Source organism: Medicago sativa, chromosome 3 (genome assembly GCF_051527215.1).
Source record: "Medicago sativa cultivar Bolivia chromosome 3, Bolivia_mono, whole genome shotgun sequence".
In the NCBI taxonomy this organism is placed as follows: domain Eukaryota; kingdom Viridiplantae; phylum Streptophyta; class Magnoliopsida; order Fabales; family Fabaceae; genus Medicago; species Medicago sativa.
In genome coordinates this window covers 77,232,814-77,353,426 of record NC_140751.1, presented here as the reverse complement: position 1 = coordinate 77,353,426, position 120,613 = coordinate 77,232,814, and the positions used below count along the sequence as shown (strand labels likewise).

Sequence of the window (120,613 nt, the reverse complement as noted above, 5' to 3'; positions counted from 1 at the left end):
GATAATTTTTTGCGGACGAACTTTTAGTAATGTTCTAAACATGTCTGCAAAAAATTGTTCAAAAATTTAAGAGTTTAAGCATAAATTAAACAAATTTGAATTGAGTAGGGACTAATACTCAGTGCAGAAAAACAAAATTAAGGACTAAAAATGCTATTAAAATTAAGTAGGGACTAAACTTACAAGGTCGCTATTTTATAGGGACTAGAAACATAATTAACCCTATAATATATGTAGAGATTTGGGTTCGAACTTGGACACCCCACTTATTCTTTTTAAGAGGAGAAATTTTTAGTTATTAAATTACTTGAGTCTAACTCAGTTGATATGACATTTCATAATATATGTAAGGGTTTGAGATCGAACTCCGAATATCCCATCTATTCATTTATAAAATGTGAAAACGACAAAAATAAACTAACAAAAAAATATATAAATGAAAGTGAGAGAAAAATGTTTTTAACAAAGTACACTCAACAAACATTTAATATGTAATTAATATTGAATTAAAATGAGTCACTCACTTTCAAACAAATGTTTTACTCTTAAGATGAATAAATGAAGAATTTACCCCAACCCCTACATAATTTAAGAAGAAATTTTATTTTAGAAACGATGTATTCAACACATTGAATCTTTAAAAAGTAATTACAAGCTTTTCCTAGTTCATTCTGTTCCTCTATTAGTACCACCGACTTACATCAAACTTATACCTGTCCTCCACAATCAATTGATTCAAGCTTGCCCAATTCCTTCTAGGAAAAGAAAAAGGACAACCAGTTAGGTCTCAAGACCAAAATATCTAAGCTAAAATTTCAAATAGGTAATTGGTGATTCAATTATATTCTTACACTTAAGAAAATAGAATAAAATTCATTAGTCCTTAAACCATCAAGAGCAAAAACATAAAAGAAAATAAAATAGAAACTTTGCAACGATAGCTTGAAGATAGTGAGCAAGAAGAGCCAGAAGCAGCAGACCAATCTCTACCGTTACAAGTTGTTACTAGTTTGTTAATAGATAGTTAGAAGGTTGTTATTTAACTATTAGTTTATATAGTTATCCCTTCTCTAGTCCGTTATAGTGTTTTTACTGCATAGTTTACTAGTGACATGCATGCGATATACCTACAACCTACTGCTACTGTTGATTGAATTCTCCTCTGGCTCTGAAGTATGCCACATTGTAAGCTATATTTTGTTATCTTCTGGGGTAATTAATGTATATATACTTCAATATCATAAAATTTATGAATGAAATTTCTTGCACCAGTACTAATGCTATGTTAGGAATTGAAAATATATAATACCAGCACCATTCCTAAGCTGCATGTGCAAATAGAGAAACGTAGAAAAAAAACATTGATGAAGCATAAAAATACGAGCAAACACAAAAAAAACTGTCGAAATAAATTGGTAACTGATAAACAACATCTTTAGTAAACAATAATACAACTAAAAGCTAAAACCTTTTCTAAGTTACTGGGGAGTGGGAAGTGATTCCGTCACACCTATAATTGCAGAGCGATAAAGAGGACAGCTGGAGCGACATAGAGGACAATTAGCTTTTCTTAGAACCCACTTTTGAATGCAACCGAGATGGAAACTATGGGAACAAGGAGGGAGGGTTCCAATGCTATCGTTGTCTTCAAATTCAGCCAAGCAAATCACACATTCACGTGGAAATTCTTCTTGTGCATATTTAGCGGTGTAGATCGAGGAGAGGATGACGATGGTGTTTATAACTGACTCATCGTGCGTGCGCCTGGCCTCCACCAATGTTTGAGGGCGAGTTAGATAATATTTGATACTTAAGAAGACAACCTTCATCAGAACCACTCCTACGAAGAGCATGGGAAAGAAAAAAAAAGGATTCATGATTAATGAAGAAGATGAGGCGTGATGGTGATACTGATCCATGTGCGGCTGAGTTGGAGCTATGGTCGTCATGGGAGGGGAAGAATAGGGAAAGGATCGCATTATGTGCGATGTAATTTTTGTTAGTGTGAGAGGGAGAGGGAGAGGAGACTAATATATATTTTTCGGTGAGTGTGGGGAGGAGATCCTCTCCGGTGTAGTTTTTGTCCTGTGAAATCTCAATCTCATGTTTTCTTTATAATCAATGCAGTTTTAATCATTAAAATGAAATTAATGGTGTGGATGTGCACTGGACCTGCTCCAGTGAAAACTTCACAGGAGAGAATCCATGCCCGTGAGTGTGTTAGTTTATATTTCTAAAAACCTACCCTTTTTCTTGTCAAATAAGAAAAGAGCCTACCCTTTTTTATATGAACGGGGACTATACGATTTTTAAATAGATTTTTGGATTCAATTTAATAAGTGAGTTAAACGGATTTGCATGAGATGTTCATAATTACTCAACGAGATCTGAACAATATACAAAATTTGATCTTTTTAATTATACACTTTCTTTTTAAATTTGATTTTGTAAGACTTTTAAAAAATAAGTAAAAAATAATAGACTTTTTCTAGTCTCACCCTGTATAATTCTAGGTACATCCAAATTTACTTTAAATTTTACAATAATATCAAAATTACCCTCTCTATATAAATTTCTAAAAATCCATTTTTCCATGATCATTCCGAACCTTCACCCCCCCCCCCCCCCCCCCCCCCCCCCCCCCCCTTACCCACAAACCACCATAGACGCGCAACCAATATCTACCAAGATTAAAGACTAAATCAATATCTTTTTCATTGATCCGTGCTCTATTCATAAATGTTAGCGAATTTCATGAATTTCCATATTGAAGAGTTTCTATTTATTTTTTGGTTCGTTGTCGTGTTTTGTTTTGAGATCTACGTGTGTGTTTGTGTGGGCGACATGTAGGGTAGATGTGGATTTAGATTAAATATAAAATAATGTTTTGAGATCTACGTGTGTGTTTGTGTGGACGACATGTAGGGTAGACGTGGATTTAGATTAATTATAAAATAAAAAATCTAAAAAAAATCATTTTTTTCTATATATTACTTCATTTAATATACTACATTTAATATAGAAAATTTGATTTTGTTAGATTTGTTATTTTATATTTTTTCAAATAAATAATTATATTTAAAATAAACAAATTAGCAAGTTTTTGTATAGAAAATATTGTCATGAAATCTCAAAATTGGATATGATCAAATTGCCTATCGCTTAAAAAATATATTGATCGATTTTGTTAGGTTTTTTTGTTTGCTTTCAACTAAATAAAAGTTTGAGGAAGGATTTAATTTTGCGTTTTTGAAGGAGTTTTGGTACTTGTTGAAAGATGAGGTTTGCATTTTGTTTGATCAATTCCATGGAAATGAATGCATCCCTAATTGCTTTTTGTCTTATTACTTTATTACTCTTATTCCAAAGATAAAGGTCCATGTTTGCCATTTCGGAATTTCGACCTATCTCTCTCTTGGGTTGCTTGTACAAATTATTGACGAAGGTGTTGATGGTTAGACTTGCAAAGTTGATACAAATATGTAAGTGTACAATTTTATTTAGTAGTAAAAAGAATGTCGATCCACAAGGAGTTTCTATGATTCCTAACATAATTCTTAGTTTTGATTATCTGAAAGAAATAAGTTTTTGAGAGTAATGTTTTTTGGTTCAAAGTTTACAATGAAAATGTTTCTAAGGACAAAGCATTCAATTGGTATATCATGCTTTCTCTCATAATACATGAACGTATCTCAACAATAATCATGCCTCTCATGGTTGATTATCTTTGAGTCCCTTTGAGCATAACCTTATTGTCCCAAGAAAAATTAAACCTATCTTTGCAGTTTTTTGAAAGTGACTCAATGAGGTTGTGTTTACTGCTTTCGCAGCGATGGCTCGAAAATTGCGAGCACGAAGAGCTAGAAGCATTAGCCCAATCTCTACCGTTAAAATTTGTTATTACTAATTACTAGTTTGTTAATAGGTAGTCACAAGGTTGTTATTTAACTATATAGTTGGTTTATAGTTAGCCCTTCTCTTGTCAGCTATAGTATTTACTGCAGAGATTACTGTTGACCTTTGCTTGCATCATAAGCTTACTAATTGTCACATATATAATCACATATACATGTTACTATAAAAAAAACACCACTCTGTTGAAATCGAATATTTTAAATGGGGATACATTTTCCTTATATTCTAGGCTTGTAGGCTGCAGCTAATGAAGATATTTGCTATAGAATTTTACCTAACTTTTCCATATTGTTTTCATATAGACTCCCAATTATGTGTTCTTTTTCTCCTGTTCATCTTATAGCTTCTTCATGCTACGTAGTTATTTGTAACAATATAATTAAGCCATATCATATATATCTAAAACAAATCTCAACAATAGAAAACAAAAGTATATGGACATTTGATTGCATTATTCTCATCTGGCTCTCAAGCATGCCGCTTCATTGTAAGCTATGTTTTGTTATCTTTTGGGGTAATTAATGTGTACTTCAATGTCATACAATTTATGAACGAAATTTCTTGTACTAGTACTAATGCTATGTTAGAAATTGCAAATATATAATACCAGTACCATTCCTAAGGTTGCTGACTTAATTTTAGTTTCGTCAAATTGATTATTAAAATAAGTTGTATACAGTTTGTACTGGCACTAACCCTAAGGTGCATGCAAATAGAGAAATATAGATAAAAACATTCATGAAGTTGATCCTATTTGATTTAAAACATACAAAATTCAGCAGAACAAAAAAACAGAAAATACATGAAAAAGCATAAATTGAACTACCACAAAACTAAAACCTAAACCTTTTCCCAAGTTACGGGGGAGCGGGGAGTGATCTCTCCGGCACATCTATAATTATAGAGTGATTGAGATGACAACTGGAGCGACATAGAGGACAATTAGGTTTTTCACGAAGCCAAGCTTCAATGCACTCGAGATGAAAACTGTGGGAACAAAGAGGGAGTGTACTAATATGCTCATTGTCTTCAAATTCACCCAAGCAAATAACACAATCACGAGGAGATTCTTCTTTTGCATACTTAGCGGTGTAGATGGAGAAGGGGACGGTGTTTTTGACCAACTCGTCTAAGTTGTGGACGACGTGTGTTTGCAATTGGTCGTTAGAATAGTGACGTGTGGTATTCGTATCTTCGTGCCTTATCAGCATTGTTTGAAGGCGAGTTAGAATCCAATGGATAAGTAGTTTGAAGGCGAGTTAGAATCAAATGGATAAGTAGTACGAGAAACAGCAGACACAATATTATGATGGGGAAGAAGTGTAAAGAAAATAGGGAGTGATGGTGATAGTGATGCATGTGTGGCTGAGTTGGAGCTGTGGTCGTCATGGGAGGGGAAGAAGAATAGGGAAAAGATCGCATTATGTAGGTTGTGTTACTTAGAGAGAGAGAGAGAGAGAGAGAGAGAGAGAGAGAGAGAGAGAGAGAGAGAGAGAGAGAGAGACTATAATTTGAGTCAAAAAAGAAAAGAACCAACCCTTTTTTTATAGGAACGGGGACTGTAAGATTTTTGGATTCAATCTTATAAAAGATTTGAGCTGTTAAAAAAATACTCAACGAGATCCCATCAAATACAAAATTCGATCTTGATCAATAATATGTCACACTTTCTTTAGAAATTTTGTGAAGAACAATTTATTTTATTTTATACAAACAATTTGATTCTGGTAGACTTATCACAAATAAATATGAATATAAATTTTATTACTACATTTAATTAGAAAATTAGATTTGGTGTTCTATATTTTTTTCAAATAAATAATTATATTTTTTTTGACAAATAAAATAAATAATTATATTTAAAATATCCAAAACTAATAATCATTAAGTTTTTGTATAGAAATATTGTCATCAAATCTCCAAATTGATATGATCAAATTATCTATCAGTTAAAAAAAAATTCATATAAAATTTAATAACTAACGGGAAGTTTAGTGGAGTTAAACTTCAATAATATAGTGAATCAATATTTAAATCTCGTTTTAGAGAGGTGATATATTTAATGTTCAATACACCTCAAATATGATTATCGAATGGAAGAAAACCTACAAAAATAAAAAATAAAATCTTCCCTAAAAAAAAATCTAGTGAAAGAAAACCTAAGAATAAAAAAAATTTCGACTTGAAAAAACCTACAAGGATAAAAAAAAATGTAGTAATCTTAATTGAGGTTTGAACGTTAAAATTTAGTAGAAGAATTAAGCATGCATGCTAAAAGGCATTTTTTTAACTTGGTTTGATTTTATTTCACTTCCCGGATGTAAGGCATTTTGAATTACAAAGTTATCCCTCGTTGGAATTCAATCAAGGAGAAGGGTCCAAAAAAACGCCACCACTTTGGAAGGCGTGATACTCTTCCAAAGGTACTCAAACACCCCTTTCTCCATCCTACCCAACTCACCATCAAGGAGAAACCCCTCCTCTAACACCTTGTAGGATGATCTAACAAAAAAAATACCACCCTCTTAACAACTCCTCTATTAACCCAACTTCCCAAGTGAAAGGGGTTCTCGGCCATGTTAGCGACCAAGTCATCACACCCCCCGTCATCACACCCCCGTCATCTCCCATAGATCCCTCACACAAGCCTCTTTTTGCTTGGAAATAGAGAAGAGGCAAGGGAATGAATCGCAAAGCGATCAATTTCCGACCCAAATATCCCTCCTAAAACTAGTATTCATACCATTACCAACTAACACCCATCCTACCACCGACCCTAATCTCCCACCACTACACACCTATGCTTATTAACTAGCACCTCTTTTCCACAAAAGTTGCTCATCTTGAATCAACTGCCATCTCCACTTTGCTAAGGGACACAAATTAAACACCCTCAAATCTTTTACACCTAAACCTCCTTTACTTTTAGGTTGGCACACCTTATTCCAATTCACCCAACATATTCTTCGGCTCCCTCTCGCACCTCCCCAAAGAAATTCCATTTGAATACGAACAATCATCTTTAGGATCTTCTTAGGAACTTTTAAAAAAGATAAGTAAAAAATTGGGATCGAATTCAACACCGAATTGTGCCAACATTGTTTCCCCAAGAATTTCCGACCTCCTAAACTCACATATTTGTTTCCCCAAGAAATTAATCTATTCCTCAATTGTGCCAACATTGGTACCCAAGTAGCAACCTTACTTGAGTTAGCTCCCATAAACTTAAACGATAAAAAACCTTGCATACAATTCTAGAATCCACATGCCATTGCCATAAACACCGTTGAAACATTAACACCAATCAAGGAACTCTTATTGAAACTTAATTTAAGTCCCGACACTATTTAAATTCCTCTCAACAAAGCCTTTAAAGTCCAAAGATTTTGAGTTGTCGTTTTCCCAATACAAAGAGCATAATACACATATTGAAGATGTGATATTAATGTGCCTCCACTTTTTATCTCAAAGCCTTTGAACAAGTTCATTTCAACCACATTATGCCATTAAAACCTTTGGCCTCAAAAATGGTGCCAACGGATCCCCTTGCGTTAGACGCCTTTGAACACTAATCTCCACACCGGGACTTCCATTTAAAAAAGTGACATATTACCTCCAAAAATACACGCCCTCATCCAAGTCACTCACTTCTCACACAACCCTACCTTTCTCATCATATACTCTAAAAATCCCCAATCAATGGAATTTTAGACTTTCTCAAAATCTACTTTGAAAATCAAACATTCTCACTTCGATCGCTTAGCAAAATCAACAACTTAATTCACAAACACTTCATCCATCAAGTGTCTTCCTTTCAAGATAGCCGATTGTGACATAGAGATAATTGAGTTCATAATATTGGATAATCATGATGCCAAACTTTAGAGAGCGATGTATATAAACTCCCCCATAAAGAAATGGGCCGATAATCCTTCAACAATAAATGAGCATTAACCTTGGGAATTAACATAACAAAGAATGATAAAAAAAAACCCTTTGGTATTATCTTATTGGCATGGAATTGATCAAACATAATACGAATCTTATGCTTCATATATAATGTACCAAAACTCCTTGAAAAAGGAAAATTAAAGCCATCCGAACCCAGAATTTTATGACCTTCACTATTCTTCACCATTGTTTCAATCTCCTCCAACAAGAAAGGAGCTAACAAAGATTTATTATCATCAATGGAAATAGACGTAAATTGAACTCCATCCAAGGTTGGCCGCGCCCATGGGATATCTTCCACTTGATTCTTGAAATATTTGACTATCGTTCGCCTGACCTCAATAGGCGAATCCACCCAAACTCTCCCCACTTTGAGCGCTTTAAGACAATCCGACTTGACCTTGCCTTCACACAATTATGAAAATATTTTGAATTCATGTCTCCCTCTTTCAACCATTTTGTCATTTTGATCTTGATCTTTGAAATATCATTGAATCTTTACACTTAAATAATCTATACAACTCCACAAACTTACACTTTCTAATTTCCCCTTCCTCATTAGTCAACATTCCAACTAGATGGTGTAAGAACAATTAGGGTTTTTACGAAGCCAAGCCTCAATGCAATCGAGATGAAAAGTGTAAGAACAAAGAGAGAGGGTACCAAGGCGATCATTGTCTTCAAATTCATCTAAACAAATGATACACTCACTCGTAGATTCTTGCATATTGAGCCGTGTAGATGGAAACGAGGATGGTGTTTATAACCGACTCGTCTAAGTTGCGGACGACGTGTGTCTGCCCGGCCACGACTTGCATCTGCCCGTCAAATTAAAAGACGAGGAAATACAACACAGCCGATGGGGGCGTGAGGGTGATGCATGTGCGGCTGAGTTGGAGCTATGGTGTCATGGGAGGAAAGAAGCTTAATCAGGGAAAGGATCGATATATATATGCTATTTAATTTGTGTTACTGGGAAAGAGAAAGGAAGGACTATATATTTTCCGTGAGTTTGTTGGTTTAGATTTTGAAGAACCTACCCTTTTTCTTATCAAAAAAGAAAAAACCTACCCTTTTTTAAATGAACGGGGGACTTTTTAGTTTTAAAGGGAAAATACACTCACCTCCCTTCAAATACTGGTAAATAACACAAATAAGGATAATAAAGTAACGAAACAATAATGATGTAATCGATGACAACACAACATAGACAATATAATAATGGATTACTCACGGTCCACACTACAGGAAGTCTCAAGCAGCGGTTGGCGGCAACAAAGAGGCAATAGGATTGGAAGAGTGGTTTTTACGGGAAATAACAAATAAGAGTGATGGATAACCTAATAACAAAAGTTTTTTTTTTTTCCAGGGGAATAACAAAAGTTGTTACAAGATAATATAACCTAATAATAATAAAAGTTGTTACAAGATAATGTTACAAGATAATATAACCTAATAATACTAGAAGTTGTTACAGAGATAATATAACCTAATAATAATCGAAGTAACTTTAAAGTTACCTTTTGATGTTTCAATGTGTTGAATATAGAAATTCAAAAAAAATTATACTTTAAACTTCTTATCAAATACTCTACATACATTTGTTAGCATTTCCCTTACTGCAATACATCGATGGATAGGATACAAAGTTAATTATTTATGCTGCGCTTACTTTACACTGTCGTGATGCGGTTGTGAACAACTTTCTTGGAACAAATAGCATTGTCCTTAAAAAATGATTATAAGCTAACACATCATATTAACATACAAAATCACGTGTTGTGCAATATTTTGTGTGCCGAGCGTGTTGTGCCATATAGAAAAATTAGAAATCTTCTATTTAATATTATGATTATAGCGTGGATCATTGTTGATCCAATCCTTGAATAAATAAAGAAACATATACACAAGCTAAGAGTGCGTGACAGAGAGGAGAAAATGGCGACAACAGTAGCAAGTAGACAATTATTCATAGATGGAGAGTGGAAAGCTCCTATACTCAACAAAAGGATTCCAATAATCAATCCCTCCACTGAAAATATCATAGGTACGTACCTTAATGTTTCTGGTTTTTTTATCAAGTATATGATATGATAATATTTATAACTACTTCTAAGTTGTGGTATTATGTGAATGGTTGACACAAATGCAGGGGATATACCAGCTGCTACTAAGGAAGATGTTGACCTTGCTGTTGATGCTGCTAAAAGAGCCATTTCCAGAAACAAAGGTAGAGATTGGTCTACTGCTTCTGGTTCTCTTCGTGCTGGATATCTTCGAGCAATTGCTGCAAAGGTTCTAACATCTCTTTACTATTTTTGTTCTTGATGGATTAAAGGGACTAATAAACTTTATTCTATTTTTAAGTGTAAAACCAATTTATGGTTCCTTTGAATTGAATTGAACTTATCTACTAGTACTAAAATCACTTGTGAGACTGTTAGGAACTTATGAAAACAAATAAGCTGTTTTCAACATATTTTCATAAATCTTCCAACATAGCTAATAAAAACAACTTATTGTCGGAAATATTAAGAGGAAATAGAATTGAGAAAGTTAGGAAAGATAGAAGAGAGTTGTTGTGCCGTGACAAAAATCACTGCCCTGAAAGCAAATTTCCGGTGGACCTCCGGTGCAACCCAATATCCGGTTTTGCTCCCCAAGGTTTACACAACTACGTGTTTGAACTCGTGCACTCGAGGCCAACACGTTGGAGCTTCACAAACAATGCTCAGAATTATAGAAGAACAAGGAAGAGTAGTAATTTCTTATCCCCTTTGCTGGACATGGCCACTCGTATATATAATTCAGTATGTTAATCCCGTTGCAGCCAAGTCTTTACAATCAATAGCATTATTGTAATAATAATGTCAATTAAAACAAAGGAATTAGTCATCTTTGGTTGTTACGTTTTATACCATTAACTTTATGGTAATTAAACGTACAAATTAACCAATCAGTTAAGTTTCAATTGAAGAAATAATTTCCCTTGATTGACATTATTTCCACAATCCCCCACTAATGGCAAGCAAGGAAAAGAAGCTACAAATCTAGCAAAGTATGGTTAAGAGAGAGAGACAAATTCTGGGCAAGGAAAGATTTTATCATGCTTAAGTGTTAATGTCACAAGGATTGAATTAACACGTAGTGAAGTGAGGCAACACCATAAATCTATAAAGTGAAATTACTCTTGAACTTAATAGATTTTAGATGAGACCCCCACAACACGCACTTTTACCTTTAAAATTGTGATAGCTCCGCGATAATTATTTCCATCAATATTTAAGACCTTTATCACCTTGGGTCGCTCATGAGTGCTCTAGAAAGATTGCCCAAGTCTTTCATAGAAGGTGGTCTAAGCCTTCACACTCAAGTAGGTAAATTCATCAAGTGCGTCTCAAAAGCACCACCATAAAAGGCTATGAATTTATTAAGAACATAAAATAAAAATGTTCAACCTCAAATTTAACAAGAGGCGAGTCCATCAAGTCCGTCTCATAAGGACCACCCAAAAATTAGGGCTATGAACTCATTTAAGAGCTAAAAACTCAACCTCACATTAAGCACTACCACACGCCATAGGGATGAAAAATGTAGTGCATATAGGAGTATTCATATGGCTTCGTTTGACCACGAAGTGGATATCCACCATATTTTCCTCCACTCGAGGCTTTAAATTCATCCCCCTCGACGTATCCAGAACAACTTTCCTGGGTAATTCTTTCACATAAGGATCTTATTTTTTTTTTCTCTCTTTTCTCACTTCTCATATAGTGAGATAACATTATTTTTAATTCATTTCACAAAAGGATTTGCGTCGTGTCTCATAGACACTATTATTAGTCACATAGCTTATAGCTTGCGATCACAAAATATTTAGAAGGTGTGGATCTCCTCAACAAAGGTATCTCATTCACACCGAGTCTTTCAACTATTATGCTTCTTGACCTGAAAATTCAAGAGCTGAGAAAATTGATTCCATTGGTAAATTTGACTATATATAGTTTGCTTATTTATTTCCAAAAGATATCATATCATCATGAAATAAATAAGTACTTCATAATGGAACCTACCTCATCTTTATTTGAGATCCAATTTACACTATTCAATCCTTCTAAGATTAACTATTAGAAGAACATGATATCCAAACAACAACATAATTTGAATAGATTAGGAAAAATAATTGATCATTTAAATGATCACCATTGAAATTATGAATTCACACACTTCATCTATTCATTTTACCACATGCAATATCATGTATAATATAAGTCATAAAATCCATAACACAATCAATTATCTCACACATGAGTTGAGAGACTATTTTTTAAAATTTCACTTGGTATTCATGAGATTGCTACTTTAAGGCATATTCACTAATTTTAAACCATATTTACTATGGAATTTAGTTCACTTCTAATGCCTTACTTTTATTTTAGATAATAATAAAAGGGTTAAATATGTTTTTGGTCCCTATAAAATGGCGACCTTCTAAGTTTAGTCCTTACTTAATTTTAATAGCTTTTTAATCCCTAAAAAAAAATTTACTTATAATTTTAGTCCCTGCTAAAATAAATTTTGTTTAATTATCCTTAAACTCTTAAATTTTTTAACGATTCTTTTTATACAAGTTTAGAACACTATGAAAGGTTCATTTACTAAAATCTATAATTTTTTAACATGAAATAAATTAAATATGAATTTTTTAAAACGACAAAAGTTTAAGATATAAGTAACAAAAATATGGACGTAGAAATCAAATTTTTGCGATATTTTTTTCGGAGGACCTTTTAATAACGTTCTTAACACGCCTGTAAAAAATTGTTGAAAAACTTAAGAGTTTAAGCATAAATTAAACAAATATGGATTGAGTAAGGACTAATATTGAGTGCAGAAATTTTTTGTAGGGATTAAAAATGCTATTAAAATTAAGTAAGGACTAAACTTAAAAGGTCGCAATTTTGTAGGGACCAAAAACATAATTAACCCATAATAAAATAGCATTGGTTAGCCCGTTCCTTATAAAAAAATTTGGTTAACCCAAACTTACTCATGGATAATGAAATTATCTTAAGCATAGCATTTTATTCATAATTTATCAACATCTTCAACTCCTACTAAATGAGGAAAATTATACATTCTATGTTCACAAGATTTAATTTTTCCTTCTTCTAATCCTTCTACAATTTCCCTTGTTTCAAAACTTTGCAAAAATAACAAGAGTAAAAGTAGAATAAACATCATTCACAAAATTGTTTTTGTTCTTCTTCTCATAACCCCCACATTTAAGTAATTTAGGTTAAGAGAATAACTTTTCTATTTTTTTTTTTTTTGATAGGTCTTTCCCCCAACATGCATGTAAAATAAAGTTAAACATAAATAACTATATAAATTCATCAACAATAAAACAACTCCAAAAGTTTCTAGCATGTTATTATACAATAAAGTTAAGTTGCTTCAGAATTTCATACTCAAGTCACGCCAAAATTCACAAGATATTGTGCATAGCCAACACCACATCTATAATTACCATGTAGTCTAGACAATAAAAGGTCTTTTACTCTACACTTATTTGTTGTCTTAAAAACATATTAACGTTGAAATAATGTATAAGTTATAACCTATACGTTAAGAAGAACAAGTATATAGTCATATGAGAATTATCATTACTTAGCCTTATTGTAATTCCATAAGTAACCATAAATTACGGTTGCAGTAAAGACTAGCAAGGGGAAGATATCACACTAGTTAACTTTACAATATTTAATCATATTTAGAGGCACATAAATATCAATGCAAAGTTCTAAAACTTGAAATGAAATTTTCCTATAAAAAAGAGAGTAAAATTTCCCCTCGTACTTTTTATATCAATCCAAAAAGTAGTTTTAGAGATTTTGAATCATAAACATAACTATGTGTAGCTTATCAATCTCAAATATAGGAATCATTATCACCATATAAGCTTTCATATGAAGATATTAACTTATAATCTATACCACCATCGTAGAATTTTTCATATGAAAGTTTTTTCAACAATTCTTTCAGTCATGGACATAAAAAATATCATAATTTTAGATTCAACATTTATATACATAAAGATCCTTGAGTTTAAGGCTTACTTGAACTCGAAACTCGTCTTTTTACCTCAAATCATACGACGATCATTTGAACTCTCACCCGCAATGTTCTTTACCATCCATTTGATGAAGGTTCGAGTGATCCTTTCCATGCAATTCGAACCAACATGATACATAGAAAAATCACAAAGTTAATATTTCCAAATATAATTAAATAAATAAATTTGCTTTCAGATTGTTGGAAATATTAAGAGGAAATAGAATTGAGAGAGTTAGGAAAGATAGAAGAGAGTTGTTGTGCCGTGACAAAAATCACTGCCCTGAAAGCAAATTTCCGGTGGACCTCCGGTGCAACCCAATATCCGGTTTTGCTCCCCAAGGTTTACACAACTACGTGTTTGAACTCGTGCACTCGAGGCCAACACGTTGGAGCTTCACAAATGCTCAGAATTATAGAAGAACAAGGAAGAGTAGTAATTTCTTATCCCCCTTTGCTGGACATGGCCACTCGTATATATAATTCAGTATGTTAATCCCGTTGCAGCCAAGTCTTTACAATCAATAGCATTATTGTAATAATAATGTCAATTAAAACAAAGGAATTAGTCATCTTTGGTTGTTACGTTTTATACCATTAACTTTATGGTAATTAAACGTACAAATTAACCAATCAGTTAAGTTTCAATTGAAGAAATAATTTCCCTTGATTGACATTATTTCCACACTTATAACTTATACAAAAATAATTTAACTATATTTTACCTTTTGATAGCGCCCGCCCAACATAATGTGAAGTCTTAAGAGAACATAGGAATAAGGCCCCGACAAATGTGACCTATTTCACTAAAAATTGTAAGGGAAAAAAAAGTTATATTTTACAAAAAATAAACTAATATTTTTTTTTGGTAAGAAAGTTGAAAGCATATTGATTATATATGTATGAAAGTAAAAAAAAAAAAAAATTTAGAAAATAAATATAATAATAAAAAACATTGCCATAATATGAACAAACGAAAAGACAAGCATGATTTATATTGCATAATATTTGTTTTATTCATTTTAATTCGTGTATTTTAGATTTATATATTGTATGTTATTAAATTTAAATAAAATTCAAGAAAAAATATTGTTAAGAATAAATTTGTAAAAAAAAAAAATCCAACCGAAGTTGATAATAATTTTTCTTTTTGGTTACATGAAAAATAAAAAAGAGAAGTAAAAGAGACGTCATGGACTACAAATATCATTCAAATAATGACAGGAAGAAAAAAAAGCACTACTTTTTAATGTTTGATCAAGTAAAAAAAAAAAAAAAAGCACTACTTAAATTCATAAGAAGTCTGTCAAAAAAAATTCATATAAAGTTTCCTTAAAAAACTTCATATATAAAAGAGGAGTGATATTTTGACAACCAAAATCAAACAACTTTAATGACAACCTTTTTTTCTCTCTTCTTATTGGACAATAACAATAGAGAGAGAATAAAAGTATAATGTGAGTATGAGAGAGAAAGTTGTCACAAAAGTTGTTTAAAAATGGTTGTTAAAATATCATTTCTCTATATAAAAATCGATCCTGTAAAACAACTAGGTTATAAGCTTGAATGTGATTAGAAAATTACTCTTCAGCTTATGTTTTTTCTTCTAACCACCCCACAGTTACCTTAATACTCTTAATAGTTAACTGTCGTTCGACCAGCTGCATTTAAGTGTTGTTGTGGTCTTATTTCAAGACAGAAACTTCCACTCCCACACTTCTTAAAAAAAAAAAAAAGCAACAACTTTTCTCCCTCTAAACATCCACACACCAGCCTACAAACAAATGAAACGAAATGATATAGATACAAATATAAATGATATAAGATGAGTAAAGATGAAAGTTAAGGTGTTCCAAGAGGTTGTTTTAAACACGATTAAGTTCAATACAAACGATTGGTGTTCAGATTCACCATATCATAGTTCTTTGTTGTGTTTTACAACAAATGAACCAAAAACGTCTATTTATACTAGTTGTTGTGCGTCATGGACCACAAAAACTGTCAATGCAACCTTAACCACGTAAAATCAACGGTAGTTAACTGCCGTTGCGCTCTGTTACAAATACCAAAATACACAGTTTGGCATAATCCATAACTTTTATGTTGCTTCCCCTACCTTATTCATTAATACTCATTCATTCATTCATAAAATCAAACACAAATTACCAGAAAAGATATTCATTCATACAAAAATTGTTTAAGTGACAGTTATATTAAATCAACTACAAATCCAACAAAATCCAAAACAAATTTATTATTTACAACCAAATATAAAAAAGAACTAAACATTACACTAATTCCCCAGGGCTTCCGCCTCCTTCTGCCTATCTGATGCGTAGTGGGTGGGATCATTGCATCCCTCATCCTCGTTAGGACACCACGAAAGTCATCGACTGTCTGACAATAACGCAACACCTCATTCTCCATGTTGAGACAGTCTCGTATGATACTCAGTGTGGAGGGATGGTCTCTAGCATGATGCTGCTCAATAATGACCTCCTCATTAAGGGCTGGTGCCAGAACCCCCTCGATAGGTGGGAGTAACTGCGGGTGAGAAACCGTATAGAACCAGACAATGTACCCCGATGCAAGATCAAGATAATGGGAGCTCTTGTAAGTAAAGAGCTTGATGGCCACCAAATACAACAAATGTAGTCAGGGAGCGTAATCTCGGTTTAGTTGCAACTCCTCTATATCACCAGCCTGCTCAGCTAGAGTGCTAGACCTGCAACCTGCACACGGCGTACGAACTCTCACCAAGTAGCTTAACCGTGCATGAGCACCGTTTGTGAGGTCCACCTTATAGTCAGCCTCCTTCGGATCAGTACCTATCAATTCAACCATCAGCTCTACCCTATCAAAACAACACTGCCATCTTCCTAATCGAAAGATGGAAACTCAATGTCTCCTCATGCCACCTCTCAAATTAAGCTACAAATTAAATTATTTATTTAAAGAAACATGACCTTAGTTTTTGAAATTGTAGCTTAGACAATTTGGTCTTGAAATTTATAAAATTCCAAAATAATCCATGAAATTGAAAATCCTGAACCACATTAGTTCTTTGGAGAAAATTTAAGCGATTATATTGACTAACCAAAAGACTCATGTGATCGATGATTTTAAATTTCTGAAATCATATTAGGATTTCGTTTATTTATGTGACCAAATTATGGGATGCCTACAATTTTAGGACTAAATTGGTGATTCACTCCTTAACATGACTACTTAAATTTTACTATTTGACTGATCTAGTTGTGCTTGTCTTGAAACCTGACCAGTTATCCTTTTTCTTTTCCTTTCTCACAGATAACTGAGAAAAAGAATGAACTAGGCAAACTTGAATCAATTGATTGTGGAAAACCACTGGATGAAGCACTGGGGGACATGGTAATTAGTAGCATCTGAATATCTGTCATTGAAAAAACATGTTCCTTTTTTTGCTTACTTGGGACCTGTTGTGGTTTGATGATTATCTAGGGCGGTGTTATTGGTTGTTTTGAGTACTATGCTGGACTTGCTGAAGGGTTGGATGCAAAGCAAAATGCTCCTATATCTCTTCCTATGGATACCTTCAAAAGCTATGTTCTCAAGGAGCCTATTGGTGTTGTTGCATTAATTACTCCATGGTATGATATCTGTTTTTTCTTCATCTTATTAGCTTTTGAATTCCTTCTCAGTAATTGTGTTAATATTTTAGGAACTATCCTCTCTCAATGGCGGCAAGGAAAATTGCTCCAGCTCTGGCTGCTGGCTGTGCTGCAATATTGAAGCCGTCTGAATTGGCATCTGTGTATGTTTTCATCAACTATTACAAACTTGATTATTTGTTAAGCTGATTTATCATGTTTTTCTTTTTGTTTACAAATTTAGGACTTGTTTGGAGTTAGGCGAAATATGCAGAGAAGTTGGCCTTCCTCCCGGTGTCTTAAATATTGTCACTGGATTAGGCCATGAAGCTGGCGCTTCTTTGGCATCTCATCCTGATGTAGATATGGTTCGAAATTTCAAATTATTTTTATCATTAGTGGAATCAAAACTATAAGGAGCTAGATAATGTTGCAAGTGTTGTTATATTTCCATCTTTTGAGTTTGCTAAAATTTTGTACTATTGTGCTCGCTATTTGATAGATTTCCTTTACTGGTAGCTCTGCAACTGGGAGCAAGATTATGACAGCTGCAGCACAACTAATCAAGGTATTTTTAAGCATAAATATCTACAAATTCTTTTTAAACAAGATTATTGCCATTGTTATTTGTTTCGCATGTTGTCTTGTTGATTTTGAACAAGTGACCGAATTCACAACACAAATTTGTGTTTTCTTGTTTGCAGCCTGTTTTTCTAGAGCTTGGTGGAAAGAGCCCAATAGTTGTTTTTGAGGATGTTGACCTTGATAAGGGTTGGTTTGCCTTCTCAAATATGTCTAGTTTGTGGAATCACTTATCGTTTGCATTTTGGCATCACATTTTATAGACAGACCATATTTTAATTTCATGCATTGTGGAATCACATTTCCCATCATACATTATAGTTGAGTAAATTTTTGGTATCCAAAACCTATTGCATGAACGAAAACATTTTCCCATATAGGGTTGATGTTTTATTGATCTGTTTTCCATCATTAAACAGTTGCTGAATGGACCATCTATGGCTGCTTCTATACTAATGGTCAGATATGCAGTGCAACATCTCGCCTTATTGTGCATGTAAGTTTAACAGACACGCTAAAATTCTCCATTCCATCAATAATACATGTTTATGCTCATGAATATGCATTTGTAGCTCACTTTTCTAATTTTTTCAGCATAAATGGGAGTGTTAGATTTCCTTACATTGTGGTAGAGTTTTGTCAGAAAACCTCCTAGCGATTCCGTTGGCTTTGGATAAAAAATTGATCAAGTAAAACACTTTTATGGTTTCAGGAAAGTATAGCCATAGAATTTGTGAATAGACTTGTGAAATGGGCCAAAAACATCAAAATTTCAGACCCCTTGGAAGAAGGTTGCAGGCTAGGCCCTATTGTCAGTGAAGCACAGGTATGTTTGCTCTTTGCTGCTTATCACTTTTGTGGCTTTAGACGTAATTTTAGGTTGAAGACATTATTTGCCGTTGATACATAATCCGGGAAATCAACTGCTTTAGTTTAAAACTTTATTCGCGATTCAAGACATTTCTACTTGCAAAAAGAGGGTTTTAGTCAGTGACTTTTAGTTTGCTTAAAACATGCAGTTGTTACGTAGTCCGGAAAATCAACTTTATGCAGTTGTTCGATTCTCTCTCATGTCAATTTAAGGGGTGTGGTTATGGTGCATAAGAAGATCCTTATGCACCGTGCATAATTGCTTTTTACACCCAACATAATTGCTTTCTACACCTCAAGTGAAAGCTTAATTCTAATAAGTAGAGGTGTCAATAGAGCCCCAAATTTCAAAGCCCACTTAAAAAACCTCCCATCAAGCCCACTAAATTAAAGCCCCATATTATAATTTTTTTCTTAACAATTTATTTATGCAAAATAGTTTATTCGAAATAGTTTATTTATGCAAAACAACTTATTAGAATGATTTTTTAAAAACCGCTTATTCAAAACAACTTATTTATGCAAAACAACTTATTCCGATCTCATTTTAAAAAGCAACTTATTCAAAACAGCTTATTTATGCAAAACAGCTTATTCGAAACAACTTATTAGGATCACTTTTTTTAAAACCGCTTATTCAGAACAACTTATTTATGCAAAACAACTTATTTGTGCAAAACAGCTTGTTTATACAAAACAGCTTATTCCGATTTCATTTTAAAAAACAACTTATACAAAACAACTTATTTATGCAAAACAACTTATTCAAAACAGCTTATTTATGCAAAACAGCTTATTCGAAACAACTTATTTATACAAAACAGCTTATTTGTGCAAAACAGCTTATTTATACAAAACAGCTTATTCCGATTTCATTTTAAAAAACAACTTATTCAAAACAACTTATATATGCAAAACAACATATTTATGCAAAACAACTTATTCAAAACAGCTTATTTATGCAAAACAGCTTATTCGAAAAAACTTATTTATACAAAATAGCTTATTTGTGCAAAACAGCTTATTCAAAACAACTTATTTATACAAAACAGCTTATTTGTGCAAAACAGCTTATTCAAAACAGCTTATTTATACAAAACAACTTATTCCGATTTCATTTTAAAAAATAACTTATTCAAAACAACTTATTTATGCAAAACAACATATTTATGCAAAACAACTTATTCAAAACAGCTTATTTATGCAAAACAGCTTATTCGAAACAACTTATTTACACAAAATAGCTTATTTGTGCAAAACAGCTTATTCAAAACAACTTATTTATACAAAACAACTTATTTGTGCGAAACAGCTTATTCAAAACAACTTATTTATAAAAAACAACTTATTCCGATTTCATTTTAAAAAACAACTTATTTATGCAAAACAACATATTTATGCAAAACAACTTATTCAAAACAGCTTATTTATGCAAAACAACTTATTCGAAACAACTTATTTATACAAAATAGCTTATTTGTGCAAAACAGCTTATTCAAAACAACTTATTTATACAAAACAGCTTATTTATACAAAACAACTTATTCTGATTTTATTTTAAAAAACAACTTATTCAAAACAACTTATATATGCAAAACAACATATTTATGCAAAACAACTTATTCAAAACAGCTTATTTATGCAAAACAGCTTATTCGAAACAACTTATTTATACAAAATAGCTTATTTGTGCAAAACAACTTATTCAAAACAACTTATTTATACAAAATAGCTTATTTGTGCAAAACAGCTTATTCAAAACAGCTTATTTATACAAAACAACTTATTCCGATTTCATTTTAAAAAACAACTTATTCAAAACAACTTATTTATGCAAAACAACATATTTATGCAAAACAACTTATTCAAAACAGCTTATTTAGGCAAAACAGCTTATTCGAAAAAACTTATTTATACAAAATAGCTTATTTGTGCAAAACAGCTTATTCAAAACAACTTATTTATAGAAAACAACTTATTTGTGCAAAACAGCTTATTCAAAACAGCTTATTTATACAAAACAACTTATTCCGATTTCATTTTAAAAAATAACATATTCAAAACAACTTATTTATGCAACACAACATATTTATGCAAAAACAACTTATTCAAAACAGCTTATTTATGCAAAACAGCTTATTCGAAACAACTTATTTATACAAAATTGCTTATTTGTGCAAAACAGCTTAATCAAAACAACTTATTTATACAAAACAGCTTATTTGTGCAAAACAGCTTATTTATACAAAACAGCTTATTCCGATTTCATTTTAAAAAACAACTTATTCAAACAACTTATATATGCAAAACAGCTTATTCGAAACAACTTATTTATACAAAATAGCTTATTTGTGCAAAACAGCTTATTCAAAACAACTTATTTATACAAAACAGCTTATTTGTGCAAAACAGCTTATTCAAAACAACTTATTTATACAAAACAGCTTATTTGTGCAAAACAGCTTATTTATACAAAACAACTTATTCCCATTTCATTTTAAAAAACAACTTATTCAAAACAACTTATATATGCAAAACAACATATTTATGCAAAACAACTTATTCAAAACAGCTTATTTATGCAAAACAGCTTATTCGAAGCAACTTATTTATACAAAATAGCTTATTTGTGCAAAACAGCTTATTCAAAACAACTTATTTATACAAAACAGCTTATTTGTGCAAAACAGCTTATTCAAAACAGCTTATTTATACAAAACAGCTTATTCGAAACAACTTATTTATATAAAATAGCTTATTTGTGCAAAACAGCTTATTCAAAACAACTTATTTATACAAAACAGCTTGTTTGTGTAAAACAGCTATTTTGAACAAAATAAGCTGTTTTGAATAAGCTTTTTATGAGTTAGAGAGAGAAATGAGTATGAATTATGAATTTCTTTACTGGAACGTTGTTTAACATGTTATACACTGAAATTATTACTGAAACCATAATTATGGTTTAATGGTTTTGATAATCATGTATGTGAAACCAAGATAAATGTGTAATGATTTTTAATGAAATTATTATTGTTAGATGGTTTTGAATAATGATTAAGATGTTATACACTGAAATTATTACTGAAACCATAATTATGGTTTAATGGTTTTGATAGTCTTCTATGAGAAACCAAAATAATTGTCTAATGGTTTTGCTATGGCTATGGTTTCTGTGAGTTGGTTTCAAAACCATTTTGCTGTGGAAATGGTTTCCGTGAGTTGTACTCCAAAACCATTTTGCACTGAAAATGGTTTCCGTGAGTTGTACTCCAAAACCATTTTGCAGTGAAAATGGTTTCCGTGAGTTAGACTCCAAAACCATTTTGCAGTGAAAATGGTTTCCGTGAGTAATGCTAACACCAGATCCGAACCGGATTGATCATAAACAACAAAATTCATCACAACATTCTCAATAATTCATCAAATCTGAATTCCAGCTTATACCAACAGATTTCACATCGGATCATTTCCCAATTCCAGTGAAAATGGTGTTGTAATAAAAAAATTGTGATAAACATTTAAATCATTATTAAGTAACCACTTAATAGTGCACACTTATAACCTAATGTGAATTAATCAATAAGTAACCACTTTTTTGTAAAGCCTCGTCATCTCTCTTTTATTTCTTACGTTGTAAAACGAATTTCTGACTTTGTCTAAATATAATCGCGCTTTAATGGTTTTAATAAACTTGTATGTGAAAGAAAAATAATTGTCAAATGCTAAATAAAATAAAAGAATAGTGAAAATTATTATTGACAAATGATTTTAAATAAAAACTATTACTGAAACCATAAGTGTGGTTTAATGGTTTTGATAGTGTTCTACACGAAACCAAACTAATTGTTTAATGGTTTTGCTATGGGTATGGTTTCTGTGAGTTGTACTCCAAAACCATTTTGCTGTGGAAATGGTTTATGTGAGTTGTACTCCAAAACCATTAGATGTACTTAATGGTTTTCTTTGATCCAACATGGTGCATATCACAATCAAAAATAAAAAACATATGGAATTTTCTAACCATAACAGAACATTTTCAAAACCATCAGATTCAGGCACCAACTTTGAATTCTTAGCAACAGAATCACAATTCTCAGAAAAATTCCCAATTTGATTTCGACAATTTCTCAAACCAAGTCCATCATCAATTTTCCCAAATTCAAATCAATCCCTAATCCCTCCAACTCATTACTCCCAATTCTCCTCCTCTTCAACGTCGTCCTTTCACAATCAACGTCGTCCTTTTTCTTCCAAAAATCAAGAATGCAAAGGAACTTGAAAATCTCCAGCAAACTTCATCACCAAACCAATCAAACCCATCATCTATATGTAACCAAAATCGAAAATCATAGCAAGATTCGAATTCAAACACAAAATCATCGGTAGTAACAGTTGACAAATTCCTGAAAGGATGGGACCTGAGAATTGAACCAAAACAAGTGAATGAAATAAAAGTGAAGAAAATATGAATTTCAATCAAAACAGAACACAGTAACATACCTTTGATTTTCTTAATGCGTCTCTTGATTTCTTGTGAACAAGCTTCACAATACATGTGAACTTTCAGAATCACTATCATAACCTTAGGCTGCACCATATAATAAAATAAAAATGATAAAAATGATCCATCACAGATTCAGATAAATTTAAAAAGAAAAAAAAAATTAATTAACCTCTTCAGCTTTCTTTTCTTCCTCTAGCTTAGGTTTCTCTTTCTCTTCAATTTTTTTCTCTTGTTCTGAAGGTGGTTTTGGGATCGGAGAAAGAAGCTCAACTTGTCTATGACTCTTCCTCTGAACTCTTTCAAGAACCTTCAATGGATCCGCTTTTTCTCCTTTAACAACAACCTTGTGAGATTTGCAACCAGTAACCACATCTTCATAATTATAAATCTACACGATTTCACGCATAGCGTTCCGCAATTCAAAATTGAAATCTCTACAAATTCACAATCACGCAAACTTGTCACGAATTACAATACACACATACCTCAGAAGAATAGGGATGATCTGCAATTCCGTTTGGGATCGGCGACCTAGGAATCGAATAAGCTGTTTGTGCAAAATAGCTTATTTTGTGCAAAATAGCTTATTTTGTGCAAAATAGCTGTTTTGCACAAATAAGCTGTTTTGTATAAATAAGTTGTTTTGAATAAGCTGTTTTGCACAAATAAGCTATTTTGTATAAATAAGTTGTTTCGAATAAGCAGTTTTGTATAAATAAGCTGTTTTGAATAAGCTGTTTTGCACAAATACGCTGTTTTGTATAAATAAGTTGTTTCGAATAAGCTGTTTTGCATAAATAAACTGTTTTGAATAAGTTGTTTTGCATAAATAAGTTGTTTTGAATAAGTTGTTTTTAAAATGAAATTGGAATAAGCTGTTTTGTATAAATAAGTTGTTTTGCACAAATAAGATGATTTGTATAAATAAGTTGTTTAGAATAAGCTGTTTTGCACAAATAAGCTCTTTTGTATAAATAAGTTGTTTCGAATAAGCTGTTTTGCATAAATAAGCTGTTTTGAATAAGTTGTTTTGCATAAATATGTTGTTTTGCATAAATAAGTTGTTTTGAATAAGTTGTTTTTAAAAATGAAATCGGAACAAGTTGTTTTGTATAAATAAGCTGTTTTGAATAAGCTGTTTTGCACAAATAAGCTATTTTGTATAAATAAGTTGTTTTGAATAAGTTGTTTTGCACAAATAAGCTATTTTGTATAAATAAGTTGTTTCGAATAAGCTGTTTTGCATAAATAAGCTGTTTTGAATAAGTTGTTTTGCATAAATATGTTGTTTTGCATAAATAAGTTGTTTTGAATAAGTTGTTTTTTAAAATGAAATCGGAATAAGTTGTTTTGTATAAATAAGCTGTTTTGAATAAGCTGTTTTGCACAAATAAGCTATTTTGTATAAATAAGTTGTTTTGAATAAGTTGTTTTGCACAAATAAGCTATTTTGTATAAATAAGTTGTTTCGAATAAGCTGTTTTGCATAAATAAGCTGTTTTGAATAAGTTGTTTTGCATAAATATGTTGTTTTGCATAAATAAGTTGTTTTGAATAAGTTGTTTTTTAAAATGAAATCGGAATAAGCTGTTTTGTATAAATAAGCTGTTTTGAATAAGCTGTTTTGAACAAATAAGCTGTTTTGCATAAATAAGCTGTTTTGAATAAGCGGTTTTTAAAAAAGTGATCCTAATAAGTTGTTTCGAATAAGCTGTTTTGCATAAATAAGCTATTTTGAATAAGTTGGTTTTTAAAATTAATCGGAATAAGCTGTTTTGTATAAATAAGTTGTTTTGAATAAGCTGTTTTGTATAAATAAGTTGTTTTGAATAAGATGTTTTGCACAAATAAGCTCTTTTGTATAAATAAGTTGTTTCAAATAAGTTGTTTTGCATAAATAAGTTGTTTTGAATAAGTTGTTTTGCATAAATAAGTTGTTTTGAATAAGTTGTTTTTTAAAATGAAATCGAAATAAGTTGTTTTGTATAAATAAGCTCTTTTGAATAAGCTGTTTTGCACAAATAAGCTATTTTGTATAAATAAGTTGTTTTGAATAAGTTGTTTTGCACAAATAAGCTATTTTGTATAAATAAGTTGTTTCGAATAAGCTGTTTTGCATAAATAAGCTGTTTTGAATAAGTTGTTTTGCATAAATATGTTGTTTTGCATAAATAAGTTGTTTTGAATAAGATGTTTTTTAAAATGAAATCGGAATAAGCTGTTTTGTATAAATAAGCTGTTTTGAATAAGCTGTTTTGAACAAATAAGCTGTTTTGCATAAATAAGCTGTTTTGAATAAGCGGTTTTAAAAAAAGTGATCCTAATAAGTTGTTTCGAATAAGCTGTTTTGCATAAATAAGTTGTTTTGCATAAATAAGTTGTTTTGAATAAGCGGTTTTTAAAAAATCATTCTAATAAGTTGTTTTGCATAAATAAACTATTTCGAATAAGCTATTTTGCATAAATAAATTGTTAAGAAAAAAATTATAATATGAGGCTTTATTAGGCCCACAAATAAATAGATTTTATAGTGGACCCAAATAATTCTTTTCACTTGGGGTGTAGAAAGCAATTATGTTGAGTGTAGAAAGCAATTATGCACGGTGCATAAGGATCTCCTTATGCATAATAACTTTTGCCCAATTTAAATGGGCTACTTTAGCTTCTTCAAAAAAAACATGATTTAGCTTTCTATCTGGGTTTGCAATTTAAAAACATTAAAATTGAATTCAGAATTATTTGACTTAAAAAAATACAATAGAATATCTAATATCTGTGTTATATGACTCAGTATAAGAAAGTATTGAATTTTATCTCAACGGCTAAGAGTGAAGGTGCAACAATTTTAACTGGTGGATGTCGACCAGAGGTATGAGTATATACCCTTGAGCATGTGTATCTGTTTTTCTGCATTTTGCACGAGAAATAATATGTCTTCAAATTCGATGGCAGAATTTAAAGAAGGGATACTTTGTTGAACCAACCATCATAACAGATGTGACTACCTCGATGCAAATTTGGAGAGAAGAGGTTTTTGGACCTGTACTCTCTGTGAAAACATTTAGCACTGAGGAAGAAGCTATTGATCTAGCCAACGACACCCAGTGAGTTGATGAACTGATCATAATTTCACTTCTAAACCAGTTTTTTCTTGACTTGTGGATTGATATCAAAGTCACAAACTTGATATTTCACAGCTATGGCTTGGGGTCTGCTGTGATGTCAAATGATTTAGAAAGATGCGAGCGCCTATCTAAGGTGAGACTAATCCGATATATTTTCATATAAAAACAACAAAATTATTCGATTATTACTAACTGAATGGTTTGAACTTTATATTTGTTTTCTGCAGGTTCTTCAATCTGGAATTGTATGGATCAATTGTGCTCAAACAGGCTTCGTTCGAGCTCCATGGGGAGGCATTAAACGTAGTGGTTTTGGTCGCGAATTAGGAGAATGGTATGACCCTTGTTTTCTAAAATCTACAAAATGAATTTAATAAGAAACCTGAGAATTAGAGTCTGAATTTTTATTGTTGTTTTTCCATTCAGGGGACTTGATAATTACTTGAGTGTGAAGCAAGTTACTAGGTACATATCTGATGAGCAGTGGGGCTGGTATCAATCCCCTTCAAAGATGTCATAGTTAACTATGTTAAGTGATGATAAATTTGACATCTAAACTCTGGCATGGAATAAGGTTTGGTGTGGGTGACACCAAGTTATTATAATCTTATGTTGGGAAACTTACTATGATCCATATCTCTGTTATAACAGAATTTTCTTTTCAACTCATTCTATCATTACAGTTTATTTTGTTTATCATATTTAAATACAACTGCTTTTCTTTTTTATCAAAAGATTTGAATTATTTTGTTTATCATTGATATGGCATCGTCAAGTTGTGTTTTTTCTCGAACTGCTTTTTGCGAAAATTGGATGAATTATGATCAGAATGGTCATTTTACAGTGTTGGTTAACCTATTTGAAGTTCATTGTTATTAGATTGGACGAGTGATTAGTCATAATTAGGAGATTACTTGGAGTGTAAGCAAGCGTGGAAACTATCACTTGTATGTGTAATATGGCTATATAAGGGTCATGTAGTATCAATAGTGAATGAGAATCACATTTCCACTTTACAATTGGTATAAGGAGCCCAAACTCGGGTCTTGTTTGCTTGGAAGAAAACAATATCGTAGTTTTTTGGTGGGAAAGTTGGTTACACATGTCCGTTAGTTTGGTAATATCATTGCATGCGTTCAACTTCTTCGTTATTCAACTTCAAGATTCTTCGTTCGTTTCAATTTCTTTTACGAAATTCAGTTTCATCTTGTGATCTTTCTCTTTGATTCTTGTTTTGGTGTCTTGATAATGGTTGAAAGGTCAAACTTCCTTCGCTCAATGGAATATTGGGCATTAATTGAAAATGGTGTCACAGTCCGCTTTTCTTGAATGAAGATTTTCTATTATGACAAAAATTAAAGTTAATTACAATATTTTTAATTCAAAATTAAATTAGGATTTGTTAAGATTGTTGTAGCGAGTATAATAGATTTGGTTAAAAAAATAAATTAAGATTAGATCAAATTTGATTCAAAATTAAAATTATGATTAATTTCATATAAAGTCAAGTTTAATATTTATTATCATGTATATTATATATTACTAGCGTGCAAACGGACATCATGTACCTAGCTGTCCGATTTTCTTGTACAAGACTATATAGTTCGTTGTCTCTAAATTATGATAAAATGAATCTGAATTACTATATTTTTTATTCAAATTTGAATTATCCTAAAAAAATCAAATTTAAATTAAGATTCATCAAATTTGAATCAAATCAAATATATTATTCTCCTTAAATCTAAACAATGATTCAAATTTGAAATTTTGATCAAATTCTATCATTTGATCATGTAAAAGAGAGATAAACCTGTAAAATAATAAGTTTAAATGAAAGTTTGATGGGAACAGAGGATACCATGTCATAACCATCTTTAACTCTTATTAATAGTTGTTAGATGAGTTGAAATACAATAAAACATATTTATAGTGTTTTTTTTGGCCATAAAAAAATAGTTCTTTTTTTACAAGATGATCTTTGTATTGGTAGCTAACTTGTATTGTAAACATGAAACAGGTTTGACTTGGTTCTTTTTTGCCATGTGCATAGATATGAAAGAATATGTTCTATCCATCAGAATCAATGCAAAGTTAGGCCTATAAAAGATCAAAATGGACTGGACCCATATGAATAACAGAAATTATAGTGCCTCTGTACATTCTGTTATTGGCATATATAGCTGGCTTCACATTTACAAATTATCAAGTTCATGCTATGTAGTTTGGACCAATTAAGCCATATCATATACATATATGGACATTTGATTGCATTAATCTCCTCTGAGGAATGGCACTGCATTGTAAGCTATCTTTTGGTGTACCAATAATGCTTCCTAACAATAGTTTAGCAACTTTGAAATGTGGTAAAGAAATCAACCATTCCTAACGATAGCACTTTTGAAAAGAGAGAAAAGAAAACGATAGTTGATAGGTGCAAGCATCATTTCAATGCATGTTATACTGATATTAAGGATATGCTTAAATTCAAATCACTGGAAAACCTACTTTTTTTACGAAAATTTTAACCAATTGTAGCAACATGTATGCAGAAATATAGGGAAACATTCATAAAGTTGATAATATATTTGAAGAGAAGATGAATAAATTTGGTTTTCATATTTGATTAAACATTAAATTCAACAGAGTTGATACATAAAAATAAATGAGTAAACATGAATTGAACCACCTATAAAGCATTAGAAAAGCCAAGCAAAATATAATTGATAACATATTTCTAAATATTTCAAGGAAAATGCTAGATATCAAGAATGGATTTTCTTGATGAATTCAAGAATGACATGGCAAAATAATCACCTTTAGATTTCAATCTTATTTATTAACGTTTCATAAAAAAAATACATAACACCCATCACCCCATGATTTCCGGCTAGGCTGAGATTTTATTGGCTAACATTAATTTCGGGACAATTTCTTGATAAAATCTTTCTTGATATATAGCATTGCTCATATTACAATTACCTAATGTCAACCTTAATATAATAACTCAACTAAACAATAAACCTGTGTATTTTACTACTGGGTCGAGTCTGACTCTAGAAAGAACCTCCTTGACTGGAAAAAAAAAATTGCGACGACTTCATGCTTGACATCCCTAGGGAAACTGCATTGTTGCTCCAAACACCGGTGCCCCGCCTCCTACACCGTGATTATCATCGTCATTGTTGGAGCAGAGTGTGATTTCCATCACTGATTGGATTACAGAGTGAGAATGAGAGATTTGGAAAGGCATGTGGTCGTGAATGGATGGGTGGATTCTATCCGCCATGATAGGTTTCAAAGGGGACTTATCAAACTGATCACAGCGAAGACATGAGCGACATAGAGGACAGTTAGGTTTTTTATGAAGCCAAGCATCAATGCAAACGAGATGGAAAGTGTGGGAACAAAGAGGGAGGGTGCGAATGTAATCATTGTTTTCAAATTCAACCAAGCAAATGGTACACTCACGATTAGATTCATCTTGTTTAGATTTAGTGGTATTGTAGATGAACGAGGGAATGGCGTTTATAACACTCTTTTCCAAGCCACATGCGTGTACGTGTGGAGTCTCCACCATTGTGGACTGGGACTCCACATCGTTCAACGAGATGGTAGTGAGGAAACTCTGGTGTTGGAACCTTTGGATAAGACGGTAACATGTTACTACTACCAAGGCGCCGACAAAGAGCATAAGTAAGAGTAGTAGTGATGCTATCCAGGGTAGAGTGGACTCTAGAACCGTTGAAAATAATGGATGAGCTTTGATGGCCATAGTTTTGGGATACTTGAGACAATGATGAGAATGGGAGTTGAGAAGGTGCAAAGAAATGTTTGTGGTTTTTTGTTTGGTTTCCTGGTTTTTGGGTTGTTTTGTGAATGAACAATACTATGTACGCAGTACGCGGGTTTCTTTTTTCTATTTTGGGTTTAATTTCATAATAAATGCATTCCAAAAATAAATTAATTATCCAAACAATATTTAGTGATTCCTAAAAATTCCATTTCCAGTGCTAACGTTAAAAGATAGACTCGGACTATACACAATATGTCTCATTTTCTTAAGGAATTTTCCTAAGAGCAATAAATCTGTTTTAAAAGAAATTCATTATTATGTTTGATTTAGAGTCGGTTTGGTTCAACAGACGGCGGGAAATATTTTGACAGAGAGGAGGAATGAGCAGTGAGGGGAGAGATTTTAATTTTAATTATATACATGTTTGATTCACAAGTGAAGAAGAAAGACATTTTTTTTAACTACACATATATTTGGTTTACAAGGGAGAGAAAGAGAGAAATTTTATATTAATTTGCATTTTATTTGTATATCTTATAATAGTCTCGTGATATTCAAAGCTGAAATTCGTAAACATTTTTTTTAACATTTTTCTGATCTTGGCAAACATTTTAAAAAAAAAACTTAAATGTGTTTTGGTTTCAAGTTTTTTATTTTATTTTAAAATACAGGAAAAGCACATTGTTTTCAATTTCATTAATGGGAATTTAGTAAATAAGTGAAGATTTTAAAATATTGTTTAAAAAACAAAATTAATTGTTTATTTTTTACAAATAAAGAAACAAAATAAAATGTTGAAAATTGGTTTTGTATATTCCTTTTTTTTGTTGAATGAAATGTGGTTTTGTATATTCCTGTTTCACAAAACTCTCCTTTTGTGGTCGTGACGTCCATTTAATGATTTTTTTTTATAAGGATTTGCTGATTATATTTAATGGATAGCTGTACGATTTTTTTTATACAGGATAGCTTTACTTTTTTTCTAAAAAAAAAAAACAAAATGAAAAATATATTAATGCCAACAAGGAATATATTACCCTTCCCTCAAAAAACAAGGAATTACCTCACAAGAAATGTAAGACAAAGTTCAAAAAGTAACAACACCAACAACCTAGAATACAAACCAAACAACATAAAAATAAATAAGGGTTAAATATGTTTTTGGTCCCTATAAATATATCAACTTTTTATTCTATTCTCTCTAAAATTTTCCATCAATTTTTAGTCCCTATAAAATTTTCAACCACTACTTTTGGTCCCTATTTTTAAGTTAATTTTTGTATTTTTTTAATAAAATTATGCAGAAATGTGTAGAATATTGTAAAAAAGAAATTCCAAAAAAAAAAATTAGAATTTTTTAACAAAACATAAATTAAATATGAATTTTTAAACATCAAAAATATAAAAATTCAAATTAAATTCATTTTTTGGTTGTTAAAAATTCATATTAAATTCATGTTTTGCTAAAAAATTCTAATTTTTTTGGGAGAGATTCTTGTAATATTAAGAATTTTTCTGCAAAATTTTATTCAAAAAAATAAATTCTATTTATGAGTTTACTTTAAAGGAGGGACCAAAAGTGAAGATCGAATTTTTTAAGGGACTAAATGTTGAAGATAATTTTTAGAGGAACTAAAACAAAAAATTAATAATTTTATAGGGATAAAAAATATATTTAACTCAAAAAATAATCAACAAAATACTAGCTTGGTGGGGAAATCCAAACATTGAAAAAGAGTAATCCATAAGTAATGAAGATCAAAACCGAAATTACAATTTTTCACTTTCAACCACCAACAAAATAGTAACTTCACTTTGTTTGTCAAGCGATGAATTGAAGAATCCTTATGTTAAAAAATATGAAAATTTCTTTTCTTTTAAATAAGCCAAACACAGGACAACCAAATTAGTTGAAGAGAAGACCATATTTTTTTTAGAGTCAAATTAGTTGAAGAGAAGACCATATTTTTTTTAGAGTCACCTCATAAATTTCCAAATTGCATGAGATGATCTGAAAGATGCAATGAACTTGCCAAGTGTATACCTAACCATCACAAACAATGTGACCAAACACTCCCATAAAAAGCACAAAAAAATGATTGACGCTTTTCTCCGACCCACAACCACTCAAACACGTATTAGAATTAGATGGTATGATTCCACGCCGAAACAAATTGTCCTTTGTACCCAGTTATGTGACAACCTCCAAGCAAATAAAGAAATCTTTAAAGGGACAACTTTGTTCCAAACAATACCAGGGATGTCGAATCGATCCAACTACTCTACTTTAGACAACATGTGATATACACCTCTTATTTGTAGCATTTACCTCGGTCAAGATTCCAATCTCATTTTTCTTCCACGTCATCCTATAAAAAAAATGTTATACAACAATTCACAACACTCCCTCACATGTTCCTCCTCTTAAGCTAATAACTCCCTTCACCACATCCAATAATCTTCCTTGACACCCCGCCCTAATAAACACATATCAGTCATTGACGCCATATGATTCTTAGATAAAAGACCTCCTTTCAATCACTGATCCAATAAAAAAAAAAAGTTTTGGCCCAATCACCCACCACCCGTACTAAACTACCCACCCCTATCCCCACACTTATATGAATCCCTATTAAATGTTTTCACAAACTTGACCCCAACCTCCTGCCCACCTTAACTCGACCTCCTTCCTACCCATACGGCCATACCTAACTACTAAAACCTTATACCATAGACTCCGCCACTCAACATGCATCCTCCAATACCATTTATCTAAAAGAGCCAAATTAAACTCTCAAATTCTCTGAACCTCCATCCCTCCATTCTTCTTATCCAAACAAATAGTGTCTCATTTAATCAATGGAGTATTCTTAACATCCTCAGAACCCCAAAAAAACTGTAGTCAATAGAGGAGATAATACATGTGGGAGCTTTAAAAAAGGAAAAAAATAGACCGGTAAAAAGCACATGAAAAATTTCAGAAGAACCAAGAAATCACCCAAAGACAGATTCCTACTTCTCCACCGAGATAATTGTTCTTTAACCAAGAAATCAACAATTACATGAAGTTTAACCAACGAGAGTCGCTTCTTATGGGATGACTGTAACACCCCGTTTTCCCAACGTAAAAAATTCTTAAATAAAATCAGCGTTTTTCATCATAAAACGGAATGTCACATTTCTTAAAAAAACGTAAATGGAATAATAATTTATCCTTCAAAAATATAACAACATAATCTTTAAAACTTCGCAGCGGAATAGTTTGACAACTTAAATAATCTTTGGCACAAGGGCCTCAATATAAAATTTCATAAAACTTAGTTCAACATCAATTCTTGAAAGATTCATAAAGTAATACGTAAGGAACAGAAAGTAAAGACATAATCTCATCCCGTTACGTATCAGAGCACCTAAGACACACTTGTGAGGAGTCCACTCACGACCGCAACTAATCCTGGTTACCTGCAAGTTACCCATACGAAGAGCAACATTTCCAAGCAGAGGGGTGAGATTTCTCAAACAATAATATAAAGCATATAAATCATATAAAGTACATTCAACAACTTAAACATCTTATAATTCATTAATCATATCTAACAACTTAAACTTTCTTAACTAGTGTCACTATTCTTCCTATATTAGTCATATACTTCATCTTATATTATCAATAATATCACATACATCATCACATATCATCATTAGTAAACATGTAGCATCATATCATAAATCACATAGCATCATACCATAAATCACATAGCATCTTATCATAAATCACATAGCATCTTATCATAAACAACTTCATAATCAATCATCATAAGCAACTTCGTAATCAATCATCATACACATCATAATCATTCATCATCTTAAGCATCATAATCATTTATAAAGCACTTCATTAATAGCTCATCAACTTGACATCTTAACATCTTAACATCTCGATAACTTGACATCTTAACAACTTGACCTGACAATGCATCTAGACTCGACTATGCAACTCTTAACGTCTTAAACCATCTTTGATCATCATGAAAATGCAAATGCATGTGGTACCATTTTAGGGCATAAGCCCTCATCATCGTGGTTGAGCATAAATATACTCCTAGGGCATAAGCCCTCATCGTCGTGGTTGAGCAAAAGCTCCATCGTCGTGGTTGAGCAAAAAGCTCCATCGTCGTGGTTGAGCAAAAGCTCCATCGTCGTGGTTGAGCAAAAGCTCCAGGGCATGAGCCCTCATCTTTAAATGAGTATGCATGGACTCAACATCTTACGTCTTAGAAACTTTATGAACATCTATGACATCCTAACATCTTGATATCTTGACAACATAACATCTTAACAACTTGATGACTTCATAACGACTCGACGACTTAACAACTCTTATCATCTTAACGTCTTAACATCTTAACATCTTGACAACATATGGATCACATAAATAATTCATGTCATATCATAATATAACAATATCAAATGATAATAAACAACATCTTAAAACATCATATTCATCAATCATAAACAACTTCATATAACATCGTATTTAAACATCGACAATAATTCACTATGTATCTTTGTAAAAACAAAATAAATTATCCACAACATATTTTCATGTCAAACCAAAGCTACTGGAAAGATATCACAAATATCAACAACTTTCATGTTTAGAACAAAGATCAATTCAAAACAGAAACATATGAACAAAACGCAAAAACATGAAACAGAGAATGCTGTCACCGTACAATTTCGCTAAGACCTCCCTGTAGTATTTTAATCATAACTCAAAGACCAAACATTATTTTCACGTAAAACTAAAGCCACTAGAAAGCTAACAAAATTATCTAAAACTTTCATGTTTACGCCTAAGACCAATTCTGTACCGATCAATACCAGTTTTTATTTTAAATTCGGAAAAGTTGTGTTGTAAGTCCATAAAAATTCACTGTGACCTACATGCAGTAATTTGACCATAACTCAAGTTCTATAAATCCTATTGACGTGAGACCAACGGCATTAGAAAGCTAACATCCATACCTACAACTTTCGTGTTTACAGCTAAACCCAGTTCGGAACTTAAACTTGTCAAACTGAGACAATAAAAACGCGTTTTGCACATTGACAGCAAAATCGCAGTTCAGCTGCGATTTCGCTTTGGGAAAATCTTTTCCACTTCTTATTCGATCCAATACTCTCCAAACTTGATCCTAATCATTACTCTATGATTGCCCTATCATTAGAACACTAATTATTCATCAACTTACTGTATGCAAATTCAAAGGGTTCTCAAATCTATTAACAACCTATTACAATTATTAAACCCTAATTCTTAAACTCACCAACATCTCATCCAATTTCATGGTTTTAACCTCAAAACTACATCCAATAATCATCCTATGGGTTATCTAAGGACTGTATACAATTTCTACATCAATTCAACAAGTTTTCATCATCTAATCATCAAATCTCTCTCAAAACCCTAATTCTCAAATTCTCACAAACTTTCCCCAACTTGTTAGATGCAATCTAATGATTTAACAACTTAATATTAATGCAAGATAGTCTCACCCTCACCTTAGATTAATTCTTGAATCAGCGGCAGCGTTCTTCTTTCCTAAGGTCTTCTCCTCTTCTCTTGACTTTTCTCTCCTCTTCTCTTCTTTCTTGTTCTCCTCTTTTCCAAAAAGCGGTTTCCGGTAAACTCTTTCTAACATAAGCTTCTCTATTTATAATACTAAACGCTCTTCCTAAATCTATTTTGGCCCAACAACTTATTCTTCTTTCTATTCTAACCCCCTTCTTATTTCTCTTACACCTCAAAACTACTCTATTCCTCATAATCTTATTTATTTCTAAATTAAATATATCTCTCCCCCACTTAATAATAATAATACACCAATAACAAATATATCTCTAACAAATAACAAATATATTTCTACACCAAATAACAAATATATCTATAACAAATAACAAATATATTTCTACACCAAATAACAATTATATTATGCTAGTAAATACCAACATATAACATAAGAAAATATCACATAAATCATGTAAATCATACCAATCATATAAATATATTCTAAAATTAATTAAAATAATTAAATAAAAAGGAGGGCGTTACAACTCTCCCCAACTTAAAAGAATTTCGTCATCGAAATTCAAGCACAAGAGAAAATAAATTTAATTATTGTTTCTTCAAACAAATCACAAAACCACATCAATGTTAGTCAGTTAAACATGATCGCATAATAAAACATAACTACTAACTAGAAAACATGACGACACGACACAACGACTCTTCTACTTGGCCGAACGGACCGACCTGCTCTGATACCAATTGTAACACCCCGTTTTCCCAACGTAAAAAATTCTTAAATAAAATCAGAGTTTTTCATCATAAAACGGAATGTCACATTTCTTAAAAAAACGTAAATGGAATAATAATTTATCCTTCAAAAATATAACAACATAATCTTTAAAACTTCGCAGCGGAATAGTTTGACAACTTAAATAATCTTTGGCACAAGGGCCTCAATATAAAATTTCATAAAACTTAGTTCAACATCAATTCTTGAAAGATTCATAAAGTAATACGTAAGGAACAGAAAGTAAAGACATAATCCCATCCCGTTACGTATCAGAGCACCTAAGACACACTTGTGAGGAGTCCACTCACGACCGCAACTAATCCTGGTTACCTGCAAGTTACCCATACGAAGAGCAACATTTCCAAGCAGAGGGGTGAGATTTCTCAAACAATAATATAAAGCATATAAATCATATAAAGTACATTCAACAACTTAAACATCTTATAATTCATTAATCATATCTAACAACTTAAACTTTCTTAACTAGTGTCACTATTCTTCCTATATTAGTCATATACTTCATCTTATATTATCAATAATATCACATACATCATCACATATCATCATTAGTAAACATGTAGCATCATATCATAAATCACATAGCATCATACCATAAATCACATAGCATCTTATCATAAATCACATAGCATCTTATCATAAACAACTTCATAATCAATCATCATAAGCAACTTCGTAATCAATCATCATACACATCATAATCATTCATCATCTTAAGCATCATAATCATTTATAAAGCACTTCATTAATAGCTCATCAACTTGACATCTTAACATCTTAACATCTCGATAACTTGACATCTTAACAACTTGACCTGACAATGCATCTAGACTCGACTATGCAACTCTTAACGTCTTAAACCATCTTTGATCATCATGAAAATGCAAATGCATGTGGTACCATTTTAGGGCATAAGCCCTCATCATCGTGGTTGAGCATAAATATACTCCTAGGGCATAAGCCCTCATCGTCGTGGTTGAGCAAAAGCTCCATCGTCGTGGTTGAGCAAAAAGCTCCATCGTCGTGGTTGAGCAAAAGCTCCAGGGCATGAGCCCTCATCTTTAAATGAGTATGCATGGACTCAACATCTTACGTCTTAGAAACTTTATGAACATCTATGACATCCTAACATCTTGATATCTTGACAACATAACATCTTAACAACTTGATGACTTCATAACGACTCGACGACTTAACAACTCTTATCATCTTAACGTCTTAACATCTTAACATCTTGACAACATATGGATCACATAAATAATTCATGTCATATCATAATATAACAATATCAAATGATAATAAACAACATCTTAAAACATCATATTCATCAATCATAAACAACTTCATATAACATCGTATTTAAACATCGACAATAATTCACTATGTATCTTTGTAAAAACAAAATAAATTATCCACAACATATTTTCATGTCAAACCAAAGCTACTGGAAAGATATCACAAATATCAACAACTTTCATGTTTAGAACAAAGATCAATTCAAAACAGAAACATATGAACAAAACGCAAAAACATGAAACAGAGAATGCTGTCACCGTACAATTTCGCTAAGACCTCCCTGTAGTATTTTAATCATAACTCAAAGACCAAACATTATTTTCACGTAAAACTAAAGCCACTAGAAATCTAACAAAATTATCTAAAACTTTCATGTTTACGCCTAAGACCAATTCTGTACCGATCAATACCAGTTTTTATTTTAAATTCGGAAAAGTTGTGTTGTAAGTCCATAAAAATTCACTGTGACCTACATGCAGTAATTTGACCATAACTCAAGCTCTATAAATCCTATTGACGTGAGACCAACGGCATTAGAAAGCTAACATCCATACCTACAACTTTCGTGTTTACAGCTAAACCCAGTTCGGAACTTAAACTTGTCAAACTGAGACAATAAAAACGCGTTTTGCACATTGACAGCAAAATCGCAGTTCAGCTGCGATTTCGCTTTGGGAAAATCTTTTCCACTTCTTATTCGATCCAATACTCTCCAAACTTGATCCTAATCATTACTCTATGATTGCCCTATCATTAGAACACTAATTATTCATCAACTTACTGTATGCAAATTCAAAGGGTTCTCAAATCTATTAACAACCTATTACAATTATTAAACCCTAATTCTTAAACTCACCAACATCTCATCCAATTTCATGGTTTTAACCTCAAAACTACATCCAATAATCATCCTATGGGTTATCTAAGGACTGTATACAATTTCTACATCAATTCAACAAGTTTTCATCATCTAATCATCAAATCTCTCTCAAAACCCTAATTCTCAAATTCTCACAAACTTTCCCCAACTTGTTAGATGCAATCTAATGATTTAACAACTTAATATTAATGCAAGATAGTCTCACCCTCACCTTAGATTAATTCTTGAATCAGCGGCAGCGTTCTTCTTTCCTAAGGTCTTCTCCTCTTCTCTTGACTTTTCTCTCCTCTTCTCTTCTTTCTTGTTCTCCTCTTTTCCAAAAAGCGGTTTCCGGTAAACTCTTTCTAACATAAGCTTCTCTATTTATAATACTAAACGCTCTTCCTAAATCTATTTTGGCCCAACAACTTATTCTTCTTTCTATTCTAACCCCCTTCTTATTTCTCTTACACCTCAAAACTACTCTATTCCTCATAATCTTATTTATTTCTAAATTAAATATATCTCTCCCCCACTTAATAATAATAATACACCAATAACAAATATATCTCTAACAAATAACAAATATATTTCTACACCAAATAACAAATATATCTATAACAAATAACAAATATATTTCTACACCAAATAACAATTATATTATGCTAGTAAATACCAACATATAACATAAGAAAATATCACATAAATCATGTAAATCATACCAATCATATAAATATATTCTAAAATTAATTAAAATAATTAAATAAAAAGGAGGGCGTTACAATGACCGATGTACAAAAAAGGAATATTGCCAATTTTACATTTCAATCCCAACGATGCCTCGGCCATCCAAGACTTAAACACATTCACCCCCACCAACACACTTTTGTGAAAAATCACCTTCAAACCTGAAGTATGTGGTCTTTATTATAGACCACATACATCATTTATTGAATGAACCAAAAAAGTGAAAAGTTTCTTACATTTGAGACCGGAGGGAGTAGATTCTAAAGTAGTTGTGTTTGATGGAGTATGTGATAGCTTTACTTTTTTAATTCCAAAGTCAATGGTGATAATAAGGGTGTTTTTGGTGTTTTTTCTAGAAGAAAGTAGTTTTTGGTTGACAACCCCATGTATGGGGACACCATATTTAACAATAAAAAAACAAATTTTTATTTTTGTTATTTAAAAAAAAAAAATTTAAATAAATAACACCAATAGCAGTATAAGGTGGCCGACCATAGTGAGGGGCCATCAAAGCTCATTGTCAACCGTCATGGGACGTTAGAGTCTCGCTGTTGACATTTGTGGAACATCAGTGTTCCGCCGCCAACTATTATGGAGTTGTCGGAACTAAATTGGCGGTCAGCAACAGTCAAAGGAAAGTTTCTCTCTCTAAAAACTTTCCTCTGACCTCTCTCTAGATTTTTAAACTTTCTTCTCCTTGGTATCCAAAAATCGGCATACCCATGTAGATCCGGGCGGTGGTCGTGCGAGGAGACCTCGTCTCCGTACCACCGTCCTCCTCCACGTGTGGTTCTGTTCATGTCCGTTTTTCCGTTGCCGCTTGTCCTGGTTCATTGTTGTCTTCTGCTGCTGTCCTTCCCTTACGTGTTCCTGCATAGAGCTAGCGCCGCCGCGGTTGTGCTTTGTCCGGTCCTAGCTGTTCCGGCCAGATCTACTGCCGTCAGGTTGTTTCTTGTCTGCACCAGTTCTAGTGCAGCTTCTGGCCTCCGCTCCCAGTGTCTTTCCGGCGAAGTAGGTGGGGCTTTTCCGGCTTCTAGCGCGCAGCTGGGTGTCAACCCTTGTCCGCCAGCAGCTGCTCCACCGTTCGGCGCCGTCGCGGCTCAGTTGGATCTGTCGCTCAGGTTCGTTTCTAGGAGTGTCTAACGGAAGGTTTGTGTTTTGAGCAGTTTCGATATGTTGGACCAGGCTTTGGTAGGTGCGGTGGTTGCCGTTGATGTGTTCCTGCTTGATCCCTTGGAGGAGGATCTGTCACCGTGGTTGGGTGTGGTGCTGTGTGGGGTTTTAAGTGGTGGTGTATTTGGTGTGTTGTAGCGGGGTTTGTGGTGGTGGTGAAGGTGGTGGTTTCGGGTGGTTGCGAGGAGGTTTAAGGAGGTGTTGGTGGGTGGTTTTTTGGTTGGAGTGTAGGTTGTAACGGACGGGTGGTGCGAAAGGGGTGATGTGAGATGCTGATTTGCGTGGTCCGTTTCTAGCGGCTACAGGTGTGGAATTAGCTCTTCCATCCACGATTAATCCTCCTTCAACGAACTTCTGGATCGTTTGTTGTCGTAAGGATCGTGGTGGTTGTGGTTGTTCGCGTCGGTGGTTTGTGTAGATTTTGAATCTGCTAGATTTGGTGTCAGATAACCTCCGGGTTCACTGTGTGTCTGTTATTTGAGGTGGTGGAGGTGGTTACTTGTTGGGGTGATTTTTCTTGGAGGTAGCCTTTGTTTACACGGGTCCAATGTTCGTCGTCACTAGCTCTTTTTGGGTTTTTGGGTGGTTTAGGTGTCTAGGATGTTTGGAGGGTGTGTGTCCCATTTTGTTGAGCATTTTTTCCATTGATTTGTTTGTTGTTTTAAACTTCGCATGCCATGTCTCTTGTCTTTCATATTGTTTGCTGGTTTTCGGTGGGCCGGTTCATTTGGCTTCGAGATCGGGAGTCGGGGTCTAGCTGCAATCTTTGATTGACTTGGTTTGGTTTTTCTCTGGTGTACCAGGGGCTTAGGGTGCCCTGCCATGTTGGTTTTTGGGCTTTGTGTTGTGCTCTTTCGGTGGATCAGAGGTCGCGAGGTTTGAGATAGCTGCAGGATCTTCGGTTAGGTGCTCTTCGAATTGTGGCTCGACTTGGGAGTTGGGATCTGGTTGTTTTATGTTTGAGGGTGATCTTTTTGGGTGAGTAGTGACGATGAGCGGTGGTGGATCCTGTGTTTACAATGGTGGATGTTTTTTGGAGGATGTTTTAGGTGGTGAGGTGTTTTGGTGAGTTTATCTCCAGGGGTGTTTTTAATGGGGTTATGGTGTTCCGTCTATATGCGGCACCAGTTGTATCTTGATTTCGTTCACTCCTTGCGTCTTGCGGGGATGACGTTTAATAATATTTGCCATTTCAAAAAAAAAATTGGCGGTCAGCAACAATCAATAACCACCAATAATGGGTGTCAAGTGAGTGTTCTCATATATACAAGATTTTCACTTAATAGTAGTAGTAGTGCTAACAACAACAACAATAATAATAGTGTCCCGTGAGCATAGCTCAGTTGGCTGAGATATGCATTATTATATGCTTGAGCTATGCATTATTATATGCTGGGGTTGGGATTCGAACCCTGGACATCCCACTTATTCACCTTGAAAAATGTGAATTCTAACCACTAGACTACTTGACAAAAAAAACGTAACAACAATATAATAATAATAATACACTGAATCTATCTATCTATGTTTATTTGTACCCTTTAAAAAGAAAATCTATGTGAACCTGGGTTCGACTCCTGCAATGCCCATTTTAGCTTTTTTCTCAAAAAAAAAATCTATGTTTACTTTTTTTTTCCTGTGGAAAAATCTATGTTTACTTAGACATAAAAGAGATACCAACTTTTTTCTTCCATATTTTTCCTTAAATTTATACTATTTTATTTATAAATTTTATTGATACTTATCCAATCAAATAATTGAATTTTTTTATACCAATACAAGTATAAAATAGGATCTTGTAAAAACAGAAGTATAAAATCTCTATTATATATATTTGCACTATTTTATTTTGATAGTACACATGGCATCCTTATATTGAAAGGTGCATTTAATGTTTTGTGTAATTGGTACATATTATGTGATTTGTGCAAGACTTATGTAATTAACATGATTATGCAAGTTGACTAAAAGGCTTATAATGACAAAAAAATAAATGGAATATTTTATTCAAATTATTTTTGCTATTTAATGTGTTACTAATTTCATTACTAAATTAATGGCATAATTGATGTGACTTACTTGCTTCTTTTTTCCTATAAATATTGTTTGTCCGTCTCAAACATCTTCACATCATTTAGAATTCATACTAAAATTTTAAAATTATTCTCAAAATCTCTCTTTTATTTTATTGAAACACTTTTCTTCTTAACATATTTTTTTCATCACTCTAATTTCAAAAATTGATTCAATTTATGATATTACTCCACTACATGTTGTATATATCCATGTATTTTGTTCAAATTCACATATTCATCCTATGATACCCTCGAGTTCTAACGACTTATGACAAGATATGTACCAATTACATGTTGGTACATAATTCTTAATTATCATCCAATCAAATTGTAATCAACACATCATCATATTAAGTTAGCCAGTCTTGAGTTTTTTTTCCTATATATAGTCAATTTGTCTTTCATCATTTGTATATGCATCTTCCTTTCGTACAAATTGTTTATAATATCATTTATTTGAAATGCAAATATTTCTACCTCCTGACCAATTCAATTTTATTGATTTCATTATTATCAAATTGATTTAGGCACCTTTTTTTTTCCTTCCGAATTTTGATTCCCTTTTATAGGTTTAGCTGTCGGCTCTGTTAATTTTAGGGTTTTCATCCCCATATATATTTACACCTTTTGAAAAAGTTTGCTTCACGTTTTAATGAATTTCATTATTTTTCTATTAATTTGAAGCAACGTAATTGAAAGACGTTTTGAACCAGATTTCTTCATTCCAAAACTATTTTTTTTGCCACTATTAATAATGAGAGATATGTGAAAGGCATGTCAATGTTTTGTTCTTCCCTACGAAGATGTAGAAAATTTATTTTAGTTATTTTTTTTTTCAATGAATTTTATCTAAACCTCACTATTTTCTTTATTATTTTCATTTGCTCCTATTCAAAAGAACTGATTTAATTTATTAAGTTTTTTCGTTTCTATTGTCAATCACTCATTTTCACTAAACATGGCGTTGATATATATTATTTCACATAAATTATTTCAACATCAAATCTCATCCATTCATTTCATTTGATAAATTAGTTCACATGCATCAAATACTCTTTATCACCTAATCAAGCATTCCATTTTTATCTCCCCATATTTATTTATTTCTGCCATCAACACATACTCAAACTTCTTTGTTAATTTTTTTACAAATTGCATGATAAAACACATACTTATGGTTGTTTGAGTCACTCATCAACATCGATAATATTTATTTGCCTTTATTTCATACCCATATTTTTTTTTTATTTTAAAATTATATTAAAAAAAAAGACAACAATCTCGGCTAAACTATCAATATCTCTATCCGTATCCTTATCTACATCTACAATCTACATCTACATCTACAATATAAACAAGTGAAACCATTTTCATTCAAAAGTACATGTGACATGTTATAGTCTCATTCTAATTAATGTCAGGCTAATTAATGCTAGAAAAATTCAAATTTCCATTACATGGTATATGCTTAGCACCTGGTATTTCAGTCTCAACACATACTTCCATATACTGCCTCTATTTTAAGAAATCATTCGATTTATTATTATGATCAAAATGATATCTAGAAATTTAATTGCCTGATATCAAATCAAACAAGAAACTGCCCATAAAAAAATCAAACAAGAAACTATCAACTGCCAATTAATGAAATTAAATTCAAATTATTCAACACTTATAACAGTCCTAAAAAAGAATGTTGACAATTGGTCTAATTCAAGACTATCGTTGAATTGTTTCTCACCTATTAAAATCAAATTAAAACCAAAATAAAATAGTGAAAGGTAATGATTCATTTTGTCACAAAAAGGAAATAAAATAGCTCAGATCTTTATCTCACATCCTATTCTCATCACTATTACTATTTTTCAAAAATGGTTTTGAGAACGGTAAGAAGATCAAGAACACCTTTAGTTCCTACAATTTCATCAAATTTTATTGTTGATTGCATCAGACCGTTCCCCTTCATCATGGTTTGTGACCATGATTTAGGATTTTATTGCTAATAGTTGGATTTTTAGCTGTACAAGAGAAAATAAGAGGGAGAATGTTAGTTATCAAATAATTTGTTGAGAAATTGATTTTGAAGCTGAAGAAAGGCATAAACGAAAGGGATCTTGAATCTTCTCTCATGATTTATATTTTGTTCCAATTCTCTCATGATTTATATTTTGTTCCAAATAATTGCCTACTATATATCATTTTTGAAAATGCTTCATTTGAGACATTATTTTCATCATATAACGATATGATCTTATTCATTAAATTTCTTTTGCTATTAATGTAACATATTTATTTTCCCATATATTTGTTTGCGGATGACCATATTGCTACTCAATGTTCCTCAAATTTACAAAGAACTTATCGAATTTATAACTAAAGTATATCTCAGTTTAATCGACTTTAATTCCTTCCAGTTTGGTTGTGTTTCTTCTAATTGGGAGGAAACTCAACATTATTGAAATTTCTTTTATCGGTTTTGTTTACAATGTGTTCATTATTTTGCAGAGACCTTTATAATATTGAGAACAAAGTAGTTTCCTATCTATATATTTAGTTCAAGGTCGCGCATCCTATATTAACTGTCAGGGCCAAACTTTAGTTTTTTTGGTAATTTGTCATTTACTCATTTTATACCACGAATCATATGTAATAAGTGTGTATTTTAGTCTTTTTAAGGCTTTTGTTTATTTTTCTTCTTTGTGTTGTTTGGATTAGTGTTACATTATAAGAATTTTGAATTAGGGTTTCATTTTTCTTTGTTGCAGCTTCTCTTCTGGATTCTTAAGTTTCTTTTTTGACATATTCTAGATTCTTACGTTGCAAAAGTTTTTGTGAATTTTATTACTATGATTATTTCTGAATTTTGCTAAAAAAAAAATCTAAATTTTTATTGCAACTTTATTTCTGAATCATGTGTTCTCACGGAATTTCATATATTTTATTTTCAGTATTAAATAAATACAAACATTTGAAGAAAAAAAATCCCTCTTTTATTTTTTTTGAGGGAATTCCTCTTTTATTTAAATGGAGTTTTGGTCGAACCAAATCGTACACCATCGATTCAGTTTGGTTCGTTTTCACTTTTAAAAAATGATAAAACCCAAACCTCATTTGACTTTGAAGAGCATGTAAATGGTAATTTAAAAAAATCATTATAACAATCAATATTTTGAATAAAACACGTTTACTCAATAATATAAGTATTGTACTACCTCTAATATAAGTATTGTACTACCTCTCATACAAACAAAGTTGTAAAGAGTGTATATACACATTAATCAAAATATATCTATTTTAAAAGGGGCACTAGCCAACAAATGTGTATTTTTTTTTATGTTAATTTTAAACCGAACCTCCACTAGATAGAACTAGAAAATTAGGTGTAGAACATATACAGTGGCTAGACCTATGAGTTTTTAGATGCAATATTGCACATGTTAAAGCAACTGAAAGTTATAACTTCTTATTGAAAACAACTATTATTTATTAAAAAACTACACATTTAATATAAAATGCACAACAATTATTTATTACTAAGACCCATTTAATATTTTTTGAAGTGTTGAGTTTGAGAGATTTTTTATTTTTTTAGTTAAATGGGGTTCAATTATGAACCAGCTGCATCACTTTATAAATGCATAAATAAAAGGAAACAAGAACAAAAGGAGTTGGGGGATGGACCAAAACCTTCTCAATAAAGCTAAGCAAAAAGTTGAGGGGCAAACACCAAACCAAGAAAAAAGTAAATAACAAGAATATAAAAAGTAAAGAAAACCAAAAGAAAAATAAAAGGAACGAACTAAGAGAAAGTCCTTGAGTTATTCTGGTGACATATATACTCCTAGAGTTTGAAAGATTAAATCTTATTAAGTATTAATTATAAGAGCAAGTGACATGTACATAGAGACTCATTTAAGCAACCAAAAGGAGAGGTCCATTGTGGATGCTCTAACAATCGATTAACTTATTGATGAAAATTTTTGGTCGAAAATAATACAAAATAAATGCTTGCAGAAATTATCAATTTTTAAATATTATTGTTATTATTATTATATTATTATTAATAATAATAAATATTGATTTTTAATGTTTATTAGATATACTAATTAAATGTATCAATTAAGTTTGGTAACTAATTTTATATTTGATATTTTTTCGAGTTATCATGAAATTGGTATAAAGCTTACATCACCGCTTAGCAGTGACTAATCTTAGTTGGAAAACCTGTGGGATACATAAGACGAGTTCTCTCATCTCAGCCGAATATTTTCCATACACATGAGGCAGATATTGAACTGCTATCCACATACTTGCGGGGCTCTAATCTATTATCAATTTGACCATTTTTTCCTAGGTTCATAGCTTACATGTTAATTCCAGGTGTTCGTACAACCGGTTCATCCTTCAATATTCCATTGAAAATCAATGAAGCATTGATACATGGATTTGAAAAGAAAATACGAGACGTTAAAATTGATATGAAGGCAGCAGAGAGAATCAAACACGAGACCTTAAAAGTAGTCCCAGGCCAAAACAAGTGGGTTAGATCAAACTTATTCATTGTGTTTCCTTATTGACTTTGTTTATCCAAATAATTTGGAAAATATATAGATCTCCAAAAAAATCAAGAGTGAGGGATACTTGCTCAAACTTTGGACCCATTTGAGCACTTTAACAATATTATTCTATCGTTGTTTCCAGAAAACGAGAAGGAAAATATTAGCTTTGATTTGGTTTGTCAATCTGACCAAAATAAAAAGCTACAAAGCAAATGGTATTCAATTGAGTTCTTGAATGATATTAACAGTTGCATATTTCAAACCACAAATTAAGATTTAAAGTTGGATGTCCAATAATATTGATGAGGAACATATACCAAGGTATTGTGTTTCAAAATGTGAAACCCCACATCTTCATCCAAAACCTTAAGACAATATGTATATTACTCATCTCATTTATATGTTCATAAATATCAAATCTTGCTGGCAATATAGTATTTTTACTCACACATGACAAATTAGCATTTCTCCCTTAAACGTGAGACTCTCTATGTCTATGATATGATGAAATAGTCAAATAAGGCCAGAGGCACAACATGGTAAAAAAGGTGGCTTGGTGGTGGTTTCATAGAGATGTGTTTTTTTCTCATTTATTTTATGAGAAGAGAGAAATTAAATTAGAAAAATTATTCGAACTAGAAAGAAATGACAAGGAAAACGAGTGAGTTGTGGGTAGTTTTATGAGTTTGTTGAAGGAGTTGGATATTACTGAGTAATTATTCTACCAAAAATATTAGACTCATTAAAAATGTCACATCAACTTAAAATGTACAATAAACATGTATTTTTCAACTCAACAAAACACATAAACGTTTTTCCTTTGTCATATCCCACTAAAGACTAAAAGTGAAGGAACTTAAAATAATAGAGGTTAAATAAAAAAAAGTTATCGCCTTGACAAATAAAAATTGCATGAAAGCGAACGACTTCCAAAATATAATATTTAACATAAAAAAATTAAACAAATGACATTCAAAAGCTAACAAAACAAATCATCATAATTTCGGGACTGCAAGTGTAACCTACATTGGATTGTATCTTTGCATTAGGCTAAAAGAAACTAGACAAATGATATCGACACCACAATTTCTCCCAAATTATTTAGGCACACGTTTGTGAGTCATCTCACTTATATCTTATTCAATATCTACTATTCCTTTCATTGTAGAACTTTAACTCTTATTTTACACGATAACATATCTCCCTCAAGTGTGACATTCTCTGTGTCCGTAATTACGTGACATAGCCAAATAAGGTCAAACCGATGTACAACATGATCAAAAAGGTAGATTAATGGTAATTTACTAAAAGTGTGTTTTTGTTCCTTTATTTCATGAGAAGAGATCAAAGAAATTAGAAGATGAAAAATAAATTTGAGATTGACATAACTGATACCGGTTAAAAAAAAATAATAATTGTGTATTTTGTCCATAAGGTTATAAAGAACGAAGTAAGTTGCAAGTGATTTTATGAAATTGTTGAAGGAGTTGAAGATTTTTGTGTAATTAATTTACCAAAAAGTTAGATTGCGTTAAAAAAACTAATTTACCAAAAAGTTAGATTCGGGTAAAAAACGCAACAACATATAAAGAATTTACTAAGCACATATTTTGTTAACTCAGCATAACACTTAAGTGTTTATCTATGGTTAAATTCCACCAAAGATCAAAGGATAAGGAATTTAATATCTTAGAGATTGATTAAAAAATATTGCATGAAAGTGAACAACACCCAAAAACATAAATTTGATATAAAAATTAAATAATTGGCATCCCAAAATTAACGAAACCGTTTATCGTAATGTTGAGAGTTCTAAGGGTGCTACAGTAGGTTGGACTATCACATTAGGCTAAGTGAAACCACACAATTGTGATTGACATCACATCATTATCCAAAACCTTAAGGCATTAGGTGTATTGGTCATCTTACTTATATGTTTCTCAACGTCTACTTTGGCATCCAATAATGTGGGACTTTAAGTCACAATTTACACATGAACATATATCTCTAAAGTGTGAGACTCAATGCGTCTGTAATTTGTTGATAGTCAAATAAGGTTAGGCGAAGGCACAACATGGTTAAAAAAAATGGATTAATGGTGTTTTTGCGGAGGGAAGTTTGTGTTCCCATCTTTCATGAAACGAGAGAAATAAATTTAGCAACAATAAAATTAAATTAGAATATGAAAAGAAATTTGAACATGAAAGAAATGATAAGGGAAAAAAATAGTGTGTGTTTTGTCCATGGAAGTATCGGAAATATAGCGAGTTACTGACAATTTTATGGGTCAGTTAAAAAGTGTTGGAAATTTAAGAGTAAATATTTCACCAAAAAATAGACTCGGTTAAAAAAACGCCACATCTTTATAAAATGTTTAATAATCATGTACTTTTTCAATTCAGCATAACACATTTGTATATTTCTATTCGCATGTTCGTTCACCCAAAGACCAAATATGGAGGTATTTGATATAATATTGATTGGATAAAAAATTTGTATGAAAGCAAATGACATCCAAAAACTTATACTTGATATAAAAAGTTAAACAAACGAAATTCAAAAACTAAAAAAAAAAAATTTAATGTTTAGAGTTCTGAGGGAGTCTACAATGGGTTGGACCATCACATTTGACTATGAGAAACTCCACAAGTGATATTGACAGCACATCTTCGCGTAAAATCTTAAGACATTAGGTATATTGTTCTTCTCGCTTATACGTTACTCAATGTATATTATTGCACACAAGTTTAACTCACTATAATGTTTAGAGTTCTGAGGGAGTCTACAATGGGTTGGATCATCACATTTGACTATGAGAAACTCCACAAGTGAGATTGACATCACATCTTTGCGTAAAATCTTAAGACATTAGGTATATTGTTCTTCTTGCTTATATGTTACTCAATGTATATTATTGCACACAAGTTTAACTCACATATGAAACATAAACATCTCTCCCTTAAGTGTGAGACTATCATGTATGTGATCTGGTGAGATATCACATAAGGTCAGAGACACGACATGGTAAAAAAAAGTGGGTTGGCGGCAGTTTCATAGAGGGGTGTTTGTTTCTTTCTTTCATGAGAAGAGATAAAGTAAATTATAAAAGAAAAGAAGATTAAAAATGAATTTGAACTTGATAGAAATGAAAAGAGAAAAAAAAATAAGGAGTGTGCGTTTTATTCGTGAGAGCATAGGAAACATAATGAATTGCTGGTGATTTTATGGATTTGTTGAAGAAGTCGAATATTACTGGGCAATTATGCTACCAAAATATTCGATTTATTGAAAATATGTACATCTATTTAAAATGTCTAACGAATATGTATTTTGTCAACTCATCATACATATACATTTTTCCATTGCAAGATCCCATGAAATACCATAAGTGAAGGAATTTGAAATGACAAAGGTTATTTTTTTGTGTGCATGAAAGCTAATCACATTCAAAAACTAAAATTTAACATTTTTCCATTGCAAGATCCCATGAAATACCATAAGTGAAGGAATTTGAAATGACAAAGGTTATTTTTTTGTGTGCATGAAAGCTAATCACATTCAAAAACTAAAATTTAAGATGAAAAATTAAACAAATGACACTCAAAAAATAACGAAACAAATCATCACATTAGGCTAGGATCCTACAATGGATTGTATTATCACATTAAGCTAAGATCAATCACCGAAGTGAGATTCACATCCTATCTTCTTTCAAAGTCTTAAGGCATTATGTATATGAGTCATTTCACTTATATGTTTCTCACATCTACTCTTGCATACAATACGGAATTTTAACTCACACTTGAGACATTAACATCTCTCCATTAAGTGTTAGGATCTTTGTGTCTGTAGTCCACCACCAAGAACAACTCTCGATCCCCCACAACGTCGAACCCGGATGTGATACCACCGTTGGGCTTTCTATGGGAGCCTACGTTGATGTAGATCGACAATTTAGATAAAGAGAAACCACACAAGTGATAATGATACAACCAAAACTCCATCTAAAATTTTAAGTAACACCTGATACATCACAATATTCCATCCATCAAATATAACGACATTCTAGCCCGTGCTTGGCACGGGTGTCCATGCTAGTAAGATACAAAATTGATACACCATATATTTAAATTAGCTTAAATACATTTTTTAAATTAAGTTTATTAATTCAATTTTGAAGTCAAAGTGTATGCTTTATTAGCGTTCATAGCATATTTTGAAAATTAAATTATCACACAAGTTTTTATTTGCTTATTTCTAAAACTATCTATAAGATTAGTTTATCAAACACATTTTTAAAAATTTTATTCTTAAATTTAGCTCTGTAAAATTGATTTATAAAATATTACTATCTCCGTTCTTAATTATAAGATTCCTTTGATAATTTTTTTTTTGTCCCTTTGTTATATGGACTGTTGGATATAGACCTTCTACAAACCCAAAGCTGGTAGTAGAAGCTCAAGTTGCACATGATTAATCACGACGTTGTAATCGTTAATTTTGAGAACGAATTGAACGTTATAATTGTTGATTTTGAAACTTATGGATGGCCACCACGAAAGATAAAGGAAAACTATAAAATTGAAAAATCAATCTTTATTACACAAGTATACACTACAACGGAGAATACTTCGGTGCCATTAATGGCACCGTGACATTGCATCCTATCCACACAAACAAAGCATCCTGCACATGTGTCAGAAAATGGATGGTATGGATCGGGTTGGGCAGCTATGGCACGGTGACATTAAGTCACTGTACAACAATCCTAAACCATCAAGTAAAAAAAAAAAAATACTCGAACGAAAGATACAACCATATCTCCTACAAAGTAAAGGGCTATGTCCATCAAAACTCACCTCACACGTTAAGAATAAATGAATTGAAATATCAAATTAAAGACATACTGGAAGGTGGTAGTAGTAATCAACCAGTTAAAAAAACAAAACAAAGGACTAAATATTAACATGTATAACAAAAAGAATAGAAACTATTTGTTATACTTCTAATGTTTTTGGGTGGTTTTGTTATACTTGGTCTTGATCCATTGGAGGCTAACGGAGGTACCCTCCTTCAACTTCTTGACGCCAGTAGAGGCCACTGTCTTGGTCTTGTCTAGGACTTTGTTGCTCTTCTTTTTGGATTGGTTGGAACCATTCAAAGGGTCAGGACCATCGTCCCATTGGTCAGCCCAGGAAGTGCCATGAGAATCCATTTCTTCAAAGGGAGAGAGAGCTGAAAAAATATGTGAGAAAGAATTGAGGGCTTGGAGCACTAGGATAATGATATTGGTATTTGGAGATGAAGAATTGAGAACTAGTTCAATGCATTTTTATAGGACTTGAAGGACTTGTTCAAAAGTAGCTGGCAAAGTAGATTAAGCAATCCACCAAAATCTTAATGCATGTGGGTTAAGTTAATGTTATGACGTGGACTTTTGACACTTTATGAAGGCATCCACAAGATAACTCGTTTTCTCATTGGGGGGAACCTTCTAGAAAACGTATGTATATTTTGACTAAGCAATGAAAAATAATTCCCATAAATAACATGGACCAACAGAGGCAATAAAACACACGTTTTCGCTTACGTTATGATTCGTGGTCTACAATTGTTGGCCTCATTTTTAATGCCTTTGGCGGCAATGCACTTATTCTTTGAAAGCTCTAGGACCAATCTGGGTGGTTTCGTCACCGTCAATTATAGAGATACTCCTTTAATTTCACAATGAATGACTCGTTTATCTCTTTCACACATGTTAAAACAAATATATAATGAAAGAGAGAAAAAAAAATACTCTTTTTTTGATCAAGTTAAAAAAAAATACACTTTTTAATAAAGTATCTTTATCAAATAATGGTGTATTCATCGATACAATAAATGTAAAATTGAATATATTAAATTAGGACTAAATAGCTATAGTATTTTTATTTATTAAAATAATGATAAAAGAAAAAGTCAATAGGACCACCATTTTTTCAACGAATAATTCTACCAAAAGAAATTCGAAGGTACAAAGTTTTTGTGCGTATGATTTAGTGTGATTCTTCCTCCTCTAACTGGTTTGTTCACACAAGAAACCTAGCTAGCCAGCTCCGGATCCACTTCGGTTTATTTCTTCTTCCATTTTCATGGTCGGAATGTTTTGTTTAGATTTTTTCAATAAAAATAATATTTGAATGGAAAATGCTAACCGGTGTCCGGGGCACTGATATAATAGTATTTTGCATTGAAAGTTGTGTGATCAATACATTAAAAATTTAAAAAGTTTTCTTTTTTACTTCAATTTCCTTTTTTGATTTTCTTAACCGGTGCCTCGGGGGCACCGGTTAGCTCGACCCTAATTCAATTCATTCATACAAAGACACCTTGTCTGATGGTCATTTAATATTAAACAATGGGATCCATATTCAATGTTATTTTCTGGAAAATGATCCTTATCCAGTTATTCTCCCATCAATCAGAAAAAACTGTCTCTAAATGTTTGTTGTACATATTTTGCACCACCAGAAAACCATGAGTTCCATTCCCACCTTAACAAGGTTTTGGTTTCATGTACATTTAATACTAATGCTCATTAAAATTTCAATGATAACTGTTCAGTCCAGCTCTCCAGTGTCTCAGGATTGCTCAGGTTGAGGTATTTGTTGAAGAGCCACCTAGAAATGTTTAAAGCATCTCCTCTACTTACAACTGGAAATATATTTCTTCGGCTTTGCCAATCATTGGTAAGTTTTATCCATTCCTTCCTCCATTCCCTTAGCTTGAAATCCTCACCTTTCTCTAAGCTTTCTCTTAAATATTTAAAATATATAGCAGCTCTTGGGCCATAATAATCACTCAGAAGCCCACTCCAGTACTTGTTCCCTGTGGAAAATAGTAAAACAATCATTTAATATGTCCAAACATCACACTGCTTTTATTTTCTTTTTCTCTGTTAATTGTTGTTCATACCATAGTCACGAAGCAGACTGGCTTCTTCCTCTGTGTTGTCAAACCACATGGTGATTTGTGTTCTAGCATTCCACTCAAACTGAAATGATTATAACTAAAAATCAATACAAGTATATATAGGATCAGATAGATTTTCAAATTATGCCAGTAGAAGGCAATCAAACCTGTCTCTTCTGTTCTTCATTTTGACCTAGTTGTATTGCACTATCTAACCAGGGGCCTAGAAGAAATCCATCATGGCAAGCCAACAATGTGTCCAAATCATCCACCAGGTCAAGAAATATTTGGCTGAGTAGGGTCACTTCATGGATATCTTTTGATTGGTATGCCTCAATGACCTTAAAGAACAGCTGATTTGCATATTTTGCTAACACTTGTCTGGTGAGATCAACAAGGTCATACCTAATAAAGAATAAATAGCATGAATCTTCTTATAAAAAAAAAAATTAGTTAGAATCTGGATATTGAACCTTAACATACAATAAGACAACATCGAGGTACTTAATGAGGACTGGTAATTCTTAAGTAATCAACTTCTCTTACCTATATGTACTACTTTTTGAAAGTTCATCTCCACTAGATATAAATAGCTCCAATGCATAAATTACTTCAGATGTTGAATACCATAAGTGAGGTCGATCAAATGAATCAGTTATTTCCTTGCTAACTGCTCTCGAGAATGGCTTGCCATAGGGGCGAGAGTGTTCATGCTGAACTGAAAGTAAGGAAGGGTCTACATCTGGGAATGCTACAATGACATCTCTGTTTTTGTCCTGTTCCCATACACCAAAATATATTTGGTAAAACTGAAAATGATCTTCTTATTTATGCATGCGAAGTTGAAATTCAACATAATATATGCAGCCGAGGATGTTATTAGTTTACAGAAGTCATTTGTTAGATATAAGGAGAACAGAAAATTGAGGAGAATAAGTAATACACAAATCATTTATTTTGTTTGACATAAATACAACACACCATAAAATGAAAAATGATAGTTTAGCAATAAAGGCGAGACAGTAAATGAAAAATGGTAAAAGTTGAACAGATAATTACAACAAATAGTCTTATATTGTTCAACTGGAAGAAATTGCTAGCAGCGGGTTATTAGTAACAACCAACTACTTACATAGGCTCCATCAGTGCAATTGTATATGGTATGATACAAAACATTCCATCCCTCTTGTATCAAAGGAACTTGTCTTCCATATCGTCTGGTTGAATACAAATCAACCCATGCCTGAAATAGGAACAACCGTAATGCATTTCAGTCTGAAAACAATACCAAGTTGGTGAAAATAGAAACTAAATAAAGCAAAGCATGGAACAAGGGAAGTGCTTTCAACTTCAGACATTTATAGCTTTATTGTTAAAACCAAAATGCCTTAATGGATATGCATAATATCATTAAAGGGTTCCCAATGCACAAGGCTCCCAACAAGTGGGGTCTGGAGATGGAAGATACACACAGCCTTACCACCGCAAATGGAGAGACCTTTTACAAAATATGAACCCTTGACTTACAGGCTATCTGATGTACCCAAAGACTATAACAGACAAATAATGGAGGAAATAGAGAGATGAAATAGTATTGTATTGATTATGGGATCTGAACAGTACAATGGATGGAGAATAATCTCCTTGGAGGAAATGGAAAAACAATAATGAAAAGATAAAATGTGACTCCCACTAGAGAGCACCCTACTGGTGTGATAACAACTCACACTCAGTCCTCATTCCTCACTCACGTATTGCCTGCATCTTCCTTCTCTTTACCCTTACTTATGGGATTCTCCTTTGCACCCCAATCCTGATCCTCCAATCCTCGCTTGCCACCTGTACATTCTGTTATTCCTGCCTCCTGCACACCTATTTCTGCCTCATTCCCTTCCCTCTGTCCTTCTAGAACTAATGCAATTTCATTCACATTTCCACTTTTACCCCTCCTCTTATACACATATTTCACTGGTGGCCCATCAATACTCCCCCCATAAAGTCTCACCTTGTCCTCAAGGTGAAACGCTGGAAACACTTGATCTATGACAGCAGCATCTTCCCAAGTCTTCTCAAACTCCGGTAATCCTTCCCAAACAATCAACACCTGTTCAGTTCCATCGACTAACCTCCTAACCCCTTGTAGCTCCTTAGGTTGCACCTGCATTTCCCAATCTTCAGTCAAATTTGAAGGTAAAGGCTGCCCTTTGAGATTATCACCAATAGCCTTTTTTAACTGAGATACATGAAATATTGGATGAATTTTTGACCGAGCAGGTAGAGCTAAACGATATGCAGCTGTACCAATTCTCTCTAATACTTCATATGGCCCATAAAACCTTGGACATAACTTCTCATTGGGCCTTCGAGCTAAGGACTTGAATCGGTAAGGCTGGGCTTTCAAGTACACCTTGTCTCCCACCACAAACTCCACATCGCGCCTTTTTTTGTCAGCCCACTGTTTCATATTATTCTGGGCTTTGCTCAATTGATCCTTCAGCTCTTCAAGAATTGTATCCCTTTCCCATAACAGCTGATCCACATCATGTACTCTAGAGCCCTCTTTGACATATTTGATCACAGTAGGAGCTTCTCTCCCATACATAGCCTTAAAAGGACTCATTCCTATTGAAGCATTGTAGGTTGAATTAAACCAAAACTCTGCCCATGGCAACCACTTAACCCAACTCTTTGGCTGTTCGTTCACAAAGCACCGTAAATAAGCTTCTAATGTTCGGTTTGTGACTTCCGATTGCCCATCTGTCTGAGGGTGATAAGCGGAGCTATACTTCAATTTTGACCCCGCCATTTTGAACAATTCTGTCCAAAAACTGCTCATAAACAACCTGTCCCTGTCAGAAATAATGGATGAAGGAAACCCATGCAGTCGCACGACCTCAGCGATAAAAATATCCACTACCTCCTTGGCTGTATAAGGATGTTGTAGAGGCATGAAATGCGCCGCTTTCGTCAACCTATCGACTACCACCAGGATCGTATCCTTCCCTTTCGATTTTGGTAACCCACCAATGAAATCCATAGTCAATTCCTCCCATACCTGTTCTGGAACAGCAACAGGTTGCAACAAACCTGCCGGCTTCAAGGCTTGGTATTTGTTGCTCTGACACACAGCACATCTCCGGACATAATCTTCCACATCTCTCTTCATATTCTTCCAATAAAATACATTAGCAACACGTTTAAAGGTTCGTAGTCCTCCGGAATGTCCTCCCCACAATGAGTTATGAAATTCCTCCAATATGAGAGGTATCTTGGACGACTTAGAGGGAATCACCAACCTGTTTTTATACCACAAACACCCTTTCCTGAACTCAAACGAAGGGTGAGACTTAGGATCTACCACTAGTTCTTGTATCATCCTCTGCAACTTCTCATCTTGTGTTGTTTCCTCTACAATAATACTCCAATCCGCACTACTCACCATCGAAATAGCTTGTAAACTAACCACCCTCGACAACGCATCAGCCACACGATTTTCCTTCCCTTCTTTGTATTGAATTTCAAAGTCGTATCCCAACAATTTTGCTACCCACTTTTGTTGATTCCCATCCAGCATCCTCTGTTCTAGCAAATACTTAAGACTTCGCTGATCCGTTCTTATAACAAAATGATTTCCCAACAAATAGTGTCTCCATTTCTGCACTGCGAGGACAATGGCCATTAATTCACGCTCATATACAGATTTCAACCTTCCCCTATCTGACAGAGCTTGACTGAAGAAAGCCAATGGCTTGCCCTGCTGCATCAGTACTGCGCCTAAGCCCACACCAGACGCGTCAGTCTCAACTTCAAAAGGTAGCTGAAAATTAGGCATGTTCAATAACGGTAACTCAGTCATTTTATGCTTCAATGTAGTAAAAGCTTGACGAGCTTCTTCGTTCCAAGTAAAGTTATCTTTTTTTAACATTTGAGTTAAGGGTCGTGCAATCACTCCGTATCCATTCACAAACCTCCGGTAATAACCGGTCAACCCCAAGAATCCTCTCAAACTCTTAAGGTCCTTAGGAATGGGCCACTCCTGCATCACTTTAATCTTCTCCGGGTCTGCCGAAATTCCCTGGCCTGAAATGATATGGCCTAAGTATTCCAATTGAGCCATGCCGAAACAACATTTTTTCGCATTCGCCTTCAAAACATGAGTCCTCAATACTTCCAGCACTGTTCTAAGGTGGTCAATGTGATTTTCATGATTTCCACTATACACGAGTATGTCATCAAAAAAGACCAAGACAAATTTTCGCAAGTATGGTTTGAAAATGTCATTCATCAACGCCTGAAATGTGGAAGGTGCACCAGTTAAGCCAAAAGGCATGACTAAGTACTCATAATGACCCTCATGCGTTCTAAATGCGGTCTTGTGAATATCACTCTCCTTCATCCTAATTTGATGATACCCGGATTTCAAATCTAGCTTGGAAAACACCGTTGCCCCCCACAACTCATCAAGCAACTCATCAATCACGGGAATAGGAAACTTATTTGGAGTAGTAATATTATTGAGAGCCCTATAATCGGTACAAAACCGCCAACTACCATCCTTCTTTTTGACCAAAATGAGAGGGCTAGCATAAGGACTTACACTTGGTCGAATGAGACCAGCTCCCAACATATCCTTGACAAAAACTTCAATTGCCTCCTTTTGATGATGAGGATACCGGTAGGGACGTATGTTGGGTATTTGAGAGCCCTCCTTGATGTCAATAGAATGATCACACCGTCGATGAGGAGGCAAAGCAACCACATCCTGAAATACATCAGCATAGTCCTCAACTACACGCCCCAATCCTTCTACCTCTCCCTTTATCTCTTGTGAATACAAGTTGATCATTCCCAACTCCACATAATAAGCCTCATTCCCCCGCTGCAACTCCTTATACATAGCTTTAAGAGAAGCCACTGTTCTGGACAGTTGAGGATCTCCCCTTATCTCCACCCTCTTCCCATCAACAGTCACCCATATGACATGCTCCCTAAAGTCAGCCTCCAATCTCCCCAAACCCTCCAGCCATTCATACCCCAACACCACATCCACTCCTCTTAAGTCAAACAAATAAAAATTCTGGACTACAGACATGTTGGGCAACTCCAATTGTATGTTTCTACACACCCCCTTCTTCCTAACCTTATGTCCATCCCCAACCTCCACCATATACTCCAAATTAGGGTCAGGTTTGAGCCCTACTTCAGTGACAATTTCATGAGAGATGAAATTATGTGATGCTCCAGAATCAACTAACACCATGACTGGCTTCCCCTGAATCTTTCCCCACAACTTCATAGACTTTTTTGAGGTCATCCCTGCCACACTACCCATATGCAACTGCATTGCACTCACCTCTTCTTGCACTTCATCCCCGTCCTCTTCCTCTCCTCCATCACCCAACAACAGAACATGAAGATGGCGGATTTTACACACATGACCCGGTGTAAATGGCTCGTCACAGCGAAAACAAATACCACGTTTCCTCCTATCCTCCCATTCGGCATCGGAAAGTCGTCGGAAAGAGGAATTCCGGCGAGAACCACCACTGGAGCTACCCTCTGATCGTTGTGCCACCGACGCGGAGCTTCCCGGCGACCTGGGTTGATCTGAATTCAGAGTATTGGATCCTTGAGTTTCTGTTCCTGTACGTGGGTTTGTAATTGTACCCGACCCATCCCAGCGGCTTTTCAAAGCGGGTCGGTTTTCAATAGGCCCAATTCTCTTACCCATTACACCTTTTTCCAAGCCCAACACACGATTCTTCTCTTCCACCTGTCTGGCCAGCTTCATCGTACTCCCCAAATCCCCTGTACCATGTAATCGGACCTCTGCTCTCACCGCTTCTTTCAACCCATTCATAAACGCTCCACGCAACATCTCCTCATCAGCATGGCGTAACGGCGAGGACACAAGTTCAAATTGCTCAATAAACTCAGCCACCGAATGAGTTTGCTTCAAACTCATCAACACTTCATATGGATTCTCCGACGTTGCATCCTGAAAACGACTTAACAAAGCTCTGCGCAGTTGAATCCATGAAATGCGTTCTGTACGAGCTTCCCACCACTGAAACCAATTGAGCGCTTTAGCTTCAAAACAAATTGAAGCCGCAAGCACCTTCTCATCATCAGGGATATGGTTGATCGTAAAATAGCGTTCAGCACGATAAATCCACCCATAAGGGTCTTCTCCAGAAAAATACGTTACCTCCAACCTGCGCATCCGATCCTCCCGACGATCCAACCGGCGTTCACGAACAGCAACATCATCGTCCTCCCTGCGGTTGTTGTTGGTCTGAATAATCAACGCACGTAACTCTGCCATCGCATCCGCAAGCGACTGACGATTCTCCTGCTGGATCTCCTCCAAACGTTGTTCCAACGATTCAATTCGCTCCATTCTGGTTTGTACCATACGCTCCCTTGGACCGAGCTCTGAATACCAATTGATGTACCCAAAGACTATAACAGACAAATAATGGAGGAAATAGAGAGATGAAATAGTATTGTATTGATTATGGGATCTGAACAGTACAATGGATGGAGAATAATCTCCTTGGAGGAAATGGAAAAACAATAATGAAAAGATAAAATGTGACTCCCACTAGAGGGCACCCTACTGGTGTGATAACAACTCACACTCAGTCCTCATTCCTCACTCACGTATTGCCTGCATCTTCCTTCTCTTTACCCTTATGGGATTCTCCTTTGCACCCCAATCCTGATCCTCCAATCCTCGCTTGCCACCTGTACATTCTGTTATTCCTGCCTCCTGCACACCTATTTCTGCCTCATTCCCTTCCCTCTGTCCTTCTAGAACTAATGCAATTTCATTCACATTTCCACTTTTACCCCTCCTCTTATACACATATTTCACTGGTGGCCCATCACTATCTAACACTTTTAGTTGAAAGTGTGTCCGACACTGCCACAAGTGGTTGCATTTAATCACTTTCATTTTCTTAAATTATTACTAGTGTCATGTACGGATGTCCTTGTGTGTGTCGGTGCTTCACAGCCTCATGGTCACAAGGCATCTATGCCGAAGCAGAATAACATTACCACAAATAAAATAAAAATGCCACAAGGAATACGCTACATTGTTCACCTGGTAATGCTTATTTCATTCAAGGTTAAAGGCAGTTATATAACTTCATATATTCTGATCATAATTATCAGCAAACTGAGGTTCAGAAATATTCTGGTTGTTCTATAGAAAGGGGGTTGCAGACGAGGGAAGAGAGGGAAAATAGTGTCAGGATTATATTCGATGTACAAAATTACTACGTAGAGGTGAATAACTAAATTTGTGGTAGAAAGTTTCTCCTCAACCAAATGTGGCAAACAATATGAGCACATCTCTATATTCAAAATACTGGGCTCCTACATTGTGAGGGGTTCCATAGGTCACGGCCCACGGGAGATCCCCCCAACATGAGAACATGGTAAGAGCAAGACCTTGATTGAAATAGTACAACCTATTCTTATATTATATCATTGTTACCTTAACATCTATTTTCTTGTGCTGAAATGACATTTCAGACATCAGATCATATACAACAGGATTCTGTTCGATACCTTCCATCGACATTCCAACTCCAACCTTCAGAAAATCAAACAGGTATAAGAATTATGATTTCTACAATTTTAAGTTATAGAATTTGTCAGAAAAATAATTCATAAGAAAAAAACAAGTTATAGAAAAACTATTAACAAAATTACGTGCGTAAATCATAATAATAATATGTTTTAAGCATTTTCTTTCAAAATAATAAAAATATGTGTTTAGCATTTATCGTATCTTACTATCTTAGTAAGTTCGGTTTAGTTTTGAACACACCTGACAATCATAATCTTAATAGAGCATATCAATTTGATACTCTTTGTGAGCCTATAATCTCTTTTTGTTTTTCATTACTTAATTACTGCAATTCAACAGTGACACATTAAATACGGAATGGAGTCCCACAAAAAAGAATAACTTGCCATTGTTGAGTTAACACTTGTACGTGCTTCAATTGGCCCAGATGCTACTGCATCCAATATCCCATACATCTCAACGTTTCCTGCAAAATTGTGCAGCATACACCTGTCAAGCACAACACACCCAGTCAATTAAAAGAAGATTAAAAAATACAAAAAAAGGAAAAAGAATGCATACAACAAAGACTTGGATAATCTAGATGTATAATATAACGAACTTCAAAGTTCTAAATCTTACTATACAGATATGGATATCATTAAGCTAGACCACAACCATAATTATCACAGTTTGAAGGATAGTCCATATGTGCTAGTTACTATATTTCCATATGACAACATTTCTATAGTTATACATAGCAGATATCTCTAAAATCACTGGTTTAAGGTGCCGAATGTGGGTCCGAGCTGATAACTTCCAATTAAGTTTTGGTGTATGTCAAACTATAGGAGGCACTGGAAAATGTATTCACATATTTATACCAAGTATGCATGTTTACATAAGAAAGAGTGAAGATACCCCCTGTATATTAAGTATAGTGGAGGCAAGTGTAATGATAGCCAACTAACGTAAAATTGTGCAAACATTGGCTATAGAGAAAAACGTGAGAAGCTATAACTTTTCATTAAAAAATCAATGGTTGAGATTATGATAAAATGCATATACATAAATAAATAAAAAATGAATTAATTCAATTTACTCCCCTGATTTATCTCATCGAATGATATAAATCTTAACATTTAAGTGGATATATATCTTGTTTTGGATGAAACAAATTTATATGGCTATGGCCATTATTGTTTTTGAGAAAATCACACTTTCCTCCTCTCTAAAAAACTTGAACTATGCCTCCCCTCTCATGTTAAAATCTACCATTTCCATCCTTGATAATATACCATTCTCCTGATTTCTCTATTTTTAATCCTCGATGTCACTAACATATACCTATTATCAACAGAAGATCAAAAACCAATAAAAAGGGTATTTAAAGCTTCATTTTATCTTCTCATCAAAATATTTGTTTACATTAAGATGAACCTAAGTGTAATACTTATTTATTTCTCAAGGAATGGAGGTGTATATTTTAACATAAGAGAAGAGGAGAGTATAATCCAAACTTCTCTTATGAAAGGGAGTGTAATTTACCCTATTTTAAAATATAAATATGATAGAAAATGACTTTCCAGATGTAAGGAACACCATAAAATTGCTCTGAGGTTGTCCATATGGGTTTTACTTCGGCAAACAGGTCAAGAACCACAAGCTTTCCCACAGGAACAGAATGCAGAAGGGCCTGAAAACAATCACAGACAAAATTCATATGCATATGAATAATAATTAAGTTAGAATAAATAACCAGGGTGAACAGTGAACTACTTCTAGAAAGCATTTATATTGAATAAAAAATCCATTTCTTCTGATGTGTATACAGACTATTCTAGCCCTTTATCTTAAACAGGCACCGAAAGAAGGGAAAAAGAAAAGGAAAACTGTTTTGATGAAGATTGCTAGTTACAGTCTATGCAAAATAGAGATTCCTAGAAACTATCACATTTTAAAGGAAAAAGGCACAAGAATCAATATTAAATAGAAATCCTTGTAAACGAAACGGCGAGAATGGTTTACATAGCCAGTTCTCAGTCAAGATTTGCTTATATTAAGACTTGCCATCAAAACAAGGAACGAAGTTGGGAGGAGGTAAACAAGTATAAATAAAAACCTTCATTTGAGGAGGTCTCCAGAACGGATCATATGAAAATAGCCAGCCCTGCATAATTAAACAAAGAATTATTAGAGTTTAGAGGATGCAAATATATACTTCCATGAAAATGTTAGCTTAGTTATATACAAAAGCTAGAACATAGAAGCATCAAATCAAGATTCAATTGAAAGAAAAGAAAAAAAACTAACTAATCTCTGTTACCTGCATCAACCAAACAGCATCATTATCACCACTCTGCATTCCTTTAAAGATTGCTGCACCTAGAGAAGAAATGTACTCTGGATCATCAATAGGTGGGGTGTTCTCGTCAAAGGTATCGCTGTGATTGATCCATCATACTATATGTCAATGCATGGAAAGACAAGTTCTTAATGAACAAACGAAGTATAATAAAGTGTGATGGTGCATATACATATAAACCATAATTCAAATGAGCTGGAGAATCCATAACAAAATATCTATTTTTTCATGATAATCATTTCCTTATTATTCAAAAACATAATTTAGTTGAATAGCATATCTGTAACTAATAATAACATTCCAACTCCATAAGAAATCAAATGAAAGTAATAAAGTAAAAACATAACTTAAACCTTCTTGTTATATTATACAGAGCCCAGTACGTACATCATTATATAGTTCAACAAAAACAATATTGAGACATAAAATTAGCTTCATAAAAAAGTTAAGAATGAACAACAAGAGTTTTACTTATATAAATTTTGTTTCTGACGGATGAACAGAAAGAACATGAAAAATCCTTAACACGGAAGATGTGACAGCCACATCACAATTATTATATGAGGGTGAGATTTAAACATGAAATTAAATTAAGGAATACCAGCGAATATGCATTTATTATCTGAGGAGCTTACATAGACTAAATAATACCAACGTATGCTAGGAAGGACCTCCATAAGTATGCAATATTACATAAAAAAAATATTGTTCGAAATGTATTCCATGAACCAAAAGAAAGCCATTTTCACAAATATTGGAGCAATGAAAATTTAAGTTCTATAATTAATTGATGAGCAAAGAAGAACATACCAGTTGTATATGTGGCTGGTTCTTCCATACTCTGGGTGAAAACGTAATCAAATAACACAATGTTAACTGATATGTGGATATCTATTTCAGAATGTTTTTTTTATTTTTATTATTATTTTTTACCATGTCATGCATTATTGCCAATTAAGTTATAAAGAAGCATGTATATCACCTTGCAATTGTTGTTCAACAAATGCTCTCCCGATCTCAACGAACAAGGGATCAGTTGCATCAAGAAGATAAGTGCAGCACCATTTGAGGTCATTCTTGACAGAAAACCTAAGAAAAAATGGTCAATAAAATGTGTAGGCGGTGGGTTCATGGATGTAAATGCAACAGGAAAGTGAATACAATTACAGGCAATGAGGTCATTATTGATGGTTTTCTAGATGGTTCCAGGCCTATGGCATCTTTGCTAGATTTATGAGTTTATTTTCTATATTAAGTTGCACACATTATGTGACTGTGTGCCTATTCTTTGCAGACTGGCTCTCTGTTTTCTATCAGTTTTGCCTACATAGGTTGGTGAAGTTCAATAGGACACAAGTGCTTCCCTATGCATTAATTAGGTTTATCCATAAAAATACACAGTCGTATCAATAATATTCAGAAAAGGAAAATCAGTGGCCGGTAGGATTTAGCACTTCCATGATTGATCTCAGTTATTAACTGGTATATATGTACTAGTACAGGCACAGGATATATTCAATAATCAGAAAAGTAAAATCAGTGACTGCTAGGATTTTAGCACAATCATTATTGATCTCAGTTATAGGGGTTAAAGCTAAACATTTTTTGTTATTAGCCATTACCGACACAGGAAACATGTCTATGGCTTTAAATTGGTGAAGACTGTACAGGTGCTAGGGCTTCAATGTGTAAGATGACTCTTTACATTTTTGTAGTGTGGTGAAGAGTGTATAGGTGTGTGCTACTAAGCATGCAACTTACGTCTACAAGCCAGCTTCAATAATTGATTTTCATAATTCTTCCCTAGAATATCATCTTTATATAGCTTACAACTTACATGAAAATGATTTAAGCATGTTTCATATTTTATTATGGAAATAACTAGTGCATATGGCTTAAATGATAAGCATTTATTCAATAAGCACTTAACTAACCGCACTCTTAAACCAGTGTGGTTGTTTGGTAAGACTAATTACACCAAGTTCAAGTCAATGCGTACAATGTTGTACTTACCAATTTCCTAAGCGTATTATTTTTGCTGATGGAAATATAGATTTCAGGGCAGCAGGGACATTTCCAGAAAAAGCTGGCAGGACTGAAAAGCAATTATTCAGTATTCAAAATACTTCCAGAAAAGGAGTCACAGGTGAACTTAAACCAAATGAAAAATATTTATTTTTTCTCTTTGGTTGTTTTGTAGTTTGCATAAAATTTAACAAAAATTTATCACTATCTGGCAGAAAAAGTGATTATTCAGTGTTCAAATTACTTCCAGAAAAGGAGTCGAAGGTGAACTGAAACCAAATGAAAAATATTTATTTTTTCTCTTTGGTTGTTTTGTAGTTTGCATAAAATTTAACAATAATTTATCACTGTCTGGTAGAAGAGTCAATGATAGTAATGACTAATGAGTACCAGGAGTCATTCCAAGCTCGTGCATTCTCGCAAGAATTTTCTTCTGCAAGATTAATTGTTGATCAAACCAGCTCTGTGGCAGTGGCCCACCCCATCTGAAATTGAAATATCATTTAAAATATAATTACCTCAAACTATGTCTGCTATATCCAGGTATGATGACAAATGACAATGAAACCCTAGCCTATTCAGAGAGAGAGAGTGTGTTTACTAAAAGCATCAAGCTTGACAATTTCATAATGAAAATGAAAAGTAATTATAGTATTCATTATTCTAGTTCCCACATAAATCACTTTAATATATGAAATTTACGTCCGCCTTGAGCTTAAAACATGCTATGAATATCAAACAGAACTTACAGAAGGCATATGAATTCTACCACTCACCCATGCAAGTTTCCCATACGTGACCATGCAAGAAATGCTGGGCCTCCAAAGAAATCATCCAAATTAGAAATGCTCATGTTAAATTTCTCCTGAAGATTGAATATAAGGTCAGCTATTTAAGAAATATTTTGTGGAGCAGAATTTTGTTGCACAATATCTGAGATTACAGAACTACTGGTCCGATGATTTGAGTAAACTAGCCAATGACACATTTAAGGGCCTAAATCAAGTTGTACATTTTTATTTCCCTACCATCCTCAAGAGGTCAATAAAACCAAAACATCGAAACAGAAAATGCTAAGAATTACACAGCAAAAACAGTGTACCAGAGAACTAAGGTACCAATCCAACCGCGCCTACACATTTACTAAATATTTCAAGACTGCCAGATAGCATTATATGTTTCCTTCGGAGATTAGATTGTAGTAAAACTTGGACCAAACCATATGCAAATAGATATACACAGAGCACGGCTTTGGTATTTTTTTGGTAGTTATGTCGTGATGACAGTATCTTAAAAGCTAGCATAAAATTGGTTGACATCTGAAAAGCATACCTCCAAATATCTAATCAAATGTTACTTAATAGATGGAAAGCACCGATGAAGTTGCTCTTGGAAAACTTTTTTAAGTCCTGGAAATGTAAATCATTATTGAGCTTCCACTTAAAGTGCTACATTTTAAGTTACGAATTAAGTTACATCTAAAATAGGGGGACTGATGAGATTGAAATATAACAAAAAATGTTCCCCTCTCCCTCTATTGTAATCATGTATCAAATGCCATGTGAGATAAAATTTATTTTTGAGACTCCTGCTTTCTGTAAATTAGAAATAAAAGTAACAGCTTCATTAATGTCCATAGTTAGTTTAATGATGCATAATTTGTGGACTCAAAAACCATTTTCAGAAAGTTTCCATGAGTGACAAATATGACAATGCCAAACCATACCAAGAATTATGTAAAAACAAACTGGTATGAAAATGACCTTGAACACTTTCTGCCAGATAGCCTCCTGTCCCGTAAATGCAAGTGGCAAGTTGACACCTTGCAAAGCCATCCAGTCGATTTCCTTTTCCCATCTTTTCCAGTCCCACCAAGCAAAAGAATCTTCCAAAAGCAGATAACAAGATCACATGAAAATGAAATGAAATCTTCAGATGCCAATTTCAAACACAGCACCAATGAAATATTATATGAAAACATAAAAGAAGTAGCTTACAGCTAGAAGTAACAGCATTCTGGTAATAGTTCCATGGAACAGGCCTCTGAACCGAGATTCCGGCATCGTGGACACGTGGCAAAAACCCCACATTGGGTACTGAAAATAGTTGGGAGCCACCGGTTTTGTCCCAAGATATATGTGAACCACACCAATGCTTCAAATACCAGTGCAAACCAGAAACAATGTCCACTCCTGTTGTCCCTTCAATTCTGTTGAAAATTGAACCAAAATCGTCATAAGTTCGTTTAGCTTATAGCTTCGTTTCTCTCCCTAGTCTAACAACTGTATCTTCTTATATCAATGAAAAATTCAACAGATTTTTAATTAATAATTCCAAAAAATATATTAATAATTCAAAAAGATAATCACAGACATACTAAATTAGTTTGACATTCTAATAATTTGAGTGATCACATGTTTATACACGAATCGTTCAGTTCAAAAGAAACTTTAGTAACAAGCCATGTTTGGATAAATATCTTATTTGCAGCTTATAATACAAGTGCTTATCACCATAAGCACTTATGTATAAGCTATTTCTATAGCAAATGACAATTAAAGTTAAATTGTTTTCCTATACGTTATAAGCTGTTTTCATAAGCTATCTTGAAGAATTTATGAAAAAAAGCTGGTAAAAGCTTATGAACATTGTCATAAGCTGATTTCGTGGGTTCTCCCAAACAGTATCACAAAACTTATACCAGTAGATAAGCTCAAATAAGCAAATTCAAACAAGTTAAGACACTCTTAGAATATTATTCGTTATCCACTATATTCTTTTTAGTTAATATTATAAATCAATTTATTGCTAAAATAAGAACAATATTCAAAAGTAACGTACAGAATTTGAGGACTCCCTTGAGTTGCGAAAGAAGGATGATTATTAATAGTGAAACAATATTCACCTCCACATTGCTTCTGTAAATTGGTAACAAAAATGAGTGAAAAAATTGAAAAGTAGTAGAATTAGGTCAGAGAAATAGAAAGAGGAAATTGAAATGCCTTGGAAATGATGCGGAAGTGGAAAGAATCGGAATGGGAAGGGAGCAAGCGGAGGAGGACGGAGCGAGCGGCGGCTTCTTGAACAGACGGCGGTGATCGTTCTCGGTGCTGGATTTGAAGAGTGCGGGAGATGGCGTCGACGCCGAGGGTGGAAGAGAGGGATGGTTTGAAGGAAGTGATGAGAACTGAGAAAATGAAGATGAGAGAAAGTGATTCCATGATAGATTATGGAATATGAGATTTGGAATAATGTCATTGAAGAAGAAGTGGAAGTAGAAGGGATTCATTTCGCTTTCATTAGAAGAAGACAACATTCTTCTAATTTTTTAGAAAAGGCCGGCTAATTCAGTTCAAAGCTTGATAGTGGAAGCTTACCTTTTGCCGCCAGAGTTCGTTTGTCTCTTTCGTTATTCGTTTTTTGTTTTTTTAATTTAAAATATTTTTAAATATTATATTACTTTATCAATAATATTTATAATTTATAGTGTGTGTGTGTATAATACATGATTCACCACCAAAAAAAAAACATGATTTTGGACTGACTCCCTTTCATAAAAACATGATTTTGGATTAAATTTTTCACTTTCAATTATACTCTTGAACAAATTTCCATATAAAAATGATATAATGTTAATGGGATTCAAAAATATAAGAATTTATGTGATATTTGTCACATTGTCTTTTTAAGGAATATCTGCCACATTGTTAGAAAGGGTAAAACTGAATTTGTGTTAGATAAAACCCTTTTTAGGAAATTGGATTTCAATTTAAAGGTATTTTGGTTATTTTAGGATGTAGTTAGATTTTTAAGGATTGTGACTAAAAACAAACTTGTTTATAGTGATATTGTAAGAACTAATATTGCAAATTAAATGTCCTTCACAACGAAAGAGAATACAAGTTAAACTTATAATAGTGAAAACAAATTATTGAAAAATATGTTTGTATTGGTTGAGTAACTTGGGAGAGTTGTAGAGCAGTTTCTATATTTTTGCTCTAGGCTACCTGGTACTTTGACTCATTTCTCTTGCACCAGTTAATGAAGAGAATTGCTCTCTAAACATCCATGACTTGTTTTCAGGTATCTTGAATTGACAAAAATACCTTAGTAGCAGTTAACTATTGTTCGGATGATTTTTTAAATCGATTAAATCAATTTAAAAAGTTATTTGATTGATCGATTTAAAAAGTGACGAACGGCGCTTAACTACCATTCTGTGACAAACAACACTTAACTGCGTTTAGTCAACTGTAGTTGTATTTTTGAGCACTTAGAGGATGTCTAAAGAGCAACCCCCATTAGTAAACTAACAATGATAGATATCTAAGCCCGTCAAAATCCGACTACATATGAATAAAGTCTACATAGAGGAGTTTCTATTAGCACCCCTGTTTTTCTCATAGACCCCTATGCTCTCTTTTTTTCTTTACTAAAACATATTTAATAAATTAATTATTTAAATAACTGTTTTTTATGCTATACATTCGGTACTTGTTTTCTACTCGTAGGTTATATTTTTTTTATCAAATAGTCTAGTCTTTAGCAAGAATAGGGATGTCAACAGGACGGGGCATAATCAGATAGAAAATTACTCTTGTTCTATGTCTCGGATAGTATTCTCTCCTCATCCCCGTCACCGTGGATCCCTAATCTCCGCGAGGACCACATCAACATTAAAAGAAGTATCAAGTTTTTATTATTTTCAAGCAAAAAAAACGAAGTATCTTTTGACAAAAGAAAATTAAAGTATAATCATAAAACAAATAAAAAATAAGACACTATTGTGAATCTTGTGACAACAATAAACTTCACATATAAACAATTTAATGCACATGTGTGTGAAAGTACAAAATATTTGCACACACAAAATAATTTAATAAAAGGTTCGGGGACACGAGATTCCCACAAGGCGGAGTGTAAGATCTCTTCCCCGTCCTGAAACTCCCTTTCCTACCCGGCTCCCATCCCATGGAAAATTCCTAGCCTCCGGAGCCCCAAACATGCACTCCCCACCCCCTACTTATTATGAGTATTAATTGACATTCTTAAACGAGAATCACACATTTTAAATATAAAGAAGAAGAATCCCGACACATCAGATATTAGTTGTTGTCTACAGCTTCCAACTATACAGTACTTTTAACTCTTTGTCAACAAAAAAAAAAACTGTACTTTTTACTCCTAAGTTTTTATCAACTTGTTTGAGATACTAGCATTAAATGTGAACACTTCTTTTTAAAGGCCAAAATTTTTTTGATTTAGTAACACAACTTAATCAAAGCACAGGGGTATGACCGAAGGGAGTATTACATAAAATGCACCAAAAGAATGGTGCGAGCAACCCAAAAATAAAATGAAATTAATTGAACAGAAAAGTCACCCCTAACATTTGTGTGGTTGAGTGTTTCATTGATACATAGAAATCATAAGAAAAACCCTTATCTTTAAACTTGATCCAAGACAACACCATAAGTTTAACCATATCAAAAGGTGAACCTGATAAGCGAACCTGGTTACTTAAAAATCACATGGTTACGATGCTTTCAAATTGACCACATACATACCAATCAATTCAATCGAAGTCGTTCCTTTATTTTCTTTCCATGATAAACCAAACTTAAAAATTGCTCATCTTTACAAAAACTATCATTTATGAAACGACGTCGTTACTTAATTTTCTTTCCATGATCTACAACTGATTTCTAACCAAGACAAAACATCAGACCACAATGTACTGACCATAGGACAATCGAAAAATAAACGTGAACACTTTTACAGAGTCGGATTCAAACTTTGGTTCGTCATCGTCGGGTCGTCGGGATATATTCGTTACTTTTAAGGATAATGCTTAATCTATCGTTTCCTTTATATCCTGTCCAAAGTTAGTCATTCACCTTACTGATGATAATGATTAAGCCTAGCTTTTAGTTAACAATTTTCGCATTTGCATGCCAATATATCTCAACTCGTTCTCTTACTAACCTAGCAGAGCAAACCACTTCTCAATCACTCACTGATCCAACACAAAAAAACAGCATACACTATGCAAGAGTTCTAAGTGGCCAGTAGGCGAATCACTTGTCATTCTTGCTCTCTTTTCATGTCATACACAAAAAAACAGAAGTAGCATATGTCCTCTATGAGCTTATACTCACTCAGAAATTAACACATGTACATGTACCATACACACTTTTCATGCCATACAAAAGAAAAAATAGTAGTCGCATATGTCCTATATGAGTTTACTCACTCACAAGTTTACACGTATGTACCATGTGAATTCAATCATGGTGAAAAAACTGCAATGTGGAATCTCAACCGCTAGTGATCAATCACTACACATGCTAAATCTATTCTCGTGACAAAAATATTTCCTAAAGGAAGAAAATGGTCATGAAGTGCCATTCACCAGAGCACATGGTGAAAAGACTGAGGGTTTCTATATTTGTTTATCAAGTTGAATCCAAAAATAAAGAGAACTTGGTAAATTATGGCAATTCAATAAACGTTCATATAGTTAAATTCCATAAGTCACATAAATTACATTCTCAAAATTATTACAGGTTTGTGCTTGACTCTATGATCTATCTATCCATCTTTTTCATAACGGGACCAACAGACAATGGAAATATGGGTTCCTGCAAGTGGAATAAAATGCAACCTACTTTTCTAGGTGTGTTTTTAATGGAACAGCAATACCCTACTGTTATATAATGTGTTTGATTGGTATGAAAAAGTAGCAAAATAACTTTATTAGATGTGAAAATCTACCATCCACATTTGATTATATGGACAACTTCACTAATAGTATTTTTCATTCCTTTAATGGAAACCCCCGGTCCCCAAAGAGTACCACTAAAAGATATTTAGAATCTTGATCATGCATAGACAATACTTTTGTTTGGGTCTCCTTATACCCCTCTGGTCTAGACACTTATTATAAATTAATATGTATATTATTATTACCGCAAATTTTTATTTACCCATTAATAAAAAGTGGGTAACTCTATCAAGTTGGCTTCAATAAAAATCGTTTATTTGTCTTCTACTATTTGTAGTGAAAAACAAATGAATTGTTTTGATTGAAGTCAACTTAACATGGATAGAGTTACCCACATTTTATTGAAAGATAATGTAATTTTTTTTTGTGGATAAAAGATAATGTAGTTGTCGTCATTTAATAAATATAATTATTTTTTAATATCGTAACAAAGAAATGTGAGTTTGAGAATATTTTTATGATTTAATTTGGTACAAATATCTTCAAGATATTTTTTGTTGAAGCATACTGAAAAACAATTTTTTTTGTCAAATAAAACCTATTATGAGAATAACAACATTAAATGCAGTGAAGTTAAGAGCGGTGCTATTTCTCGCGAGACGGTTTCTCGTGAATTTCCGCGATTGCCATTTTACTATATATTTAACTTTGTCATTTCTCATTTTAATATAAAAAAAGCTCAAACCTTACTATATTTTTAATTTTTTAAAAACATTTTAATATAAGAAAAGCACAATCCGACTTCAAATTTCTTTCAAGAGACCAACATCAATTGTTCCACCATTGATTAATATTACAAACAAACTTCAATTGGTAGAGCAACTTCAAATTTTAATCAATCATTCGCATGAAATTGATTAATATTACAGAGAGTCAGGGATTGAGTTTTTGTTTCACAGTTCAACGCCTGATTCTTCTGATTGGAGTGATGGAGAATCACAGGATGAAAAAAAACTGAGAGATTTGTAATGAATACTTTACTTAATGAATGTTCGTTTAATTGGAAGAAGAGGGAAGGGTGAGGTTTAAGAGAGACAAAAATTGAAAGGAAAAAAAAGGAACAAAGAAATTTTTGGAAGAGAGAAGTTTGACAAGAGAAAATGCCTGGTATAGATAGATAGAAACAGGACCACGTCATTCGCGATTCTTCGGGACAAAACTTTTCGCTTTATTTAGCATTATTCGTGAAGTTAATTAAAATTTGTTACATCCGAGTTTAAAAATTAAAATCTTTTTTACTTATAATTGAGGTCGGGAAAAGTAAATTACCACAAAGGATCAGGTAGGTTTTGTCCTTTGTTGTAAATGAGTGTGTGTTATCCCATAATCTACATTGTGGATGACAAAATAGTAAGATTTTTTTAGCTTAGGCTCTCTTTTATTCAAAAAAAGAAGTGAGGTTTTCTATTCTCAAATGCAAGGGCTAAAATTGGTTTTCTGCGAAACATGGTTAGGGAGAAAAATTCTAGCGGCAGCATTCATCACATTCAAACTTAATTACCATAGGATAGGATAGGATCTAGCAAAATTGACTCTATCTTTTTTTAAGCAAACACAATGTGACTCTATCATTTAAATTTCTATTGGTGAAAAACCATTCGGAATTAATTTTTGATTCTATAGGCGTGACTAGCATTTAGGGACGACCCAAAAGTAAAGCCTTAAAAAAGTAAAATAAAAAACTATTTGATGGAAAAGTATCATGTGGTGAGAGTCCATGATTTTCTCTATTCTACTAGTGTCACAACTTTTTTATTAAAAGCTAAAATAGGGAAATGTTAACTTGTGCCCTTAAGGCACAAGTTAAGAGATTAAATATAGAAACATTTTATTGGAAATTGTGCATTATATGTTTTAAAAATTTAAAATCTTATGTTTTCAAGACAGAAATTATGTTTTACTTCCATTTTTAGCTTCTTAACTTGTGCCCTGAGGGCACAAGTTAACACAACCCAATAAAATAATAATAACAAAAATCCGTGGGAAAAGAAAACTGCATTATAAATTTTATTTAAGATAAACATTGTCCCAAAAAAATTAAATGAATTGATTTATTATTGTTTGAAATTGAAATAAATGTTAGACAATATTGATCACAATAAAGTAGTAATAAATATTTTACATTATAAAAAAGTCTGAAATACATGAAGTTAAGACAAAAAATAATAGTCTAACTAATTTTTTTTAACAGGTTATTAAATATTGTTATGCCCTTTAAAAAAATATTTCATCTTAAAACACTTTAAGTATCAAATAACTACCGGTCTTGTTTTTTAAATAAGAAATGTAAGTAATTAATTTTTCTTCTTTGTTCAGGTTTAAATTCAGGATCTTCACATCTTTATCTCTTAACTCAAACTAGTTGAATTGTACAACTCCATTAAACCGATCTTGCTGCAATTCTCCAGTGGATGGTGTCATAGGTTGCAATAATGAGTTCAATAATTTAGGTTCAACTAAAGCATAATTTCATTTATTTTATTGTCCAATGTATTCCATCCATTGTCGTTTGTCTCAAGCTAGATAGTTGGCACTTACATGTTGGTAGATCCTACATTGACTATATTTAAATATACACTATAATTAAGAAAGGAAAATTACTGATCTCAGAAAGGTTACAAATTTACTAGTTTGAAGGGACGTGTCAATAAATCGACCTTGGAAGAAAATATAGACCAAGGAGGTTGTGTTTGCTTAAGAAAAATGTGGATAGTTGGCAAAGTAGTTGATAATAGATGAACTTATAGTTATTATATAGCGGATAAATTAATCAATGATAAATTAACGGGTTGGCCTAACATATATTTAGAGGCTTAAAAAACAAATTACAAGGCATTTAAAAAAAAAACAAAAAAAAAACACACAAGGTTTATGATATAAGTTGAAGGTCATTACAAGGCATTTAAAAAAAACACAAGGTTTATGATAAGTTGAAGGTCTGTGCTTCTGTCAAGAGGATATGAGGTCTCACCTTGATCAATGGAGTTGGTCAAACATATATAACTAATTGAAATAGCTTATAAAAAAAAAATACTACAAGCTAGTGAAAATTATTATAAGCTCATAAAAGAAATTGTTATCAATTAATTCTACTCAAGTCATATGAATTTATAAGCAACGAGGTATCTCATATAAGCTTAATTTATTTATTTTCTGTCTTTGTAGAGTTGAGTATTGAGTGAGTTATGAACAAACTGGCCTTCCATGTGACAATATATCTAAAGAAATGACATTTTAATGTTATGCAAAAACTGGGAAAACTAGTGATACTCCCTATTATTAGGACACCTGATGATAGTATGTTAGGGTATCCCTTTCCTAAGAAGACGATAAAAGGTGCATGTTGAACAATTCAGCTTGACGACAGGGTGCCGTCAACGTCAGGAAAAAAAAAGGGGAAAATTATGGGTTGACACTTGCAATTTTTTTTTTTTTTTCATACCACTCATATACCATTCTAAATAACATTTTTTATTCATATTTATCTTCCCTTTTATCAATTTATTTCTCTCTCATCCATTTCAAATGGGTGGGAGGGGTGTGTGATTTCGCCTGAGACTAATACCTCTCTTTTGGACACATTTGCTTCCTCCTCGTCAAGTAACAAGCACCGGAAAGCTTAATGCTAACATAGCACACAACCGTTTGGAATATTCGGGAGGCAAGGAATTGTAATATTTCTTTGAAAATTGGAACCAATAGTAGAAGATATAATAGATGATATTAAAGTCACCTCGTGGAAGTGACTTCTAGCTAGAAAAAAGGAGAGTATGTGTATTTATTATGAAAGATTTTCGAACATTCTTCTTGGTTTTCTATTTTAAGTGAATGTGTAACTTGTTAGGTTAAGTATCTATTGTGCTTCTCACCGTTTGGTGGATCATGTACCAATTGTTGTACTACTCTAATTTTTTTTTCTAATAAATCATTTTGCAGTTCAAATAATGAATAGATGTACTTGACCAATAAACAAATAAATAAAAGTAAATGTTTTTTAAAAAATACAGTAATTTGTTGACATACTGCATTGCACAAGCATTATCGTAAAACTTTACTATATATGTTGTTCTAACCATTTTTATGTGTGTGTGAGAGAGATGATTATTGGTCTAGAAAAGAAAGAGAGAACACATAAGAATGAAATTTTTTAGGTGACATAATAATATAAAAATTGAAGAGTAAAATGATTATGGTAAAATAAGATAAAAAAATGCATTATTATTATGGTCATGTGTATGGTGCACAAAGAAGATAAATTTTACATCATGCATAATGTTGCTTTCACTATTGCATCAATAATTCTAACAATTAAATTAAATGAAATATTATGTGATTCGTCAATCAAATTGTAGAAAATAGGCTTATGCATGATGCAAGAGTAATTTATTTGTTTATGTTAGACAAAGACATTATATACCTTTTGTCCAAAAATAGTGCTCCCTTTATCAAGAGTACAATATGGAGTGTAATACAGGAAGGCATAAGAAAACAAATGACTCGAATTGTCATCCGTTACTGGTGCCGCTACTTAGATCCTAATCCTTATGTTGCTACCACTTTTTTGCAACCCAATAATACACATTGCCTAATAATCTACACCATTAAGCTAAGACTTGTAATTTTATATTTTATGAGGAAAGCTAAGGACATTTTTCTTTTGGTACAAGAAAGCTAAAACTTTTTAGATAAATATCCTCCACCAAATCTAGATTTTAACTTTTAGTTTAATGCTTTTAAAATACAATTGCATTTGATTAGAAATACCTAACTTTAGGCTGATATGTTTTACTTTCTCTTAATTCTTAGTATAATAAATTAATTTCTAACTCCTTTTGAACACATGAACCCCAGAAACCTTACAAGACTCAAAAGTTTACCAAAATTTTCATGGGTATGTGCCAACTTACAAATACATACCAGTCCAGATACATACCGGCAACAAAGACCCATAAATTCCTATCCATGGCCTAACTATACAATTATTGTTTCCTCTTCTCCTTTTAGGTGCACGGATGGCTCTAATTTATGCTTCTTCCTTTTGATGTGACTAATTATTTATGTAATTGCTTGGTTTTGCTTAAACAAAACTCACCAGTTTTAAACTTTAAAGTATTAATATATACACTTTTTTTACAAGATTAAATGTGTAATAATATATCCACTTGTTTATAAGATTTTTTATGTCAGCCTAATTTCTAAAGTATGAGTTGGTTTTATGCGGCCTGAATAATGAATTTCTTAAGAATATAGTAAAAAAATATTATTCATTAAACTAATGAGCAATGTTTAATATCCCCAGCAAATGCATAGCAAATATCTTGAGAATGGTTTTCATTGGTCGGTCAAACCTCAAAAGTTTTCCATGAAAAGTGGAAGTTTAAGCTTTCCCTTAATTTCATTAGAAAAGAAACACGTCTATTAGCAAAAAAAAAAAAAAAGATAGATAGATAGAAATGAAACATGTTGGCATTCGTAAAAATTCACTAGCAATGCCAATGCTCTAACCCAATACTAAGTGTTATTAAAAAAACTAAAAATCAACAAATACGAGATTAACACAATATCTCATAGTAATAAAATAAAAAATAACAGTTAAAAATTTGATCCAAAAGATAAGGGTTAAAATTTAAAAGAGCTCTGCCATACGTCACCAACATTCTGAACACGAAATTTGACCAAATTGTTTAAAACTGACCAATGCATAGGTATATAAAGTGGTGGTAAATGACTGGCGATAAAAATGTTATCATCAACTAAAGGCAGCACATTTTTTACCTTTGGTTTAGATTTTCTTCGTAGCAATCAACACCAATCTGCAATTAATCTTGTTCTAGCGATTTTTACAAAAGAAAGATACGGATAGAATTACGCTAACAACACACATTCTACTATATTCTTCTCAACATAGCATTTCTAATTGGTTATAGGTGGACTTGTATGATTAAGTGAGATCCGTTTGAATTTCAACTTATTAGAAAGAGCGTAAAAAAAAAGTTTATCTTAATACTACAGTCCTTTTTAGAAATGGACTCTAATTTATATCGAAAAAGAAGTCATTTTACCAAAAAAGAAATCATATTAGTTTTGAGTTCGATCAAAAGTTAAGTAAAGAAAGATGATTCATAGCCAGATACAGTCACTCTGTGTTAGGACTTAAGTTCATGAGGAGAGCCCAACCCAAATAACTAGTCCAATAGGTGGGAGAGTCTCATGGCATAAGTACCACATCAAGCACTTTTAGTTACCCGATGTGGGGCTATCACTTTATCGGCACTGACCCGATGTAGCCCTTTCCTTTTTGGCGGCTTCACTTACCTATCATTATTCGATGGAGCACCTTAATTCAGCCTATAGGTAGCCCTTTCCGTGGTCCAACTCTCAATGAAAGCACCAATTGTTAGAACTTAAGCCTATGGGGAGAGTCCAACCCAAAAAACTAATCCAATAGGTGGTAGAGTCTCATGGTTTAAGTACCACATCAAACACTTTTAGTTACCCGGTATGAGACTCCTAACACACTGAAACACCAACATTGCTAATAATTTTAAAAAGATTGCATAATTCAGTGTAATTATGTGTCCGACACACTAGGACAAAGTGTCTATGCTTCATGGTTCAGAGCTAACATAATATTTTCAGACTATTTGTCTTTCATTATCAATCAATCGGATAATTTCATGTTTGAATATGAATGCACTATATAATAACATATCCACCTTTCCATTGATATATATATAATATTAATCCATTTCGCTTTCTTCCACACCATTTTCAATTCATTACCATACCAATGTGAATCATGGAATATCACTATGACAGTGGCTCTTCCTCATCTCACTCCAACCACTACCTTCAACCTCAACAATTAGGGTCAACCTCCCTCACTTCACAACGCAGCCTCCTCTCAGTTCCTTCCCTCAACCCTCGTCACAATCCCCACATCAACCACACTTCCCACCTCATCATAACCCTCAAATCCCACAACAACTCTTCCTACACATCCTCTCTCACTCTCTTCGGTAAATTCCTCCTCACTGGTTCATCCGACAGAGAAATCACAACATGGAACAGAACCACCTATGAAGAAGACACAACAACCAACAACAAAGTAATAGCAGGAAAGGGTGCTGTTAAATCCTTAGTAATTCAATCAAACAAAAACACCCTTTTCAGTGCTCATCAAGACCATAAAATCCGTGTCTGGAAATTAACCAACGACCAAACAAAATACACTCATGTAGCAACACTTCCAACACTTGGTGACCGTGCTTCCAAAATCTTAATCCCAAAAAACCATGTCCAAATTCGTAGACACAAAAAATGCACGTGGGTTCATCATGTGGACACTGTTTCTTCCCTTGCTCTGTCTAAAGATGGAAAGTTTTTGTACTCTGTTTCATGGGACAGAACAATCAAAATCTGGAGAACTAAAGATTTCACTTGTTTGGAATCAATAACCAACGCCCACGATGATGCTATAAACGCGGTTGTAGTTTCTTATGATGGAACTGTCTACAGTGGATCAGCTGATAAAAGAATCAAAGTGTGGAAGAATCTTCAAGGTGATGATCATAACAAAAAGAAACACAAACATTCCCTTGTTGATACCTTGGAGAAACATAATTCTGGTATCAATGCTTTGGTTTTGAGCAGTGATGAATCTATTCTATATTCCGGTGCTTGTGATAGATCAATATTGGTATGGGAGAAAGAAGACGGCAGCGACGACAACGACGAAAATGGAAAAATGGTTCTGGTTGGTGCATTAAGAGGACACAAAAATTCAATATTGTGTTTAGCTGTTGTGTGGGATTTTGTGTGTAGTGGTTCAGCTGATAAAACCATAAGAATTTGGAGGGGTGTTGGTAGAGATTATTGTTGTTTGTCTATTTTGGAAGGACATCAAGGTTCAATTAAGTGTTTAACTGCAGTAGTTGAACATTGTGATGATAACTCTGAATCAGAAGAACCATCTTTTTTAGTCTATAGTGGTAGTTTGGACTGTGACATTAAGGTTTGGCAGATTTTTGTTCCTGCTATCTAAATTATTCTACCATGGTTAATTCTTCTTGAATTTGTATTGGTTATTATTATAAGTTGAATTTTAATTTTTCATGGCCTCTTAAATGAGTGATTTAATAATTAAAATTATGTTTGTGACTGGGATGGTTGTGTCACAAACACTCCCATAATAGTATTCATGTATGGCTTTACTAGCTAGTAGTAATCTTTATTGTTGACCAAAGATGTTTGAGTGTGAATATAAATATAAATATTATAACTTAATATTTTAATTAAGAAACTTGATTTGACAGAATTTGACTTTTTTTAGTATCATTGATTTGTTAAGAGAATTAAAAAATATATTTCATTAATTTTGTAATTTATTATACATGTTTATTTACTAAATTACTAATTTTTTTAGTCAACTTATATATTTATATTACCTTTTAATGTACGTACACTTTGTGACTGTAGAAGAGACAGAACTTTGTTGAGCTGCTGATTCTTCACCCCACATGGTTAGTGGTTTTCTTGGAAGAGTAGTTTATTGAGCATGTTAGGCACAGGCAGGACATTTGTAGTAAACTTTGCATGATCATAATTAAAGTGACATACGATTCTTTGCTTTGTGTGTTTCATGGGAGCAAGAATGGAATAACCATCAATCTTTTCTCAATGTTCCTTCCGTCCTCTAATCCATCACACACTCAACTGAAGCACATAGGGTTGTCTAATATCTACTTTTGAGCAAATCCTTATACTCCCTATATTTTGAAATAGAAATAAGGGTTAAATATGTTTTTTGCGATGATAAATATATAAAAAATTTGTTTTAATTCTCCTAAAATTTTTGTTTACCTTTTAGTTAATTAAAAAAATTTCATCGTCATTTTTTGTCCTACATTTAAATTAAATCAACTCATGTATAACTCTCGTATTTTTAAATGAATTTTTTTTATGACCGTATAGAATGTTATAAGAATCTCACAAAAAATAAAAATTCTAATTCATGTTTTGTTAAAAAAAATCTAATTTTTTTAGAGAGCTTTTTATAATATTCTACACATTTTCTACAAAATTTTATTCAAAAATATGAAGAATACACCCTGGCTTAAAAGTATGACTCAAAAGTGATGATAGTAAAAAAATTATGGACTAATAATTGAAGAAATTTTTTAGAGGTACTAATATGAGAAGTTGGTATATATATAACAAAAAAATATTTAACCCTATAAATAAGATTCCTTTTCAAATTCATTGAATAATTGATTTATAATATAGATAAATACATCGATTATTTAATGAAATTGAAAAAAATGGCTTGTATTTAAGATCTAGGAGCATAGTCTTTCTTTTTTCTTTTTTTTTTGGTCAGGGGAGTATAGTCTTTCTGTTCATTGAAACTTTATATTACTTTCAAGGAAAAACTATTTTAGAAATGAGATTATGGGGCACCCTAACAAATTTATGATTTTGGTATTAGATCAACGCCATTTAGAATCCGAACCAAGTTTGGATTCTAAAATCTAAAAAGTGTCAAAAAAACTGAAGGTCAACATGACTAAGAGCCATCCTTGACAAAAATAGAGTAAAACAACTTTCGGATTATACAATCCGAATTTTATTTTTTATATTTTGGAATGTATAATCCGAAATATCCACTTTCAAAAAAGTGGGAAAAATATCGGAATGTTTCGGATTGTATAATCCAAAATGTTTGAATATATAAGGTTCCCCCAGAACCTGGTAGAAGTTCACCACTTTTATCACTAAACACTCCCTACACCTCCAAAAACACACCATTTTGGACGAAAACGTGATTTGGAGTAGCAATCTGGTCATCAAGGGGCGTTTACTACATCATTTTCGTCTGAATGCAAAGTTAATGTTTATATAAAACCCTCCCTCATTTGATTTCTAAGTGTTTTCCTTTTGATCACGTCAGTGAATCTGTACTGGCACTATTCGGATTCTATAATCCGAAAACCACCAGTACAGAAACTGGTTGTATTTTTTAATCATGCTTTCACACTGTTTCAGTAATGGATGTTTCCGTTGATGTTTCCAATGAATCGCCACTTAAGATTGAACCTTAAGATTGAACCTCCTGGTATGTTGTCGGTTGTTGCATTTGAAGTTATAGATTGAACCTCCTATTTTATAAACGAAGTTAAAATAGTTTATAAACAACACATACTTTTCTATCCAACTAAACGTTTTTTTTTTATAAAGGATCATATTGTGAGGATCATACAAGAACAAAGAAGACAATACCTTGAAAATGGTTTACCTTGGACTTGAGGCAGAATGAAAAGCTCCTTAGTTGAGGCTTTCTTTATGAAATAACATAAAGTTTTGGTTTTTAAAACCTCTCTTTAAAATATTTTTTACGTTTTGGTAAGCTCAAATTCTATAGAACTTTTTGAAAAATACATACTTCACATATAAACACTCAAATATTTATTATTTTACTTTTTAATATGTATACTTTCTCGTTATATAAGAACGTAATATAAAATTATCACATAAAAATATAATTTTTTTAAAATCACTGAAATATAAAACAAACATCCTACCTTAAGTTAATGCCGAATGCCTAACCTTTCAAAAAAAAAAAAAAACTTAAGTTAATTTCAAATATCAATCTATGTTCCATTAATTCGAGCATCTGAATAATTCTCTATTCAGTAGAGAAGAAGTTGAGCTGTTAGGTAGCAGTCATTTTTCCAATGCCTCCGTTTCTAACGTGGATAACTTTGCTAGTAGAATAATCCTTCTTATGTGATAAACATCACATTGACTTTGAAAGTACTAAACAGACACAAGAGATGCATTTCTAACCAAAAAAAGTACATAAGACAGAAATGTAAGCTAGCTAACCTCGGTTTAAAAATATTTCAAACCATGACATCACAAACTCACCTCATTAAACCAGTGAAAATTCATGCATGGCCTACTATATATCTTCGTGCAACTTTTTGTGAATGAAGTTATCTACGCGTGTCTCACTTGAGCCATAAATGATTAGTAAAACATTTCATGCTTACATAATAATGTTTTTGCGAAGGCACACGTTTGTGTGCGTGTCAACACTTTATGAGTATGTTAATGTTTACATTTAAAAATAACTAGTTAGCCGAGATTGACATATAGACGATAAAGAATTAGTTGAGTAACCTCTCAACGGATGAAAGGTTAGGCGAAGATTAAGATAACCAAGTTGGGGAAATCTAGTTATTTCTCAAGTCTATTGATGATGAGGACATGAGTCATGAGGATCGCAGGCCGAGTCCAAGCTCGGTAAGAATGGATAATGAGACTTAAAACTCACGCTCCATGTTATAGTGTCACAAATGGTTGGGTGCGATGAGTAAGAAAACGCGTTCGTGGGAAGGTTGCGCACTAAAGACCTTATCAACGAATAATATTGTAAAGAAGGAAGCGGGCAACCAAGCATGGTGCACCACAAACCCTCAATAAGGAAAACCAGCTCACTACCGCAAAATTAATCGAACGAGGTTAGACATTGGAGGCCACTTTGTTTTGGCATGTACGAATATATTCGCTTATAAATAACTATTCTATACATTGTAAAAAAAAAATCCAATTAAATACAAAATTATTTTTTATATTTTATCTCTTTATCAATATGTCTTTATCTTACTTTTTATGCACTTCATAGTCTAGGAACAAAAACCAAACGATTGTACTTAACTCTCTACTAGAGCATTTAAGAAACCCACAACTGAAGGCACAGTTCCTTTCTCAGTGCTAATTGCTTGAAGAAAAAGGGAGTCACAATTGAGGATTCCAGCCGGTCCATCATCAAAATTATTGATCCATCAACGACTTTGGCATGTTTCATGGAACAATATGACCTTTACTATTGAAAAATTTAAGTCATATGTTCTTAAGTCATTATAATAGCTGCCGTTTTGAGAGTCAACGACTTCCCCTTCCTCTCGCGACTTAGGGTTTCCTAGATCCCCTAGAGTCGCCGCCTCCACTGCTTTGTTAGTGATTCTTCAACGTATCTGATGTTGTTTGGTCCGTGTAATAGACATCATTCCCTTGTTTTTCTTCTTCTTTTGTTCTTTAATCTCCCTTTCATCTTTGGACCATTTCTGTCACTGATATTATAGTTGATTGTTTGTGCTTTTAGTCGCTCTTATAGTCTTGCCTCCTCCCATACCTCCCTCCACCGGAATCTCTCCTCTTCAATTTGTTTTGGTCATCTAAAAGCTGGATCTAGCCGGATCTTCCTCTAGTACATCAGAACCTCTCTCTTTTGTCACCCCCTGTTTTAAATATTGTGGTTTTTAGTTGTCTGTTGTTTTTACTAGCTTTTCTAGTTTTTATGTTAGATCTAGCAGTTCAATTCAATCTGTTGGTGGCTTCATCTGTTTATCCCTTTGTTAGGATCTGGTTTGGTTTAAAAGAGCCACTTGGTTGTTGTTTGGATGTGAGCTGGATTTTCTTGCCTAATATCAATTTTGCAGGTTTCTCTTTTTTGGGAGATTTGTCGAGTCCAAGCTTTGTGGGGCAGGCAGCTGCTTGTTTTTGGAAGGAGATGTGTGGAATCCAAGCTTGATTGTGCAAGTTCAGATTTAGATGCTACTCCAAGGCTTGATTCTAAGAATTTCACTTTGTGTTGGTGTTGTCTCTCCTTAGCTTCCAATGGTGTTTTGTTTTGTTGTTCTTTATTTAATTTTCTATTTAGGTTGTGGTACTGTAATGGGTTGTTGCTGCCCTCTTGTGGATATTCATTCTAAGCTAAGGCTTTGTTGCCATGATATGTTAGATGTATAAGTCAGGAGCAAATCATATGCTTAAGAGATGTATTTGTTAGATTCTGCATTAATTCTGTACTTTACCCCAGTAGTGGGTAGTTTTCTACACATGGTGTAATCAATGGCTTTTAAGCTATCATTGAATGAAATATCCTCTTTTCGACCCAAAAAAAGAAACTATTGAAAAATTTAATTCTCCAGGGCAAAATGGTATTTGGCATATGCACTTGAGATCTAGAAAAAGTCTTAGTGGTATGGATTAACCGCCATTGTCAACAACTAGAAGGTCAGGCCAATATAGACCAAATGAACTTTCACAAACGGTTGCATTGCCAACGTTTGTGGCTCCACCTAATGTTTCTAAGTACAACCAGTTGATACACCTGAAACTTCAGTTCTAATGACAACGTCTTTCATTTGTCATAGAGATGCATACATGTTAAACTTGTCAGGGCCGGCCTAAGGGCCAAGCAACCCAAGCAAAGGTTTAGGCCTCAAAATTTTGGGTGAAAAAAAAGGCCTTTAAAAATTAATTTGGTTATAAGGATATGATATGATAGATAAATTACAGTCATTTGCATAACATAACTGATTATTAAAAGGGTTTCAATTACTCTTGATCATGAATTCAAATTTTAGTCTCCACAAAATTGATTTTATATAAATATTATGTTAAAAAAATATATTTTGCAAGACCACATTATTTTTTTTGCTTTAGGCCTCTTAATGTGTAGGGACGGCCCTGAAAATTTTGATTCACAATGAGGTTCAATATCTAAAAGGTCAATAGCTTACGTGAATTTTCATCTTAAATTGATTAGATATGACTTAGAGATGCACATGGTACATGTAAGTCCAAATCGTAAGGGAAATAAGATTGATGTGGTTGGTGCTTATAAAACACATGGTTGACGAAGAAGAGGGTAATAGGAGATAAATCCCACCCAAATCCAAACGAGAGGCAAGATATATTACAGATATGTAAGCTCACTCACAACTCCTCCTTGCACTGAAGCCTGAAGGTGTCATGTGGAAAATTGATAAGAATCTTCATGTGAAATATTGACAAGTATGAATTGTTATGAACAAAATCATTCAAACATAGTTCAAAACTTAATTAATTTTGTTCATGAACCAACTGAGATGAATTTGACCTAAAGATTGAGTTCGTAAACTACGTGAGTTGAACTTAAACTATATCGATTCACGGGCTGACTAGAGTTGAGTATCGAACCAAACTAATCTTATATTGTCAAGCTAAATCAAGTTTGAATTGATTTAACTCATTTTCAGCCCCAGTTACTTCTTTTACCTTCCAAAAATTCTTCATTTTTTTCTTTGAACTACGGTGAAGGTGATTTTGTTTCCCCAATTATTATGGAAGTGTCTTTCGTTGATTTGGAATTTCCTACAACCCTGTTGATTCCAGATATTCAAAAGCACAAGTGGATCTTTCGAGGCAGGCAGTGCATTATGTAAGTAAGTAACTCAAACAATGTGCTGTGCATGATGTAAGTAAGTACCTCAACAATGTGCATTTATTCAATGTAAACTTCCAAATTTCATAAGATAGAAGATGCAGATTTACTGTTTTAGCTATGGTTAAATTTGCAGCATGCAGAGATGAATGCAACGCCAAGGCAGCCACATAACAACCGAGACATACACCTACACAAATACTTCCTATTCAAACATAGCAACACAACGAAGAATTAAATTCTGAGCTTACTCTTACAGCACAGCGTGATGAGGATGATTATTATGTGTTGAATTCCCCTGTTGTTGTCATTAATAATATTTACAGCATAATGATGTGTGGTTGTAATACTCTAAAAAACTAGAGAAAAAATTGACTGTTTATTTTATTTTTAAATTTATTCTAATAATATGTTCATGTAACGAGGCAGATAATTAAATTAAGGGACTTGAATGATAAAATTGGAATCCTAAATAAGAATTTTATCTTGATTAGGGGCCAAACATATATATGAGGAGATGTGGTTAGTGCCTCAAGATTTATATAATGATGGCTCCTTTTAATTTAACTAAAAAGATAACATGAATTGTTCCCAATTGAAACATAAATACAAGTATACCAAAAACAAAAAATAACTACACAAAAATAAGCAGAATGGATATAACATATCCCTAATACAACAGACCAAATTTTCATTATATAATATTCATTATGTAGTTAGGACTAATATAAGAAATTGCAACTAGTAGCTCTCTCCAAAAAGCGTGAATGACTCGTAATAACACAAATCTAAGGTGAACAAAATCTTCTATCATTAGTGTCCTTGAAATCCAAACATTGATTAACATCACATGTGATGCAGTACAAAGATCAATGAAGTTTAAGAAATTATTGAGGATTGCCGAAATTCCAAACAAAAAATGCCATCCAGAAAATGATGCTCTTTTAACGCTTGACCCATTGAAAACTTTTTCTTGCTTTGGCCTTTCCAGGTTTTTTCCTTTCTACTACTCTTGAATCCCTTGTCAGGAAGCCGACTGATCAATTTTGAGGACAAAATAGTTTAGTGATTCATCAATGCGGAAGCACAGATACAACATAGCCACGAGTAAAAGACTAACATGAAAAAAGGTGTAGAAAAATAAATCAGTATAAAAAGACAAATAAGTTCATACCACTTCTAAGTGCAGGCCGCAAATCTGGTTCCCAACTTTGCAAAGCCCTGCTAATACCCAAACGTATAGCTCCAACTTGCCCTATTGTCATGAAACAGGTTTCGTTGATTAAGATAATACGAAGGGAAAAATGAATTGGAATTAAACTTTCGAACTTTGACAGTTTATCATCAGATCAGCACTTTTTCCAATTTCTGTTATGCACGCTCTCTTTATTATTTGATTGTTGGTGGAAGTTGAATATAAGCGCGTATTTGGAGACTTATAAAAGTTAAGACATTTAAATGTCAAAATTAGAGAGGCAGAACATTCTGTCCCTAAATAAAACCAAAAAATGTCAAGTAAATTAAAATATGACAGCCTTAGAGTTCATATTTTTCAAATCAGAGAAAGCTGTAGCAAACACAAAACAGAGAAAAATCCAGTTCATAAATATTTTCTCCCTTATATCTTCCATTTACATGCATAGTCTTCCTGATCGAAATAAAAGAAAGCTCAAGATTCATGAATGATATCGCAAAGGCATATTCTAGCATGACAAATACAGGTTTCATTAGTTCGGTTTTATTATGCCTCGTTTACTTCAATCGTTTTAGATTTTCATTTTTAAAATAAAAGCAGGCCAAACTGATCATGCCACATGAAGAAAAGTAGCTCACTTATTCTTGGCCTTGCAAGCATCACAATGAGCATCCATATGAAAAATGAAAGAGATAAAGGAAATGAATAAAAAGTTGTTTCATTGTTTCCAAACCACCACAATTATTCACGACCAATGTATGGGGTAGAAAAATGAAAGTTCAGCATATGGTGGTTCATAGAAGACTATTTTTACTCATAAATCTAAATGAAAACAAGACACAGTTCTTCAAAGTAAACGGGTCCTTAGTTCTTAAAAACTGTACTGAATCGAAACTTAAAACAATTTTGCAAGCAAAAAAGACCAAGAGATGCATCTGGATCATTTATATCTAAGACTAGTTTTTTTGTTGGTTACATCTATGCTAGTTTTAAAAGCAACAAGACATAAAAATGTTCACATTTCTTGCACCATATAAATGCTTAATAAGTTAATAACCAGTAACCCATCTCTGCCCCGTTACCCTGCCTATAGTCTCTAACTCTAACCCAACTCCCCCTCTCCTATGTTTTTCTTATTCATTGGAGAAAAACACATCAGACATAGATGCTTCTCATTCTCACTAATTACAAACTTGCTTTTTATTCCAATCTCTTAAGCAAATACTTGTCTGATGTATGCTTGGAAAGACTTATTCCAACCAGTGAATCTACACATACATGGGTGGATCGTGGAAAACTTTTCTCAATAATCTCAACACTGCCTTTGAGTGTCAAACATGCATGCCATTTTGTACTGTATCATGCATGGAATATGCCTGAAGAGTAGCATGCACTATGTTACATGCAGACAGCATACTGTATACTCTACAGTCGCCATACCCTAAACCAGTGTTGTTAAATAGGGGTTATAGCGGGGTTATGGCGGCACTATAACGTAGCGGAATTTGAATAAATCACTATTGTTCTCCAATACACTATTTAGTACAAAACATTGTCAAATTGCGGCTATTGCACCGCTATAGCACTGTTGAGTAGCGGCATTTAAACAAATCACTATTTCATGCAATCCACGATTGACAACACTGCCCCAAACTCAAATTACCAAAGTAGGCATTCATCCTAAAAAAATATATTCAATATGAAAGAAATTTATGCTAATGATAGGACTTCAGGAAACATAAACAAAAGTAAATAAAACTTAAAAGTCATTAACCATACCTGAAACACCACCACCTTTCACGGTACAATTAACATCCCAGAGCCCCAATGTCTTTGTCTCAGAGAAAGGTCTAAGGAGAGTAGCACGATGATCGAGCATAGGGAAATAGACGTCAAACTCTTTATCATTAACCATAAATTTACCGTTACCAGGCTGAACCCACACACGTGCTATACTGCATTTTCTCCTTCCGGTTCCATAGGCACGTCCTTTATCATCTACTTGTCTCACTCTAGCTTTCGCCGCTTCCTCTTGCTTTAAACGCTCCATTTCACCTCTGGTGGATTTGCCAGTATTCCTCTCATAGCGCATTTTTTCTATTTCACTAAGAGGTGGCAACCCATCAACATCTTTAAGATCTTTCAACGCAATTAAACTCTCAAGCATTTCGTCGGTGATTCCAGAAGCAGCAATCAAGTCACCAAAAGCTTTCGTTCCTGCAGTCACAATACAGTAAAAACATGACATCACTCACCTTGACAATAATTCAGTTTCATTCAATAATCCGCAACACCTTTCAATTCCATTCAGCTTCCACATTCAAATTAAAACTAGAAAAATCTTCAACGGTACATCAATTCATTACACGCCAAACCTTCAACAATGTCTAAAACTAACAAATAACAAACTAACAACAGAAGGGGTTTAAGCCAAACCTTCAAGAACAGCAATGAGCTCTTTCTCTTCCTTCTCAAGCTTCTGAACCTCCTCTTGACTCGGACCCTCGACAACATTAAGCTCACCAACCTCCTCCTTACTCACATCATCATCCTCTTTGAAACCAAAAACATCACCAGTATCCTCTTTCAAATTCCAAGGTTCATCAACATTATCTGCTCCAACACCAATATGGTCACCAAAATCACCACTTTCACCATCTTTAACCTCAGTTTCCTTATCAATTCCTTTAAACAAAGCATCCTCTTCTTCATTATCAATACCCTTTTCTTCTAACCACCATTTTTGTTCATCATCAACTTCCTTCCTCACTCTCTCCCCTCCTTCACCTTCATTCATCCCATCAAGATTTCCACTTTCTTCATCGAATAATTTGTCGAATTTTTCCTCTGTTTCTCCGAAATCCTTCCATACACTCAACGGATCTTTGTTGTTATTGTTTTTGTTGTTGCTGGAGTAGGGTTTTGGAAAAACGGTGAAATGGGGATTGATTGGGGGATTGGGGAAATTAGGGTTTTTGGATGGAAGAGAGAGAAAGCGAAGGATGTAAGAGGGTTTTTTGGGAATTAAACGAGAAAGCATGGTGAAAAACTCGCTATGATTTGAAGCTACAAACTATAGTTTATTCATTCACTCATATGCCTTTTCGTTGTGATAGTGAGAAATGAGTGTTGCCGGAGAGAAAGCTGACGGCGACGTTGGCGGCGGCGTAGGAAGGTAAGAAGAAGAAGTGACCTAAACTTCACGAGTTAGTGGCCCATTCCGATCGGGGACTTGTGCACAAATGCTTAATTTTTTTCAATTTTTTTTTACTCAGTTTTTTTTTTTTCTTGTAAAATGACTAATTTAAATTTATTTTTATTTTTTTGAAGAAAGACTTTTTTTTTTCGAGGTTTGAACTCGGAAACTTGCATATATTATGAAATGTCGTGCTAAATGAGATAAGTTCACGACAACAAAAGTCCAATTTTAATGTTTATTAAATTATACTGCCTTCGACTTCGTCTTGTAATAACAGAGTTTTTTTTTGCTTAAACACACTTTTTACCCCGTAAGTTTGCAAAAGTTGCAATTTTGGCCTCCTATTAAAAAAAAATGGCAAAAGTGACCCCCCATTTCTACCCCTTTTGGAAAACATCATTTTGACTAAGTCAATGCCTGCGTGGCAGCTCACTTGACTGTGTGGCTGCCACGTGTGTAATTACTAATTTAATAAAATAAAAAATGCCACATAATCAATTAATCATTTATAAAATTAAATAAATGAAAAAAAATTACAAAACCCATAAAATTCATAAATCTTCATCTTCTACACAAGCCCAGAAAATCATCTTCAACATCCACAAACTCATCTTCAAACAAACCCAAAAATTCATCTTCAACCACAAACAAAGTACTCTGGTTGAATTGAACAACAATGATTTCATCCAAACCTAATGAGTAAAATCATAAACAACAATAATAACATAAACACAACCAAATCGAAACAAAAACAAAAAGCGGAACAACAATAGCTAAAACATGTTGACTCCCATAAGCTATAGTCCCAAGCTTAATCTGCATAACTTCACTAGAGCAAGCACAAGAAACCCACACCCTAAAACAGATCCAATCCCATAAACAAGCATCCCAACTCTCAAAGAGTATTGAACTGCGACGACGAGGTTTTCGGCGATGTCGGTGGTGGGGATGCAGGACGGGTTTGTGTTGAGAGTGTTGAAGGGGTCGTTTGGGCTGAAGAAGAGGCCGATGAATATGCCGAGAGTGAAGAGGGAGTTTACGTTTGTGATTGCGGTTGTTATGTGCACATGACATTTCCTCTTCTTCTTCAATCCCTCATCTTAATTCATTCATTGTCTTTCCATTAACCCGTTAATTTTTCAATCCTTAATTAAACAAATGGGTGCAGCTTCAATGATTTGTGATTTGGTTGTGGGTTTGCAGCAGTTTCTGATGCCTAGTTTAATGGAAGGATTGGGAGAGAATAAGGGTGTGATATGTTTTGAGTTTGATAGAGGATGAAGTAGAGAGAGAGGAATTTAAGTGTTTGATTTGTAAGGGCTTGGTGAGCTTCTGGTTTTTAATTATGAAATGAGCTTATGGGTTTGATGCCTTATGAAGATGATGATGATAATCCTCGCACGTGCCTTCCCTTTTTTTTTGCCAATTTTTGTTTTTTTTTTAATTAGTTAATTATACACGTGGAATAAAAAAATATTTTTTTAATAAATGCACAGGTGGCGTGCCACATATGGTTGACTTAGTCAAAATTGACGTTTTGCAAAAGGGGGTAGACATGAGGGGTCACTTTTGCTATTTTTTTTAATAGGGGGCCAAAATTGCAACTTTTGCAAACTTAGAGGGCAAAAGTGCGTTTAAGCCTTTTTTTTTTGTTAATTTCACGTATATTTATAAAAAAGTATATAAATGAAAAACAAAAATAGTTTTGAGTGTCTTGCCAAGTATTTATGCATTCATCGTTATCATAAATGTAAAGTAAAATATATTGAATTGAGACTGATAGAAGTAGTACTCCTTCTGTTCCAAGTTATAAGTCGTTTTGGAAAAATAGTCTCAAATTATAAGTCGTTTTACATTACCAACGAAACATTAATGTTACTTTTTCTAGGGAAAATTACATTGACCTCCCTAAGGTTTTGTTAAATGTCACATACCTCCCCTATAGTTTCATAAAATGCAGTAACCTCCCCATAGCTTAACTCTGTTAACCATCTGCTAAGTTGAGAAAGAAACCTCTCAAGATAGTGATACTATGAATTACCAATTATGTTGCTCAACCAATTAATTGTAACAGCATTGATCTAAATTCTTTAGCGAATGAATATAGGCAGTTTTGCGGTGGCAGTGTTCATGTATATCCATTCCCAATTTTATCTTTGTACTCTGTAATCAATATCAACTTTCACACAAAAAGGAAAATCAATTTAAGGTTCACTTTCCAAACCCACCAGAGTCTCCCATCCAAGATAGAGATTTGTCAAACATAAAATTAAAATTGAATTCGTTTGTGGTTAATTTGTTCATCTGCAAGTCCCCCTTTTGATATGTTTTAGTATTTTTATTTTTTGTCTTTAAATTGGCTTGTGTGCTTCAGATTTAGGGTGAAGCTTTGTTTCAAACTGTGGTTTGTGGAAGTTATCTTTAATAGCACGTGAATGGCTAGAGATGGTGAGAGCTTTAAACTCATGTTTGTATTTTAACGAAAATATAACACTGTTAAGAGATGTTAAGAGAGAAGAGAGGTACTTATCTATTTAAAGAGAACTTAAGGGAGGTTAATGTTTATTTTAAAATTAGAAGGGGTGTTTGTGACATTTAAAGAAAACTTAAGGGAGGTGAGTGTAATTTTCCCCTTTTTCTATTATACCCTTGACTATTTATTATTTTCTCTTCTTGTAAATTTTTAAGTTATCTTTCTTACACCATTTATTAAGAACAATTTTGTAAAACAACGCATAATATCTCTTTGCAATACAAAATTAATTACATTTCTTATTATGTGTGAAATGTCCAAAACGTCTTTAATTTAGGACAAGTGTGTTATTTCCCTCGTTAAGGATATCGTGCCACCCCACTATTAGTTCTCAGCTTCCTCCTTTACGGCATGATCCGTTGACAAGGTTTTTGGTACACAACTCTCCCACAAACGTTTTTCCTCTCTTGGCACCCTTTTGCATTTAGTTACGCCATAAACATGGTGCATATTTTTCAACATTGTTGTCTAGTCCTATTGAGCTTTGACTCAATCTAAGATTCTCAAGATTCACCTTCCATCAACTAGGAGATTTATTCACCTAAATCCTAACTATCTTTCTCCCAACGTCGACTAAAAGGATAATTATTTTTAAATGTAAACAAATGCTCCCTTGTGTTGCATTATCAATTAGTCTTTGCGTGATGAGATGATGCAACGTAAATTAAATGGATGTGCGTGAACAATGTCATCATTGCGCCTTAAAAACAAGGAATTAGCTGTTAAAACCTTTAATTTGACTTACGATAGGTCTTAAGTCATTAATATTTGTGCTAACTCACTTGCTCCAATGATAACCAATGATAACCTTTGTAATCACCAGATCACCTTTCTATTATAAATATCCTCAATCGAGATTCCTCTTTTCACCTTGTTACTTATTTTTCTTATCCTTCTATTTACTCATCTCAATTCAAATCTCCTAATCCTTTCTAAAGAAAAAAAAATGGCTTCATCTTCTCCAAATCAAAATCCTCATGAAGACTATTACTATGGGTTTCGCTCTCCGGTGTGTGAGAATGCTACTCTTTATCCCTAGACATGCAACATAACTTCCAAAGCTTTATTTTTTGAATGGTGGATCCAGATCTTTCATTTTATTGTGAATGATTCATTAATGAGAAAACAATGAAGACATTGAAGTTGCAACCTCACCTGACTCAAGATTACCTCATTTGGCTTATTCGGGTTGAAGTTGCCAAGAACGAAACTTGGAAGAAATTGGGTCTTTATGAAATGATTATGCTCTCAAAGGTGGATATAACCATCCAAATGGATCACATATTTTCCTCATATCCTTTTGGTCAATGATAATGATCTTATTTCTCTTTCGAGGATGATTTGCTCCTACCCTCCTTGATGTGGTTGTCATCCTTGATGCGATAATCCTAACCTCTATTACAACTTGTTTTATCTTGGTTTTCGGGTGTCAAACATTGATTACGTTTGAACCTTTTAAACCGGTGATATCTTATTTTTTCTTGGGAAGGGAAAAAGTAAGCAAAACCCTTGAGAATCGAGGTCCGGGAGTTGTTTTCGCTACGGGAAGGTGTTAGGCACCCATAACGACTATAGTATCCTATAGGAACCGCCTTTAATTTCTACGCGCGCGCTTTATTTTTAAATGCTATTTTGAAAGTGTTTATTTAAACCTAAGAGTTTGCTAAATGAAGAATTGGAGGGAGAAGAATGTTTTTGGAGTTTCATTTTAGTTGAATTGAAGGAATTTTGTTCCTTGCCTACGTACCCGATTAAGGGATCAAATCCACCGTAGTTCTCTCTCAAAAAAAATGTTTTTGTTTTTGTTGGTTGATTTTAAGTTTGAAAATGGGATTTTGAAGAATAGAAAGAGGCCTCAAGGGCATGAGATTAGGAAATAGTGAGGTTGGATTAGTGAATTGCAAAAACAAGTCAAAATATGATTATTTTCATTGAGATTTGATTAAGAAAATGAAAAGGGAAAATCAATGGGATATTGGATCCCAAGGTTTATTCGGAAAATAGTTTGAGTGAAGTTGTTCACATTTGTTTGGAAAATTGGTTCTTTCTAAGTATGAGTCCTAGGCATTCATCTAAACATACAATCCTAAACATACATCTAAACATGCATATTCTAGCTACTTATCTAAAGTGGTGTGTGTGCATGTGTCGGTGCTTGTGTCGGTGTACATTATTAGAGTCCATTGTCCTTTACATCATACCCTAGATACATTCTATGGCCTCTTTGCCAAGAAATTAAAAGCATAAGAAGAATATTACAAAATTTCCTAAGTGTTTACATTCTAACTTTGGTACAAATCATATTGCAAGAAGAATAGAGATGAAAATGGGATGAGATGATGATGCTTATGGTGAATATGAAATATGAAATGAAAAGGTTAGTAGCACAAGATATGAAACCAATCAAAGCTATCATAACAAAAGTAAGAAGATTAACATAAAAACAAGCAAAAATAATGCAAAGTAGGCCTAAAGATTTATTAATGATGCAAGGCTTGAACAAAACCTATAACTCCCATGGTTTAACACATTTTTAAGATGTGAAATCCAAGTTTAAAAATGAGAATTCAAGAGAATTAGCAAGCCTTACATTTTAATGTGAATTTTAGGCCTATTTTACACCACCTATTCACCAACATTACTTGCAAAGCAAGCAAGTGAGTAACCAAATGCACATGACCAGTAGGAAATATACTCAAACTATGGTAAATTCTTCACAAAAACACCCCTCATGAATCACGAATGTGCATCAAAAATAGAAACAAAAATTGAACCAATTTTACCCTAATTTTAACATGAAATTCAAGAAATGTAACAAGAAACTATCTCAACATTTTTTATCAAGTTCTCCAGTGCACAACCAACACAAAAGCATCACAAAAATACTAAGAGAATCCTATAAATTTTGCTAAGGCTTCTTAAAATGTTTCAAGCATGCCAGGGGTGATTATCAAACAATAACATGGAAATAGCAAAAACAAGCGTTAGAACACAGGAAAAACGGGCTTAAGGCCCAAACCCACACACAAGTGGATCCTGGATCACCAGGCAGCCTGTGGACCGCAGGATTGATCCAGGAACCCTAAACCTAGATCTAACGGTGGGGATTCAGGTATTAGGAGTGAACCAGACCGGTCTAACTGAACCAATCCGGTTCACTCCAGTATAAAAGCATGGAGACCGGTCCAAAATCATTCTAACCCTAGCTTTCTCTCTCTCTGCTTCAGATTCTCTCACACTCTCTCGTTCTTTCTTCATCGTTTCATTCATCTTCATGACTCTTGACTCATAAACATGATTTAAACCACAAACTAGCATGGATCTGACACAGAACGTTTCGCTTTGGTGATTTTCGAAGGATGAGGCTCTAACCGTTTCGAACTTGTGATTTTTTTGAAGGATGTTGTTTAAACCATTTCGAATTCGTAGTTTTTTGCAGGAAAGTATTCGGAACACTTCGATCTTGAAGTTTCTTGAAAGAAACTGTTCGAACTGCTTCGATTTTGACATTTTTGACATGAAATTGCTCGAAATAGTTTGAACTTGTTGTTTTTGGTGGAAAATTTGTTCGAAGCGATTCAAACTCTCACCGAATCGAAACGTTTTGGATATCTGGAGTTTTTTTGGAATTGAAACCCTAATTCGATTCATCCTCTACGTTAATGATGAATTTACGCTCTGAATCAAAAGGTAAACGGTGAATTTTCGCTATTTTCGAAATTAGGGTTTCTTTTCAAATTTTTTTTTGAGCTTTTCGAACTTTCACTCCAATTCACCGTTTAATCCTTTTCGTATAACCTTCGATGATGATTATGGATGAAAACGAGAAGGTTTATGCGAGTTTACCTGGATTTGTTTGGAGGTTCGAACAACGAAAGATCCTGCACTTGTTCTTGATCGTTCTGATAAACTCTATGGAGGCACTGAAAATAAATCAGTTCTTCTTACTTTTTCTTTCGCTGATTCTGAACAAACTTCGATTATCTCTTCTTCTCTTTTCCCTTTGCCTCTGTGATCGTATGATTCACCACTCCAATGGTGAATTCATGCTTGAATTGCAGGGGAACGAGCTCAATGATGAAGATTACGCAAGTAATCTCTGAGAGTTCGTTGAATTCGAAAACGTTTCTTGATGAATTGCAAAATTTTGATTTCAATCCTTGGAATTTTGTGTTGATTTCTTGTATTTGATGATGAACTGATAGATTTGTGGTGGTTTTTGTTCGAATTTGTGAAGAATAGGCGTAATGTGTGTTTGTTACGGTGGCCGGAATTCTGTTATGGTGGTTTTTGCGGTGGCTGTGATGTTGGTTACGGTGGCGAAGGTTTCTCTGAAGAGAGAGAGAAAGTTTGTTAGAATTTTGATGAGGTGTCTTTTTTGGAATGGGTGAATCTGACTCTTTGACCTGAGTTGGCACCATTTTATAGGTGCCAAGTGTTCCTCCTGCCCAATGAAATGCTGACACGTGTTTTGGACTTTAAAAAAAGACTATGGACCTATTTGCAATTTACTAAAATTGAAGGACTGGACTGTAATTGAGAAAAAGGACTTAAAACGAAAAAAAGGATTTAAGGGACCTAAAGGACTAAAAAGTAAAACCTAAAAAGGACATAAGATGGCATAAAAGGACCAAAGTGCAATTTCTAAAAGTTTAAGGACTAAAATAAAAAATAATAAAAATTGGAATAAAATTGGTAAATTGGAGAGAACGTAAAGTGAAACCAATAAAATTGACAAAACGGACTAAAATGAACCAATGGCCTAAATGAGGTACTTTAAAGTAACCTCTCTCTGCCGAAATTTCGTGTGAAATGACCAAAATGCCCCTGGGGCTAAAAACGACCAAAAAAAATGACTCAGATGCAAATTAAAATGGATTTTTTAACAGAGAGATGAAACAAAGACTTATACAAGCAAAACTAAAAGACTCAGAGACAATTTCTTGGAATTTAAACAGTGACTTGACACTTGAAAAGACTAAAATGCCCCTAGGGGCAAAACTGGCATAAAATGACTTCAAATGCAACTTTTGAAATGGATTTTGACATAGAACTAAAACAAGGGCTTATTCACACTATTTGAAAGGACTTAAACACATTTTTGAAAGACTGAGAGAAATTTGACATAGGAAATGACTAAAATACCCTTGCATGTGAATTCTGCAAATAACATTGAAATAAAATGCAGAAGAAGATGCAATTGATCAGAGACAATTCAAATGACTTATAATGCAAAAAAAGAAGAATTAAACAAGTATTTTTAGGTCCAAAATTAGGGTATAACAGCTGCCCCTATTTAAGTTTCTTTGTCCGGGGAGTCAAGAGACGAAGTCTTAGAATTGACGGGACGAAGATACTTAAATATTAACATTTGCACTGCTTTTGGACATAAAAATACGCTTTCAGATTTTCAAAAACATGAATGCCATGCAACATTTCATTTATGAATGCAAGACAATCGAACCGGAATCTACGGGCTGTGTCACACCACCAAGGGATTTATAGACATCAAGGTAGAAAGAACGGGCAACAAACAGACAGGTACAAGCTGTTCTTTGGATCGAACTTGCCACTTGACCGAGAGATACAAACAAGAAATGGGTACAAGCTGCTCTTGGGATCGAACTTGACACTTGACCGGAAACATAGACATATAGGCAGATACAAGCTGTTCTTTGGATCGAACTTGACACTTGATTGAAAATACAAACAGATAGACAGACACAAACTGTTCTTGGGATCGAACTGGCCGTTCGGCTGGAGACATAGACAAAAGGGTTGATACAAGCTGTTTCTTTGGATCGAACTTGCTTGTTGGATTATCACCACATCATGTGGGAGAGTGCAGACTGTTCTCTTAGATCGAACTTGTCGTTTGACCGATAACAAAGCATAAGCTGGGTACAAACTGTTCTTCAGATTGAACTTGCCGTCTGACTGGTAACAAAACATAGACTGGGTACAAACTGTTCTATCGAACTTGCCGTTTGACCGATAACAAAGCATAGGCTGGGTACAAACTGTTCTATCGAACTTGCCGTTTGTCCGGAAGCATAGGTATACAAGCAGGTACAAGTGGTTCTTTTTTGGATCGAACCTGGCACTTGACCAGTGACAAGATACCAATTGGAAGTCTGGCTTAACAAGATACCAATTGAGGGTAAATTGTCATTGACTTGATTTGAAAATAGACATGACCATTTTTTGTTGGCCCAAGAGTAAACTGAGAGTTAATTGACATTGATTTGAATTGAAAATTGACATTGACATTGACATTGAAATTGGAATTGAATTTGACATTGGATATTGGAAAGTTGCAATTGACATTGAGATTGGATTGAAATTGGAATTTGACATTGGAATTGGATTGGAATTGGAATTTGACATTGGAATTGGATTGAAATTGGAATTTGACGTTGGAATTGGATTGAAATTGGGATTTGACATTGGAATTGGATTGAAATTGGAATTGGAGATTGACATTGACATTGTCATTGGATGTCAACATTGGAATTGGAGATTGACATTGACATTGTCATTGGATGTCAACATTGGAATTGGAGATTGACATTGACATTGTCATTGGATGTCAATATTGGAATTGGAAATTGACATTGACATTGTCATTGGATGTCAACATTGGAATTGTTATTGAAGTTGAGATTGCTTTGAATTTTGACAATTGAAATTGAATTGGATTTGACAGTTGAATTTGAAATTGGAATTGACAGTTGGAATTGAGTTTGACAGTTGAAACTTTGATTGAATTTGGCAGTTGAAAGTTGGATATGCAACATGTATGTATGATATAGCAAGATTATTGGATGCATGAGCACGTAAAATGCATGATTATGCATGTATGAATGCTTGAAATGCATGATTGGCTTGGCAATTTGACAGAGAAGTTTCTCAAAGGTAGATGAGACATTGGAAGATTGGGCACGTAGTGGCTCGTGCTGCAACATATTCACAGGGGAAAAACCTCTTTTGGAGAGACCGTCGTTGAGAGACGTATCCAGCCCATGGCTGAGGGCAATAAAATATGTAAAGGAGGGACCCTTGGAAGGTTCTTGGATACAGGTCGCCGTTGCTAGGCGGGTCAGTGCTGGGTAAACATTGGATGTTCGCATCTGTGGTCAATGCTTTTCAACTTTCATTCTTTTCATTTTTCATTTTCAAACCCCATTTTTGCCTGAACCGCCCTTTCGGGTTTTCGATTCACCGGGGAATAAAATTCTTTTCATTGCCCCATTTTTGCCTGAATTGCCTTTATAGGTTGTCAATCAGCGGGGTGCTCATTTTTGCCTAAGCCGCCCTTGCGGGTTTTCAACTTAGCGAGCCTTTCATTTGCATTTTTCATTTTGTCATTTCATTCTGTTTTTTCATTCTTGCCATTGACCACAGATCATCCCGGGGAGTAACCCGCTTGTAACATGTATTGAAATAGACATTGATATTCATTTATTCATGCATGTTTCATTGAAATGTACCCTATTGCTCAGGTTTGCTTTCAAAATAGACAGAAAAAGATTTTTCAATTTTCAAAAATGTTTGTTTCAGACATTGACATTATCAAAATAGAAAGAAAATGTTTTGTATATAGCATTGAAAGTAGGAAGAAAAATAGAGTTTCAAACAGTAGAAAGGCTCAAATTGATGTAGAAGAGTGAAAGTCAGCCAAGGGCATGACTTCACGGATTTACAAAGCTTGGAAAATGGTAATTTTATTGGTTGGTGATACATTGAACACGATGACCGCTACATTTCATAGAAATTTTGAATTCACAAGTACAGAAGCCCCTGAGGAAGACGCCTATTGACAGTTGCAGATGCCCCAAGGGGTGATGGTGACTTGCCAGATATAGTTACTTGTCTTTTATTGTCAACCTCATTCTTGCATGAACCGCCCTTTCGGGTTTTCGGCTCATCGAGGCGCTCATTCTTGCCCGAGTTGCGTACAATCTCAGCGAGCTCTTTCATATTTATTTTTTTTTTGTCCCTAACTTTTGCCTGGATCGCCCTTTCGGGTTTTCGATCCACCGGGAAGCGCATTTTTGCCTAGGCCGCCCTTTCGGGTTTTCGACCTACCACGCTGTTCTTTTCTTTCTAGACAAAGTATTTCTTGACTATATCGGCATTAACAGGATTTGGAAGCTCAACACCATCCATGTGTGTAAGAATCAAAGCACCACCAGAGAAAGCCTTCTTGACAACATAAGGACCTTCATAGTTAGGTGTCCACTTGCCCCTTGGGTCGGGTTGCTGACTTATTCTTCTTTTCAATACAAGTTCGCCTTCCTTGAATTCTCGAGGTCGGACTTTCTTGTCAAAAGCATTTTTCATTCGCACTTGATACAACTGTCCATGAGTCATAGCACCCATACGTTTCTCTTCAATCAGATTCAACTGGTCATACCGACTTTGACACCATTCAGCCTCAGTTAACTTTGCTTCCATGATCACTCGAAGAGATGGAATCTCCACTTCCAGAGGGAGAACTGCTTCCATACCATATACAAGAGAGAAGGGAGTTGCCCCGGTTGAACTGCGCACTGTAGTACGGTAACCATGCAAGGCAAAGGGTAGCATTTCATGCCAGTCTTTGTAAGTAGTGACCATCTTCTGAACAATCTTCTTGATGTTCTTGTTAGCGGCCTCAACTGCACCATTCATCTGAGGTCTGTAAGGAGAAGAGTTGTGATGTTCAATCTTGAATTCTTCACATAAAGCTTGCACCATGCTATTGTTCAGATTGGAACCATTGTCAGTGATGATCTTGTTGGGAACACCATATCGACAGATGATGTTATTCTTGATAAACTTGACAACCACTTGCTTGGTCACATTTGCATAGGAAGCAGCTTCAACCCACTTGGTGAAATAATCAATTGCCACTAGGATGAAACGATGTCCATTGGAAGCTTTTGGTTCAATTCTCCCGATCATGTCAATGCCCCACATAGAGAAAGGCCATGGGGAAGATATAACATTGAGGGCATGTGGAGGCACGTGAATCTTGTCAGCATAAATTTGACATTTGTGGCATCTTTTGGCATGTTTGTGGCAGTCACGCTCCATAGTTATCCAGTAATAGCCGGCTCTTAACAGCTTTCTTGACATGGTGTGACCCGAAGCGTGGGTCCCAAAGGTACCATCATGTACATCATGCATCAACTTCTCAGCTTCTTGCTTATCAACACATCTCAACAAGACCATGTCATAGTTCCTCTTGTATAGGATTTCTCCGTCCAGAAGGAATCTGCTAGCCCATCTTCTCAAGGTCTTTTTATCCCTGTTGGAAGCACCAGGTGGGTATTCGCGATTCTGCAAGAATTGTTTGATGTTGTAATACCAAGGCTTTTTATCATTCACATCTTTGCCATCTTGATCTGGCATATTTTCAATGGTAAACACATGAGCGGGTCTATCAAGACGCTACACTTTGATTACAGGCACATCATTCCAGTGATTGACATGAAACATGGAAGACAGAGTAGCAAGAGCGTCAGCCATCTGATTTTCATCCCGAGGGATATGGTGTAGCTCAACCTTGGTAAAGTATGTCAACAGACGTCTTGCATAGTCACGGTATGGGATTAGTTTCTCATGATGAGTCTCCCATTCACCCTTTATCTGATTAATAACAAGTGCAGAATCTCCATAGATGTCAAGGTGTTTGATTCTCAGGTCAAGGGCTTCTTCAATGCCCAAGATGCATGCTTCATATTCAGCTATGTTGTTTGTGCACTCAAAAGTTATTCGAGCGGTGAAAGGAATGTGGTGCCCCTGTGGAGTTACAATGATGGCTCCAATTCCTTTACCATAAGCAGTAACAGCACCATCAAACACCAATCCCCATTTGCTGTTGGGATCTGGCCCTTCATTGATCAGTGGCTCTTCACAATCTTTTGCTTTCAGATACATAATCTCTTCATCAGGGAAATCGAACTTAATTGGCTGGTAATCATCAAGAGGCTGACAAGCAAGATGCTCAGCAAGGACACTTCCTTTGATTGCTTTCTGAACTTTGTACACAATATCATATTCAGACAACAACATTTGCCAACGTGCGATCTTTCCAGTAACAGCAGGCTTTTCAAAGATGTACTTGATTGGATCCATTCGGGATATCAACCAAGTTGTATGATTCACCATATAATGACGCAGGCGTTTGGCAGCCCAGGCTAAAGCACAACAAGTCTTTTCAAGCATTGTATACCGAGTCTCACAGTCGGTGAACTTCTTGCTCAGATAGTAGATAGCATGCTCTTTCTTGCCAGTCTCATCTTGTTGACCGAGAACACAACCAACTGAATCATCTAACACTGACAGATACATGATCAAAGGCCTTCCTTCCACTGGCGGGACAAGGATAGGTGGTTCCAACAGGTATTCTTTAATGCTATCGAAAGCTTCCTGACATTCATCATTCCATACAACAGGCTGATTCTTTCTGAGCAATTTGAAAATTGGTCCACAAGTAGTAGTCATGTGAGATATAAATCTTGAAATATAGTTCAGACGTCCGAGAAAACCTCGGACTTGCTTCTCAGTTTGAGGGGCCGGCATCTCTCTGATGGCTCGGACTTTGTCAGGGTCAACTTCAATGCCTCTTTGACTGACAATGAAGCCTAGCAACTTTCCAGATCTTACACCAAATGTGCACTTGTTAGGATTCAACCGCAGCTTGTACTTTCTCAACCTTTCAAACATCTTTCTCAAATACACAACATGCTGCTCTTCATCACTTGACTTCACAATCATATCATCAACATATACTTCAATCTCTTTGTGAATCATATCGTGAAACAGAGTTGTCATACCCCTTTGATAGGTAGCACCAGCATTTATCAAGCCAAACGGCATTACTTTATAACAGAACGTTCCCCATGGAGTGATGAAGGACGTCTTTTCTCTATCTTCAGGAGACATCCGTATCTGGTTATAACCGGAGAAACCATCCATGAAAGAGAACACTTTGGATTGAGCAGTACTGTCAACGAGCACATCAATATGAGGCAATGGGAAGTTGTCTTTTGGACTAGCTTTATTCAAATCTCTGTAATCCACGCACATTCGAACTTTCCCATCTTTCTTTGGTACTGGTACGATGTTGGCAATCCATTCAGGATATTCAGCTGTCATGAGGAAACCCGCATCAATCTGCTTTTGTACTTCAGCCTTGATCTTAAGAGCCATGTCTGGACGAGACCTTCTCAACTTCTGCTTGACAGGAGGACATTCAGGCCTTGTCGGTATCCGATGTTCCACAATCTTGGGATCTAGACCCGGCATATCTTCATAGGACCATGCAAAGACATCTGGATAATCATGGAGAAGCTGAATGATCTTCTTTTTCACCTCTGGCTCAAGTGCAGCACCAATCTTGATCTCTCGCTTGTTCTCTTCAGTACCCAGGTTGATAAGCTCAATCTCTTCCTGGTGAGGCTGAATGGTTCTTCTTTCTTGCTCAAGCAGTCGAGTGATCCCATACGGTATCTCTTCATAATCATCATCCTCATCTTCAGCTTCATATACAGGGAATTCAAAATTTGGAGGAACCATAGGGTCACTGTGTTCAACGGGTTTATTATGGTTCAATCTGCATAATATGATTGGGATGATTTTTAGAAAAAGTTTTTCATGCAGATTTTTGAAATTAATAAGAAAACAACAAATGTTTTGGTTTTTTCTGGTATTACCATTATTTCCAAGAAAAAGGCACTAAAAAGTAAAAAACAAAGAGTCGTGAGAAAGACGACAACTTTTTATTGATAACGGTAATGCCGAAACAAACACGCCCTTACAATGATATCACTTTCGCCTTGGGCAGAGCGAAAGGATTGTTATTTTGAAAACAAAAGACATGAGCAACAAAACACATTACATGGAAGCATGCATGACTAAAGGAACATCAATGGCTTCCCAATTTCTCGCAGTGCCTCCTGGTATAACAAATGTTGGCACGTGACTACTTCCAGCAGCGTCTTCAGCAATAGCATTGATGAACCCAGCACTGTAGAAGGTTCCCTTTGAAACAGCAGATGTCGGGGAGAATCCAAGGCCTTCTTTACGCTTGTTTTCCAAGATCTGAATCACTTTGCCCCAGCCAGCAGCTTGCCCTGCCTGGACAGCCTTCTGAGCATCCTTCAGTGAAGCCATGCTAGCACCAGCCCTCCGGGGCTCTGCACCCTCAACAGTCAAGCCTTGAAACGACGTCCCTTCAGCGGACCCTGCTTCAACACAAGAGAAAGATGATATTTGGCTAACCAGAAATGCCTCCTCACCATATACGGTGACAACCTTACCGTTTCTCATGAACTTAAGCTTCTGATGCAAAGTGGATGTGACTGCTCCAGCGTCATGGATCCATGGTCTACCGAGGAGACAACTGTAGGAAGCATTGATGTCCATGACTTGGAAGGTAATCTGAAAGGTCTCAGGACCAATAGTAATTGGTAAGTCTACTTCCCCGAGAACATCTTTGCGGGACCCATCAAAAGCTTTAACCAGATAGCTGCTACCCCTCAGGGAGATTCCATGATGGCTCAATTGCCTTAGTGTGGACTCAGGCATTACATTCAGAGACGATCCAGTGTCTACCAACACATTAGATATCATGTCAGATCCACAATGCACCGAGATATGTAGAGCCAAGTTGTGACGTTTCCCTGCCTCGGGGAGCTCATCATCTCCAAACCCCAAGTTGTTGCAGGCAGTAATATTGCTTACTATCCCATCAAACTGATCTACAGAGACTTCGTGGTCAACATAAGCTTGCTCAAGTATCTTCATTAACACCTTCCTGTGAGCTTCCGAGCTCATGAGCAGAGACAAGATGGATATCTTTGATGGGGTCTGTAGCAGCTGGTCAACAATCTTATAGTCACTTTTCTTGATAAGCCTCAGGATTTCGTCCATATTGGACTCTTCAATAGATTGGCCTGCTGGGCCGGGGTTCTTATCAACAGGAGGAACGACGGGTGGAGTTACTGTGGCAATGGGTGTGACCACCTGCCTTTGAAACAAGGGTGGACGGACTTTTCCACTTCTCAGAGTCGTAACTTCACTAGCAACATTGTCAACTGTTGCAGGGGATACCAGAGGTACCTCCACTCCGTTCTCAATCATGGTTGCATTGTACTTGTAGGGAATTGCTTTGGTAGAGGTATAAGATACCGGACCAGGCAGCCTGATCACCAAAGGCTCAACATTCTTTGCACTTTCAACAGGAGAGTCATGGAACACTGGGATAATCACACATACGTCACTAGCAATCAAGTACTTGTCATCCATCAGGCTCTGGATATCATCTTGTACCACACAGCAGCCCATAGGATTCTGCAGACATTCTGAACAGGAAGCATGATCATGATTGAACAGAGAAGCCTGGCACAGCTTGACATGTAATGGTACCAAGGGAGTAACGACATTGCGGACATCCAACATGGGATCCTCTTGAGGAACGGGAACCCTTTCAAAGGCCTCAATCATATTGACAGCAGCGTGGTTTGGAAGCGGGTTGTCAAGGACATGAGGAACACTGTTCTCAAAGGTCAATCGTCCCTTTTCTATCAAGTCTTGCACAATATATTTCAGAGCAAAGCAATTTTCAATATCATGGCCTTGAGCACCCTGATGAAATTCACATGTTAGGTCCTGTCGGAACCTGGGAGGCAATGGATTAGGCGGAGGCTTGCCTGGTCTGGTGACACAGTGCCCCTTAGCCAATAGAGTTGGGAGCAGCTCACCATACGACATTGGTATTGGTGGGAAAGAAGGCTTGGGTCGGGGACCCTGTTGTTGCTGCCGTTGCTGTTGAATAGGAGGTTGTTGTTGTGCTGGCTGAGGAATGGCATTGACGGGCATTGGTGGTTGACCCGGTGGCAGAGGATATTGTTGGTAGAATGGTGGGAAGAACGGATGCTGAGAGTATTGCATGTAGTGATAAGGCAGAGGTAGTTGCATGGCTGCTGCAGATGGGTTACCAGACACCATTCCTACATCAGATTCCTTTCTCTTGTGATGACCATTACCGTATTTCTTTGGTGCACTGGTTGAAGATTCACCTTTCTCGAGGACAATAATACCATCTCGGACGGCCTCTTCTAGGCGTGTTCCCATTGTAACCATATCAGAGAAGTTGTTTGGGGCAGAGACTATCATTCTCTCCTTATATTCCTTCTTCAGAGTCTTCAGGAATGTCTGTGTCAGCTCTTCCTCATCCAGTCGAGGAGAAACACGAGCAGCTGCCCCTCTCCACCTCTGAGCATATTCGCGGAATGTTTCATCTGATTTCTGAGATAGGGCTTTAAGAGAGTCCCTGTTTGGCCTCAGACGGGTATTGAATTCATATTGACCTTCAAAGGCAGCAGCAAGTTCCTCAAAAGTGTGGATGTTATCTTTGCTCAGACTAGTGTACCAATCTGCTGCATCATCTGTCAAGCTACTCTGAAAGCAGTGGATCATCAGTGCATCATTGTCCGCATAATTAGCCATCTTTCGGACATATCGGATAACATGGTTGTGTGGGCAAGAGGTCCCATTGTACTTGTCAAATTCTGGCTCTTTGAATTTCTTAGGAACCTCAAATCGGGATACCAAGCATAGATCACGAGCTTTAGTAGGAGCACCATTGTTTCCTCGGCTAGCCTTGACTTCACGGAGTTCTCCAGCCAACTCCCTTAACTGTTTCTTCATAGCTTCCATTGCGGGGTCTTGTCCACGCGGAGTGTCAATATCAATCACCTGTTGCACAGTGTGTACAATAGGGTCGGTAACAACAGTAGTTACTTGAGGCATAGCAGTAGACACAGGAATCTGTCCTTGACCAGCAAAACCAGAGACACCAGCAGCAGTATTAGGAGAGTAGTAAGCTGAGAGGCCATAAGGACGGCCGTTGGGCATAACAAAACGAGCATCAGTAGCCACAGTAGATAGTGGGATAGAGGGAATCACCTCAGCAGTAACTGGAATAGAAGTGGCTGGCTGTTCCTGTGAAGCCATCATAGCGGACATAGCGTCATGAGCCTTAGCCAAGTCTTCTTTCATAGCAGCCAGTTCAGCACGGAGCTGAGCATTCTCTTCTTCAAAATTAGCCATCATCCTTCTCTTGTGAAATCTTGTCTGATGAATTCTATCTGGTTGGTAGACTTTGCGAACACGAGCCACTTTTCAGACTGCGGCGGACAAAACCAGGAGGCAATGAGCACGAGAGAAGTTTTTTGTGACCAATGAATGCATATGATGCATGAAATGTGTTAATGCATATGCAAAAAAAGACTCTTTTTAGGTTACCGAAGGGTTTTAGACAAATTATAAACTTGTAAACATTACTAAACAACAATTAACATAAACGGGAAACAAACAACCAACATATAGTTTTACAAGACAATTTCAACATAAACAAATGGAAATAACAACAGAAAATGGCAATCCTCAAGCGTAGGAAGTGGAAGCGTCGTCCTCAGAGTCGGACTCATAGTCGCAGTATCGTGCAAAGAAGTCATGGGCACTCCTAGCCCTCTTGGAGTCCCTCATAAGCAACATATCCTTCTCCTCAATCTCTCTCTTAGCCTTAGCTAACTCTTTCTTCAGTGTCAAGACCTCATGAGTCTGCTGCTCACCTTTTCCATCCAAAGTCATGATCAAATAGTAACGAGATTCTTGGAGACGTCGGTGGTCTTGAGATAGAGATCTTTAGCAATAACCAATGGAGGAAGAGGATTTTCAGGTCCTGAGAAAGGTATCCCCTTAGCAATAGATAGACCTGTCAAGGAAGAATAAGCCTCTAGAGTAGGCACCAACTGAAAGTCTGGAAAAGTGAAGCACCGATACCCCGGATCATAGAATTGCACTAGAGTGTGCACAAGCTTCTCATCCACATTGGTATGGAGAATAGGCAGTAAAGCCCCGTAACGGCGTCGGAAACCAGTCGGATCCTCAATCTTGAGTGCCAAATCCCTCAAACTAGCCAAATCCACTTCCTTGAACTTGTAGGACTTGGTCATCTTCATCCTACAATGTTTACAAATTCAACTTGTCTAAGCCCTTCGATAACAATGCATGACAAAAGGTTTATGCATGTATGCATGTATGCATGAATGCATGATTATGTTCAAGTTCGGAGAAAACATGGTGGGTTTGAAGTTCAAAGTCGAGGAGTCATGGGTAGACACGGCGTCCGGTGAAACTAGGGTTTCAGGATAATAGTAACCGGGTTCTAAGAAGGTTCCCAAGTTGCAACCTCTCCGACGTATCTCATGGTGTCACGAGACAACTCTCGCTCCATGATTATACGTGGAAGGTCTAACTTGAGTGTAGTATCGCGTGACAACTAAAACTCGAGACGACACTCGGTTTAGCCTCCGCACTACGTCCTAGAAAATGGCCATGGATGGGTTTGGTTATCTGCGGTTCATAGCGTCATAGAACAATTAGAAGTAAAGTGCCTAAACGCGACAACCCGCTCCGACAACATCACCTCCAAAATGCCTCAGCTATGTGGGATTGATCGCATAATCCAAAACACGAGGCAACCCCCGGAATGAATTGTCGATTATATCCCTCCTAAATCCTAAGTTCACTCAGCCCGGGTGCAGGACTTTTGATATTCTCACCCCACACGTTTGCAAGAAATTAAACATTTATTCACATAGGAAAGCAGGTAAAAGAAGCAAGTAAAAATACAAGCGCAAGCGTGGAAATAAAGACTAGGCGTAACTCTCGAATCTTTACTCCCCAGTGAAGTCGCCAGCTGTTTTATCTTGGTTTTCGGGTGTCAAACATTGATTACGTTTGAACCTTTTAAACCGGTGATATCTTATTTTTTCTTGGGAAGGGAAAAAGTAAGCAAAACCCTTGAGAATCGAGGTCCGGGAGTTGTTTTCGCTACGGGAAGGTGTTAGGCACCCATAACGACTATAGTATCCTATAGGAACCGCCTTTAATTTCTACGCGCGCGCTTTATTTTTAAATGCTATTTTGAAAGTGTTTATTTAAACCTAAGAGTTTGCTAAATGAAGAATTGGAGGGAGAAGAATGTTTTTGGAGTTTCATTTTAGTTGAATTGAAGGAATTTTGTTCCTTGCCTACGTACCCGATTAAGGGATCAAATCCACCGTAGTTCTCTCTCAAAAAAAATGTTTTTGTTTTTGTTGGTTGATTTTAAGTTTGAAAATGGGATTTTGAAGAATAGAAAGAGGCCTCAAGGGCATGAGATTAGGAAATAGTGAGGTTGGATTAGTGAATTGCAAAAACAAGTCAAAATATGATTATTTTCATTGAGATTTGATTAAGAAAATGAAAAGGGAAAATCAATGGGATATTGGATCCCAAGGTTTATTCGGAAAATAGTTTGAGTGAAGTTGTTCACATTTGTTTGGAAAATTGGTTCTTTCTAAGTATGAGTCCTAGGCATTCATCTAAACATACAATCCTAAACATACATCTAAACATGCATATTCTAGCTACTTATCTAAAGTGGTGTGTGTGCATGTGTCGGTGCTTGTGTCGGTGTACATTATTAGAGTCCATTGTCCTTTACATCATACCCTAGATACATTCTATGGCCTCTTTGCCAAGAAATTAAAAGCATAAGAAGAATATTACAAAATTTCCTAAGTGTTTACATTCTAACTTTGGTACAAATCATATTGCAAGAAGAATAGAGATGAAAATGGGATGAGATGATGATGCTTATGGTGAATATGAAATATGAAATGAAAAGGTTAGTAGCACAAGATATGAAACCAATCAAAGCTATCATAACAAAAGTAAGAAGATTAACATAAAAACAAGCAAAAATAATGCAAAGTAGGCCTAAAGATTTATTAATGATGCAAGGCTTGAACAAAACCTATAACTCCCATGGTTTAACACATTTTTAAGATGTGAAATCCAAGTTTAAAAATGATAATTCAAGAGAATTAGCAAGCCTTACATTTTAATGTGAATTTTAGGCCTATTTTACACCACCTATTCACCAACATTACTTGCAAAGCAAGCAAGTGAGTAACCAAATGCACATGACCAGTAGGAAATATACTCAAACTATGGTAAATTCTTCACAAAAACACCCCTCATGAATCACGAATGTGCATCAAAAATAGAAACAAAAATTGAACCAATTTTACCCTAATTTTAACATGAAATTCAAGAAATGTAACAAGAAACTATCTCAACATTTTTTATCAAGTTCTCCAGTGCACAACCAACACAAAAGCATCACAAAAATACTAAGAGAATCCTATAAATTTTGCTAAGGCTTCTTAAAATGTTTCAAGCATGCCAGGGGTGATTATCAAACAATAACATGGAAATAGCAAAAACAAGCGTTAGAACACAGGAAAAACGGGCTTAAGGCCCAAACCCACACACAAGTGGATCCTGGATCACCAGGCAGCCTGTGGACCGCAGGATTGATCCAGGAACCCTAAACCTAGATCTAACGGTGGGGATTCAGGTATTAGGAGTGAACCAGACCGGTCTAACTGAACCAATCCGGTTCACTCCAGTATAAAAGCATGGAGACCGGTCCAAAATCATTCTAACCCTAGCTTTCTCTCTCTCTGCTTCAGATTCTCTCACACTCTCTCGTTCTTTCTTCATCGTTTCATTCATCTTCATGACTCTTGACTCATAAACATGATTTAAACCACAAACTAGCATGGATCTGACACAGAACGTTTCGCTTTGGTGATTTTCGAAGGATGAGGCTCTAACCGTTTCGAACTTGTGATTTTTTTGAAGGATGTTGTTTAAACCATTTCGAATTCGTAGTTTTTTGCAGGAAAGTATTCGGAACACTTCGATCTTGAAGTTTCTTGAAAGAAACTGTTCGAACTGCTTCGATTTTGACATTTTTGACATGAAATTGCTCGAAATAGTTTGAACTTGTTGTTTTTGGTGGAAAATTTGTTCGAAGCGATTCAAACTCTCACCGAATCGAAACGTTTTGGATATCTGGAGTTTTTTTGGAATTGAAACCCTAATTCGATTCATCCTCTACGTTAATGATGAATTTACGCTCTGAATCAAAAGGTAAACGGTGAATTTTCGCTATTTTCGAAATTAGGGTTTCTTTTCAAATTTTTTTTTGAGCTTTTCGAACTTTCACTCCAATTCACCGTTTAATCCTTTTCGTATAACCTTCGATGATGATTATGGATGAAAACGAGAAGGTTTATGCGAGTTTACCTGGATTTGTTTGGAGGTTCGAACAACGAAAGATCCTGCACTTGTTCTTGATCGTTCTGATAAACTCTATGGAGGCACTGAAAATAAATCAGTTCTTCTTACTTTTTCTTTCGCTGATTCTGAACAAACTTCGATTATCTCTTCTTCTCTTTTCCCTTTGCCTCTGTGATCGTATGATTCACCACTCCAATGGTGAATTCATGCTTGAATTGCAGGGGAACGAGCTCAATGATGAAGATTACGCAAGTAATCTCTGAGAGTTCGTTGAATTCGAAAACGTTTCTTGATGAATTGCAAATTTTTGATTTCAATCCTTGGAATTTTGTGTTGATTTCTTGTATTTGATGATGAACTGATAGATTTGTGGTGGTTTTTGTTCGAATTTGTGAAGAATAGGCGTAATGTGTGTTTGTTACGGTGGCCGGAATTCTGTTATGGTGGTTTTTGCGGTGGCTGTGATGTTGGTTACGGTGGCGAAGGTTTCTCTGAAGAGAGAGAGAAAGTTTGTTAGAATTTTGATGAGGTGTCTTTTTTGGAATGGGTGAATCTGACTCTTTGACCTGAGTTGGCACCATTTTATAGGTGCCAAGTGTTCCTCCTGCCCAATGAAATGCTGACACGTGTTTTGGACTTTAAAAAAAGACTATGGACCTATTTGCAATTTACTAAAATTGAAGGACTGGACTGTAATTGAGAAAAAGGACTTAAAACGAAAAAAAGGATTTAAGGGACCTAAAGGACTAAAAAGTAAAACCTAAAAAGGACATAAGATGGCATAAAAGGACCAAAGTGCAATTTCTAAAAGTTTAAGGACTAAAATAAAAAATAATAAAAATTGGAATAAAATTGGTAAATTGGAGAGAACGTAAAGTGAAACCAATAAAATTGACAAAACGGACTAAAATGAACCAATGGCCTAAATGAGGTACTTTAAAGTAACCTCTCTCTGCCGAAATTTCGTGTGAAATGACCAAAATGCCCCTGGGGCTAAAAACGACAAAAAAAAATGACTCAGATGCAAATTAAAATGGATTTTTTAACAGAGAGATGAAACAAAGACTTATACAAGCAAAACTAAAAGACTCAGAGACAATTTCTTGGAATTTAAACAGTGACTTGACACTTGAAAAGACTAAAATGCCCCTAGGGGCAAAACTGGCATAAAATGACTTCAAATGCAACTTTTGAAATGGATTTTGACATAGAACTAAAACAAGGGCTTATTCACACTATTTGAAAGGACTTAAACACATTTTTGAAAGACTGAGAGAAATTTGACATAGGAAATGACTAAAATACCCTTGCATGTGAATTCTGCAAATAACATTGAAATAAAATGCAGAAGAAGATGCAATTGATCAGAGACAATTCAAATGACTTATAATGCAAAAAAAGAAGAATTAAACAAGTATTTTTAGGTCCAAAATTAGGGTATAACACAACTAATTTCAAATTTTTATTTTATAATATTTAAATCAGAATCACATGCCACATGTACAAATCCGCAAAGAAATGGGGCAATGACATTTTAAAAAAAACAACAAAATTTGCAGGGATGTTTCAATTTTTCTTTTACGAGGACCAAAATTCAATCACGCCATATATTTGAAAGGATCATACTATATATTGAGCTGCTCGTCAGATTCCTTTTGCGCTATCCTCTTTCTCTAGTTGAGAAAAGTTTCATTGATCAAGCAATATGTGTTGGATGGGCATCTAGGGTTTATAAACGTTCCAATTTCTTCTAGTGCCACCGATGGAGAGACAAGTTCTCATGTCGGTAGGTGTCAATCATATGGAAAGAAAGTATTTTCCTTCATCCTTGGAGGATGTTTATCGTATTAATAGAATCCCTTGATTTTGGTTTTTCTACAGGGAAGGTTTGAATAAAAATTTAGCCTTCTCAAAATTGATGGATCTATCGACCATTTCGTCTTCAAAGTGTTAGCCATGGTTATTTTCTAATTGGTTATGAGTATCCCTTTTACTCACTATAATAAAATTTGTTTATTAAAATAACATTTTTGTGTTGTATAAGTATTGCAAAAACACAATAATATTAAATTTCCTTGGATATAGAAAATGGTATGCTTAGTCAACTTTCATCAGAATTTCGAAGACATATCTCTACGCAATAGATTTTTGCCAATATAATGTTTTACTCCATCCGTTTCAAAATAAGTGTCGCTTTAGCCCATTGCACACAGATTAAGGAATGAAATGAAATAATCATTAGACATAACACTTTTATTAAACTGCCCTTACTTTATAAGAAAAAGACAAACTTAAAGTTGCATTGAAAATTGTGTGAGAGAAAAGTTGAAGAGGGTAAAGTTGGAAGAAAAAAATTAAAGTTGTATTGGAAATGTAAAGCGACATTCATTTTGAAACAAAATTTTTTTGCTAAAGCGACACTTATTTTAAAACGGAGGGAGTACTATAATTTATGTAATGTAAGGGCATATTTTATCAACAAAAAAAAAATGAGGGCGGATTTAATCTTAAAAATATTAAAACTTTACTAAATGCACTTTATATCGTGATCAGTAAGGATAAGCTAGCACTTGAACAAAAATCAGTCACGCATGCAAAATTTGGGGTAGCACTTTGGTGCCATTAATGGCACCATGCCATTAAATCTGGGTCACACAAACACATTGTCATTGCATTTGGGTCACACAACACATCTATTTTGGTGCCATTAATGGCCCAGATTTAATGGCACGGTGCCATTAATGGCACCAAAGTGCTACCCAAAATTTGTGACCGAGGCTATGCTTATCTTTTCATTATAAATAAATTAAACGATAACAATCAACACCAATTTGGTTACTACATTTATGCACTAATAAAAGTTTATAATCGTCCAAAATATTGGTGCATCAATATGTATAAATGGCATTTTACGTATCTCACTTTACCTAGCACCGGTACACACATGCATATATTGATATCTTCAAAGTGTACAAGCAAATAGTTGCTCTTTCCGCCGCACTTCCCAACTTTATTGAAAGCCCTGCTAGTTATTTTGATGCAAAGCATACGATGATAGTAACAGATCCGATAGTAACATACACCATATATTATTTATTGTTTTAAAATAAGATGTGTTTCTGGAGGTGCGTAACATAACCACTACATATTTATACGTGCTTTTTAATCTCCGTGGTTTTCATAGTAAGGTAGCCATGTTAATATGTTATCGTGAAGATAGATCGAGAGATAAGTAAAATCTGTCTAAAAAATGTTCATAAAAAATTGAACAATTCATTTTCATATATAAATTTAAACCGTTTTCATGGAAGTTAGAAGTTGTTTTTATAAACTCATGATTTTAGAAATTGACATATTATCTATAAATTGTAACGCAATAATCGATATACTTCAATTGTTCATTTTTGTTGATAGACCAAATTCAGGTTCTGTTTTTGAGATTTTGGTAGCTTAAGATGAACTAACTATCTAGTCTCTAACTAATTTGTATATGAAATTTTTGACCCTAATAAATAATATCAAAATGCTCATATAAAACAATTCCTACGAGCATTTTTAGATGCAAAAACACTAATAATTGTGTCTACATCAATATGTTCTACAATACACTCCCTCCGGTCACTATTATAAGCAAATTTCTACTTTTTAGATTCATTCAATAAATGATGTATGTGGTATACAATATAGACCACATACATCATTTATTGAATGAACCTAAAAAGTCAAAATTTACTTATAATAGTGGCCGGAGGGAGTACTATTTTAATGTTTCTCGGATAATGACTATCTCAATTAATTTTTCAATAAATTTAATTTAAAAAAAATTCTTCATGTGGATGCAATACTCACCAACATAGTTAAGAGAAGTTCCTAAGCAACTAAAACATTTGAATAACAATATAATAAGAATTTGACAAACTCAAGAATGTCAAATGCTGATATCAACATATTCGACAAATACATTTGCAACACTTAAAATTTAAAGAGAAATGCTGAATATCCCGACAAAAAAACTCACGAAGAATTCACGACAACTAAATTGCACTGAATGTATTTTTTTTTAATTCCATGAATGCCCTCTCTTGTATTGTGGGGCCCTCCCTTGTATTGTGACATGAGCAAAATTATATGATTGCAAAGCTTTCATGATTCCGTCGGGATAATGTATAGCAAAGCTGAAATTTAAAAGGAAAAAAGAGAATCCTTATGAGAAAACAAAATCTTAATATGAGATATATTTATTTAAAATTTAAAATTAAGAAGGCAGAAATTTATATTTTATTAGTTCATATATTTTTTTATTCACTTATTAGATATATTTTATTAGTTCATAATTAAGTGAATAAAAAAAAGGGAAAAAAATAAAATAAAAGGCAGCAGCGACTTAGAGCATCTCCAATGGGGGGTCCTTACTTAATAAGGACCACTCCTCGTTAAGGACCCTCCATTGGACCCTCCATTGGAGGAAGAAAAAATGAGTCCCCGTTAAGGAATGGACAACTATATAAGGACCCTCTCTCTCCTGGTAACTAACGGGTCCCACGTTTAAAAAAGCAATAAAATGTGTACTACTTGGTCCCACTTGCATAAAAGAGTAATAAAATGTGTACGATTTGGTCCCACTTGTAAAAAAGAGTAATAGATAAATTATTTTTGTTTAATGTAATTTAAAGATAGTGGGACATATTTAAATACTTTTCATTGAAGTCCTTATTACTTACTGTATTACCATTGAAGTCATTAAGTCCTTAATACGTACTCCATCCGGTCACATTTATAAGCAAAAAACAATTTTTTAGGTACATTGAATAACTAATGTATCTAACATATAAATATGACCGGATACATTACTTATTCAATGAACCTAAAACGGTGTTTTTTGTTTATAAATGTGACCGGAGGAAGTATTTTTATTAAAAAATTATAAATAAGTGATGTGTCACGTGAGATCCATTTAAGAAATCCTTGTTAGGGAATTACCTTTGTGGATGCTCTTAATATACGAGTCTATGAGAGTTGTGGTTATCATGAGAGAGGTATATTAGCTGTCAAAAAATAATGAGAGATAAAAACGTTGAAAGTTTCAGAAACAGCCTCCTCGAAAAAGCACGAAACAACATGAGTAGAAGAAAAGTAAACAAGGCCAACAACAAAAGTGGGAACATTAAAATCCAAAAGTAACCTCATCCCATCCTCTCTCTTCTAGTTCCAAACGTGCCACGGTCAATAATTTTGTTTTGTTTCCATTTTCTACCCTTCATACTCATTCAACTCACGAACACTCTATCATTTCATCTTCTCACACACACACACACACGCACGAAGTTAAATACCCAGTCTCACTCTTACCCTACACGTGCAACTACAACGATAATTTCAACCACAATACAATCTCACATGTTATGTTATGCTTCTTATTATATTCCTAATTCCTATGTCCTAACCAAAACACTATCAACGGCAGCTTCTTAAATTAAAAAAACAGTTATGGGTGGCAATGGAAAACACAGGTGGAAAATTTCCTTCCATCGTTCTTCTTCTCAATCCAAGCAACAACCTCCTAAAGAGTTTCTATGTCCCATTACCGGGTCGTTAATGTCCGACCCGGTCGTAGTCTCTTCGGGTCAAACCTTCGAACGTCTCTCCGTTCAAGTCTGCACCGATTTAAGCTTTATTCCAGTCCTCCAAAATGGTACCCGACCCGATTTCTCAACAGTCATCCCCAACTTAGCTATCAAAACAACCATCGTAAACTGGTGCGACAAAACCCGCACCGTACACCCAACCGCACCGGATTACACCACCGTGGAGAATATTGTTAAAGAAAAAATGACGGCGGAGAAAGAGGATCTGATTAGGGTTTCTGAAAAGGAACTGTTAAACGCGGTGGCGGAGAATCCTCCGGTGATATTCTCACACGCCGTGACGGAGTTAGGTACACGTGGCAACCATTTCAACTCGGGATCTTCCTCAGAAGAATCTGTGATAATCGCGCCTTTACCTTTCACTCTTCGTCCAACGTGTTTTTCACCTTCTTCATCTTCATCGTTTGAGATCGAAGTTCAAGACCCTAACGTTCCTGTTTCGGAAGAAGAAGAAGCTCTATTGAAGAAGCTGAAGAGTAAAGAGGTTTTTGAGCAAGAACAAGGTTTAGTTTCGCTTAGGAGTATCACGAGGAACAGAGAAGAAGCTAGGGTTTCGCTATGCTCGCCGCGGATTTTATCGGCGATTCGTTCGTTGATTGATTCACGGTATGTTGTTGTTCAGGTCAACGCTGTTGCTTCGCTGGTCAACCTTTCGTTAGAGAAATCGAACAAGATGAGAATTGTGCGGTCAGGATTTGTTCCTTTTCTGATTGATGTGTTGAAAGGGGGATTCAGTGAATCGCAGGAACATGCTGCGGGTGCGTTGTTTAGTTTGGCTTTGGATGATGATAATAAAATGGCGATTGGTGTTCTTGGTGCATTGCAGCCGTTGATGCATGCGCTGAGGTCGGAGTCTGAGCGAACGAGGCATGATTCAGCGCTTGCGTTGTATCATTTAACGTTGGTTCAGAGTAATAGAGTTAAAATGGTGAAACTTGGGGTGGTTCCGACGTTGCTTTCTATGGTGATGACGGGGACAATGGCGAGTAGGGTGTTGTTGATTTTGTGTAATCTGGCAATGTGTGTGGAGGGAAGGACTGCAATGCTGGATGCCAAAGCGGTGGATTGTTTGGTGAGTTTGTTGAGGGGGAATGAGCTGGACTCCGAGGCGACAAGGGAGAATTGTGTGGCGGCGTTGTATGCTTTGAGTCATGGGAGTTTGAGATTTAAAGGGTTGGCGAAGGAAGCGAAAGCTGTGGAGGTTTTGAGGGTGATTGAAGAGACGGGGACGGATAGGGCGAGGGAGAAGGCTAAAAGGGTGTTGGAGAAGATGAGGGGTTTTGGAGATGGTGATGATGAAGATGG

At 34.4% G+C, this 120,613-nt stretch overlaps 6 protein-coding genes and 3 long non-coding RNA genes across 10 annotated transcripts in view; 5 read left to right on the top strand and 4 right to left on the bottom strand.

The window, feature by feature from the left end:
• Window positions 1-9,783: 9,783 nt before the first annotated feature.
• LOC146940407 (aminoaldehyde dehydrogenase 1, peroxisomal-like) lies at window positions 9,784-27,447 on the top strand. The gene is made up of 15 exons (XM_085754108.1): window positions 9,784-9,913; window positions 10,019-10,161; window positions 17,290-17,370; window positions 17,461-17,609; window positions 17,681-17,773; window positions 17,854-17,977; window positions 18,112-18,177; window positions 18,314-18,380; window positions 18,611-18,687; window positions 18,904-19,017; window positions 26,357-26,434; window positions 26,518-26,669; window positions 26,763-26,823; window positions 26,918-27,024; window positions 27,117-27,447. Exons 1-15 carry the CDS (start codon window positions 9,805-9,807, stop codon window positions 27,208-27,210), a joined length of 1,515 nt encoding a protein of 504 aa, XP_085610234.1. The 5' UTR covers window positions 9,784-9,804; the 3' UTR covers window positions 27,211-27,447.
• Window positions 22,794-24,701, bottom strand: LOC146940408 (uncharacterized). Its single transcript, XR_015031999.1, has 2 exons — window positions 23,735-24,701; window positions 22,794-23,649 (listed from the first exon to the last, which is right to left on the bottom strand). It is a non-coding gene; the product is annotated as an uncharacterized LOC146940408 (long non-coding RNA).
• Window positions 27,448-52,132: 24,685 nt separating the features above from the next.
• On the bottom strand, window positions 52,133-52,872 carry LOC146940406 (uncharacterized). The gene has a single exon (XM_085754107.1). It carries the CDS (start codon window positions 52,782-52,784, stop codon window positions 52,575-52,577), a length of 210 nt encoding a protein of 69 aa, XP_085610233.1. The 5' UTR covers window positions 52,785-52,872; the 3' UTR covers window positions 52,133-52,574.
• A 769-nt stretch (window positions 52,873-53,641) lies between these two features.
• LOC146940405 (uncharacterized) lies at window positions 53,642-54,953 on the top strand. The gene is made up of 2 exons (XR_015031998.1): window positions 53,642-54,297; window positions 54,740-54,953. It is a non-coding gene; the product is annotated as an uncharacterized LOC146940405 (long non-coding RNA).
• Window positions 53,923-69,733, bottom strand: LOC146940403 (alpha-N-acetylglucosaminidase-like). The gene is made up of 19 exons (XM_085754106.1): window positions 69,492-69,733; window positions 69,331-69,407; window positions 68,487-68,698; window positions 68,253-68,374; window positions 67,266-67,354; window positions 66,880-66,974; window positions 66,478-66,559; window positions 65,447-65,553; window positions 65,275-65,305; window positions 64,426-64,543; window positions 64,222-64,269; window positions 63,687-63,795; window positions 62,507-62,610; window positions 62,025-62,123; window positions 55,653-55,763; window positions 55,067-55,296; window positions 54,688-54,925; window positions 54,524-54,602; window positions 53,923-54,436 (listed from the first exon to the last, which is right to left on the bottom strand). The coding sequence occupies exons 1-19, from the start codon at window positions 69,708-69,710 to the stop codon at window positions 54,147-54,149; spliced, it is 2,460 nt and encodes an 819-aa protein (XP_085610232.1). The 5' UTR covers window positions 69,711-69,733; the 3' UTR covers window positions 53,923-54,146.
• On the top strand, window positions 61,659-66,841 carry LOC146940404 (uncharacterized). 2 transcript variants are annotated; one of them, XR_015031997.1, is made up of 4 exons: window positions 61,659-61,965; window positions 62,063-62,141; window positions 66,525-66,610; window positions 66,705-66,841. It is a non-coding gene; the product is annotated as an uncharacterized LOC146940404 (long non-coding RNA). The 2 variants fall into 2 exon arrangements; XR_015031996.1 differs by having other exon boundaries at window positions 66,518-66,610.
• A 10,112-nt stretch (window positions 69,734-79,845) lies between the features above and the next one.
• On the top strand, window positions 79,846-81,518 carry LOC146940402 (protein JINGUBANG-like). The gene has a single exon (XM_085754088.1). The coding sequence runs from the start codon at window positions 80,073-80,075 to the stop codon at window positions 81,315-81,317; it is 1,245 nt and encodes a 414-aa protein (XP_085610214.1). The 5' UTR covers window positions 79,846-80,072; the 3' UTR covers window positions 81,318-81,518.
• A 6,564-nt stretch (window positions 81,519-88,082) lies between these two features.
• Window positions 88,083-91,952, bottom strand: LOC146940401 (Ribosomal protein S5 domain 2-like superfamily protein). Its single transcript, XM_085754087.1, has 4 exons — window positions 91,177-91,952; window positions 90,520-90,957; window positions 88,720-88,800; window positions 88,083-88,581 (listed from the first exon to the last, which is right to left on the bottom strand). The coding sequence occupies exons 1-4, from the start codon at window positions 91,778-91,780 to the stop codon at window positions 88,490-88,492; spliced, it is 1,215 nt and encodes a 404-aa protein (XP_085610213.1). The 5' UTR covers window positions 91,781-91,952; the 3' UTR covers window positions 88,083-88,489.
• Window positions 91,953-118,725: 26,773 nt separating this feature from the next.
• LOC146940400 (U-box domain-containing protein 38-like) overlaps window positions 118,726-120,613 on the top strand; it is a 2,265-nt gene continuing 377 nt past the window's right edge. The window contains exon 1 of the mRNA XM_085754105.1: window positions 118,726-120,613. This exon is cut by the window's right edge and continues 377 nt beyond it. Within this exon, the coding sequence (XP_085610231.1) occupies window positions 119,151-120,613 (1,463 nt within the window). The 5' untranslated portion in view covers window positions 118,726-119,150.

Bases quoted from the DNA above. Each gene is read 5' to 3' on its own strand.
- LOC146940407 (XM_085754108.1), top strand. From the start codon at position 9,805: ATGGCGACAACAGTAGCAAGTAGACAATTATTCATAGATGGAGAGTGG. The intron at 26,824-26,917 runs GTGAGACTAATC...TGTTTTCTGCAG, and splicing joins GATGCGAGCGCCTATCTAAG to GTTCTTCAATCTGGAATTGT. The intron at 27,025-27,116 runs GTATGACCCTTG...TTTTCCATTCAG, and splicing joins GGTCGCGAATTAGGAGAATG to GGGACTTGATAATTACTTGA.
- LOC146940406 (XM_085754107.1), bottom strand. From the start codon at position 52,784: ATGGATTCTCATGGCACTTCCTGGGCTGACCAATGGGACGATGGTCCT.
- LOC146940403 (XM_085754106.1), bottom strand. From the start codon at position 69,710: ATGGAATCACTTTCTCTCATCTTCATTTTCTCAGTTCTCATCACTTCC. The intron at 68,375-68,486 runs GTAAGCTACTTC...TGCTTTTGGAAG, and splicing joins GAATGCTGTTACTTCTAGCT to ATTCTTTTGCTTGGTGGGAC. The intron at 67,355-68,252 runs GTCATTTTCATA...TTCAATCTTCAG, and splicing joins TCTGGCAGAAAGTGTTCAAG to GAGAAATTTAACATGAGCAT.
- LOC146940402 (XM_085754088.1), top strand. From the start codon at position 80,073: ATGGAATATCACTATGACAGTGGCTCTTCCTCATCTCACTCCAACCAC.
- LOC146940401 (XM_085754087.1), bottom strand. From the start codon at position 91,780: ATGCTTTCTCGTTTAATTCCCAAAAAACCCTCTTACATCCTTCGCTTT. The intron at 90,958-91,176 runs GTTTGGCTTAAA...TTGTGACTGCAG, and splicing joins GCTCATTGCTGTTCTTGAAG to GAACGAAAGCTTTTGGTGAC. The intron at 88,801-90,519 runs GTATGGTTAATG...TCATGACAATAG, and splicing joins GAAAGGTGGTGGTGTTTCAG to GGCAAGTTGGAGCTATACGT.